This window comes from Electrophorus electricus, chromosome 7 (assembly GCF_013358815.1).
Source record: "Electrophorus electricus isolate fEleEle1 chromosome 7, fEleEle1.pri, whole genome shotgun sequence".
Lineage (NCBI taxonomy): Eukaryota > Metazoa > Chordata > Actinopteri > Gymnotiformes > Gymnotidae > Electrophorus > Electrophorus electricus.
In genome coordinates, this window is record NC_049541.1 from 15339108 (window position 1) to 15481360 (window position 142253).

Consider the following 142253-nt stretch of genomic DNA (forward strand, 5'->3'; position numbering starts at 1 on the left):
ATGCAGATTCACATGCAAACAATGCACACAAGGAGAAACTGAGTAAGCAATAATACACATAGTCATGGCCCTGCACACAAACCCTGAAACACAAGTGATTCATTCGCTATAATGAGAAGGAAAAGAGGACAGCCACAGACATGTGCATGTGCGCACGCACATGCGCACACACCCAGAAAACACGCTGCAGTGCTTTTCTGAAATGCAAAGGGCAGCTCTCTGAAGGTGTTGTCGAGTGGCGCTCAGAGGCGTGAGCAGGGCGGGGAGGGAGAGAGGGAGTGTGCCGCAGTATTGCGCTGCCAGAGCCTGCAGCTCCACCCTCAGTTGCTCCGTGCAGTGCGTAGCCTGCAGAATGGAGTGCTTACACTGCCCCCTAATGCCAGTGTGGGCAGATATGCAGCATTACTACACCGAAAAAACAAGTCCAGACAAGCCTCAACTAGTGTCTGTGCACGTGTGTGTGTGTGAGAGAGAGAGTTTCATGATATATGTGTATGTGTGTAACTAAGAAAGAAAAGCTATGCTAAGAAAAACCTATGAAAAAATGTGCAGGACTTCTGAGGTTTTGTCATTTTAATCATTTCCGCTATATATATCCACAATTTTTTTTGCGGCTTTAGCAAACAAAGTGTGAGTATAAGATTTGTCGTGTGCAGTCTGCTTCTCAATGTGTTTTACTCATTAAGATTATTCAGCACAAATACCTACAAATTACAGCATACAGAAGTGAGGAGCTAATGCCTAAATGATAAGGTGGAAAGTTGAAAAAAGTGAATTTGTTTTGCATCCCCTCACTGGGCTGCACAAAAAACGTCCTCTTTTGAAAGTGGAAAGACTTGAAAAAAGCCCTGAGCGAAATGTTTGCTCTAACTGGGCCTTAAATTTTCATCTCTTTGTGCTCTTTGTGTCCACAATGTTCTGATGCAGAAGGATATTGCTCTTGATCATGCATTGGCAGGGAGAGTAGCAATATCACTGCTGAACTTCAAAAAACATTTACGTGACAAACGAGAACAGGCAGTGCTTTTTTCTGTGAGGAATATCACAAGTTCCAGATTTAATCTCGCAATCTTTCTTTAATGTTTTGATGGAAGCCATATGTGTTTTTCAATTCATGTCCCTTAACCCTTTACACTCCAGACTCTGAATTAATGGGCTCAAACAGAGAGCTGAAGAAGAGCATTTTCTGACCATGCTGACAAATCGGATACACGGGCGTGTTTGAAAAGAGCATTTCCAGCTACATTATAATGTGAGCAGCTTCTCCCTATCACTGCCATAAAACATATCTTTGACTGACTTGGAGAAAACCATCCTGTTGAGGGCTGGAAGAGAGAGACACAGCCTGCACGTTCTTCTTTCCGAAGAACGAAAGCTGCTCCACCCATCCGTGGAGGAAGGGAGTCCTTCTCTTGACTACTGTTTCAGCAGGTCAGAGTGCTGCAGGTCTCCCTCTCCTCCTTCCAGCTCTCCCCTGCCATGTGCTGGGTAATTGCCCCAGCTGGGCAGGGCATAACAGAATAGAAACTGCCATAGGCACATGGAGGAAAGGTCAAAATGGGCAGGGCTGCAGCCAGGGGAGAGCCACAGACAGGGCCATCTCCTGCTTCAGTCAGCAGGCTTCTGACCCAAGGCAGATCTGGCACATCAGACTCTAGGTGGGAACAAGCAAGCATTTTTTCTCTCTCTCTGCTTCCCACTAAAGTCTGGATTTAAATAATGAAAGGAAGTAGTAGCAGCAGAGACAAAACTTCTCTCCTGGTGTCAGTGTTTATGAAGCTCTGTCGCAGGAATCACGTTTCAGTGTGCACACACACTTGCAAGTGTTCACATATCTCAGGGTTCTAAAAGGGCAAATCTTTTCTTTATTGCAGCACAATAACTGCAGAAGCAATCTTCTTTATTGATGCATTTTCAGAAAAATGACAATTCAGAGACTAGGAACAGTTTAGATGAACAGTCAAATTCAATTTCTAGCCTTTTCGGTTCTAATACTTGAAAACAACAGCTGTTGAATTTTGTTGTCCAAGTCATGCATTGAAATGTTTCTATTTACAGTTGAGACCAAATCTTTACATACACCTAATGTAAGACATCGAACCACAATATTTCACACTTCAATTTTGTTAACTTGGAGTAAATGCTTAGAATCCTTCTCAAAGACCCAGTTTTGACCAAGTTTGAACTTTCTGTCTGATATTTTGAAGTCTTCAGTATTTCTAGATAATCCCTCATAATTAAGTTCTTGAAATGCACCTTTTCCAGCCCCCAAAATATGATGCTGCCACACTCCATGGGATGGTGTTCTATATAAGAGTGTTTAATGTGATATTCAAACTACCATCTACTGCAATACTTTTGGGAAACCTGGCCCACACTGTTTAAAGAGACAGTCAGCTGGGTCTATGTACATTTTGACCCACTGGAGCTCTGACATGGTAAATTAAAGCTGAAATAAAGTCTCCACACAATGTAAAAAATGTACCTGTGATGTGAGTAGATGCCCTAACTGATTTGCCAAAAGAACCATATAGTAACATTAAAAGTGTGGAGTTGTGGAAAACTGATTTTAACGCCTTTAGCTTTGATGCATGTTTGTTTGCCCTCAAATAAATGTACACCACCTTTACCACCCACCTTAACAGTTTGTATTCCATCTGCACCTTGCAGTTTCTGACCCCGCACCTCCTCATCAATGTTTGAATTCTAACCAGAGACTGCTGTTGACTGGTAGACCACGCTAAACCTAACAGTGCTACTGACTCATGTAAAAACCACAGCAACATTGCTGTGCCTGATACACAACTACCACACACTGCCATTTCGGTATCACACTAGTGTTGAGAACGGTCTGCCACTCAAATCATATCTGCTCAGCAGTGGTACTCTGGTCATAATGTGATGAACGGGATAGAGGCTGGTTGAGAAAACGTGTGGCAACAGATGGGCTACAGTCTGTAACTGTATACCTATAAATTGCACCTATGGTGGTACCTAACTGATCTCTTATTAGAGTGCATCCAATTACTCCACATAATGACCTGCAATGATGTCTACATAACAATAAGAGTGACATTCAGCTAGTATGCAGATGTGAGGCAGATATTCTTTGCTAAAGCTTTCATGAGCATCGTGTGTAGCTTGATCTTCCATTGTCCAGCACAGCAGTTTGCAAGTGCTGCGTAGTGCCCGGTGTACAAAGGCTTACCACAGAGCTCAGGGCCAGATGTTTCTATGCTCATCCTCCCCGCTGCCCTCCCTCTCTTTCAGTTGTGGTTGGCTGAGCGTAACAATGTGAGGGGCCTCTTCTCTTTTCCTAAATTTGAGCATGAACTTTTGCATGTCTGAATCCTACAGATTGGAATGTCGAATTCACACCAGAGGCCTGTTCTGGTCTGCTTTATTACAATACACTAAAATGACTGGGAAACTGATTTAAGCACATTGATTACACAGCCATCTGTTTTCCAGGCCTGACTGGTCTATAACATTGTGGATATAAACTCATACGGATTCGACTTTACTGCCTGTGTCCACCAGTATTAAAGGTAAACTGTGGTGTTCATTTCTCTAGCCTGCTGTTGTTGAATGGCATGGAGATGGGATCAATTAGCAGCTCTAAAGCCTCTCTCCCTCTACACCTGCCTACCGCATGACCCAGAACATAGCACGGCATCTGCTCCGGCTCGTAGTCTTCCACTCTAGTCTCTGTTCGTGAAAAAATCTTTAGTGCTGGAATTTTCAGCCAACAGAGTACAACTCATAGAAAATTCTAGAACTCCCGCTGATCAAGGCCTGGATCTGTTCAGTCTTGCTGTAGAGAACAGGCTGAACAGACACTAGAGCTAAATCTCTAATGGACGGCAGAGAACATATGGGGACCTGGAGACGGGTAGTGTAGAAAGAAGCAGCCAGGGGCCATATGCTGGCAGGGACGCCTCCGCAGCCGCTCCCTCCTTCACGCCCATCCGATGGCTCTCTAAGGCCCAAAGTGCCGCTGGTGGTTTCCCTTCAGACCGAGGCTCCACACAGCTACCAGATGCCATGGACGGCCTTAGCATGCAAACCCGACTGGCTCGAGACCAGCAGCAGCTGCGCAAACAAAGAGTATACAAAAATGTAAGCTGTCCAATCACCCTGGCTAAGGGCCCCAACCCGGGACAATAATAATGATAATGATAATAGTGAATTCCTGCATATTTTGGTATGTGGTGCCGCTTCAAACGTGACCAGGGGCCATGGAAACAATGGTGATACCATGAGATTCACTCTGTCGCTCTGTGGTGCCAGCGTACTTCCATGTGAGGTCAGGGACTAAATACATAGACAAAAACACAATCTCACTGAAATACCCATGTCACACTCATAAAATATTACTTTCCCTCTCTGTGGCATATAGGCACACCAAAGTTTTCATGATTACTGCACCCCGCATGAGACCTGGCCTTCTCTGTCGATGAACATTGGGGCAGAGCGGAGCTGGCATTTAAAACTAAGCATTTTTAGCTCTGCTAAAAATCTGTCGTTCTGCTTGGTTTCATGTCTGCCCTGCTTTAACACACCTGATTCAGAAAACTGCAGTGCAAAAAGCAGACTCCTAGGTGTGCCCTTGCCACCGGAAATCCCTGCAAACAGACCAAGCCCTGCTGCAGACTGGACAATTAGCCTACACCTGCCAGCCCACACAAAGCCAAAGTCAGTGGCACTAACAAGCAGGAAGAAACATTCTTCAAATTATTGCTCGATCCAGAAAGAATATCGCTAAGAAAAAAACAACTCGCAAAAATGAGATAATCATTCTTGACCATCCTCGCAATACCACGCACATTCGCCGAAGAAAGCAGTTAGTCATCGGTGTTAACAAGCCGGCAGACTTTCCATGACACAGACATCCAAGCAGTGGCCTCTGTTTTTGTTTACAAGTTGGATCTGAACGTTTAAATCCTTGTCAAACAAAGTGTTCTTTTTTTAAAATGCTGTTTTTGCAGAAAATGAATAACAGTATCCACCTTGGCACAGTATCGCGAGGGTATTCTTTTCTGTGCCACTGTCCATAACAACTCTCAGACCACTCAAGAATGCTCAAGGCCTGGACGTTTTTTTTTTCACTTGGCACCGATTCATCAGCGGGGGGAAAAAAAGGACAAAAAGCAAGAGAGAGAAAAATTGGAACTTGTCCAAAGACAATATTTGTCAGAGAAGCCTCAATTCAGACCTCATACTGTTTATTAAATTGGGAGCTGGTGTAGTGTTTTTCTGAAGCGAAAGTACTTTGAATGAGCTTCAGAATGAATTTGAGATACTTTCCCCTTTTTCTCTCCTTTTTCACTTGTGGTAAACAACTGATCAAAGGAAGCCTTCAAATCACTTGCAACAGATGAACTAGTTTATGGGAAGAAACCGACCGTTGAAGGATTTGCACCTGGGTGGCTAATTTCTAATAAATAAAAGCTAGTGGATTTGTATAATTTTATAATAAAGTTGGCAGAAGAAAATCAGCATCTTGATTTTGTCAGTCATTCTAATGCTTGAACTGCCTTCTAAACAGTACACAGTATGTAACCTAACAAATCCTGAAGTTGGTGTTAACAGAGATTTGAAGCTAAAGTTACACCAAAGCAGCCTGTGGATAATTTAACATAAGGGACAAGAGAAGAGGTCCTTAGTCAGCTAAGAAGCATGCACTTGTAAAAATGTTTTTCAGTCACAGAAGTCTCAACAGGGAAGAGTAAGTTTTTGGAGAAGCAATGTGCACTGTGAGTGAGAGTTGTGATGGAGTACCTGAACTGCAAACAAAACTGTCAATCTGGTGAATCAGCACAAGTAGTAGTGGAACTGAAAATGTTATTTGACCGCAGAAGCTTCACCACAGAAAAGTGTGCTGTTTGTGATGCATAAGGGAGTGTAATTCTAAAACCATATCTCCCTCTGCGGAGACCTGCCTGTACACTTGGCAGGGTCTTTGTCAGTGTATAAGGCTGGAAAAGGGCCAAGATAGGCCCCGCTGACTTCCAACACCTGCGAAGCTCAGCTGCAGAGAGGCACTGACGAAGCTTCATGCTCACTACATCTAGGTCACCATAAAGCACCAACCACACTTCCCCAAACAAGTACAATAAGTCAGGAAACACCCCTCCTCTTATAAAAACCTTGCAGCCTCGCCTTCTCTGCACGACTCTGTTTGTCCATTTCCATCTGCAAGGAGTCATGGGTGTGTTGGCAGGTAGGTCTGTGTGCTTCTTTAGGTGCACATACATTTGGGAAGGGTGGTTGCTTGTTTATGCAAACAGAACAATTTAATTGTTAAGAAATTGTTAATTGTAAAAGAAATTGTTTATATATATGTACATATATTACATACATATATTCATACATATATTCCCAGGGAGTAATTGCAGTGGACTTTAAAAATAAGCTTACCGATGAAGGACCTCTGTCCAGAACGTTGTGTTTCATTGGTGTACAAGTGTAAAGACGCACAGGTTTATGAGGGAGAGCAGGGAAACTACGGTATTCTTGTATAAAAACACCGCGAATATAATTTAATTCTTGAACACACTGGCGTTGAACTTGAGCAGTTAATGGTTTCCCGCGTAGTAAACACAATCCAACACGTGCGGCGCAGGGATGAGGGAGGAACAGGAACTGCGATTTGACCCAGTTCACGGAGTTGGCTTCCTGTTATGGCCAGTCGCAGTGAGAGATGCGCATGTAGCGACACACCAAACCTCTGCTAACGATGCTGGCTGCAGGAGACAGATGTCAGAATGCCATGCATTGCACATCGGTTATAAGGCGTGCCAGAAACGGAGGGAAGTATTTTTGGCACAGGGAGGATTTGCGGAGGCCGAGTCAGGTTTGGCGCTAATTTGAAGCCGCGTCAGCTCGAAGCTTTTGAAGATCAAAGTGGCGTGAGTCGAGGCCCTTATACTTTCCTGTTTAAAGTCCACCAGTGTTCCGCAAAATGACCCGAGGTGCTCTGCTGCTGAGGAAATAGAATTCAGCCATTATTTTAAAACACTCATTCCAGTGTCTGCATTAGTGGAGTGAAATGTTGTGTGTAACGTTAATAGAAAATGAATGGAGGACTCCTCGGACCTCTTTCCAGCACATTAGTTTTCAGGAAACAGCTCATTTTAAAGTCAGGGGTATAAAACCCCACTTACACTAGAACTCCTTCCCCATTTATTTCACATATACATTCGCATTCCTGTGAGGCATAGCTAAAGAATGGCCCCAAAATATACTAATATAAACACCTGGTCTTGGGTAAAAAACGTTAGCTAGCCAGCACTTTGATGCAACACTGCCTACTTGGTCTAAATTTTCAATTTGAGTTTTTTGAAATGCAAATGTATATAAAAAAAATCAGCGCACTCTTAATTTCCTCTGCAATGTGTTTTCCCTCCATTGAGAACACTAACCATCTTTAATTCATTTCATGCTTACTTTGGCACATCTTTTTCCTTTTCTCATCTTGTTTAACAAACTACAAGAGGGCTGTGAAAAAGGGGCCCTGGTAACTCACCGCATTATCTCCTCTCATTAGTGTAAATGTCATAACAGGGGAGGGATGTTTTAGGGAGGCCTTTGAGATGTGGTTGCTTGCGCAGAGTGGCTCTGTGTTGGGGGAGTAGGGGAGAGGACAGGCCCTTTGTATGCCTGCTCCTCGGACTGAATGGGGATTCAGTACAGCGGGCCAGTTCAATGGGGAAACCAGACAGAATTAGTTCCAAGCAGACGGAGAACTGTGCAGTGTGAAGAAATGTGAACAATTAGATGGATTAAAAGGTTTGGAATCTGAGAAGGCGCTTCAGTGAGGACGTTTTAATGGGGGGAGATGTTCTTGCGTAATGAAGCTTTACGTCTGCGTTACTCCATCACCCTGTGAGTGTCCACTAATGATTGTGTACAAAATATTGCATCTGTTTTATGCAGTTATTTTACATGAGTCTAATTCTGTTGTGATTACAAATAAAGCAAAACACCCTGTGCATGTTTTTATATTTTTAATACCAATACTGGTTGCTTAAACTTTACCAAATTGATACTTTTTGCACTTTTTTTTTTCAATGTAATTTTTAATAGCATGTAGAACATAGCTCACCTACACTCACAGTTATGATTAGTACACCTACACAGGCATTAAACTGAACATTAAAAAAAAAACATAAATCACATCAGATGGTGAGGTCCTCTCAGCAGAACATTTCAAACATAGTAGTTGGGACGTCTCATTTTGTTTGTTGAGCTGTCTGTATTCTATGCATGTCACAAAAATACAAGGTCTGATGGAGTAACGTTTCTGCTCTAAGCCATAGATCTGTCAGCTTTGCTCTTGTTAAAGTATTTTTCCAAGGGTTCATTACAGTGAAAAAAATAAACACCATTTAAAACACATGTTTACATCGCTGAGATTTTAAGGCATCACAGTACTCTGCAGTTCCAAAGTTTGATGAGTGCCTTTTGGGAATCAAATTTCCATGACAAGCCCCCCCCCCCTCCCCCCCTGTGTTGTTTCAAAAGTATCAACAGGTGCAAGATGGTATGGTATAGCATAGGAACAGCCATACCACAGTTAACCATACCAAAAGCTATACCAAGCCATAAATACAAAGTAAATAAGAGTTGATGTGGAAACTTTATTAAGAAATTGATCAAATAAAGTTATAATAAGGAATCAATCAGCACTTTTTGAACCAGTCCCAGTTCGAGTCAGAAGGGTCCAAGTCCTTCCCTGGTGAGGCTGTGTCTTTGTGGTACATGAGTGCTGAATGACGAGTGCCTGCTGTAAAACACCTGTAGGCTAAAGGCTCTGTTTATTAGGTCAGTGTAATGGGAGCTGACAGACGCCCAGCGCCTCTGCCCATGTGCCACAGATCAGCAGCCAGCCTGAGCAGGCTGAAGGAGGCAGTGTCAATGTCAGGAGTGAAGGCTGGGGGGCAAAGCAAGCACACCAGTCAGCCCACCTACCCACAAACTAAAAGCCCTACATGCTTACCCACTTACCCATAAACCAAAAGCCCTACATGCTTACCCACTTACCCATAAACCAAAAGCCCTACATGCTTACCCACCTACCCACAAACCAAAAGCCCTACATGCTTACCCACTTACCCACAAACCAAAAGCCCTACATGCTTACCCACTTACCCACAAACCAAAAGCCCTACATGCTTACCCACCTACCCACAAACCAAAAGCCCTACATGCTTACCCACTTACCCACAAACCAAAAGCCCTACATGCTTACCCACTTACCCATAAACCAAAAGCCCTACATGCTTACCCACCTACCCACAAACTAAAAGCCCTACATGCTTACCCACTTACCCATAAACCAAAAGCCCTACATGCTTACCCACCTACCCACAAACCAAAAGCCCTACATGCTTACCCACTTACCCATAAACCAAAAGCCCTACATGCTTACCCACTTACCCATAAACCAAAAGCCCTACATGCTTACCCACCTACCCACAAACCAAAAGCCCTACATGCTTACCCACTTACCCATAAACCAAAAGCCCTACATGCTTACCCACCTCCAATTTGTTGTGAATACATGATACCGTGCAGCTTGGATGTAATTATGTCTGCCATGACAAACTTTATTTAAATGTTAAATGTCTTAAGCATCCAAGGACAATATTGAACCATATTTCATACATATTAGACTGTCCATCCCTCTATCTATCCATCAGTCCAGAAGCAATTTAAGCTTTAAATGGACCCATCAATTTATATTAAAATGTTGACATTTTTAAGAAAATTAAAAATCAAAGCTTATGAGAAACTAGACAATAAAAATCCTAAAGTACACATCAAGTAAAGAAAAGGTTCAAATGCAGACATGTTTTACCATGGCTGTGTATTTTGACAGCAGTCTGCAGGTCACAAGGGTAGGACTTGGCAGCATTCACAGATGTCTAGCGCGCACACGCACACCTTCCCGTAAGGAGGGGGAATCACTCCAGTTAGCAGCTCCCTACCTTGCAGCAGAAGAGGCGTCTCTTGGGCCTGCCTGTGACTGTACTGCACAGGCTGCAGAACACGTGCAGAGGGCCAAAACCGGCCAAGAGCTCAGAGCTCAATCACAGTGTTACAACCACGAGTGCAGTACTCTGTGATGAATCCCTCCCAACGGCAGAAGCCGCCCCAAAACCCTGATTTATCTACACAGCAGATGTTCACATACACACACACACACACACACACACACACACACACTTCACTTTCTTGCTCCCTCTCACATACATACACACTTGTATACACCTCAAAGCTTCTGGTCTTTTTTGTGCAAAACGTTTTTTGTCATAATGATCTGAAAAATGTCCATCGAAAGACTTTGAATATTCGTGTTTTTTTATTGTTGCAATTGCATCTAACAAAAACTTATAACAAAACAAAGTACACTTACATCCAAACATGCACACACTTTGCACATACCAAGTATGTTCTGCATAGTCTATAAAAGTTATGTTACACACATGGTCCCTCCCAATAACTTTATATCAAGTTAAACGGGAGATCCTGTTCATAGCTTTGGGTTTCAATTACTCTAGGCAATTAAAAAGAAGCTGAATGATTAAATTAAAGCACATAGTCAAAGGAACGTTTGAAAAAGCATGCTTTGAAAATGACATACTATTTATGAATCGAGGAATTATGTTACGACTGTTGTGCGTGCAACAAAAGCGCACCCTAGTGGCAGCTAGTGACAAAAGTAAAAGAAAATACTTGTATGGGCAGTGAAGCAACTCACACACTTACAGAAATGTCTGCAAAACATTCTCAAAAGCAATCAAAATTAAGGAACTTTTATTGGCTCTCTTACATAAGTTTAGGTTTAAATGAATATCATGATTTTAGAGGCCTTTTCTAGGAGCCTGTTATGCTCTATTGGGTTCAGTCTGTGAAGACAAATGGATAATGTGCTGGGGTGGAGAACGTACCCGTTATGTCTTATTAGCCTCTGACCTCACAGCTGGATCTAATGGCAGTTGCAGGTGCTGCTAAGGACAACCTAAAGACATACACTCTTAATTACTCTCTCTCATGCTCCCCCCCCCCCCCCCACGCACACACACAAATACAAACCATAGCTTATTTGAAAATGCACCAACACACACCTCCTATTTCCCATGTCTCCTGTTTCAACATAAACACAAATGCAGTAACTAGGTAATCATACCACTCTTGTTTAAGATGGTTCTTTAGACTGTAGACTAAATAAACAGACTACAAACCCCACGTACATAAATAACGGTGTCAAAAGAAGCTCCTAATGTAACTGGGCTTCTTCACTGGAATCTGCACCCAGCACGGATGGCCTGCCACAGCTGGAGGCTCTGACTGAGTGTGTGAGTGTGTGTTTGTACAAGTGGCTCGACCTGGCTGCCAGTCAGACATTTTTCTCAATGAAAGAGGTGACTTTAAAAATTGCTCCCACCCTACACTGCAACACGGCTTCCCGAAACCACAAAATGTTCCAACAGTTCAATGTCTCACCCGGCAGGAATCCTCTTGAAAAACACATGATGCAGGTGCACGTTCTCTTGCCACTGCAAATAACTTGAATTAGTCCTTCTTTTATCAATAGTAATCTTTTAATTCTTACCATATCAGTGTGAATAATATAGTATGTACACTGTATAATAATGACAATGATGCAAGATATTATGTCAATTTCAAAAAGGCATTTACCGCCTGTGACCTAATTATTTTTGTGACAGCACTGTACTTTATGTGCTCTCCCAGCAGAGGAATACCAGAGTAAGTTATATGGCTTATATTATTATTATTAGTTATATAAACAAAATCTGATGCTCTGCATTATATCACAAGCACTCTGGCTCAGCTGGGGCTGGGCGAGGGAGATGGAGCCGCTGGCCAGCTACTCCACAACTCAAGCAAAGAAGGGGCCCCCCAGGGCCTAGCCAGAGTGTGTTGAGCACTGTGGCTGTTTCTGAATTAGCTGGAGTAGTGACATGATCATTCCTCCTGGTTGAGCAGGGCCTGTCGCTCGCCTGTACGTATGTAGAGTACAGTATGCAGCTCCAGAAACAGCAAAAAGTTGAAGTTCACTGAACAAATGTTGCTTCATCGTGTTAAACACACACCCCTCAGAATTTGGATTTTAAGGAATGCTTTTTTGGAAATGGGTTCTACACAGACACAGCAAGATGCATGGGAAGAAGAACGTTATTACTGTTAAGTCTTGATTTATAAATGGAATAAAAGTAAACTGTCCTGCCTGAAAGCATTAATCACAGTCCTAAAATGTCTTAGAAATTGTACAGCAGTAGCAGAGCTTTAAAACACTAATGTATACTTTAAAAAATGTTCATAAGATGTGAAACACAGCAGATATCTGTCATTCATGATCTTCTTTGACAATGTTAGGTGAACCAGTTTATTTAGTTTTATCTAGAGATGCTCAAATCCAGTAACAGATAGAATTTCCTTTCCAGGTACTTTAATTACACCAAGGGAGTCATAAATCTTTCAGCAGATAGTTTGCAATTTATAGAAACCTGTCACTATTCCAAGTTCAACAGGTAAACTCAAGGGCACATCTCTACATGGAATGATGATACTTACTGCTAAATGATGGATATTGGGCTCTATAAGCAATTTTTTTTTCTTCTTTGAATTAATAGCCATAAAATAACCTACAGAAATGAGGTTCCACAGTGGTAGCCTATTGCTGTCAGCTTAGATTTTTTGCCTCTGGACCTCCTGACTTTATGAAAAAGGACTTTAAGATGTTCAGCAACAGCTGAAGAATGGTCCCCAGTCACCACAAGACAATATGGCCCACCCACCCAGCCAAAAGCAGAGCTGGCCCAGCTTTGTCCGGGGAGGTTAGTTTTCTAATTAAACACTGCATCTTGCACAGGGGAAAAACGTGATGGACACACGTGTTTATACGCATTCACTCTTGTGGTGTGATTTAAAGCAGGAGAGAGTTTGTCTCTCATGGTCATGTGGGACATGGTAGAAAGAGGCAGCGGTTTGTCTGTATAACATCACCTCCCACCCCAGACCGGTTCCACATAGCCGGTCCAGTCCGTGTTTGTCACTCAGCTCAACACTGCATACCAGTCCAGAGGAAACACCCAGCCATCACTGGTCTTGTTAAAGACGAGGCCTGTTTGCTGACCTCCCACCTCTCCTCTACCTCTACAGGCCTGACCGATCAAGTCCAGATTCTGCTGTCAGCATCAGTGAGGAAAGTCTGAGAGACAAAGAGCATCTGTGATCGTTGAAGCGATTAAAAATTCTTCATCTGCGATGCAAGTACAACAATATCACTATGATGTTCGTGCAACACAGCGCAAAATATGAGGGCTGCAGGTAGGCTGTCCAAATGTAATTTCATACAGAGAAATCCAGACACAGATAAATAACAGAATTCTTTTCAAGCAGTGATGCAAAGATATTAAATGGTGCATGAAATATTGCACCATTGTGTCAAAATTGATAATTTATCAACTGCAAAAAAATGGTTCGTAGACAGATTAGCTAGCATAGACTTGACAATAAGTCTATGGGATCATTTCTTGTTTAGTTAAAGAAAAACGTCTGCCGTGTGTGAAAGTAAGTTGAAATGTTGCATTAACCAGTACATCTGTAAGTTTGTAAATCACATGATGTCATTTTATGAACCGAAGCCTTCTAAAGACTCTAAGACATATGTTATGGAATTCATGCCTGATCAGAGCAATCATGTGGCACGCTGCAAAATGTATAGACCTAAGTGAGGAAATGAGTGAGCACAAACCCATAGCCAGGACCATTCTGATGAAATAAGGAAAGTATAGCACCATCCTTCCTGGAACTGATAGTGTAACCAAAATGTCTCCAACAGCAAGATGTAAACTCCTGCATGAAGCACCAGGTCCACGCCAGCCTGGCAGTGTTCTGCAAGGTGCATCATCCCACCTCAGGCTGTGGAGCATGCATCACACTGAAATGGGATTGAATGAATGCACATTTCAAGGTTGCCAAATTAGCATGTTAAATGACATTTTATGAAGAGGTGAGGTTTTGTTTTTTTTTTCCTTTACAGTCATATCTGGCAAAAAGCAATAACAACATACAAGATGAAAGTTATCATATCTATGATCTAACATCACGTGTTTTGATTATTACCAAGTCCTTGACAACTCAGCAACATTGAATAACGCAAGAATTCTGCTCATTATCAAAGCTTCATTGGAGAATGTAGAATTGCCTCTCTGTAAGATGATGACAAAGCACAACTTGGTGGTCTTGCTAGACAATAGCCCAAAACACAAGTCGACACCGGAATACCACAGGAATTACACAACCAATGACAAGGATATGCTGTTGTGGAACAGTTGCACCTGAGCTGTTTGGAAGAGACCAAGTTAATGATTACACTACTGGAGGTACTGGAACACTGCAGTCAATGCTAATGGCAGTGTAACCACCTGTTATCTGCTACAGATGATATTATGCAACACCCAGTGACCCTGCAGTTATTGCTGCAAAAGGTGGTGTAACCAGTTAGACCAACTGAGTGTTGCATAACTTTCATTAATAAACAGGGTTATGTGTTGTGCTTTCTGTTTTTTTCATTTATATTAAATCAAGTTTCAGTTAATCCGGCATTCAATGCCAAATGTAAACTTAAAAGTCGCTAACACTACAGTATGTATGGCTTCCCCCATTCACAAACACCAGCGGTAGGAAGGGGTTAAATCGATAGTGGCTTGAATCCAAATCCCATCCCCCTCCACTGCCTGCACTTGAATCTTTTTGCCACGCGCTCGTGGTTTGACCCTGCCAACTTTTTTGGTCTTCACCCTTTCTCCTCGCCACAAACCTGTCAGACCCCATAAGTAAAAACATATTGGACCTGCACCGTTTTCTTTCTTTAAATGCAGGTTGATGAATTTTCAATCCACGGAGCATTTGTCTACATGACACACACCCCTGGGGGAGTATAACCAGATGCATTTTTTTTTGTAGCGCAAAACTTTTTAAATGTTATTTTATGTTGGTTAAACCTCAAGGAGCACCAAATATCGTGGTTTTAATCAACGATCTAGTTATTTTGGGAGAAGGCCTTGCTGGATACAGTGCTGGAGAGAGTGGTGTGCAAACCTGAAACCACTGACCTTGAGAAGATTGGAGCAAAGTAAGGTTTTGCTTTTGCTCCCCAGAGATTCAACAACCATTCGCGTGAATCCTCTCGAGCGTCAAAACATGTAGGGTTAGTTCGACCCCTTGAAGCCATGTTAGAAAATGTGCACACACTACAGATTATTTCCAGATCATCTATTGCTTTCATTACTGGTATAATTTTTTCCCCATAACCAAACCTGTAATTTCCCTCACTCAAGTGATAAAAAAACCAACAAAAACGTTGTTGCTATGGCATGCTGATATAAATAAGCCTTTAAGTGTCGAGGGTACGCAATCATCTCCTTTGTTATAAACCAGTGCGAACACAACGGTAGTTTTTAGTGGAATGCCTACCATGTTCTTTTAACTAATCTGGAGGATCTTAAAGATTTTTATTTTATAGCCTCTCTCAATTCCAATGTTTCCACTGACACTGTTTGGAGAAATACAGTAACTACATATGTGACTCGACATAAAATGAATAGATGAGCAAATCGCCATTTATGCGTTGAGTTACCAGACACGTTTCCATACAAGCAATATTCAGACAGCACAAACTGCTCCAAACGCCAGCTGTCCTTAGCTTTGGAGGAAACGCTTTCTGTTACCGCGCCAGTTACCTCAGCGACGTCTGTCCGCATAAACACACGCCGCTGAGTAATTACTGTTATAGCACCGTTTCTAAAAACACTTCTTGTTGGCCCGTGAATAGGGAATGCCAGCAGACACAACAGCCGACTCAAAATAAGCAGATCTTACGCTGGCATGTGGCGCGCGATGGTATCAGTAGGATGAACGTCACGAGACATGGGGCGCGCCTTGACGCCTCGGGGAACTCGGTGGCTCGGGACCTGTCATCGCTCCCGTGACAATACGGGGGGGTCAACACCCTTGTTCAGCGGCCACGAGGAAAAACAAACACGCTCGCTAAACGATAAGGATTCTTAATCCGGAGGCTGACAAATAAATAGAGGTAATGACTGACTAATAGGCCTTTCTTAAGCATATTGCATCATACCGCAGTTAGATGCGTGCTGTTTCTTCTAAACTCACTTTCTTACACCTGTCTTAACTGGTGCTGTGCAAGAAAACTGCGCACGTGTAAATGCTTTAAATACTCCACATCTATAATCACCCCACATGCAGGCAACACCAGATACAGCTGAAGTGAAGCAATCTGCTGCCATATGCACACCCCAGTGCATTATTTGATATCTTAAGTCTAAAGTTAACAGAGCAGCCAAAAAGAACAGTATTCTGCTGAAACTAATCTGTTACTGGGATGTATCTTAGTTCAGTCTACCCCTCTGTGCCAGCATGTGAATCACTTAGTCAAAATGGTCCAGAAATAGCTTCTGAGAAAAAAAAAAAAAGCACACCAAAGCACCATCTCAGCTGCTGGGGTCCTGAATCATACTGATGGAGAAAACAAATCTATCATAATTTCCCTCATATATGAGCAACTATATGTCACTCGCTGCACACTTCATAACACTCAAGCCATTGTAAAGCAATCAGGGAGGTTGAGACTGCTTTCACAGGCTTTTCTTGCTCATGTCTGTTTGACTATATACACACAAAAGCTGTAGTGACTGATGCAGGATATGAGTGTTCAGAATTTCACCATGTAGCCTACATTAGTTAAGTCAGTCGTGCAAGGTGCATTTGAGAGTGGACACACTCAAACAACCACTTGCAGTATCCTCCCAAGGTTTGAGAAACCGCTCTGTTTTGATACCTTCAGACAACACCCATCTCCCCCCTGTGCCTGTGCTCTTTCAGTTGTTGGAGGGTGCGGGGGTATGAGTAGAGGCAAAGGGGAGGCTTTAGCCTTTCTAACAGCACAACTGAGTGTTTCAGTGGGATCGTTGCTAGTTATCAGAAAAAATGGCTCTGCACAGTGATCGGCCACGACTCACGACAGGCCTGATCCACCCGTTAGCCTCCACTCCACTTGTGTGGCCCTCTTCAAGTTGTCTGCTCTCTGTTCTTTTCTCCTTTTCGTCTCTTCGTTTCTCTGTGGTCCTGGGTACACATGGACAGTATGACAGCACTGACAGGCTGAGATGAGCCAGGACTGGAACAACAATCGTGCAAGTGTCAGGAAGTCAACAGTTTGAGAATGATTCTATGCTGTGGTCTCTTCCCTCATGCACACACACATGTGCACACACACACACACACACAAGCTCCTTTTCTCCAGAACATTCAAAATCCCATCTTAACGGCAGGGTGGTAAGGATCCAGATAAAACACAGCTCTCTTCTCTTTCTGTCATGTTGTCCATATGCTCTGTAAAGGGGGGTTGACTCACACTTCTGGCGTGCGAGACAGAGCTGCAGCTGCATGCTGCACCTGCAGAATGAGGGAAAAAAAACAACTGCCAGGCACTTGCATGAGAACACAGACCCACCCCCACACGCAGGCATAAACACACACACACACACACACACACACACACACACACACACACACACACACACACACACACACACACACACAAAAGAAGCTTCTCCACCCACCATCACAGGCCTAACTGATTTCTGTAAACACAAGTGAGGCTGAAACTCTAGATCTGCGTTTTACATGCCTCCAGTTGGGACATAGTGAGGAACAAAGCCCACTAGGAGCATGAGGAGTCCAGCTTGTTTTTTATTAGCCGGAGCCGCTCAGGGTCACAATGGGAAGGGCACCGGAGCCTCCACAACCTTTATGACCCACAGCAATAAAAACTTTGTCATCCTACTGATTAAAGCTTTAATTAACATAAGTGACACTTCACTGGAGAAAATGATGTTGAGCACCTTTCAGTTAAAGATCAGAGAAAGTGGATTTTATTGTTGGTTTTAGTGACAGTTGCAATGGCTGAATGTGTCTGCTTTTCTTTACAAGAGCGCTCGTTGGACTGGACCTGGTTAATTAACTGAACTGGAAACTAAAAGCAGTGTTGGATCAAAAGGCTACACTATGAGATGTGTTTCTGAACATTAGCCTTCGCACACAAGTTTTAATACTTTTCCTGGCATTCTGAGGCACTCCAGAGACAGAAGCCCATAGACAAATACTTATTCATTACCAATTCACACACACACACAACCTGATACTTTCCATAATGTAACTGTGTGTGTGTGTGTGTGTGTGTGTGTGTGTGTGTGTCCACACACACACACACACACACACACACACATACACATACTCTCTCTAGAAAGAAAGAAAGCTGTTAAATGTCTGGTTAACCATCCTTGACAAAGTCATTATTATTAAAAAGAAAATGATACATTCATATACGCACATTCACACACATGGATACTATACATGCACACATATGCACGCACACACACACACACACACACACACACACACACAAACTAATGGATGCATTCTCTCATACGCATGCAAACAGCTGGGAGGAGTATGTCTGAGGAATAAGCTCCCAGATGCTTTTTAGCAGTGTCGACCTTGCAGACCTTCTCCACCCTCTACTGCCTGATTGTAATGTGCACCTAGGGAGACCCATTAAAAAGAGCTCATCGTCAGGACAGGTCCCTACTGATGATGAAACTATTCCTCTCTTTATTTTTCAGTGACATAAAGATTTAGGTGGCAGTTGAACCATAAGTCAGACATTCAAATTCTTCATGTGAAAAGAGAGGCAAGAACGTGAAGTTGTGCTTGAAGACATGACAAATATGAAGTCTAAGACAAATCCAGCCATGGTTGGTGTTACAGCTCCATAGCCCTGATAGTTAATTTTCAGAAGGGTTATCATTTAAAGGGACCTTTGATACCCAATCAGTTTTTTTTCTGAATCTGGGCTACTGTGTTGACAGACATGAGACTGCACTGCTGGCAGGTAAGTTCTTGAGGACGTGAGGCCACCCACGCTCCAAGCGAGACGCCTGTTATGATTTGATGACAGAGAATTTGTTTTTCCTGAGGTGTCTTGCACAGTCAGCTGAAGAGCCAGCTTTACACCCACGCACATGTTCTCCTGACTGCTGATGGGAGCTGGTGGTTGTGAAGAGCTCTCAGCAAAGAGCGACCACTTCCCTGGCCTCTCTTGCTCACCGGGAGGAGATCAGCGGCACATCAAGGCCAATGCTCTGTCGTGGCTGTAGAGCCATTACTCATTGTCTGGACAGCTTTATGGTGCAGACAAGCAGGAGAGGGGGATGTCGCAAGTGTCCCCAAGGCAGCAGGCTGGCTCTGGAGAGAACTCGCTGTGTGAAGCTCAGCTGCATAAGCATGTCTAGGGCGTAGTGGCTATCAGCTAGTGGTACATATTTGGGGCCAAATATAGTTCTGATAATGCTGCTTTTAGTATGATTTGTTACGACCTAGTCTAGGTTGGGTCTGTAACAGTAAGGTGGAAGTGATGAACCAGGGTAATAACAGTGGTGTGATTACTGTGATGGGGTGAATAGCAGATATGCGAAAAAATAAAAAATAAAAATTATAATAATAATACATGAACAGATCCCGATATGATTAAATGAACTGTTGCTTTGAGAAATTGATATGTAATGTGCACAAACACAACAGACAGACTTCAGAATTGCCAACACTGAAAACTGAAACCACTAAAGAAAAAGAAAAACCAACACTGTCTGACGCAGGGGTGACTAAATGGCCTAGTGAAAACAGAAGGAAAACCAAAAGACATACTTTCCTAAACTCCCTGTCTAGCCACAAAACAGACAGCCCCCAACTACAAAGCAGTGACCACCCCACACCTGGTGTGACGTACAAAAATGACACAGTGCACTGAACACTCCAGTGGTGGCATACAGACAGCAATCCAAACTAGTAATCGAAACAATCTAGCAATATGGTGAAGGAGCAGAATAATGAACTATCAAAAATAAAACATCGGGTATAAATTAAATGAGCACAAGGCTGACAAAACAGTGATAGGCCCTTTTATACATACATGGACTCTTTAAGCGTCATGATGAATAGAGCTGCGTGACCTATTTCACTATGTTAATGCCTGTGATTTCTCAAGACTCTCACACATAACTCATCAAGAACATCAAAAATTGGCAGGTATTAGATATCAGTAAACTGAAGCAAAAAATGTGACTCAGCACGCAGTAGGAATTTCAGTGATATTCTAAAGTGCAAACATGACAAACTTATGGCTCAGAATGCTTGATACATACACGTTACATCTCTTGAAAGAACACACTTCAGAAATCAGTGGTGTCAAATCAAACAATCCACAATATATTCTGGGACCCAAGTAGCAACCTGTTCATAAGATGCACAATATAACAAGCATGTGTTGGTGTACTACTAGTGTAACAAGAACCAAGAGTGCATGAGTTCATGTCACACAGTGCCAAGTACCAGAGTTGTACCATGTCAGGTTTGGACCCAGGGGGAGAAGCAGCAGCATGATGTGACAGCTCATGGATGCCGTTGCCGCTGTTGCTCCAGGGTAGGTTTACGTTGGCAACCACACTGCAAGCCAAACATCCTCCAGTACTTATGCTCTCGCTTCCATCCAAAGCAAGCGAAACCCTGCAATGTGCACCTCAGACAACCTCCAACATGTTAAATAGCCTAGTTTTATGAAGGATAGCGGGAATGCGCTAGGTGTTCAGGGGGGAAAAAGTGGGCTAAGGTTGTGCACAACTGAAGTGAAAAACATCTCTGTTGTTTACATGTGAGTCCACCTTACAATATTCAGTACTTATAACCCTGTGGCATATATTTCATTTTTATTACTTTTTACCCTACCAAACATGCACCTTAAATTAGCAGCATGTTATATTCTAATCAGTAAATGCCAGTTTTAGGAAGCATAGGTCACATTAAAAGTAAACTTGAGTAGAAGTAAGTTAACACTGGGAAAAAAAATAGAAATATTTTAGCTAACTGAAATTTAAATAATAAGTTAACCGAATAAAAAATACAGGTTTTTATTCTGACAAATTGATTTGCGGTTCAATTAAATAAAATGTTAAGATGGCCAGCATGCATTTTTAATTTACAACAACAAATCTTTTCAGGAGAAAAATGGTTTGTGGCAAATTCTCCGTATTGGTTTATTTTTAGCTTCTATATTTTTATAGTTTTTGAGATGCGAGGATAGAAACCTGACAAACTAAAGAACATAATTACTGCTGAGTCCAAACTAAGCCTCAGTACGCTCTGGCGAAACAGCATTTACCCGACGCTCCTACATGCACGCTTATCCATCTGTCACCAGTAGAGGGCGATCGTGAGAACAACAACGTGGAGCGGTCTGATGACGTGGAGAGCACGAAAAGCGAAAATATGGCGGCGCCCGCTTTGGCGAATAAAAACACATTCAGTGATGCTGCTGCTAATCCTAAGTCGACAAATGTTAATGACAGTGATTCCAAATGTACAGCAGAGGACGTAAGTTATATGGACCATGTAGCTGAACTGGTGGAGAGAGAGATTGGTGGTGACTTAAAATCTCTGAGAAAAGTTAGTGGGCTTCTTGAAACACTGACAGCAGAGAACAAATTACTGGAAGAACAGGTAAACTAGGCAGACATATTTATGGCGAGTATGAGTGTGTTTTTCATAGTCGAATGTTAAATATACTGAGGTTGGTATTCAACAACAGATGTGTAGCGTGATTTCTGTTGGCACCATTCGGTTGATTACAGACCAGACGGGCTATTACCTATACAGTTGTGAGCGATGTATATTCCCAGCAGCTCTCTGTACGTACAGGTATTAACTGTATCCAGTTCGGTGCCTTTACGTGTATCCGCTGCACTGTCCGCGGCGGAAGGGTCTCGGGCGACGATGGAGACACTGTTGCACCGGGAGAGAGTCCTCTCCAACACGCTGCAGCAGCATCTCCAGGGCTCACAGAGTTGGGCCGACAGTCTAGGGCAAATCCTAGGACAGCTGGACACACTGGAGAGGCACATGAAGTACCTTCAGTGCTTGGCTCATATTGAGGACCTCAGGTAAGGAATCCAGTAACAGTCAAGATATATGCTATTCTATCCCACGCTTATATTTCTTCTGCAAACGTGTGTTATAACACTTGGAATCCAAGTACCTTTTTCTAAGTCTCTTCTATGAGGCAAGTGATCTTTTGCAATGTTCCTCTATGCTTTAAAAAATAAAACAGTGCCAGTATTCAGCAGTTCCTGATGACTAACAGCGTATGGGAAGCAATCGGAGCAGTGGGCAGTATGGCCAACCTGGACATGGGTCTGAAGGAGTCAGGCTGCAGCCACTTACAGGCATTCCTTCGGGAAACGCTGCTCTTTTGGCACAAGATCCTGAAAGACAAGTTGACGAGGTATCATCCGCATGACCATTGATATCGTATTGAAAAATGCGCGGCAGAACTGTGTTTCTAACTGTTGGCTGCTCCTGATCTCAGTGATTTCGAGGAGGTGCTGACCCAACTGCACTGGCCAGCAGTGTCTCCGCCGACACAGACCCTTTCTCCCCCGGCTAACGCTCAGGAGCTCAGCAGCCAGCTGAAGCTGCTGGTCTCTCAGCTCCTCTCCCTGCAGACCTCGTATCCTCTGTGTTGCACACATGCATGCAGACCTACACCAACCACCACCCCGTGGTCAACTATTCACACCCAGCTATTCACATAGTGACTTAAAGGGCAAGTAACTTATAACTGTAGACGTTGGAAGAGGCTTAATTAATTCTTCAGCCACTGTAAAACATTGTTCAAGCCCTTAAGTAAAGAGATGGGTTACGGATTATTAGAAAAAGTTCCTCATCCACACTGGTCTTGACTCCTCTCCCAGCGATGACCTTATATCGGAGATGACGGACGTGCGTCCTTTCCCTGGCCTGCTGCAGGCCCCTCCTCTCTCGATACCTATTCAGATTATGCTGCTGCCCCTCAGTAAGAGGTTTCGCTACCACTTCACTGGAAACCGCCAGACCAACTCGCTGAGCAAGGTCCAGACATGCACGTTTGCTGATTACTTTTGTGCGTGTGTGACACTGCAACCAATCCTGTTGTACAATAGTGTCTTTACTGTTTAGGAGTTGATCGTTTGCTCTTCATTATAAAAAAAAAACAAATTGTTTAAATGAATCAATGAACAGACCATCAGGGTGTGTTGATTTGTTCATTTGCAGCCAGAGTGGTATCTGACTCAGGTTCTCATGTGGATGGGACATAACTCCAGCTTCATGGAGGAGAAGATTCAACCCATTCTCAATCGTGCAGGGGCCAACGTTGATGCAAAGGTTAGAAGATTTAAATATGTGAATGTGTCGTTTGGCTCGCTTCTCTAGGTGAGCCAGAGACACAGGCAGTTCCCCCTGTACCCATTAGGTGGAGCTGTGCCGAGGACTCCTGAGTCTTGCCCAGGAGAAGCTGGCACACGATGCCCCAAGGCTGCTTTATGATGACGCCCTCTTCTGCCACCTGGTGGATGAGGTGCTGCAGTTTGAGAAGGAGCTGCGCACCACGCACGCCTACCCCAGCTCTTACCCTGGCGCCCTGCACATACTGCTGGAGGAGGCTGTCTTCCAGAAGTGGCTCAGCGTTGAGAGAAAGAGTGAGTCTTCAGCAACGCGGGTGAAGAGTGCGGGGTGTTCTGCTCGGACAACTGACCTGTGTATGTGTGTTGGTTTTTAGTGGCACTGGAAAAGGTAGATGCCATGCTGTCAACAGAAGGGGCCTGGAGCTGTCAGTACAGAGACATCACTGATGTGGATGAGCTGAAAGCACCAGACTGTGCAGAGACATTTATGACTCTGCTGCTGGTCATCACAGGTCTGACTTTCCTGGCTTCTCATATTTAATATTTTTTTGCCATTGACAAGTCCATGCTACTGGTTGATGAAATAACTGCCTGAGCAGAAAGGAACTGTCTCTTGTACACTGTAACTCTTTTAGAAAGGTACCGTTCCCTGCCATGTCCACAAGCCCAGCTCAGCTTCCTGGCTCTGCAGAGAGAGCTGGTGGATGACTTCCGCATCCGCCTCACCCAGGTGATGAAGGAGGAATCTCGGCAACCGCTGGGCGCTCGTTACTGTGCTGTCCTGAATGCCGCCAACTACATATCCACAGTTCTCAGCGACTGGAGCGACAATGTGGTTAGTGATAATAAAATGTCAGCTAGAGTATTCATTTAAATGGTCATTTGTTCATTTGTCATTCAGATGCTTTTATTCATAGTGAATAAAAGAAAGAAGCAAATATACAATACAAGCATACCACTGATACAAAAGTTGATTTTTGCTTGAAGATTCATTCAAGGATGTCTTTGAAATAAATTTTGGCATGAAACAGTAGATGGGAGTAACATTGTCTAAGAATGGTAAACTAGTAAATCTGTTCTTCTCCTCTGCCACTCCCTCTCAGTTCTTCCTGCAGCTGCAGCAGACAGCGGTGTCGGTAGGGGAGGAGGTGCTAGGGCCACTGGGGGCTACAGAGAGCGGGCGACTGGCGTCTCTGGAAGGCTCTCTGTTCGAGGAACTGCTGGCCCTGCTGGAGAGACTCAGAGGGGACATGCTGGGCCGCTTGTGGGAGGCGGTTATGAGAGATGTGAAGGAGAAGGCCCAGCTTTATTGCAGGGACAGGTACTGTACTAAAGACCCAGCCTAGGGACAGGCACTGAACAGGTACATACAATACTAACATGGAAGGTTTCATAATTATGAATAGTTCATTCTGTGGTTTACACAGCAGAATCTTTGTTGTTTGTAACTCTCAGTTGAGGGTAGATACGATTAATTACTCTGTGAAGTAGGCACGCTGTTAGTAGCAGAACTGATTCTAACTTCAAGAAGGAAAACACTTCCTGCGCAACATATTTAGCTGGTCTGGTATGTCTAGGGAGTCTAACAGGCACAACAACGGTGATGCTCTGTTGTTTAAATTGCTAGAGGTCACATTGAGGTGTGTGCTACAGGTGGATCTCCTTGCCATCCCAGTGTGACCAGGCCACCATGTCCCTGTCCAGCTCTGCGTGCCCCTTCCTCCTGTGTCTCCGGGACCACCTGCTCCAGCTGCAGCAGCTGCTATGTCTGCCTCTCTTCCAGATGTTCTGGCAGGGGCTGGCCGAGAGGCTTGATCTCTTCCTCTACCAGGACGTGAGTCTCCTACGGCAACGCACAGCTGTCTTGTATAGCAATAAAGAGCAACAGCAGTCACCATGCTTATGTTCAGCCCTGGGTTCTTCAGTCAGGCTCTGACTTTTTAGGTTAAATGTCAGGCATGCAACAGCGTGGGGCAGTTCTGACAGGGAGCAGCGAACTGCTCCTCTAAGTGAATGTGCTCTCTTCCACTCTCAGGTGATCCTGTATAACCACTTCAATGAGGGAGGAGCCGCACAGCTGCAGTTCGACATGACCAGAAACCTCTTCCCATTGTTTGGACACTACTGCAAGAGACCTGAGAACTTCTTCAAACAGTGAGTGTTTCAGAATGTGTTCTATTATTTAGATAATCTGGGTAAACAAGTCTTTTTTTGTTTTAACTTTGTACTGATTATGATGATAAACAGGAGATGGGGGGTAAACAAGTTTTGCTAAAGGCTCCTAACTTACTTTGCTCTTTCCCTCTCACAACGCCTCTCCCCACTTTTTCTGGCAGTGTAAAGGAGGCCTGCATCATCCTTAACCTGAAGGCGGGGCCAGCCTTGCTGCTGTGTGATGTGCTGAAGCAGCAGGAGGGGCCAGAAGAGGGTGATGCCTCCCTGAGGCCTCAGCCGCCCACTCCTGAGTCAGCTCTGAACGAGATGGCCGTTTACAGGCTGGCCCCCAGCGACGCACAGATCCTCCTGAACCTCCGCTCTGCCTGGCTCAGCCGCTGAGGGAGGGGAGCGCTCCTCTGGCCGAAACTGATTACACCCGAACACCACACAAAAGGATGACGTTCCTGGGACTTGCCTATTCTGAAAGATGCAGTGAAGTTGGACACATGTTCAGCACTTGAAAGAAGGGTACACAGAAAATGTACACAGAAAAGACACCGCTTACCCCAAATATAGTCAATCACCTCAAACACATTTGGTTGCCTTGGTTTTACTTTTGCTCTGGAAGTATGAGGCTAATGTAGTTAGCTAGCTAACAGGCAATGGAAGCTGTTCCAATTCTTTGTTGAACTGTTCCAGTGTTTGTTCTAGTATGCATGGTGTTGTAAAGGTCAACCATGTCTACCCTGTTTAAATACTGAAGAGTCAGGTTGGGTAGAGCCTTACTGTAGTTTTAAGTGGCCGATGTTGCCCACAAAACTAAAGAGCCTTTATCTTTTGAGAAGAGTGTAATAAATCCACACTGATAGCGTACACTTTCCTTTTTATTTTGTACAAGAAGCAGGTCACAAGTTTGTTTGTTTTTTTAACATATTCTTTAAATTAGTATTCCTCAACCCTGCCTTCTGGCCCACCTGACGGTCCACCTCCAGCTCAGCAGGAAGCAAGGCATTATGAAGCGTGAACAGCTGGTGAAGGCACACTGGAGCTGGGTTAGAGTCCACGTGTGCACGGGCTGCTGAGCCCAGTGGACTGGGGTGAGAGACGCTGCTGTAAATCGACTGTTTCGAATGGCCACCGCACACGAGGTGGTTCAGACAAGGAGGGAGAGGAGCCAGGCACTCAGGGCTTTGTCCTCCACGGTGGCTCCTGTAGTGGGGTTGAAGCAGCGCTCCAGGATGCCCAGAGTCTGCACGCTCATCTCCACAGGTACCTGCGGGGGCACAGACACACCATGGAGCAGATGGCCACGATGCCTTCCATCCCACTCGTGCTGAGATTAGGCCAGTGAAGCTCGAGGCTGTGGGCCAGTATGCTAGGTGTTCTGCTGCTGCTTACCTCTGTGGTAGGAGGAAATTTTAGATCAGGCTTCAGTAGACTCCTTATCTCGTTACAGATATGTCTGGTCTTCTCCAGCAGCATCTAACACCACAGATTTGGCTGTTATTTGTTGCAAACAAAACAGCAACTGCTGTGCCTTTTCGTTCTTTCTCTTTGCTATTTGCAGAGTGATCCAACATATAGCCTGATGCACATGTGGCTTAGTGCAATGTTTCCTAGTTCTCAACTGGCCCTGATCTGCACAGTATTCCTTGCTCTAGTGCCCGCTTTAGCTCAGGAATAAAGTATTAATCAATAACTGAATTAACTTGTTTGGACTATGGAAAGCACTAGGCAAACCTGTTGGGGGCTGCAGGGGGTGAGTTTGTCAGATGCCTTGCCACACCCACGGTCTAGGGAGGCGGTTCTGCTGGGAGCCAATGAAACAGGCACTGTTGAATCCACACTGGCCTCCACACATGCTGAGATCAGGTGGCCATGAAGAGCTTTCAGCCTGTAGTTGGGGGAGTAAGAGCAGGCTTAGAGGTTTGAAACTTTCAGGAATCTTACTTGGAAATCAGCATTTTTGCTTTTGGATGCATGCAGAAATATTGGAACTGCAGACACTTTTGTGGTGATTTACAAAGGAAGGCAACCTAATTGTGTTAATCTCAAAATAAACAACGTACAGAAAGTGGTGAGAGCTTTCTGTGCTTCTGGAAAGTACCAACGGGCTTTAACTTTCCTTACAAACCAAATGCAAGTCACCATTTTGTTTTTTTGTTTTTTTGTTCTGTTTACACAATGTGGCCACAGATGTACGTAAATTCAGAGCTATAGCCAGCATGATGTTTCACCAACTTCTTCATCCACCTTTCAGTAATCATTGCTTAGCATGAGTACCACAGTGCTGCCCATAGGTATACAGTAGAAAACTATCTGGTGTGTAATTAGCTGCCAAGTTAAGCAGGACAGTGTTAAATGCTAAATGAGACAATGCTAACCTGTCAAGAGAGATGAGTCGCCTTCCAGCTTCTAAATCTGCAAGAGCCACTGCGCTGGGATGCATAGCAGACAGTGGAGCTTTATTAAACCCAAAGACCAGCACAATCTGTGGACAAAGGGGGAGTCTACATCAGCAAAGCACTGGCTCATCATCTGACCTGCTGAGAGCTGCACTATGTGGATTAGAGAGAGGCTTGTCCTTGGATTTTTGTGGCGAGGCAGAGGGCTGCAGTACCGTGTCGGGTGGTGGGCTGCGGCGCTCCAGAGTGGGACGATGCCACTGGATGCGCAGCTGCGGTGTGTCCACCGTGGCCCAGGGGTACAGGTCCGACAGTGGCTGCTTGGGCTGACGCACACAGACCTTCGCAGTGTGGGACAACTGCGCATACAACAAAACAAGAGATTCATTAGCTACTGTAGCATACCATAATGCATCATCAGTTATAACACAGACTTAGATACACCTGAGTGTCTTTGCTGCTACATCAGCAAAAAATGGATATGTGTTCAAATCGGCGGAGGGGAACAGAAAGACAGCGTCACACTGGCCACTAAAGGGGCCTCTGTAAGTACCTGTAGAACATGGGGCTCCAGAATGAGGGCAGCTGGAGGATCAGGTGTAACACACTTCTCTCTGTAGCTGGCTAGGTGGTGGTGAAAGAAGGTGTGCAGCTGATTCAATCTTAGAGCTAGAAAGGGGTCACCACCTACAGACAGCAACCCCTCCACACACTGCTCTGCTGCTGGACAAATATAAAACATAAAAACACACGTGTACACACTGCAAACAAGTCCTCCAATGCAACAGGTTACACTCACATAGAACACAAGATAATACATAAATGAAAGAATGACATTGAATTCATTACTACAACTAAAAGATGATGCAGGTACCACTGCTTCTTCTACCCAATTATGGGAAAAGAGATGCAGCAAGGTGTGCTGTGGGGGTCAGAGATCAGCAGGCTGCCTGTGGTACCTGGCTGTGTGCAGATGTGCCTCAGGTTGAGCAGATGTGTGTAGTAGCGTGACAGGTGCACCCAGGTGAGCTGGCACTTTTTCCCGATGTCCGCTCCGTTACCTGTGTCTGCAGTCCAGCTGGGGCAAAGCTGCACAGGCTCCTCTGTCCCCCCTGGTGTTTAAAATCACACACACACACACACAGAGAATGCCTCAAGGTTGAAAATTCAAGTACCATCCAAGCACTATGTACAGTGCTGGGCACTGTACCCACCTTTTGATTTACTTGATTTCCAGTCAAAATGGTCTTTAGGTATAAGTTACTATTCTTTAAGCATCAGCAAAAAGAGCAGGAAACATTAAAAAGAAAATTACAAAAACACCAACTCAAGTATAATTTGTTCATTCTACTTTTTTTGCATCTTACTGCTATTTTTTCACTTCTTAAAATCACAGCTGTGTTTCAGATGTGACTTCAAAAAGTAGATATTCCTAAGATTATATAAAAAATTTAGATGGAAGGAAGAGGAACATCTAAGGTAAACTGAAAAAGAGGAGCTTTTGTTTTGCATTTGTTTAAGAAACCACAGAAAGGGTGGCGTAAGGGACTACCAATTCTAAGTGAACAAACCTTAAAGGAATTATGTAAAATATGTTCTAACTATACTTTAAAAGGCATGACTGAAGACAAGCAGTTACCACAAGGATGCAGCAGGTCATTGGAGGCAAAACCAGGAAGAGCTTTTAGTGACGTGAGAGGAATATGGACACCTGTGACACCAGTGAAGCCACATAACTGGCAACAATTTGTAAGAGCCTCCATGGTCTATAAAATACAACGAGAAGTCAATAACCTAACAGGAACAATGAATCACGACCAATTATCTTCACCACAAAGTCATTAGTGTGTATCTGTGTGGGTCGTACCATGGTAGCTGCTCTCATACAAACCCAGAAGAGCAGTAGCTGACTCTGACCCACCGTTAGGTTTTTATTTAGAGTAGACCTCACCCGTTTCCAGGCTTGAGACTAGGGACAGGAAACACACAGTTACAGAAATGCATGTATCTCTGAGATCCAGCTACCTTCAGGCTCCCTACCTCATCATTACCTTGTCTGAACTAGCGGGTGCTGGAACAGGCACAGGAGCGGCTGGAGGCCCAGCTACAGTAGCAGTGCTCTTCTGCCACTGCTCCAGGTATATCAGAGCCATTTCCACATAGCATCTGTGGATTAACCTGCAACACAGACCAACAAAAACACACACAAAAAAATACTTCACTATATACAAATCTTTGAGTCTGAGAGGAGCAGCCGTTACAATGATAAACAACAATAATGAATTCTCAATAATAATTAATAATAAGACACAAAAGCTTGTGTAAAGATACTCTGTATAGGTAGTTTCACTCACATACACACAATTACTCACTGCAGATTATGGGTGTGATAATGAGCGAGTGTGATGCTCTTCAGGAAGGACTCCACCACTCCCTGGTGCTGGAGTGTCGTCAGCGACATTAGGACTCTCCCCACCATTCCTGCAGGAAGACCACCGTGAGACATGCACAAAGCGTCCCCAGCGGAGCTAGCCCTGCCCACCAGGCCCCAGGCCCTGACTGCTCACCCTTGTAGTACAGGATGTCAGCCTCCAGCTGGTGGTGGCGGCTGGCCGAGGCCTGGGCGATGGCGAGCGCGCACTCTAGCACCTCCTGAGCTGCCAGCCAGGGCTTCCAGGGTCCCTCACCCTCCTCGAGGGAGTTCACCATAGCCTGCAGGGCTATGCAGAGACCTGGTACACAGGACACATCCAGAAACCTCACAGTGATGTATGTGGAACTAATATAATGAATATTTTTCCCAGTGTTTTTATTTGCACTACAATCAGTGGTATGGCTATGTAGAATGTAATGCCTATATTTATAATTACTGTTTATATTTCTCTAAGTGTTATGAGTGCTCACCCAGGTGCATAGTTGTCCTGGCCAGCAGAGGGAGCTGTGGGTTGTAGATATTCATCAAACCTGGATTGGAGGGCAGTTCCAGGCCTCCCCCTGTTTTCAAGATTACACACTCCCCCAGAGCGCACAGCTATGAAATGAGAGAAGGAGAGAGATTTTGAAAAATGCTCACAGTGAGAGGCAAGGAATGAGCCAAAGTGTCTCTCTTATCCTGTGCTACAATAACACAGCTGATATTACTGGCCAGTAAGGAAACACAGCTGTGAGCCAGCGCCCAGTGCCAGCTGTGTGAGAGGAGACAGAAGGTGCAGGGACCTGCTGCTGTAGTAGTCTCTGAGCAAGCAGGTCCAGTGACTGGCCACTCGAGCCTCTCCGCTCACTCAGCAGAATGGTGGCCTCAGCAAGAGCCAAACGAGAGCGCAGAGACAGAGCACTACGGCCAGACAGCAGGCTTACTGCCTCCTAAACACACACACACAGTTTCACATATCCGTTAATCAGAATGGTATGTAACTTCTACACCTGCACTATTGAGAGCATCCTCACGGGGAACATCACAGTCTGGTTTGGGAACAGCACCAAGCAGGACAGACAAGCCAGAGAGTGGTGCATTCAGCAGAGCGTATCACTCATACAGAACTTCCTGACCTGCAGACCATATATTACAAGCGGTGCCAGACCAAGGCCAGGAGGATTGTAAAGGACCCCACCCATCCCAACAATAGGCTCTTCTCTCTGTTGAGGTCAGGGAAGCGCTTTCGCTCCTTGAAGACCAATACAGAGAGACTGAAGAGGAGCTTCTTCCCACAGGCCATTCGGGCCCTGAATCAGGGCAACTGATGAACTGTGGGGACTACTCTGTGTACTCTGGGTATGATGTCCACAATAACATCATAAAAAGACTATAAAACTGTAAATTGTAAAAAAAATGGAAATTGTACATTGTATATATATATACACATATTATACATTCCCTCTGCATCCTTCATTACATAGTTATTTATTCATCAAACCACATCCATTTCCCTGTAGTTCCCTGAATCTCTCCTAAGCTCGGACTGAGCAGTTACTAAAGCATTTCACTGCGAGTTATACCATTTATGACTATGTACATGACAAATAAACTTTGAACTTTGAATTAATGTGAATGGGAGGTTTAGTCAATCGGGTATTCGGGGTGGTTGACAAGCCTGCAGCATGGCAATGCTCTCTTCTGGAGCTTTCCCACAGTGGAAGTGCAACATGACCCCCTGCAGGAGCAGCAGGGCCTGGGTGTCTGGGTCTCCCCAGGCCTCAGCCTCAGCAAGGCCATCTTTCAGTAGCCTATCCGCCTCCATGCTGCTGTCCAGACCTGCAAACACACATGCACACACGCGCATACACATGCGCCCACACACACACACACACACACACACACGACACACACATGCACACACTCCACTGCTCATTGCCACATTTCTCAAGCATCATGTTCAAACCATGGCATTATCAACAAATCAAAGACCTTGAAGGCAGGTATCATCAGCTGTCCCTCAGTGCTTTAATTAAAATAGCATGAATTACATCAGGGCAGAACCACGGCACAGAATGTCAGGTGCTGCTTTGGGGGAGTGGTCTGCTGTCCTGGGGGTGTGTCCTGTTGGTTTGAGATAGTGGCCTGCTGGTTTGGGGGAGTGGCCTTCTGACCTGGGATGATGGCGGTCCCAGGGATGTGCGCAGTGAGGCTGCGCACAGCCGCCAGCCTGCAGCGCAGCCAGAAGCAGCGGCCCATGCGCTCGGCAGCCTCCACCACAGCCGGGACATCCCGCAACCACCAACCCTTAGCGGACTCCGGCTGCTCCGGAAGCGTCTGCGCAGGAAAATCAATGTGGCCAAGAGAGTGGGTTAGACCGAGCGCCTCCACAAAACGTTTGAAATGACAACACTTACAACAGGACTGACAGATAAGTATAAGGCTTTGCACATACTTCCAAAATGATCATAAATTTACAAAAAATAAGCCAGTGAAGGCTCTGGCCACAAAGTAACCATAATCATTGCCACAAAGGCAAAGTTAATTGCAGAACTTTCATGCAACAGACTGCTAGACTGGTAAAAGCAGGACAGACGTTTAGGGGTGAGGTGTTGTTGCACAGCAGGTCTTTAACGGAGGCGTAGCACAGTACCTGCTCACGTTTGACCCTTTCATGGGACTGCTTGAGCACAGAGGCTAGAGGGTTCCGGGGAGCAGGTGGGGGGTTCTCGCGCTGGAACAGAGGAGAGTCCTGCAGCAGCCTGAGAGCAGACACCGCCAGGTCCGCACTGCACGAGGGTGAGTGGAGAAGGTTTAAACATGTGCACACACATGCACACGCACACACAATGAGATTTTGTTCACCTGGCAGCAGTTTGGCCCCACTGCAGGCTGAGACTGGACAGGAGCAGTCTGGACTCCACAGCTAGCTCCAGCTCCTCAGGGTCCGTGTGGATGTTCTGCAGGCCAAGCAGCTGGGGGCTCAGCTGGACGGATGCCTCTCTGAGCAGCAAAGCCTGCAGGGCAGCACACCTCCATCAGGGTACAGGGCAGGCTGAGTGGCAGAAAAAGCTTACATGTGATTTTCCAGAGAAACTGAAACCAAAGTAATAGTGGAGTACCTTGACATGGCCCAGGGTAAGTGTCTCCCCCAGGAGAGACACTAACTGCAGGCCTTCAGGCTTGCTGCTGTTCATGGTGGGGTTACTGCATGGAGACTGATCACTTTTGGCGTTAGGTGGATCAGGAGTGCTCGAGCCCCTCTGTGTCATACTGCACTTCACCTGACTCTCTGATGACTCTGTGTAAACGTAAACACACACACACACACACACACACACACACACTGGAGATACAGGCTGAAGACCTTATATGTCTGTTATTACAAAAAGCATGCCTGGTTTGATCGTCATTGTTTCATTTTATGTTCTGAGCATCCTGAATACCTGAGGTCCATGAGGTGCCAGAAGCAAGGGCCTCTGGCAGGTCGTGAATAGTGCTGCACATGGCCGAGATGAGTTGAATCTTGGCCAGGAGGAGACGGTGGGTCAGGATGGGGCCATACAGAGCTAGGACATCTACACTGGGCCTTTTGTTTACCACCTCCTCCAGAACCTGGGGGAACCAAACAGGTGCTGAAAACGTTGTTCTGCTGTTTAGGAAAAGCCTGTGCTATTCACCTAAAACAGCACATTATATCCTCACCTGGAGATTACAAACATCCATGAGAGGTTTATGATTCATGAACTTCTGCACCTGTGGATACTGTAAACAGATACAGTAAACAGATACCCTAATCTGTTACAGTTGGCCATTGTTTTACTTTTAAAACCTTTACATATTATATGCAAGACAATGTACAAAAAAGCATTATGAAGAAATAACATGGCGCTCCGTGAACGATGTTCTACCTGGTCCTTCTCTGCTCTGCTGCAATCACGGTAAGACTGAGGGACGTCTACTCCCAACATGAGACTGTGGATCTCTGTCATTGCCTCAGCAAACAGGCTCAGCTCCGTCAACACCTTCACCTTCACACCCACAGAACAGGGGTCATGAACCATACCCAGGGCAGACAGCTCCCACAGCTTCCACACAAGACAGCTGGTAAAATGTGGCAGACTGAGGATCCGTTCTTACACACCTTCAGTATTCTGCAGCTTACAGTGAGGTATGGGTCTCGACAAACATTACTGGCTATGTACTGGTAGAGAGCCAGCAAAGGAAGAGCCTGTAACCAGACACAATTAAACACACTGGATTCACAAAACCTGTACAATTTTACTGAGTGATTTATATAGTGTGATGGCCAAAGTTAAGTGTATGTTGCAAAATATTCAATCACTGGATTACTGTGACAGATGTACATCTGCAAGTATGGCATGTCTGCGGCTTAACGGCTTGCGTGGATGTGTGTGTGTGCGCGCGTGTGTGAGCATGTGTGTGCTTACTGTGAGGTGATGGCCTGAGGAGTAGAGCCAGTGGCACAGGAAGCCAATGCTGGACACAACGCTCCCAGTGATGCTCCAGTCCGACTCGGAGAAGAGCTCTACTCCAGGGATCAGCTCCGTCTTCAGTGTGTAAGAGCAGTAGTCCAGATCATTATCAGGGTGGGGCAGGGACACCCTCAGAAGACACTGGCACAGCATGCAAATAAACTCATTACACAAACAAGTAATTACAATGGATGACAAGCTAGCAGTTAAGGTTTAATGCATCAAACACGTCTTCTCCCTGCGCTAAAACAAATAACGACCTCTCAAACAGAACAAATCTAGCGAAAATACTTCCCTTTTTTCTTTTGCAGGCACTGTTCAGTGGCTCTAATTTAGTACTATTTTTTTTACCTTGAAGAGCTTGGCCGAAAGAAGACAACATTTTGTTCGCTGGCTGATGTTGTCCGTAAGAACATACCTGTAAATAGAAATAAATAAATAAATAGACAGATAGTGGGGTTGTATTAGTGAATAATCACGCTGTTTTAGTTTTATTATGTATTATGTGGTTTTATTATACAGACTGAGCAATTTTGGCAGACAGCACAGCTCCCTGGAGACAGCCCCGTATCCCAGCATGCCTCAAGGGGTGTTGAGAGGAGCTGCTGCCCCATGACTTGCCATCCCATGATTCCAGCACACCAGTGGTGAGCAGGGCGCAGTCCAAAGCCTTGCTCCAGTGTGAATGAGCATCCCTGGTCAGAATCCCCGTGCACGCACAAACGCACGCAATCCCATAATTATCAAAGGCACAGTTAATAAGGTTCAAAAGAAGATAGAGGAAGAACTTATTAATAGCACATACTTTTGATTCCTGCTATAGAAATGCAGGTTCCCAAGGTCATGTAGGGCTTGAACCCGGAGTGCATGGTACTTATTTGCCTGAAGGAATTCTATGTTAGCAGAGAAGGAGAGTTGATGTGTGAATTGGTGTCACAGCTATGCCCAAAGGACAGGGTCTTAGTGTTAAAAATGCATGGGCAGTGTGTGTGATTTTATTTCAGCGGGGCATGCTCACTGATAGAGTTGCCGTATGAGGCGAGGACAGCCTGGATTTGGAAGGGGGGCAGTGGGGAGCTCCACACCGAGCCCATCCAGCTACTCTCCCTGTTGGACAGGTCTAGAGGACCGATGGCCGGTGCCGTGATGACTACTGGGTCGAACTCCACTCTGCCCCGTCCACCACTGGAGAACTCCATGCAGAAAGGCACCTCCACTGCCAATGTAAGAACACACTCGAAACCTCACATTGCTATATTCATTATACAACGTTCCTATATATTCGCATCACATTTTAGCAGTGTAAGGGGTACAGGTAAAAACTGCACTGCTATGAACTGCAGACTTTGTGCCTTACAATGCTAAACGTGTGCGTGAGTGTGTGTGGGTGTGTATGTGAGCAGGATTCGGGAGCATGTGGGTCAGTGAGAGGGGCTCACGGTGCTGCGTGTCGGCCAGCAGAAGCAGCAGAAGCGTGCGGCTGTGCTGGAAAGCATGATGGGCGTAAGAGCCTTTGAGCTGCATCTCTCGCAAGCACTGCACCGTGTCTTGGACGTCCAGTGGCACACGCACCACACACATCGCCCTATTCACCTCTGGGCAGATGTAAATAAATGTTAATAAATAACACATCAAACACATTCATCCACACATGCACATGGACATTCATCCACATATGCACAGTCTCTCTCAACCCCGATGACACATGGCTGAGTAAAGCTCAGCACATGACTAACATCCCCCCCCCCCCCCCCCAACAAGACATTATTGCAATGGTCCCAGGCACGCTATACCTGCCAGTTCCAGAGGCTCGGGGGCCGTGTCTCTCTCACCCCCCCTAAGCCATCCCTCCATGCTGGAGTGATGATGCAAGAGAAGCTGCTTGCCTGCATAGTTCCTATATGTGACCTGTGGACCAAGGGCAGTCACACAGCATCAAGCCAGCATGTACCCAACGGGACAACATAATTGGGCAGGTTAAAGGGCTGGCGGCTTTCAGCTCACCTTCTCTCCAGTGACCGTCTCTGTGTGAGTGAAGTGCGGCTGGGGCGCTGGAGGCCCACCACAGTGGCTGATCCTTTCCAGCAGTCTCTTTTGAGCATACACCAGCACTGGGATTATCACATGAGCGTAGTGCTCCCTGGAACAGAGTCAAGAGGCTAGGATGCTGAACATGAAAATCTAACACTGAAAACTGGCCAGAATACAGCAGGAACTATGAAAAATGAATGTATTTTTCAGCAGTTGGACAAAAACATTTTACTATATAACTTCAACAAATATACAAACAAAAGCCCAGCTAGTGCCCCTCCCCTCTCTATCCCTGAGCGAGAACTCACCGTGTGTAGCAGTTGTAGAGCAAGGCGAGGTGGGCGAGAGTTTCCCACTTGGCCTGGTAGTGGAGGAGCTCCAGGGTGTGCAGCACCACGCTCCTCAGCCAGCACAGGTCCACCGATGCCCCACCTCCTTGCTGCCTGGCCTCCACCTCCTCACCTCCCTCATTATACACTTCCCACAGCTGCACAAACACACAGGAGGGCTAAACTCTAAACTCTTGGCACGCTGACAATGACTGGGTCTAATGTACACACGGCATGCTTCCAGTGTTGGGGTGCTTGCTGTTGAGAATGACCTGAAGCTTCTCGCCCATGTCCATGAGCAGGTCAGAAGCCAGTGCAAACAGGGGTGTGAACACGGTGTAGTACTGGTCCAGAGTAAATGGGTCAGGGGTGTTGGAGCCCTGGTTTTGCTCCACCAGCACTGCCATGGTGCAGAACTGGTCCCACAGGATCCCACAGGCCCACTGCAGAGATGTCCACTGGCCTCCGCGGTGGGCCAGCACCTGAACAATGTCCCGTAAAGCATGTAAATATCACCAAAATATTTATTCTGGACTATTCAAGCTACACAGAAAGAATGTGCATGCAATTTTGATTTATGCACTATATTGTACTGTGTGTGTGTGTGTGTACGCGCGCATGCACACCATAGCTCTCCTGAGGTGTACTGTGGCCTTGGAAAGTATGTCCAGTGGCTGGGAGACCAAGTGGCTTGTTGCAGGTATGACTGGCGCTGACGGCTCACTGCTGTCTGACTGGTTGGTCAGCTGTGTGCGTGCCGAGTCCAGCTGGTTCTCGCCTTCAATCTCGCCAGACTCCTCTCCAGCATTCTCAGTTCCTGACATGGCATGCAGAGGCAAAGACAAATGAGCTCTATGGAAAGCTGGTGAAAGCCAGTCCAGACAGCTGGGCTCAACACCAGACTCTCCTGGTCAAGGATTCCAGTATAGTAGTTGAACCTGAGCTCAGCTTTCCATAATATTGACTGCTGAAAACAGACTAAAAGTGCCCCAACCCTGTTCTTGGGGATTTACCAGACAAGCTAAAGGCCAGTACATGTGGCACTAATATAGACATGTTCACAATGAGCTTGATTAGCCAGATTAGATGTGTTGGAACTCAAGTTTATAAGACAGAACCAGAGACAAAGATCTGTCCAGAAATCTCCCCAAAACTGTGTTCTGACAAGAATCTTCTATAATAAAAGGTGGATGGTGGTGTCTTTACCCACCCTGGCTGGTGTCGTTGGCTTTGTGAAGTGTGGGTTCACCTTTGGGCTGAAAGGTGGGTTTTGGGATTGGGGGGTTTAGCTGAGGAGCTCTGATGTGTTGGGGAGTGTTCTTCCATTTCACCAGCGTTCCAGTACGTGCCAGGGAAAATGACAGCAGTTGCATCTTGCTATAACTGTAGTTTTTTAAAGGAAGAAAGCAGAAAAACCTATTGACTCACTGTATTCAAAGGCTGATGAGGGGAAAAAAATTGTCTCTATGGTATTTTTTGAAACAAGTGAACAGAAAAATAAATCATTTATTATAAGAGAGTATTTCTGTTTCAGGGAGAACAAAAGTAATTTGAGACAATACAGAACTGAAACAGGCCTGAAACAGAATAGGTTGACATTAATAGAATAATAAAAGGCTACTTGTATATAGCTTGCATATAGTTTATATAGCTTTGTATAGCTGTGACATACATAGGTTTCACAGATGTATAACCTCTGCAATGATTAACTATCACCCACTAGATTTTCACCAATAAATTCTGTTGGAACGCTCCATTAGCCAGTCCAGATGGTTGAAACAAGTCCTGGGGTGAACTTTTGCTTTCTGGGCCTGAACTATCCACCTTTAGACAGCAGAGTATCATAGTGTTACTTCTGCATGGCAGTACCACTGCTGAGGAGGAGCTCCGGTCCGGGCTTGCAGGCTGTTGCTCAGCAGACCCAGGTGGGCACGGGCCAGGGCCAGGTTTAGTTGGCAGCGCCACGGCCACTCCTCTGAGGAGATCTGCCTGAGCCTTCGTCGTCGCCGGTGCCTCCTGACCAGCGGAGTGAGCTGCCTCACCATGAGCTCCATCACCCCTCTGGAATGCCGTACACCATATCATTGACCCGTACACACAGGTCTTACAGGTCCTCAAAAATGACCCAACAGGTACTGGGAAGCGTTTAAAAGCATACCTTTCAGAGATTTGGACTCCTGGTCCAGAAAAATGCCCCTTTTGCAACTCTCTCGTCTTCTTATCGCACCAAACACTGCCCACCTTCTGCTTCTAGTAGAGGGCATACACAGAAGGAACATTAGGTTTCCAGGTGTAGGATATATCTAAGAAGGTATTTATGTGTGTGTCCTGTTAGTTTACTTTAGTACTGTACTCAATAACAGATGATGTAAAGTTGTTTGAATCTTTCTCTGACTGCCCCTGGGGCTTCTTTGGGACTGTCAAATCTTCATCGCGCCTGGTGATAAAGGACACATTTAAGAGTCAACCGGAGATTAAAGGGTGAAAACACATGCATACATTAAATACATTCAAGTGTGAACATACATACAACCCCCCCCTCCACACACGCACACCCACTCAAACCTCTTCAGCCAGTTGAGGATCTCCTGCCCCCACTGGGGAAGCAGCTGGAGCTGATCCTCCAGCAGGGCCTTCTCCAGCAGCAGTGCAGCAAACTCTATGAAGCGAGACTTCCGTTTGAACTTCATGACTGTTGGAGTAAAACACGCACACATACATATGAACAACACAATGACCCTGTCAGTGAGTACGGTGCTTTCTTTGGTATACTGTGCTCCCCAGCGTACCATCCCTGAAGGCGCTCTTGAGAGAGCTACAGCCAATCACCATGTGGAGAACTGCGGGGTCTTCTTGTCCACTGAGGTCGTCACCCAGAGAACCTACTGCTTGAAGACATACCACTTATATTAGACACCTGATTCATGACTGAATTTAGCATTCTTTTTCCCTGATCGTGTCAAACATTTTTAAGGGCAAATCTGGATGTGTAATATCCTAGGGTAATTCGTCTCAGAGTCCCCTCGATAAGAGATGATTAGTAATACTCCTTGAAGATTTTTCGCCAAAGTTTTTTATCCACCATAAACTATTAACATGATAAAGGTTAACTTTGACAAAATAATACTGAACTTCATAATAAACATTTAAAAAAGCAACAAAATTCTTGTTAAACCATGCCAAGACATGCAACCCGTCACTGATATTCTGTGCTGTTAATGCCATCATACCAAATAGTTTCCTCCATTCCCTTTTTAGCCAAGCCAACACATAATCTCAGATAAATTAGAGCAATTCGCTTGATAGCAACAATGTGTAGCACTAATGGTAGCTATGTAGTTCAAAAACAACAACAATGAATTTACAACAAGAATTTTAGTGAGGGTTTGCCAGCAAGCAACTAGCCTCAGTCATTTGGAGGGAGGACAGCATGGATTTCCTGAAACCCTATTAGAGGTAATGTTGTGCAATGAAAGAGAAACCTACTTCAACATGTGGAATTGTACTTTTTTTTTTTACTTTGAACAATGGCCCAATGACCCCTCCGTCTCACAGTTCTCTCTACCTGCTCTGTTCCAGGTTGTGCCATTGTCATTTAACAACACCGCCATTTTCTTGTCCTTCCACACACTAGCCTCCAAAGCGTTCAGCTGCACACAGAGCTCCACCTTGTGAGCATTTGCTGCCTTCTTCTGGAGTATTTCCTCCTGAGACACACACACACAGGCACACACGCACGCACGCATGCGTCACATTCACTGTAACATACTACACAGCACATAACCCTAGTTTACCTGACTGCCTGTTTAATTTATCTGTTTAACTTACCAGTTCTTGCAGAACAAGTTTTAGTTTTCAAGCCAACACTATAAGTTATTGACAAAATGACCCAGACTGTCTGGTTGACGTGAGACACTGGAGGCGTTGTGTGAAGCACTCACCCCATCCTGCTGCACCCAGGCAGGCTTGGATGGCTGCAGGAGGCTCTCTGCCATCTGCTGGAGGAGCTCTTTTCCCTGATCCATCACTGACAATGCCATGCGGTACTCATTCATGCACCTCAAGCCCTACATGCACAACACAGTGTCATTAACACAGACTCTCATAAACGCAGCCTCTGTGGCCTGAGGGGCAGGACCTTCGGTGCCTGAGGTCTGCGATCACACTGCTTTGGCATAAGCTGGCGACTTGAACTAGTGTTTGCACGTGTCATGTAAAGGAAGGAAGCCAACTTATGCCTCGTGCATTTCCAGGCATTACGGTCACCTGAAAACCCAGGCTACATTGTGTCAGGCGCTGACCTGATATGTTGAATATGCAGAGAACAAGCACACTTGTTACCTTGGCTACGTAGTGTGTGATGCAAGCCACCATATGCTGCAGGGACTCCATAGCAGCAGCAGGTCGTTTCTGCCTGAGCACTCCTGCAATCTCGTGCAGCACCACCAGACACTTCAACAAGACCTGAAACAATGCGGTTTCACCAACTGTAAAAATATAAATCTGATTGTGTGGCAGCCACAACGATCAGAACGTCTGCTGTGCTTTGGAGCTACTGCAGAATCAGACAGAGGAGAGGTAGGAGTGTGTTACACTGTAGTGAGCTGAGGGTTAAATGGGGAAGCTGCCGTCCAAGTTGGGAGCTTTACCGTGACAACTCCAGCAGTATGGAGGGAGTAAAAATGGCCATGCAAAGGATGTGCATGTCTGAAAAGCATGAGGAACTCTGCTCTTAGACCAACAGGGAGAAGTAGTCTGTATCAACCTGGTGAGTCACCTGAATCACAGCATCGGATGGGATCTGATAGTAGATAAGCGGGGCCAGGAGGCTGTAGCAGGTCACCGTGGCCTGCAGGGCGTCGCTACTCTCATTTAGATACAGAGCCAGGTCTATGGCCACCAGCATTCTTTCACACTCTGCAAGTCTGGCCTCCTGTGGAGAAGGTGATGAATGTAATATCAGGAGTATTAGGGAGCAGTGTTAAAGTTGCCCAGTGGAGATTCTGTGCATATTCTGCTTGAGGGAAAATAACTCCACTGTACAGTTTTAGATACTGCATGGAATTCGGCCTGCCCATTCACAAAGAGAAATGCAGTATACCTGTGCCACAAGCTCCTCGTGTCATCACTGACCTGTCCCCAGATGAAGGAGCTTCCATCAGCGAGGGAGTCGCAGTGTAGCGCCTTCTCCTGGATGTGGATGTCAGTCTGCACGAAGATGGAAGAGAGAAAAAGCTGCTGCAATAGAGGGGAGGAGAGCTGCAGGGTTTCCCAGCGCAGCCTTCAGGGATGAAGAGACAAAATAAAATGTACAAATGGTATCAATGAGGAATAACTTAAGACATTTCCATTTTTATATATATATATATATATATATATATATATATATATATATATATATATAAAGATTTATTTATTTATTGTTTATCTAACCTTGTCTGAGCAAGCCCCTCAAGATGTTTCTCTAATGGCTCTTGTGGGGCACCAGGATCCGGGCTTGAGGGCAAGGTAAAGTGGCTCCACAGCTCACTGCAGGCTTTTTTGGCTACTGCATACTGGCCTGTTTGGTAAGCCACCTTGGACAGAGGAAGAGAAGTTCTAAGCCAGGGACCTCCAGCTCTCCTCCTGGTGTGCTACCTACCTGTACATTTTAGCTCTGATCCACGCCCAACACATCTTATTAGACATAAAAACGATAATGTGTAATTCTGGGTTGGAGCTTTTTGGACATCCATAATCCAACCATACTTGTCACAGTACATGAAAGGTTTATCCTTGGCCCTATATGCACCTACCTGAGCCAGATGGGCCCAGGTTGTCAACAGAGGTAAAGGCAGGGAGGCTAGCAGGGGCCTGGTTGTGTCTCCGATGGTGTTGCCGAGTAGGTTTCCCTGAGCGTCGTAGGCTGCCACAGCAAATAGGTACTTCTGGTTGGGCTCCAGGCCGCTGACACAAAGCAAGCATACACCCCTAGAAGGAATCTGATGGAACACACAGCAAAATAAAGTACATTCAAAAATATTGTATGTACTGTAAGTGTCTCAAATAGGTGCAGTGCAATCCAAAAGTACTGTACTTTTGTAGTAAAGAATGATGTAGTCAGGACAGTTTTGATTATACACAGTTTGAACAGTTTGATTATATACACTTCTTATGTCTCTGGATATGGCTCATTTTATCGAATTTTAGTATTTACTATTGGTTGCTGCAAAAGAATTAGATTGCTCTGACACAATGACACTGTTCTTTCTCCTTGTTTTTGGTGAGGTGCATCATGGACCAGTGAAATATCAGGCCATGGCTACAGTTACATCATCAAGCCTACAATTCTCTCAGACTTGACTTTACTGTCCCAATTCAATTTTAGGGCACTGAATAAAAATAAAAATAAGAAAGACCTACCATCTCACCAGTGCCAGGTAGGTGGCAGTCTCCAATCCGCACTTTCAAACTGACACCCTCCACTTCTCTACCATAAATACGGTACCAGCAAACCTGCATCAAAGCATAATTACAAAGCAAAACATGCTCTTCAGCTGTAAACTGTCATAGCAAAGATGTTTTGCCCAAAACATTTGTGCATAAATGGAAACTAGTGGAAACAACAGGAAGCCAATCAGAGAGCAGGTTTGGTTCCAGCATGCTGCGTGGTGTGATTCTGACAAACACCTGCCCCTCCAGGGAGTACGGTGCTGGGGTGAAGGTCATCGAGCAGTTAGTGCGTGAGAGTAAGACAGGAGGGGGAGGGGGTCTACACCCCTTTGCTACATCGGACCCCATTTCCGCAGGAGCAGAAGCACTATTCAACCTCCTCTCCTCAACTTCTGCTTTCTCCATTAAACCCACAGCCTCCTGAGGAGGGAAAAGACTGCATGTGTGAAATATCACTAGCTTGCTGGCTTACTCTCAAATGAGGTTTTACATGGCTAATGACCTCAAGGAACTTTTTGGTGCCTGTGTTAGTGGTGTCCTTCTTATAGGAAAGTAAAGCCTTCTGAGCCAGGAACAGAGCTTTGGAGATTTTGTTCTTCTTGATCTTCTCTACCAGCAGGCACTCTGTGTATAAATAGACCAGCAAGTGCCAGCACAGATTAGCATGCAGTCACAGCCATTTTTGAGTGATATGTAGAGCCAGCGGGTCCAGCTCACCTGTTATGGTTCTCTCTGACTGTGTCTCAGAGGGCTGGCCTTGTGCAGGCACTGACCTCTTCCTCACCTCAACAGACTCTACATCTGCAGAGAAACACAGTTGTCAAGTGACATTAGGATTAAAAAAAATAATAAAAATGTTATTAAGTTATTAAGTTAGATAGTTAGTCCTACCTGAGTAGGTATCTAGGAGCTTGAGGGAGACTCTGTGCTGGAAGGCCAACAGTTCGACGTGCAGGTCCATGAAGAAGGCGCTGACACATGAAGTGCTGGTGCCCTCTGGCTGTCCACTTTCAAAAAGCTCCACATGTGTGCCACCAAACTTCTGAGAAAAGCACAAGATTTTAACAGCTGTTAAAAAAAGTCATTTTCACAATTCGCCCCCTGTTGCAAATGCATCAACCAGAAAAGATATAGCTGATCTATGTTCAGAATAAGTGAAGAACTGTGTAATTTTTCAACAAACTAGTCTTTTGACATAAACCAGAAGCAGGGTTTGCTGGATGAAACATGACAGTTTTTCGTTGTGTTACCCGCCTGGGATGGGGACTAATCTGAGGTTCTTAGTTTCCGTGATACAGTACTACCTGCATAAAGACATTGTCACAGATGGCAGAAGCATTGCATGGGAGAGATACTGTCCTGCCTCTGGACACACACTCCAAGCCTCTCTCCAATACACCACATGCCATCTCCAGATGCTCCGCCCGGGACCTCTGGGGCTAACCACAGACAACCTCAAGTTAGGTTCATACCCATTAAACTAAGACACAAATGTGGATTAGTGACAGATAGCGCTATTTTACATGAACATACCATAAGACATGTAGCTGTATATTTCTCTGCAGAGATGGACTGCAGACTGTGGTCTTCAGCTGAGGCAGAAGAGACAAAAACAACAAATTGTAATTTCACACAGTGCACAAACATGGATATGATGCTATAGTAGTAGTGAGCCAAGGTCCATAAGGTATGCTATGTAAAAAAGCAAACCATGGTGCAACTGTATACCTGTCTTTGTGCTAGACTGTGGATGGGACTCTATGCTGGCCTCCAGTGCCATGACCAGTCTGAAAGTCATCTCAGCCACCGCTACTAGGTCTATATCAGCCAAATGGCAGGCACTGGCCACCCCACACAGTAGGGACAGAGCCTGAAGCCACTGTATGACATGGTCAGCATGAACTTCATTACAAAAACATCCACAGATCATGTTCACACAGCCAGAGGTTCCATACAAAATGCCATATATAAACTCAATACAATATTGAGCATTTAAAGTAGGAAACCAAAGGGAAAGAGCATGTTGAAAGATGTTAGGTATAATTAAACAACAAGAGCAAAGCAATCTACTGTTCAGTAATGCTCACCTTGTCTTTGTACTCCATCTTGCCCATGTAGCGAACTGAGTCATTGGGTCTTGCCTGAGCTCTTTGGAACATGAGCTTACATTTTTCCCAGACAAACAGCACAATGTCCAACACCAGGTCCCCATCTGGCTGCATATCCTGTACACAGACACATACACACAAACACACAGTCAAGTATCTTTTAGTGTGGAGCTTAAAAATTAAAAAAGTATTTGACAGGAAACTCACCTGGGCTGTGTCACAGACACACGCATGCAGGGTCTGGACCAAATCCAGGAGCTCATCTGTCATAGGTACTAGCCCCACAAACTTGTCTTTATCTAACGGTGATACATCAGAGTCAGGGTGTCGACAATGTTGCATGCAGTAAAATATATAAACAATTAATTACAAAAAAAGAAAAAGCAGACTTTGCACTACCATTTGCGAAGACAGTTATTTAAGAGAGGTATTCTCTTAGTAACACATGAAAATGCTGTTTATTGGGAAGATTGGGTTCATACCAGGTTGACCCTCAGCCATGATGTCTCTGGTACCCAGGTGGACCCTGTGAGTGGACAAGACACGCTCGGCGGCCCTGAGCAGGGTAAGCTCCAGCTCATCCCTCTGGAAGGGACAGCCCTCCATGTTCTGTCAGGAAGGGGCAGGAGATGGGTCTGACCTGAAATCTATACATCCCTATCGGACTAATTTTGAAGCCATTCTATCATTTCACTCATCAACTTACAGACAGTACTGTCACAAGGCTGTCTGAAAGGGTACAAAACATATCCCACTGTTCGTATCTGAACAACAGCTTCACAAATGTCACTGCAGCATCCACAGAGATCCGATTTTCTCCTGGGCAATAGAAAAAACAGGAACCACGATGAAAGCCTCAGACCGTGACCCCGCGCAGCGGAACACCCAAAAAGGAAGTAGACTACACCTCACCTGCTGTGGCCAGCTCCAAAATTGTGGCAGTGGCAGTAGTAGTGATGGCGCTTAAAGAGGAGGGCAAACTGTCATTACAGACGAGATCTGAAGAGCCTCCACTTCCTAAACCACAAAAATAACAAACAAACAAAAAAAAAACATCCAGAAACTCACTACAGGAGGCCAAAGGAAACAATGTTTACATTACAAACACATGCAAGGATGGGGAGGAGGGGTACCAGATAGTATGCTGATGCCGGCCATTATGAGCTCGAGCTCCACATCCTGTATCTCGGCCTCTTTGGACATGCCAGTTGGCAGGGGCCTGCGGGACGTGTCCCGCAGAGCTTCCAGCACTGCCAGGAACTGAGCGGCGTTGCCCACAAAAAGCTCCATCAGGATTCGCTCCGTCAGCGAGCGTGGCCACACACCCTGGAGGGAGGAGAGAGGCAGACAGAGTGAGTGAGAGTGAGAGAGACAGAGGGTGAGATGATGGAAAAAGTGGGAGAGATAGAGGGTAACAAAAGATAACTGTCAGGAGGACCTTTTTCCACAGTGTGAAGTAGCAGTTGGCATTACTCAAAGTATAAAGTGCTAGTTATACATATATTGTTGACACTGTAAAAAGTGTCCCTGATGTAGGTATACCTAAAAAAAGGCTAGTGAGTGTAGCTGCAAGGTTAGCGTTTCTAATAAACAGATTGCAAAGAGTAAATATAGGGAACTATATCAGAAAAAGTACACTCACGTTATGACCTTCCCTGACATTGCCTTTTTGTTTATACTTGAAGATTCCTTTAGATTTCCTCCGAGGTTCATACACAGAGCGTTTAAATACCATCACTGCAAGCTGCATGCAAACACAGGAACATTGCTTTTGAAAAGCATTGACAAACACTCACTGTAACAAAACAATAAAAAACTGGTTGTGAAGAATCAGGTTTTGCATTTTATAATACTGAGGAGGCTTTTGTCCATACTTTGATAGTGGCTTCTTTAAAGGCTTGCTGTGTTTCAGCTGACGGTAGTGAATCACTCATCTCCACCAGCTTCTCCAATTCCCTTATTTTACCCAGAGCTCGTCTTGCAAAAACCTGCCCAGAAATTCAAGGTATTTGAAGTAAGTCAAAATCCTAAATCATCCCTATTCCTAATGATTATAGTTTCATACATGAACACATGCATCATTTCACACAAAAATGGGTGGTCTACAGTAAATAGTCTTTGTTTTTTCTAGATATTGTAGATGTACAGTGCTTTTTTAAAAATTCCTTTTAATTATTTTTTATAATACTATTTTTATAGCCTAACACTGGTCCAAACAATGAAAGTGTAACTACACCAAGACATCTTACAGAGTACCCACGATCATTCTCTGGTGGTGTGCCACTGACCTCGGCCTGAACTGCAGCCTGCTCATCATAATAACATGCACATACAGCACAGTACAGCGTTGCCCTCCAGGGCAGTAAGCCTGGTGTCAGCAAAGGGATAGAGGTCTCCAGGCACACACAGGCCCACAGCAAGAAGTCTAGAGCCTGACAGGAACCAAACAGAGTTAAGAGAATGACTGGAAGGCCCCACAGGAACCCTAGCCCTGCCTGGTATAAGATGTGACTGGATAAACATGCATGTTTGAGTACCTGTGCAGAATGGCTCACAGACATCAGGAACCTGCTTATCTCGTATATACACAAAGTGCCTAAGGACATTCAGAAAATACTCACAGCCTCTTTATGCAAACATTTAATATAATTTTACTTCAGTCAGAAGCAATGTTGCATTTAATTACCGTTGTATAGTAACCAGCATAAACTCTCATGGGGCAGAATGGCTTGCATCATGATGCGCAGAAACGCCAGTATACTAAGCAGCTTCTGCATGCCACTATAATCTGGCTGTCTGCACCTCTCTCGCTCCAAGTAGAAGACACACAGGCATTCTCTTTGCAGAGCGCAGAACTAACAGACACATAGTTTACCAGTTAGCAGTCATGCCTGACTTGCTTATACAGTTATGCACAAAACAATTTGATCTAATATAACTTACTGATAAGGCTTTTATAAATGTGGGTATATTTTAGATATTATGCATGTGTCATTCAGGCATATTAATGAGAAAGGCATCTACAACCGTAAGCTTTGCTCCTTCAGTATGAAAGCCTTCCGGAAAGAAGGACTGTTTGAAGTGTTCCACATTCTTGATGCTCTCCAAGCTAGCAGTACAGATCTGATGAAGATAGCGCCTATATCCCTGCCACAGCGCTAGGCTGTAAAACTTACGCAAAATACACAAGAAAGAGTGCATGAGCTAGTTAGTATATTTTTGCTTATGTCAAAATATAAATAGACCACACGTTTAAATATCATAAATGGCAACGGCATAGACCTTGTTCTTGAATATAGTTGAATAGCTAGCTAACTAGTAAACGATGAAAGAACAGGCTGAAGGAGCCGGCTTACTTTCCTTTGAAAAAGGAAATCTGCCAGTTGCATCAGTTGTTCCTCGTAATAGGGGGACGGAAGACGAGGTTTGTATTTTTTCCATATATCAAAGAGTTTCACCGACCTGGCAAACACACCGTTAATCACAGTCATAAATAGTAAAACTAGGATATATTTGCATGTCAGAACTCCAGAATGTAATCCTAGCTAGCTATCTTAGCTAGGTTAAGTTAGCTAGCATCATCTTATCTTACCCTCTAGAATAAGAGAAGTGGTCGAAGTTTGCCGAGTCTAGAAGTCTCTTCATATATGATTTAAACTGTTTTAAATCCCTTTCAAAAGCGGAAATCACTGGATTGGATTTATCTAACTGTCCGTAATATGAAGCCGGTAAAGGGTCCATGTTATAGACATATCTAGCCAGGTTAGAGTGCTACAACAGCAATATGAAAAGGTGACAAAGTTTGGAAACGTTTCCATAGAGACAAGCAGGTCCTGCTGTCACATTCTGAAGGATGTTACCACACAGTGACAAACTCCAAAACAAAACGAAGACAAATGGATACAAAGGCGAAACGTATGAAATAAACCACCACATAAACAAAGTAATTAAAGTGACGTTTTCTCTGTCCCTGGTGGGGGGGGGGGGGGGGGGGGGGGCACAAGCAAAAAAAAAAAAAAAAACATTTAAATTTTAAGATACATGAAAAAGGCAGAATTGAGCCTTTCTCGTCCTCTAGTGGACACATTTCACTTTACAATGAACTTTCTTCCTGGATGAAACCGCCAAAAGGCGTGCCTTCCTCACTGTACTGAAACACACACCTGTAACAGAAAACGATTAAAGGGCGCTGCTGTAAGTGACACTGCAAATATATAGAAATATTTAGATAGATATATTCATGGGATGGGACAAAAATGAAATAAAGTCAAATTACTTTTTAAGGTAACCTATGATGAAAATATGTTTTGCAGGGCGGCGTCCATTTTAATCTACAAGCCAGGTAAGTTTTTTCCGCCTCTATGAGGAACCTGCCCTTGGTCAGAACAGTCAGTCCAGGAAATGGCTGCTGTGAGACTAAAAATTGCTTATGTATTGTACTTGCTTATATTAGTATTGTAATATGAGTCATATACATATTCAGACTATACACTGAACATCGGTTTGATTTCAAAAATAATATTTTACGTGTGATAATTGATGTAGATGATAGGCAATTTTTAAAAAAGCTTTTAGAGGTTGAAATATACAAACATAATTTCTCCCTTGATTTCTTTGTGGTTAGCAAGCATAATATAAGTACTGTCGACGTGTGTATTTAATTTGCTCAACTCTAAGCAGTTTGGCTGATTTGAATGTACATTTGCATTAAAACCTTTCACATGGGGACAAACATGAACAAAGGGTGAGAACAAACAGCATTCGTCACTGTAATGACATCCCCTATAGAGCAAGACTTCGACCAACATCTTATTTTATATGCTGCCTTTGTTCCACTTAAATAACAATGATAAAATGAACCAACTATAAATAATGCGTAATAACTTTTTACAGACGAGGAAATAGAAATAAAAATTCTAAGTCTAAAACTGGACTGTAGAATGGATGACCTCATCTTTTCACACTCCGTTAGCAAGACATAGGAACACACCCAGCATGCTTCCAGGTCACATGACTTTGTGTTTACATGGTATTACTGGCCGGTTGAAAGCTAACAATGTCAACCATGAAGGATAGAAAACAAAAAAAACCGCAGCTAGGCTCCTAGTGAGGGGGATATATATATATATATATATATATATATATATATATATATATATATATATATGTGTGTGTGTGTGTGTGTGTGTGTGTGTGTGTGTGTGTGTGTGTATATATATATATATATCGTGTATAAATATATAATATTGTCTTTCTATTCAGAATACAATATGGTGGAAGAAGCCCAAGAAGTGAGCAGTGGTCCTTTTCCCCAGGCTGGACCTCATCAGGGGGGAAATCATACGCTCCCTGACGCTAACATGAGGTAAAAACTGTGAGAAAATGATCCTTCCAAATACATATAAATCGTTCTTATTAGTTAGTTATATCAACACTGTAATGTCACCCATGTTTAATTTAATAGCTGTTTTATAACATACATTGTGCACAGTGTAGGCTGATCATAATATGCTTTTGTATCTGTAAAATGTAGTAGGAGATCTGCCCAGCTCATTGGCCGTCAATTGGCACAGATTGGAGATGAACTGGACAGCAGGTGGAGTGAGAAACTCCCCAACCAGTGGCCACGGCAGGCATTTCCTAACATGTTGACCTGCACAGTTATGAATGGGTAAGTCACCTCTTTTTAAAACACGTGCATCATATAAACCCACATTCCTATCACCCATCAGGGAATGAAAGACAAAAATCAGCATTTAGATTTATCTAAAGTGGAGGACATGATCTGTGTTTAAATATGTAGTAAACCTAATGGTTACAGGAGGATCATGGCTAGACTCTGGTGGTCTAAAGTCATGCCAGTGGTGCAGGCATCCTGGTTGGTTCCACTGCTGCACACTCAGGCCTGCCAGGGAGCTATGCAATGGATAGGCAGGGTAAGGAGAAGTTTTGCATTTACTGCAAAGAAGTAGACATGCCAACATGAAACACTGATCAGATCAACATTCCGTCAACATTTGCTCACTCTTCACAGGTCTACAACTCACACTTTCCTGACTGGTCCGGCAGGACCAAATGCTGTCTGGCCTCTGCTGTGCTGTTGTTCACTGCAGCTGCCTTTACTGCATCCCAGGAAACGTCTGAGAGTTAGGCAGGCACCCGGAAAGAGCCAAGAGCAGGTCTTCCATCTTAAAGAATAATGATTTTGTATGATCCTTTTCTAACTACAACTAATTACATCTCGTGCTGGTTCACACAAGTTTTTGTAAGTTGTTTGATGCTGTTGTTGGTTTACAGTAGGGTCTGTTGCTGGTTAATTGGGCCATGTTAATTCTCTTACCTCTTCTTCCGAAAGCATCTCAGCATTATTGAAGGAAGCTGGACTTTCAATTCCATTTTTTCCAAATATATTGCAAATGAAGAAATATATCTTTGCTGTATTTTTTGGTTTTCTGTAAAGCTATTTTGTGACGTGTTGTAAAAAGCACTATACAAATAAAAACAAATTCAATTCTGATTTATCTATGAGTTTCCCAAGGATTAAAAGTAGTAATGGATTTTTCTTCAACAATGTTTTCAATTTATTCTCACCTTTTCCCTAGTTCAAATGCATCACACAGTAATATCCTGGAGGGTCATCTTATGCCTACACTTAACGTTATCAGAATATAAAAGGCACATTCCAAATCTTGAAAATGAATTGTCCCAATTTCAGAGACTTTGGTCAAGCAAAAGGTTTATTCATGTCACAAATCCGGCTTTGTAGTTCACCACTCTTAACAGCAGAGCATTACAACTACTTGATAAGAGGTGATTAACCAACCATAAACATAAAAAACTGGCTTGTGTATGAGTGAGCAGCAGAGGGGCAAGTGGGATGCTTCCCTCTTGGTATAAGCACATCCACATCAAAGTGCTCTACATCAAAGCCCGTTCCTCACATGATCCTGAGTCATTCATCATTTCATTCATCTTCTGGCACGTCGACGCCCACATGAGTGTAGTTCTGAAATGCCTTCATGTTGCACTTCTGCAGCGTGAAGCCCAGCTGCCTCCCAGGCCCCACCTCATACGTCTGGGGGAACCCATGGCCCTGGGCCCTTTGATAGATCTCATGGAGAGTCTGCTCCCATTTCACCGGTGACACCAGCTGCCGGGCCAGCTGCCGGCGCACGTGCCCATCATGGGCGTAGCGCTTGCCGTCCACGTTGGAGTGCACGGCGATCTTGGGCTGGCTCACCTGCAGCTGCCGCAGCACATCCCGCAAAGGCTCCACGGCCGGCTCCATCAGAGCCGTGTGAAAAGCCCCGCTCACAGGCAGCAGCCGTGTCCGTGCAAAGTGCAGCTTCCTGGAGTTCTTCTGAAGGAAGTTCAGCGCCTGGGGCAGAGATGGATGGTCAGAGCCGAGAGAGAGTGCGAGTGACAGCATTGCCTCACCTAAAATGCCTTTGAGACTAAAAAGCATTCGATACAGCTGGTAAAGAATGGCTCTTACCTCCAGATGTCCAGCAATGACTCTCCCGTCTGGAAAGAGGTAATTTGCAATGGAACAGACAGGGTTCTCTATACCCAGAGATAGGCAGTGTTCTCTAGCTTGCAGACAAGCGTGTTTGTAATTGGCCTGAGTTCTTCCAATGACAGATAACATTCCACTTGGTGTTTGATCTGAGGCCTTTTGCATGGCCTCAGCTCTGACTTTCACTGCAAAAAGGGCTATATACCCAGATTATAGCCTCTGTTAGTGTTACACATACCAACTCAAATTTAAGTATGATATCGAGGAACAATGGCTGAGCCTACAAACACGTAAAACCAGGAGAGTCAGACTTACCCTCAGCAAAGTCCATTGCACCAGAGAATACCAAAGCAGCAAATTCACCCACACTGAAACCAGCCGCACCAACACAATTCTCTATTGCCTGCGGAATTTACCCATACATGACCGACAATGTCAGATGCAAAATATGAACCGTTACTTAACAGGTCTTAATGGCTTAATAGGCCTGCTCGTTACTTACGGCAGGATTTCCATGGTTCAGTCTTTCCACAGCAGCCAAAGACGTAACAAACACAGCAGGCTGGCAGTGGACAGTTTTCATTAGATCATCTTCGGGTCCATTTAAGCATAGAGACAATAGATCGTAGCCAAGCACTTTCTGGGCTACCGCGAACATTTCCTTTACGTTGTCGTACTTTAACATTCCTCTGCCCATGCCAACGAACTGACTACCTTGTCCAGGGAAAAGAAGAACGGAGACTTTGTTTGGGGGTCTTCTTGGTTTCCGCCGTTCGTCTTCTGCCGTTTCATTTCTGTTGTCAGGGGATAACGGAGTTTGGGCTGATGTCTGAGCACAATCAGACACTTTTCTGGAATGGAAGACTGTGGTCTTTCTGTAAAAGGAGCGGGCTACGACCCTAAAACTGACGAGACCGCTTAAACCCATATCAACAAACTCAAGTTCTGAGTTTAATAGAAGCTGGTATGATCATGTCGTTCATCATGGTAGTTAAGTTCCTTCTCGCACGTGCACGCAAAAATAATGCTAGCTAACTAACGCTTCTGACGCGTATTCTTATTCTATCAGCAAATCATCACTACAACAGGAACGTTAACAAGCATTAGGTTGAACGTAACAAAAAAGGTTAGAATTACTCAGATAATCGCACATAACTATAAAACAACCCCATTCTAGCTGCATTAGCTCGGTTAATCAATGTCGTGCAGCAAATTCTTCTTCATTTGTTGGCATCATGTAACAAATAACATACACACTGCCATCTATCGTTCTGGGTCATATTCCCGTTATTTCTTCAATCGATATGTCCAGTATGCTCAGTATCCATCAGCCTCAGTACTTTTCTCATTCACCTCTCAGGCCGGCCTTCCTGAACGGATGTTTCTTCTATAATTAATATCGGTGCGAAGCTAACAGTTTCATCCAGCTTTGTCTGCTGTCTATGGTGGATGTCCACCTTACAAAAACATATATTTTAAGACAACGTAATTCAACATATTTATCACTAGAATATGTCCACATCCAGAACTCAAGTAGACCAACATATATATCAGATATGTAAGTCAGGCCATTTTGGGATGATGGGCAAAAAAGGTGTTCCTACATAGAACAATTCTGTACTATCTATGCAGAGGTCATCTTTGAAATAAGCATTATTAAAATACATCATCTAATCAAGAGTTTTCACTATAGGTTAACCATAATCTTAACACAAGTTTGGCTTTAGAGCAAATGTTAACCGTTTTTGTTTTATTGACAGAAAAACTGAAACAATACACAAACATCCAAGTGGCAAAATTGGCTTCTTGCAAGCCCTTTTATGGCAATCCAATTTTTTTATTGAACTACAGATGCTTGGTTATACAAAATTGCACCACTTTAATTAAGGCTTTTAAGTTTACATTTGGCCACCCATCCCTCCCTCCCCTCCCACCCTACTATTACGCAGATGTTGCATTTCAAATCCTGTGACTCACTCTCAGGTCATGGTTTTAATATCAAGGAAATGTCTTATGTTTTTGTTTATAAACAAAACTGCAACAAAGCATTTGCTTACAGGAGTAGACACAATGTTCATGTTAGCCTGTATCTATCACTGATTCAGCATTGCCTTGAATATGGCCCGATTAACCAAGTGTTGTCACATTTTATACTGAGCGAGACCCCATAACACATGCATAAAGCATTCATTATGCACATACAGTATATTGTATATTATATTCAGTCTCAAAATGCAAAACATGAATTTTGATGCCAGGACAGACATCGCAGGTGAGCGCTTTGTCATTGTGCTGCACAGTTCATCCTATGAATGCTTTATGAATGCCTCATATGACTGCACTTGGTACAATATGGTCATTTTTCTATTGTTCCCTTTTTTTCCCATGCTCAGAAACACAAGGTCCCCACCCCAACATTCACTACAGTTAACCCCACAGGAACGCAGACAGAAAACAGGTCAAACCAAGTATTACAAAGGTGAAACAGTCACTAACAGGCAATTCTTTTTTTCTCACTCTCTCCCTCTCCCTCTCCCTCTCTTTCTACTGACAGGGTCCAATATCTTGTTTTTAAATCCTCAGGGTACCAGATGCATTAGCAGGCAAGGAGACGGGCACGGGAACAGAATTTACATACAGTAAGTGTACTGGAGTGCAAAGACTGACATCACTACTCATGACGCTTGTCCCATTTTCTGTGTTAAAACCTTCAAGTTTTTCCACTGTATACTTCCTGTAGTAGGGTAATCCTCTAACAGGCAAATGGATCATTTATTTAGCTTTAGTTCAGCCAATGAGAAGTGGTTTCTGAAAGAGGCAGGCTACATTATGATGTAGCACACTTCCATGTCTCTCACTGGTGAATCCTAAAATGCTAAGTCCCTTTCAACAGCACCACCTTTTGAAACACCGCCCTACAACTGCACAAACATCTTTGCAAACAAACCAAGAAACCTGGCATGAGAAATGGATTGTGGTGTTTTTTCTTAGTTGGATTCATCTCAAAGAAACAAGCGCTAACATATTTGAAGGCAACATTTGAGGCTAAGGACAACATGATAGTGACAGAAAAATCATATATATTTTTTTTTACTTTTTACACGTACATCACTGTATCCACAGGTTTTCCTAAAGATAATCATATCAATGGTTCTTGTGATACACCATCTTGGCAGAGCAAAAATCTAGTAAAAAGAGAAAATGCAGGAGAGAAGGAAAATAAAGAAGAAAATAAAGAAAATAAAAAGCAACAAATAGTTACCAAAGACAAAAATGACAAACAGAAATGCACAGAAACCAAGGAGCAAAGTTAGCTGTATGAAATGGACTATATAGGCGCTCTTTGGACTTCCTCTCATCTCTGGCTAAAATAGTGGTGCTTATAAATATCGCATCATTGTAATTGCCATGGCAACGTGCACAGTCAGGTTCGACACCCTCTTCTTACATTTCCAACGGTAGCTGTCTCCGTTAGCAATAACACTGTGTGTAGGCGCTGTGTTTTTAAAATTCTTTAGCTCTTTATTCACTTATCCATGTAATTATTTTTCTATTTCAGTTGCATACAGTTAGAATATATATTTATTTATAAGTAAAAATCTCTCTCTTGCGACTCTTGAAAGTGATCATGGTTATTTATGTGCAAAAAAAACTAGGGTGATACTGTAGTTTTGTAGTTTGGTTGGTTTGTTTGCTTGGTCGATTTTGTTAAAGGGGCATCACCACACAGGAAAGTCCATTCAATGTTAGGTTTTAGTAACGTCGGAATGCTGGCACTGCTGAAAGATACAGCAGCAAATCAGACCTAGAGAAATGAGAGAGAGAGAGAGAGAGAGAGAGAGAGAGAGAGAGAGAGAGAGAGAGAGAGAGAGAGAATAAGAGAAAACATGCTGTCATGCCAGTTGTGTTTTCAAGTCATCTCTCCATTATCATGCCAAGGACCCAGACACATCTGGCATTCGAATGGTTAATGGTTTGATTCTAATGGATAACTTAGGAATCCAGAACCGACGCCATCTCAGCAACTGAATCATATGGGCCACTGAGTGTGAGCTCTCCTTTAGTTCCCACCTGGCTCAGAGCGACACAACAGCTGTGTATTAGAGCAGCTGGCAGTTGGACTTTTTGCGTGGCTTTCCAGGTACTGGGGTTTTCCTGTTGATTTGCCGGACCAGGTCATAGAAGATCTACAAAAGGCAGAGATCACAGGGCATTACACCTTTAAAGCAAAACTATGCTTCAAATATAAGCCTTTAATTTTGCATGAATTTGAGATTTAATATGTTGTTTAACATTTTCAGTTCTAAATATGACCTTTTCACAAGTCTTTGGCCAACACCTCAAATCCAAATGTAATAACCACATATGAAACAGCAAAATACATTTCAGACCACTAGCAAAAGGCAACATCTAACTCCTTTTAACATCCAGAGTATTCTGGTACACCTGGATGAGGCCATAAGACTGCTGTCATGGTGAGCCAACACGTGCTTAGAGAGAGCGAATGGACTCATTCCCATATATGATGACCAGATGAGCCTCTAGGTCCAAGACATGCACACGCACACCGGCCAAACCACCCAGTCAGTGATGGGCCCACTTTATATCAGATTAGATGTAAGCCATGTGGAGCTATCTGAGATACATGACCATTTCAGTGAAGTATTATAATAATTGATCAATCACAACTATTCATTCATAAAAAGTTGCTACCGCTGGTCATCCGCAAATGGTTCTCAATAATCTCAACTATTAATGATTTATCATTAAGCATTTTAACTGGGATAGTAAACAAACCTAAATTTCATAAAGCAGATTTTAGAACACACATATTTTTGTCTGTGACACTCTGACAACCATGCTTCATTAACCACAGGTGGTGATCCAAGTGAAAGGTTAGACAATATTATTAATTTGGTAAGACTTTCACCATGTCCATATTAGTGCATCTGCCCATCGCACTTGTGCAGCATGGGTTGCAGAATGGATTCCAACAATCACAGGGCATTAAACAATGTGAGGCAATATTTTTCAAGCAACATCATTCACATATCACATGAAGATATACTTGCATTAGACTTCATTAACTTTTTTTCCTCCCCTTCTTCATTGCTTGCTAAAGTAACCTAGGCGACCACTAAGGTATAGTCGCCACGAGGGGGAAGCACTGAGCACCGTTTTGGGTTGACTTCAGATGCAAGCATTATAAATACACATTTTGTCAGTTTACTGTAAATTTCTAATCTGGTCAATGCTAAGAAGTTAAAAAAATGTAAAACCTGCCTGTCAAAGCCTTAAAGCAGCAAGTTGTGACTAAAGGCTGGTGGAGCAGTATGCTACTCACTGTAGCTTTACTGGATGGCTGTCAGTATTTTTAATCAGGGAGAAGTGCTGAGGCTTTAATGATGACGTTTGCTGCTTTGGCAGGAATAAACAAGCACTGCCGCAGAGACGGAAGGTCTCAGTCAAAAAGCTGACGATGCATGTTCATTTCCCTGCACCCGGGAGAGAGACACTGCAGAGCTCGTAACAGTCTTGGAGCAACCGTTGGGCCTCGATACTATCTAGCACTGGAATGAAGGCTGCCAACGCAGTCCGGCAGCTCAGACTGAACGAGGGCTTCTTGCTGACTGAACACAGGCCGGCACTGTGCTGAGGCATCAGCAGCGGGTTAGACGGGGCCCTGGCAGACAGAGCCCCCTCTGTGCCTGCACGCAGCAGCTGACCACCTGACGCCGTATCGAGCCGTGGCACTGGCTGACAAAGGCTGCGTTCTGTCCAAGGCCCGCATTGAGGCGGACCGCAGCTCTGTGCGGACACCACCTCGTCTAAAGAGGCCCAACGTGAGCTATGACATGCCTCAAACTCTCCAAACTGCTCACAGATCTGATCAAGTTGAATCAGGGGCTAGCGAGAAAGAACTGATCTTCCATTTGCCCTGTGGAACATCTTGGTAGCAGGGCACAGTGGGTATGGTGGACAGAGACAGAGTAATATGTGCAGACTTGTGGGGGGGATGGTCATTTGAGCAGAAACTCACCTCATTGACGTTAATCTTGGACTTTGCAGAGGACTCCAGGAAGGCGCAGCTGTTCCATTGACGAGCCAGGTTCTGCCCCTGCTCTTTGCCCACCACCCGCTCGTCCTCCAGATCACACTTGTTCCCCACCAGGATCATCGGCACCTACGAGACAGTAGCGGGTGGCAGGGTTAAGGGTGCTGGCGAGGTTAAAAGGAGAGGGCACTGCTCACATATCTCTTACTTCTCCTGTAAATCAACACTGTTTCAGTATCTCGTTCTGTACACATCGTCAGTCTGCAGCCCAGTGGGTTTGGCATTTTTTGTGTTTTAATGCTGTGCGTAGTAACAGCACATGACTTTGGTACTAAAGCCGCATTGACAGGTGCCAATTCTCTGAGTGCAGTGATGATGGAGGGAGTGATCCTGATGAGTGAGTCAGAGGACGTTCATGTGTGGAAGCGCCTGCCAGGCTGAAGAGAAGGACATTTATCTAGAATCTAGGGTGATTCTAATGTACCTCACTAGAATTTTCACTAGAAGAGCAAAGGAGTCTATTTTTTATTTTTTTTGTGGTTCAATTACAAGAGGACAGAATTTTAATCTGTAAGAATAATATTTTAAATCCCAATAGATGGCAACTGACTATATTACAAAAACCTTACTATTAGTAAGGGGAACTTCTGTCTTAATACATATTACTAAAAATATAATTGTACACATACTATTAGGATTCTTTTGACAGGGTAGAGTTTTAAAGGAGTTTTGATGACATTGTCACGTTCCCAGTTTCAATTACAGCTTATTTGCAGTAGCTGCTGGGAAGCCTGAGAGGTCATAGTGGGCAAAAAAGCCCCTTCTGTGCAATTCTCAGATGCAGTGGGACAGGAAGCTTAATATGTTCAGAGGAAATGCACATGCTTAGACTGCGCACCACACCACAGCAGAGCTCAGCTGAAACCCTGCCAGTAAATGTTCAGTAGCAGCGAAAAGCATAAGCAGAAGAACTTCCCTAATTCACCTGCAATGAAGGAGGAGTCTAATATAGTGAACTTCAGAAAGCGCCACCATCTTCCTTCTTGGAAACAGTCTAAACAATGCCACACACACGCGCACGCACACACACACACACACGCACACACACACACACGCACACACACACACACGCACACACACACACACGCACACACACACACACGCACACACACACACACACACACACCCACCCTCTATGCTCTCTGTATACCACACACAATAAAGTTGGACTTTAACCTGATGTGGCTTCAGCTCAATAGGGCTGTTACACAATCACCACCTACATGGATTGTGTGGATAAAAGAAATGGAAAAAGAAACATGGACAAATATGGAGACATTCATACGCACACGCAAATGCGCAAACACGCGAGCACAAAACAAGGTTAAAGAGATGACCCCTTAAGATGCCCGCTATGGGTGAGTGGAGCTGAACTGGGGAAGGCAGCCTCAATAACCTTTATATAGCCAAGAGAGAGGAATACTGAATCTATCAAATAATGCTGCAAAAGCTCTACCTACAAAGCACAACATAGAGGATGGGCAGAGCGCGAGTACTGATGGGAAGCCAGCTTTTAGGAGCCTGCTGGCCCTGCAGAGAGTGGGCAGCACTCACGTCGTCAGTGTCTTTAACTCGCAAGATCTGTTCCCTCAAGTCCTGCAGGTCGTTGAATGTGGACTGTGCAGTTATGGAGTATACTAGTGCGAAGCCCTGGCCGTTCTTCATGTACAGATCCCTCATGGCTGTGAATTGTTCCTGTTAAGGGGGTAAAATGACAAACATAAATACAAATTATTTGCCAACATAAGCACTGTGAATGAGAAAAAGTGTTACATGGTGGTGGAGCGCTGTTGTTGTTAACACCTGTGTAACTCGACAACATTGTGCTTTTGGGAACATACTTTTGATGCCATTCTTTCCAAAAATTATAAAATGACAAATTTCTGATTGAGATGTCTGTGAACTGGTGTGTCAGATTTCTAATCTGAAAATTTTTTCAATCTATTTGTTGGTGAAATTAGGGTTTTTTAATAGACCGATTTGTGCATAAACCCTGGTTGTCTTTGCATTTGAAAGAGCATACAAAATTATCTAGTGCAGAGAGATGCAGTGGAGTGTCTTCATTCAGAAGGAAAAGAATACCATAAGAGAAATGTCTATCAGTCTCTACGAGTGGGGCACTTCTCGGGGTAGGAATGATCTGAACTAACTACTCCAGTATTACGTACAGGAAAGGGAGGATGTATACGACTACAGTTTCATTTGAAAATGTTTCAAAGGGCTACTTAACATGAGCACACGTGATTTGTTTGATGCCACTTATTAAGATGGAGTTAATGAGCAATAAGTTAACGAGTGGAAGGCCTCATGAGCAATCAGTTGTACTTATCCCTACAGACTGGGCCACTGATCTAGTGGCCTATTCCTGTCATGCTGAGTGGGAGGTGGTTACCAAGGGTAACGTGTTTGTAAGGCTATGATGAGATATAATTACTTGTCTGCCCACAGAACAGGACTTCACCTGCAGAGGGCCGGGTGGCATGTTAAGCAAAACCATACAACATAAAAACCAGACGTATGGATGAGTGCACGCACATGCTGAAAGACAGACATTAAAAGGGCTGGTTGGCTAACAGGCACACAACCTTATAGCTCACAGGAAGAGGAGAACTGTGCTCACAGGGACAGGAGTTGTATCAGCTTTTGCACCACGGTTTCAGGGCTAGAAAGAACAGTGCGAAAACCATAACCTGCCTACTCTCCTTTCGCATCATGTTTTTCCAGTCTTAGGAAGATCACAGCATAGGCCCACTGTGAACTGGTCCACATGCATAAAGGACCAGAAGGCTCTCGACCGGTTTGATGCTCACGCTTGCGCTTATTTGCACGTACGTGAGGGGAAAGCCTCAATGTGCTTTCAGCTGGGCATGCAGATGAAAGGGACCAAATCGGGAGTAAGCTTGCTGTCAGGCTTTGTCAGCCATCTTGGCTCTCCTGTGTCTGGCTGTGGTGCCATTCTGGAGGGGAGAAACCAAGGACAGCATTCACCATCTGTTACCAGGGCTCTGGGGCTGTAACACAGGGTGGTGGGAAGCAGCAAACGTGCCTTACACTTCTCAGGGGAGAGGCCCACTCTAGATGCCTTTCTGCACCAGAATGAAAGCCACTCCACTGTTGTGTTAACAGGAGCTTGGACTCCATGGGGAAGGCACCTCAGCTCTACAAAACTCTAGGCATGTTCGTGATAGGAGTGTCTCATATAGAGTAATGGATGAATAATGCCTTCATCATCCCTTTTTATTTTCATGTAGATTTGAAGTGCATAAAAATGATTTCCTGCAGCATGTGTAAAGCATGGTTAACTAATAAGAATAATAAGGTTATTACTGGTTAAGCCAATAAGAATGCTTAAAGCCTTAATATGCAACATTCAGAGTGAACAGGAATTCAGTCCCAAGACTCTTACCGTCCCTGCAGTGTCCAGGATCTCCAGCATACACTGCTGGCCATCCACCTCCACTTGCTGCAAAAATGCAAGAGACATGAAAACAAACCGAACAAATAAATGAGCTTCTGAAATGTACACCATCACTGGTGTACTATATAGTATAATGTATATAGCACACTATCCTGCATGCTACAGGTGTTTCTACGATGAAGCAGGCCGGTGGCATGGCCCGTCCCAAGCACTGATAGTTACCTTCCCGCTGGCTCATAACACACCCACTGCTCATTTAATTTAAAAAAATATAAAAAAAATGTAAAGGGGGGTGGGGGTGCGCGCATACATGTATGTGTGAGTGTGTAACTGCAGAGGCAGGTATCAGGTGATTACAATTGACCCACACTGGGTGATTTGAACCTTGAACAGATCCATTTGGACTTATGAGCACGAGGCATTTGGAAAAAGGCTGTGATGATAAAGCCTTGAGCGGTGAGGATATAAATCAGCCCTGGCTGGAAGGAAACCTCAGGCTCTGGCTAGGGGCTTCCCACGTCCTCTTCCCTTAGATGAATGACAGAACTACACTACACATGTCCAGCACTGTGAGCCACTCTCCTGCAGCATCAGGAAACCTCGCCCACAGGAAGCGCCCCTGGGGCGCCAGAGTGAAGCGCACAGAGGAAGAGGGGTGGTGACCCACATGGGACTTCCTGTTACAGTTTGACAGAAGCATCATTTTTAGTCGCAGTTGTCATCTTATGGCAGACGTGCTGTGGCCATTAATAAACATAATCAGCGGTGAACACGGCAGGCGGCGGATTTATGCATGCCCACGGTCCTTCCTTTCATCACTGGCCTGTCTCATTACCCACCCACTTAGGTAAATCACTGAATCAGCTTGGATTGCAGACTGTCAAACTACAACTCAGTGTGCACACATGTGCGCACGCGCGCGCATACGCAGCGTCTCTCTGATGCATTACAGGCACATTGTCTGGAACATTCGGAGGACGACAGACATGTGATAAGCAAAGCCATTCAAAGGCGCTTAAAAGGAACATCAAAAGCAGTGAATGGTTGGAGGAGGTTAAACTGTGATATCCCCAGCTGTGTCTATTCTCCACAAACTCTCTTCAGTTTTGGAATCATATTAGATCATGTGGCAGCTGCACATCATTAAAACATTAAACTCAACACAAGACTCCTAGAGGAGAACACTTGCCTTTCTGTACGAGTCTTCTATTGTGGGATCATACTTCTCCACGAAAATCCCTTGAACAAACTGGACAGTCTGGAAACAGAAGAAAGGGAGGGAGGGAGAGATGCGCACATATATAAGAAATGTTCAAAACTGAAATTACAGAGTGACGAGTAAGCAAAAGCAGTTTCATTTAGATGACTTGGGTATAACACCAATCAGCACAGAACTCAAAGATCCAAAGGTAAAATGCGTTGCCTTACAATTATAGAATTGTTAAATGGATCAAAGTGAATTCCAAACAAAACCATCATCAGGTTCTTATAACTGCCACCCCTAATAACTGTACTTACACCATTACTACTGGTCATGTAGAATTATTAGGTGTCTGAACTGACATTGGTCAGAGGGAGATAAAAAGGCCCTGCTTTCAGCCAACAAGAACTTCACAAAAGAGGAAACCATGACCAGCATTTGACGAAGTGCAATTAAGTGACGTTAACGCAGGACATTCTCCAGAGCGCATTGAATATTAAGATCAAAAGTTACAGAAATACCACTCCAACAAGTTGATGTGCACTTATAAAGGCTTAATGTTGAGCATTTCACCTGTATGACTCAAGAGGTACAACTACAACCACACAGCCAAACAAAATACTCCACGTCCTTGCTTGGGGAATGGAGGCAGCCAAAAATTAATTGTAAAATAAAAACTTAATCGTTAATCAGCAGCAGCCTGTGGGAAAATCTGCAGCTTGTGGGCTCTGGCTCCAAGGTTGCCATAGAAACCTCAGGACTGAAGGGAGTCGAGTTTGGGTAGGAGACCTTTGATCATGTTCTCCAATTCTCATGATGGCCCCAAAACCCCTGTGCAGAGCTGGATTAATGGCTGTGCTGTGCTGACAAGGACCTTCCCCCACACACTCATGCGGAGCTAGAAACAAGAAAAAGTCATTAAGATGCTGAGTTTTAGTAGGCAGCAGGTGTTACCCCGATATACGAGTTAGAGAGAAAGTTGAGTAAGAATAAATTACGTGTAAATAAATCCGTGGGAGTGGGTAAAAAAAATGTCCAATTACCAGTTTAGTCATGCTAATGTTGGTTGAAAAACTTAATGAATAAATGCATGAATATATGGATGAATTAGTGAATGAAAAATCTTAAAAGCTCTGTAAAAATCAAACATTTAATCATTCAGAAAAGTCAATACTTCTGAACAGAGTTGGTCCTACCCATTTCAAGTGAAAATAACAAAACCCACAACAGACTAAACTGTACCATTAACAAAATGTAGATGTAGTGTCAAAGTTTTATTACCATACATGAGGAAGCATCAAATTTCTAAACTGCAAACTATGAAAGACTGTTAGAATTAGAACCAGGCTTAATCAATCAAACATAACACAGAGATACACACTTTAGAACCTTTAAGAGATACACCAGACAAATCAATTAATCAAATATCAGATACCCACCCACCCACTTCTACCCTTCAAGAATGGCTGGGGAAATAAACTCAGCCCTGCATCTACTAGAGTGCACTTTGGCATCTCTATGTCCCTATAAACATGTAATTCTCTTCCCTGTGCATTCCTGCCACTGTGTCATTACCCTCTTATGGCTTAGACAAGCAGCAGAATTAGGCAGCTCTTCTTCTTAGGTCCACAGGTCTGCAAGTCTGCAAAATGGGCAGTCCAGACTTTTTCCCAGTCCAGACTTTTCCACAAGGTAATAGGCAGGAGGATTGAAGATTTGAGCATTTTCATTATATTGTGATAATTTCAAAGGTACCAATTGATAATATGTGATCGATGTATAGCGGTATAGTTGAAAGCAGAGGACTTTTTTTAAAAAATACATAGTATCTTATTTCAATTCTTACAATCAACCTAATTGAGAATTAATACTTTTTAGTTCAGGTTTAATCTCCCAGATGGAAGTCATGACTAGAAGCACACATCCAGTCCCAGAAATCCTTTCCTTCCAGTACAACTGGTAGGGTTAGGTTTTCATGTTAGTGGGTCATCGCTCTCTACATGTTTAGTGACACTAAATCTGAGTGGGTTTTCTTGCATTATCCTGGTAGGCAAATGTAATCTCTAAAACCCAGAGGGGCAACCTGCTCAAAGCTGCGCTTAGTCTGACCCAGTCTGGACAAAGCAATGCTCGCTCACAACCCCCCAACCCCACCTACTGCGTGCTTCTCACCTATCAGGGAGTGCTGAATCGGTGTCTCTCTCTCTCCCTCACACACACACACACACACACACACACACACACACACACACACACGTCAGACATGACAGGGAGGTATGGCGAGTTGTCCCTAGCTGGGTATAGCTGCATGCTCGGTTAGCCAGAGAGCTACTCCATCTCTGTCCGACACTTAACTAGCACTGTAGCTCAAAGCTGGGCCACAGTAGACCTAATAGTAATAGGGTGTGTGTGTGTGTGTGTGTGTGTATATATATAGACGAGAGAAAGAGAGAGAGAGCGAAAAAAGAGACAGACAGTGTATGATGCAGGTCGATGGTAGTGAGTCACTGCATGGAAGCAATGTGTGCTGATGCAGCAGGGTCTAACTGATGGATGCCTTAAGGCTCTGACATCGATGAGCCATGCTTTTTCTGTCTGCAAGAGTGTGTGTGTGTGTGTGTGTGTGTGTGTGTGTGTGTTTATATATGTGTGTGTAAATAAAAAGGTCTGGAACGATTTGCCCATGCTCTGAGCCACACACCCACTCTTTGTGCCTCCTGCTCAGTGGTCAAGCATGTCCTATAGTGTGTTTGGAGACAGCTGAATGTGCCAGCAGGCAGTGACTAATTCTGGCTCTGTAACTTACTGTATGTAACCCAGTGCAACCTGCTGGGCTGTAGGGTGTGAGAGTATGAGTGCGAGTGTGTGTTTTCACAACCTGTGGAGAATTCTCTTCTTCAAAATTGATTTGATCATGGGAGAGCAGAGCCACACACACAAAAACCTTATTCAGGTATGGATGACTCTGTAGCTAGAGCTGGGATAGTTTCAGTTCAGAAGTAGGAAGGGGACTGTGTGGTGTAGAAATGCACTGTACAAACTATAATAAAACATCACCTTGATCTGGTAGGCTATGGAGTAGGTTTTAGAGTAGGTTTCAGTGGCAGAATTCAGCTCGGATGAAAAAAGAAGAAAAAAACAAAACAAAACAAAACAAAAAAAAATCAGGAAGCACTTTAGCAGTTCTGGAAAGAACTCTTTCCAGTTCACAGCAGAACAGTAGCATTTTCTTATCACCGCAGTAGAGTCATTTGAAAGTGGATAACTACCATCAATTTTACACACAGATCTGAAATGCCTATTTATGCAAGCTTCATGCATCATGATGAAAGAGGATAATATTTCAGTGAGCCCCAATGTAGTGTGATGTTTTCCAACCTCCCTAAAGTGCTGTGAGAGATCTCTCTGTCTTATACCCACAACCGGATACACACCCAAACTCACAAAAATAGGCAAAAACTCCAAAAGTCTAATCAATAGAATACAATACCTGAAACTGCAAAAGCTGAATTTAGAAATTAATACCAATGATTTTAATCTGCTGTTTTGTGCCCTTTTAATTTAATTTATGACTCTGGTCACAAAAACTGAGACAAAACACAAACATTTATTGAAATGGCTAATTATTCTTTACCAAAGACATCTCAGAGCCCAGATTCTCTTCCACTGTGCCGATCAGTGTGAGAGTGTGTGTGAGTATCTCTCATCAGTGAGGAGCAGGACTTTGACATGACTGACATCATTCTCAGCACACTATTCAGGCCTCTGCAGGAGATCCTTCAGTTAACACTTCAGCCATGAAGCAAGCTGCTTTGGAGGGGCTCCACAAAGGCAGAGAGATCAGCTCATCAGAGCCACACACAATCAGCCCAGCCCTTTGCCAGAGTGCATGCACGCACACACGGTAACTATACAGAAGAGTCCATTTAAGGAGGAAAATCTTTTGAAGTTTAATTGATGAATAACAGCTTCACTTAATGTGCTGTATCAGGTACACACTATGCTTTCTACACCAATCCAGAGGAACAGGAGTGAACGTGCTTTAGGAAGGCACATCTCAGAGGAAGAGACTCTGACTAAACCACCTGCTGTTCTTCTCTCTCACACCCACCCCCACCCGCAGCCCTCGATGTCTGCAGTCCCCGCCATCTCCCAGCAGGCTTGTGTTTCAGTACTGAGGGGAGCAGGCAGAGACTGCCAGCCCGGACAGCCAGCCTGGGTCCCGTCCCTGCTGCCTTGCCCACTAACCCTGGCTCATCACTCACTGAGACCACAGCCCTCTCCCACTGGCCAATACACGCACCTTCCCTAGCCAGCGGGCCTAAGCGGCAAGCTAGATATCCTTGACAATCACATGCATCTGACCACACAGCCTCTGTCCAACAGAGTTATAACAGAGGACGTCTGCATGATGGGGTATATTAACAATCCTGGCCTACACTGAAGACAGAGAGCCCCCTCTTGCATGCACGGTCGCAGTGTTATGGGACACCACGGCGAACTGAAAGTGTAATGATTTTACAGACCCTCCGTCACAGACCAGGTGGTGGGCGGAATGCGAGTGCATTTACCTGTCCAGGGCTTTCCACGCAGACCTGGTCATGGTACTCCAAATCAGAGCTAATGGACAATAAAAGCACTGTGTGTTGTTGACAGAGAGACCTGCCATGGCTGGAGAGAGCGAAGACAGAAGGAAGAGACACTGTGGCGTGCACAAACACACACACACACACACACAGCCAGTGGATTCTCTGTCTGGTCCTGAGGCAGGCCATTATGGCGCTTTTCCAGTGGATCGGCTACTGGAGGTCAGCGTGATGGAAATAAGTAAGGTACACTATGCTAATGATGCTAAAAGGGGCAACGAGGTTAGAGAGGGCATAGGTTAAATTCACCGCTCATCATCAGGACACTTTCTGGCTACAACTGCCTGACTTGGATCGCTTCTTTCACAAAACGTACAAACTTTCGCTCTAAGTATACAAGTAGTACCACATTCTCTTCAGGTGTTAAATGCCTATAGCAGTAAGAAAGGCATGGGTAAAGAAAGGACTTTTACGTGCGCTCTTCAGGAAGACATGGGTTTTGGCACTCGGCACAGGTCAAGATACGCTCACGCCCCCACTCCCACAACGGAAATTAGAGGAAGGCACTCGCCGAGTCATTCGGCTGCCTCACGCACTCATGAGACGAGACCAGATTGAGACACACAAAGCATAGGGCAGCCATGTTCTCACAGCCTGCCTTGACTCGATGGACAACGTGCCGTGCCGGGGAGATGGGCAGGGCAGGGCAGGGAAGGACAAGGAAAACAAGCCGCTGCGGTCAAGGAACAAGGACGAGCAGACATGGAAATGGCATGTGTCCATGCGTACACACACATCTAAATGGATGGCACCTTTGCAGAAGACAAATCATCATTTATGCACTAATGCAGTTCAACTTTAGCTTGAATGAGGCGAGAGGGGACGTGATCACTTACCAGAGCGGACTTGCCAACACCTCCAGAGCCGAGGACCACCAACTTGTACTCACGCATCATGCAGTGTGTCTGTTATTCACCTACAAATAAATAAATAAAAATCAGCGTGAGACTGTCAGCTTCAGACTCATGAAAACAGTCAGTCAGTCATTCTAGCCTCATGAAATAAAGAGTTTGAGATTTCCCAAGTTTCACATACAAACAAATAACCACAGGTTAATATATCTTTCACACAATTTTTGGTCCAATTTGGCCAGTGTCTAGTGGGTGCAGCCTAGTCCCACCTGCTAACTAGATCATTCAAACACGTGTAGCCCGATTATACCAAATTATCTTTTCGTGCTGACGCTCATGCAATGTCACAGGGCAGCCGAATCCATATGAAAGTGAACACCAACAGTCCAATTCTGAATAATTGACCTGACAGATGCACACAATTGGCTGGCATCGCTCCGATTGACATCATGGAATGAGAGTTCGAACTCGTGTTCCAGCAACAGGCCAGGCTGTTCCCACACTCAGAAGCACAGCCTTAAAAAATGTGTAAATCAATGGACTAAGTAAACAGATTAACTGGTTCACCATGTAATCACCTGACTCCCAACTTAAAGCTCTAGGACAAAAACCTAATCATAAAAATACAGAAGCAAACACCCATAACGTGCCAAGAAACCCTTCAGGGTGCCACAGCACAGGCTGCCTGCTACCAGATAGGTGTGAGGTTCATTCCCTTTCGAGGTGTTAACCTATCTTCTCATTGCTTGAGTAAATGTGTGACATTTCTGGCACGGTCTATGAAGCTCTTGACTTCCTCTACGACAACAGCCCATTAGCAAAAGCTTTAACATGTGGCAACTCCACAACACCTTCGAAAGGTCAAGACCTCACACAAGGGCAAGTGAGAGTTTCTGGGGTAATCCACCAGATGGTTCCGCAACTCTCTATTTCAGAAACACAAACACTGCTATGATGGGTGGGGTAGTGTATAACACAGAGCATAACATATACTAGACCACACACACCCACACACCCCAACCCAACTCCCCACCACACTCTCATGCTCTCCCCCTCACGCGCGCGCGCGCGCACACACACACACACACACACACACACACACACACACACACTATTTTATTCCCTTTTCTTATTCACTCTCACTCTTCACAACTTGTTAGATGGGAAGTTGCTTGGGCAGAAAACATCAGGAGCTCTGCTGCTGATCCGGTACTGGGAGTCGTAAATAAAAATCAATCCAACAGCAAAAAAAAAAAACCACCTGTCCCCATCACACATCTGATCCAGTCCAGACCCCGCAGACCTGAGCCCATTCTGCATGAGAAGAGTGCAGGTTGAGGAAAATGAGAGGGTCCTATCAGATAGAACTAGCTTTTACCAGGCATCATTACATTGTGTGGAGCCACACTGGCTCACAAAGTATGCGCGGAGCTGGCTGATTAAAGGGGTGCACCATACAAATCTAATGAAATACAAGCCATTTGGGACTTCAGACTCCACTACTTTTAAGAGGAGCTTAAATAACTCCCCACCAAAGAACAAATCTTGGGCTGTTGTCTAATTCTGTGGTTTCCATTTACATTGGCAACAGGCAGAGAGAAAGGCAGGGGAGTGGGAGGAAAATAGGTTTGTTCGAAGAACAAAGTTAGTTAAAATGACAGTGCAGATAAGACCTCTATTGTGACATGCTCCATCAGTATAGGAACATGCCATAAAATGGGAGAAAACAGCATTCCTTTAAGAAGACAGTCTATACTATAGGTCTCACACACACACACACACACACACACACACACACACGCGGCCAATGAGCATGCATGCACACGCACGTACATGCCCTTTAATGTGGGCTGCATCACTATATGCAAACAGGAAGAACACGGTTAAAAACAGCAAAGAACATGGATCACTTTAGAATGAAGGATTTCAGGGCAGGGAAGACTACAGGAGTCACAGAGAAGATGTGGAGGAGCACGAGGAAGTTTCCAAAGAGATGCATGAAGCACCTCAGTACATCACCTGCAGTTGTCAGAACTCTGAGACCGTGTTCATTGAGGAAGGACATTGAGAGCTATTTGAGAAAAGGGTGACATTAAAGGGAAGCTAACATTTTAAAAAAGGATTACAAGTAAACCTCCTCACCCCTATGAAACCTGCAACAGGTCTGAGGGCAGGCAGCATGGGGGACAGATATTGAAAGGTCAGGCAGTACAAGTAAGTGGGTGGTAACAAGTAGCTACAACTGCAAAATGCCATCAAGCTTAATTCAGAAGTGTGCCAAGTGCTTCAAAGGATAATGTAAGCCTGTGTAATGAAGAAAATGATTTTTCTCCCTCATCATGCATGCTGGGTATCAGAAGACACCAGGCTGCCTGTTGACAGGCACTTCAATGCACTTTTAAACGAGAAACAGCAAATGAGTTATAGTATGAGTGATGGTGTACTAGAACAGGAAGTGGTGCATGACCCCTCCCACCAACACGTCTTCAGGACTATAACGGTCAGATGCATCAAGCTCTGCCAAAAATCTCACACACACACACACACACACACACACACACACACCCACACCCTGATACAGGAACAGAGCGAGTGAACCAACAAGTATTACATGTATGCTTGGGCAAAAAACTGATGTTAGATCCATGCCCATGACAGACCTGTCCTCCTCTTGACTCAAGCTGCATAGTCATACACAATGCTAATGAGTTTAAACTGACAACATTAATCTGCTTTAATCTTCCACTTCTCCAGCATCTAGGAACTGGGGTTGAGTATCTGTTGAGTATTGAGTTGGGCCTGTGATACTTGCATTGCCATTTGTACACTGCGCTGTTATCTAAGCCAGTGTGTAATGCGAGACCATGGGGGCTTCAAGTGGTTCTAGTCCATGAGAAAATCACCAACACTCCTGAATCAGTCTACTCCTGAGTGAAACATTCATGAGCACAGTCCAGTGTGCATGTGAACAAAGCAACAAAGAGGCATCTCACAATGCCTTCTCTCAAGCTGTTAGCCCTGAACAATCTAGCACCTCCATCTGAAAGGTGCTACATGAGGCTAAACCGATAAGGTTGGGGACAGTACCTGCGCCATGGCTGTACTCATCCAAACTATTTGAAGGGTCTTTCATTTTATAGTCTATATAAATGCATTCATATGAATGCTGTCTCAAGAAAAAAATAAAGGACACACAAAAATAAGGCACACAGAAAAGGTGACAGAGGTATATGCATGAAAGAATGTGCATGTGTGTGCCTGTGAGTGTGAAAAGTAATATGACACGCACTCATCCAAACACACGCACAAACAGGGAAGTGCTGCTGATCTATGTAGCTCTAAATAAACAAAACTAGAACAGAAAACTAAAAGGTGCAGAATATATTGCGGACTAACATTTTATTGCCAATAACGGCAATTTATCATTATCGGTACGATATTGGAATTTTGGACAGTAATTACAACAGAGTTTTCCATTTATCTAAGAGATTAAGCCTCCTTTGTATATTATCAGTTATTTTAAAAATGCTAATAATCAGAGATGGTTGGTTTTCTTTTTAAAGTGCACCATGTGTTTGGAATAATTTCCACATCAGATTTAATGTTGCTTTTTTATTTAGCTGTTTACTCATTAAGCAAAGTATCTGGTGCTGGTGACTGTGTAGCTATGTTTTTTAGAGACTTTCGAGCCATAGGATCTCTTATCAACTCTCATTAGAGTTGATGTGTGCCTACTGAAATAACAGCTCAAGAATTCAGAGAGGGACAATATGCTAGGGGAGACTAAAGACAGTTTTATTTGAAACTGCTAAATAGGGGGAAAACCCCACCAGAAACCTCTTTCAGACGAAACTGGATATTATCTATTTCCATCAAAAAAAACAGAAACTTCTCAATTTTATCGTATTTTTTCCATGCACACATTTTTGGCTTTCGCCCCCTCAAAGTTTTACATATCCTTGGTACAGATATAGCTCAACAGGAACTCTCTCTCAGTAACCTCAGCATGGGTTCCTCAGGCAGCTGGAGAGTAACCAGTCCTGCCTGTCATCATTGGGCTCATGAGTAACACATCCCATGAAAGAGGAAGCGAGCTGCCCTGACGGATTATGCATCTGCACCACTGTGATGATTCCCGATTCTTCATCTGTTTCGAATGAAAACAAGATCACGGGGGAGGGGGATTGACACGCTGCCTGCCATTTGCATCCATGTTAACACAAGAGCAGTTGGGCCTCGCGCTTCATGAACAGTGCCAGTGTATTTTGTAAAGGTCAGGAAGAAGAGACAGCCATATAGGGATCCCTGTGAGCAGTGGGGAAGGTTCAGACTCAGTTCAGGCACTGGCCCATCATTCCTATTCAGAAACACATGGGGGACCCTGGTCCAAGGTTAAAACGGGACATCAAATGAGAGCTGACCTAACCGTGCTATAGTAAATCATTCTCCAAGCACGTGCACATGCGCGCACACACACGTGCATGTGTTAAAGATTCCAGCACAAAATGGCTAAGAAGCCATGAAGCTACACCACTTAGATGTCCTGAGGCATGTCTTAAGTAAAAATATGTAGGCCAGTGGACTCAAGGGAAGCAAAGTGTCTCAGATGTTCACAATGTGCAAAGATGTAATACTGTGTAGATTAAGGATTATGATGTTCGTGACCCCTGAGAGTGGTTACATCGAAACAGAGAAACTTAAAGGGAAGGTCATGAATATTGCAGCACAAATTTTTCATATGACACTTGCAAAGTCCAAGGCACTCATTAGGCAAATCAGCAATGCACTGAACAAGAGTGTACCATCAGGAGATACAAGGCCAGATAAGGTGCAGGCTCTCTCGACTTTAAAAATACACTAATTCAAATAATGTCCAAGGCCCCAAAAATTGCATAGTCAAAACAGCTGTGCTACATTTATATGAGTCCATCACTCGAAGCTGCTAAATATAAGACACCGTCGCACGGTAAGCACGGCTGATGCTCCAATCGGACTGCATGGTGTAAGCTTTGCATTTGCAGGGGATATTTTGTAGGGAAAATTTTGTTTGTCATTCTTTTTCCCCTGGCTGTGCCTGAAATATATATATATAGAGAGGAAGAGATTCAAAGTTGAAGTGAAGTGCACAGGGTTTCCAAATAGGATGTGATTCTGAATTTCTAGGAGGAGGAACCAATTACATTAGAAAAGGTATATGTTTATATAAATAAAAAACACTGAAATTAAGCAAGCTCAGTGTTGTTGGAATGGTTACACTATTATGCAGCTCAGTACGTATTTAAACCAAGTGGCTTATAAGAAGGGTTTTGACTGAGCAACTAAGTCACACAACCAACCCCCCCCCCCCCCCCCCCCCCAAAAAAAAACAACACAAAAACAAAACCCATTTTCCAATAAATAGCCATTTTAATACCAGGAGTCTACCTTTAAGTTGAAGATTTCTTCACCAGTGCCAGTTTAGTTAATGCAGCGGGTTTGGACTGTAACCCATCAAAGGGCTCCGTGTGCCGAAAGGGTATAATGTGTTCTGTTCTCACTGAGGCAAAATGCCACTGTTAATCTCAATTGTTTAAAGGACACTTTGCGCCACCGTAAAACTCTGTAGAGTCAGTAAACTTTCAAATCTGATACGGGTGAACCAACAGAACAGGCAGAGCTCCTGGAAGCCCTACCATGATCCAGGATCTAATAGTAAGCACGTGAGTCTGGCCAGCAATTTGACTTGGCCAGCAGAGTGAGATGGAAAGTGGCAACCCGAGTGAAGAGATCACCCGTGTGGCCCCACACAAGTATCCTATCTGGCTGCCTGCAGTCAGCTGAGCTCCAGGGAGAGGCAGATCCAAAAGAACCTTACATCAGTTAAAGCAGCATGCAGGCTGGACTCTGGCACCCTCACAGCAGAACAGCACCGGCACCAATGGGCACCAATGATTGAGAGAGAGAGACACAGAGAGAGAGAGAGAGAGAGAGAGAGAGAGAGAGAGGTTAGAGAGTAACAAAGAAAATGCAAATAAAAGAGGTAGATAAGTTTCAGTCTCCCGGATTGTAATCTCAGATGAATAATGTGCAACGTCACAGACTGACTGCACGCCAACCTACTGCCAACATCTTTGCCACCGCCTAAATGGCACTTGGTTACTGGGCAGGGAAAATCATCCGAGTGACCCGTTGTCCTGCTCACATGACGGTCTGTCACAAAGGGGAATTATAACTATGCTGGGATCACGAGATATAGTCTGTGTTACGCAACTTAAGGCAAGAGGCACAGAGAGCCCTGGCCACACCATTAGTGTGCTACTGCGCTACATCAGGAAGGATGTGGGCTCACAGCCATGGTGCCAGGCTTAGTCTGCAATGCGGGTCGACGCAGGATAGACTTCGGGAAGAAGAGAGGTCATTCTGCAGCTTTGTTAAAGCGGAGGAGCCAGCAGCAGTAATGGATGATGGAACCGAGTTGTGGTGAGGAGCAGAGTGGGCGCGCCGGGCAGGAGACGGAGATCTCACTTTTCACATCTCTCAGTATTCCCCCTCTTGGACCGGTTCATTTCAGCATATAAGCTGGAAAATCATGGCACGAGCCAGTTTTTCCGGTTCCATACAAATGGGCTCAAACTGGCACACAGACAAGCAAGAAGAGAGTGTGCCGCTCAAACACTTCGACTCTGCAGGGATTCAGCCATTCATGCTTCTGATGTTTCTGGAAATGGGCATTTCCTGCTAATTTATGGCAATACAAGTGCTCATCATAACCATTAAATAATATGCCACAGTCCGGTGTACATGAAATGAAATGATATAGGCTACTACATTCCAGTGAGAAGCCAAAACCACACAGAGAGATGGAGCATGTTAATAATAATAAAATATAGTAGAGGGGAAAATCATGACAGACTGCAAATGGCCAGCAGAGATGTGAGAGCTAAATAGTATGAAGCAGGCTGCAATATTTTTTTTACCATGTCACTGAAGCGATTTATCAATTGCTGTAGGCCACAGTGTGTAATTGGTTACTAAACTGTTAGGGGTGGTGGACACTGAGTAGCACAGCAATGCAGTTGCATGGCATAACATGCGCACACAGCCACGCGTGCGCACGGTTCTGGGCAAAATGAAATGAGCAGGCCAAACAGCATTTACTGACTCGTCTATGTGCTTTTGCAAAGCCTGACAAAACCCTGGGCCCCGCCTTCAGCCTTGGTCCCTGATCAATAATGCCCTGGCACTCTCAGCCTGGCCTACAGCTGAGCCCATTACACTTTTATCATCCCTGATGCAGCATGCCCCTCACCCGCAAGGCACCCACCGCTGTAGCTGCCCTCACTGGGGCCCAGGCAGCAATTAGACAAGCGGATGCCCACCAGGAGAGGAGCTTTAGGAAAAGGGAGATGAGAGCAGACCCTGCTGCTAGGAAACTGACAGAGGCCAAGTCACACATGGTCTTAAAGGGACCCCTCCCCAACATGGGTCTCTTCCGGAGCCATTAACCCTCTCGCGGCAGTTGTGGAGAGTTATAGAACATCCCTTTAATGAGGGCAGGGGAAGGCTAACTGCTAAATCAAGACCGTCTCAGGCCAGGTGGGGCGGCAATGAGGGGAGAATATGCAACATGGTCACCAGGCAACAAGAACAGCAGCGTTAAGAAAAAATGAAGGAAAAAAATGGAAAAGAGAAAAAAAGATTGAGAAGCCATTTTGGCATGACCGACGATTAAGGAGGACAGTGTGGGAAGTGACATCACAGGTAAAAGAGATGCGTTCCTGCTATAACTCCTGGAGTCCACAGGAGTCACAACCAGCACATGGTTAATAAACCCTTACTTTTTTGTACAAGAAGCATGACAACAATTGCTAGAAAGGGTGAGTCAAGCGCTTAAGCTGCAGTACTGGCCATGTTAAAATATATGGGTTTTGGGACAGAGATGTGTTACTATACTCATTCAGAGAAAGACAGTGGAGCAGATTTCATGGTGAGTTCTACCCACTGGCTCACTGTGAAGTCCCAATACACAAAACTCCATATCCATTTGTCATGTCCATAAAGATCATCAGGCCATAGTGATGTGCTCCATGTCTCCACAGAGAGGAACTGTAATGAAGACAAATGTAAAGGCTGGCTAAATCAAGCAAAACATGAGTCAGCCCGACACAGACCAGTGACACAGAAACACTGCATCATGGAACACAAACGCCAGATCACGCAAACTGCCACCAGGATTTGCTCCAAGCATTACCGCATAAATATTTGAAGGAGACATTATTACTAGATGCTCAGCTATATCCGTGACCACTTTTAAGCAATGCACATTGTGCCTAGTGTCTTGAATTTTTGCAGGGTAACCAGGAGAAGAGGTGGTGGTCTTGGAAAATCTCTCCAATAACTGGGTCATTCTCAAGCTATCATAATGGGCCCCAGTGTTCTGGCCCCAGTGTTCTGGCCCCAGTGTTCTGGCCCCAGTGTTCTGGCCCCAGTGTTCTGGCCCCAGTGTTTCGGCCCCAGTGTTTCGGCCCCAGTGTTTCATTGTTCACCAACACAAGACAGTCTTGGGACAAATTCTTGAGCAGCACTAATGGTATGCAGGTGATGAGCTACACGGTCATATTAGTATATTTAGTATATTTATCATCAACATGTTTAATGGTGCAAGGCTTTAAATGTTAGAAAATGGGGGTATTTCACCAACAAGAAAGTAATGCTGAATGTTGTGGACAAGTAATGCTTTCAGTTCATCTTGTTCATTGCATGGACATAAACATGCACATTTTAGGGGGATGTTTATAATGACTACAGACAATAAAATAGACATGACATTTCAAATTCCAAATCAGTCAAGCGAAGCTGCTAAAAGCCAGGTTATGGATCCAGGTTCAGCCAATGAGCTCAATTAGCGATCAAAGCTGAACATCCATTACAATAAAATGACCACCATCAATATCAGCAGCATATTCTGACTGGGCAGTCTTGTTGGCTTGATATAGTCATTACATTGCAGTCACTCATGCTGCGATTACAATGTCAAAAAGCACACCTCTTATGTGGAGAATAATTCAACACAGCAGAGAAAAAAAAAGTGGGAAAAACTAAATCGCAAATGCATTCATCTGAAGGCACTTGAACTACAACTGCATGCCGTTCGTTCAAGCCTGACTGGCTGCTGTAACACACACCAGTGAGACTCGGCAGCATATAATGCAACCCTGAAACAACTCACTGGATACTATGTGCAGTTCCAAACAGTCTACTGTGTGCTTTTGGAACACTGACTGTGACAAATGGGGGTTAGTTCTTACACTGCTAAGATTCTCTGGGGATTATTGTGAGCATGCTCCCCCCAAGGCAACCCACACGCCCTCTCGCAGCTCGCGGTCGCAGCAAATCTGTGACACTCCCAGGAGAGCAGGCAGCTAAATTTTACTTTCCACAGTCACTCAGGGGCCTGACCTCATCCATAGCGCAAAAGCAGAGGGACTACTCTCGACTCACAGTCCCAGTCTGATCAACTAGCTTGCACTTTATATGATGATGCATGGCATGATGCAGCCAAAGGGCTGAGGTTTACTGCAGGATGCAGGCCTGCAAGTATCATTCAGTAATATCAGTAAGGAATTTTTGCATGTAGCTTTTCTGTAAAATGACAGGATTAGCTTTACCATGAGGAAAGCATGTTCACTTTAACATGGTTTCACCAGCGTTAATCCCTGTAGCATCCAGAGTAGCATCTCATTTGTGCAGTGCCCACACTTGAATGTGAAACATGTGAATCTAAAATAGCCCAGCTGCTACAGAGCTATTCTTCTACAGAGCTTTCAAACAATGCAGACGATCAAGCCCATGAGGCAAGCGACACAAGTCCAACATTCAACAAAGAATCTAGCCATTTGCCAATTTTCTTTGATAAACTGAAAAGCTCGCCTACGCATAGAATGAACACTCATTGCTGGGTCCAACCTGCAGCCCCCTGCCCTTGCTGGAGTCTGGTGTGATGGGAAAAGCCCTCTTATGCGCCAGAGTTCTGAACATCACACAGCCAAAAGAAAGCAGTCACGGAGTTCAACACCACCCAGGAGACTAGTGCCTCTTCTGCCTGGCTCCATGCTTTTTATGGAGTTCACTTATTTACACTGTCTGCTAGGCCTGCCTTGCTGTCTTTCATCAAACCCTGAGCCTAAGGTGGAGAGCCAGATGGGACGAAATTCTCCTCGATGGAATTCCATGGTGAAATGTAGAGGAGTGGAGCTACTCTTGTTCTGCTCTGCCATTTTAGACTCCATGAACAGCAGAAAGAGGTAATACAGGAGAGCTCTGAGGGTCTCCCTCGATGAAAACATGGGCGTCGGCCGTTTTGGCTAGAGAAAGTTTAAATGACGACATACTCAAAATATTTTTCCAAGTCTTCAGCAGTGGGGGAACAGTATCAGCCCAAGAGTCTTTGAAAGTAAATGTACTATACTGTTTATTGTCTGTTAGAGAGACACAGCAAAAGTAAGCCAGTGAGTATGACATAGATGGCACCACTGAGGACATAATCCACTCACCCCAATCTAATGGGGTCATTTCTTTGTCTGACAGGACTCTGCCCACATGTGCAGCATCCTCAAACAGCTTGCACTAAGCTGCCAACAGAGAGGCCACCAGTACTAGCCATTCAGCCACTTCCATAAGCCACCAAAGCAAAAAAAAAAAAAAAACTATATATAAATCATTAGTGAGCTAGACTGCTGAATTATGGCTCATTTAGCCATGCTGTGCAATACATTACAGGCTTGCGCAGGGCTTGTTCCACACGATAGCCAGTATATGCACCATGCACTATGAGAATATTTACACGCCACAGTTTAAAGATGATACATCTCCTGGCAAATTCAATATTTGGAGATTAATAATCACTGTGACAGTAAAATGCTACAATGGTTAACTACTAATAACTTTTCCTACTGAACAAGTGGTCTTCTGTTGAGCATGCATGCAGTAAATGTACTCGTGGAAACCCTGATATGTGAAGTACATCTGTCAGGTGTCAGCATCGACAAATAGCTATGCAAATACTGCAGTCTCTGTATGAAAGTGTTCAGGTTCTATATAAAAATACAGTCTGTTCAGACAAACACATGGCAAATGCAGGAGTCCACAGATGGAGGCAGACAGAATGCTGCATCGCAAGACAGGTACACCAAGTAGGTGATTTCTGCTCCCCAACCTGCCCAGAGAAGTGCACTGCTCCTATAAGGAGCTTAATCAGAAGCTGAGGGTGCCATACTGCTGAGTGCTACTCCAGTGACATGGTAGCAGAGCTAGTCACAACGTGCACTCTCGCAATACCACTCACAGTAATACTAAGCCTCATCCCAATAGTGTTTGCACCGAATATCTTCATTTTTAGAAAAAAACAGGAGTCAAAAGCAAAGTCTTGTACCTGAAAAGATATGCTGTCCTCAAGCACTAATCTGAGATCCTGTGTTCTTGGGAATGAATTCTCCTGTAATACCACTGGCACATATTTGCTCGAGCTTCATACTGTGGCCAGTTTGGAGTTGAGCGAGTTTTAGCACCCACGTTTAAGCAGCCTCTGTTCTGAGTGAGTGGATCTGTTAGTGGGTGGGCACAGAATGCTTTTCCATTGCGAACGACAGAAAACACACAGTGTCATTTTCATAGCAGAGAAACTGAACCTGCTTAATTTTAAATCATTATCCATACCACTGCTTTAAATCAAAAGATATTACTTCAGTAGATAATGAAATGAAGTCATCACTCTATGCAGAAAATCACACCCAATGAGTAAAAAAAAAAAAAAAAAAAGACACTATAATGTTTAGAGAACAAATATCTTTGTGCTGTTTAACACCTCCAAAAAAAAACTGAGCAGTGAAGTGTGTGGAGGTGCGGGAGGACATTCGAGGCCATGACGGATGGACATTTTGGGGAATTAGAAGGAAAGCACACACAGCGTCCTAACCGCACCCAATCTAAACGTGGAAAGAATTAAGAGGACCGTTCGCGGGAAGGGAATGCGTGAAAGAAGACAGGCCACAGATGGAGTGGCTGCTAATGTACACAGCGAGATGGAAGATGTTAACTATTAATCTATGGTACCATGTCAACAGTGTGTGTCCCTCAGCCTCCCCGTGCTTCCTGCTTTTGTGCCTGCCGATTAGCCCCAGGTTGATGGCTAGCATGACAGTGGTTGGTGTTTGATGTGGCGATGCCAAAGCAAGAGAGCGGCAAAGCATAGAACGCAAGAACCTAAATGGCTGCGTTCCACGCCGATTGCTGAGCGTCCAGCTTTCAGGAACACTTGGGTGGAGTGTGCTTGTCTCCACATGCACTATAGATGTGTGCAAATCACAGCCTACAGAGAGAAATTTAGGATCCTTAGCCACACCCATCTCAAGACACCTAGACTCGTTACAACACAGACCCTCTCTAACAAGTTTGGGCAACAGAGCAGTTGAGACCACAGACAAGAACTTTTGGGAACACAACCTAGCACTGCTGTATTCTACTCAGTGGTACCACAGAAACAGCAACCCTAGCAATGATTTCAGAATATTTCAAGTCGAACCCTGAGATCCTTAATTTTAAGATGTTCTAAGCTTCCAGTAAATGAGAGAAGAAAGGAGAACAAAAGAAGACAGGAAAAGTAATGTATGAATGTAATGTAAGTAATGTATGAAATACTAAATGAGTTTCAGAATGACACTTGTGGCTTTACAATGGGAAAAACGACAACAAAGCTAAAGACTTTACAAAGCACAGATTTCCCCATTAGGAACTTGCAGATAACTCCTGCCCCCTTATTTAAGCCCCCAACTTAAAGCATAGGGTAGCCAGATGTGAACACCAGTCACTTACTCACTCACTCTCTCGCGCACACAAAGTCTTCCCCCTCCTGTACAGTACATAATCAAACACTGCCCCCAATCAACCACATGCAGGAAGATGCAATGACAGACTATGGTCAAGAAAAGGAAACTGGCACGCGCACACACGCACATATATGCACACAGCGAGTAAGTTCGGAAGAGCTGGCAAGGATGAGGGTAAGAGGGTGGCGAGCCTGGGCTGGACTGTGCCCTGCTCAGCATCTGGCAGGAGGAGCTGCAGTGTGCATGTCTCTGACAGACATGGGGCAGCAGGAAGCTTCTGCAGCGTGAGATTAGGGCGTGGGGCCCTCCGCGTGGCTCATGCTCCCCTCGGGGAGAGGAAACCAGATAGCCCTGTCTAACAAACCTCAAGCAGCGCCGTCTCAGAGACGTCTGTGATGGCACCCTACGAGCGTTTCTCTGTAACGGACCTCTGTGCCAGGGGGGAGTTTGCAGGCCAGTCCTAAAACTCTATGCTCACTGGCAACCACAGACATCATAAAACAGCAGCAGTCGAAGGGCAGCCACCTTGACCCACATCTATGCTGCATTCCATGTGTGATTCCATGCAGAGTGTTAGAATGAGATGATGTGCAAGCCTCCACAACCACAGTGCATAAGTGGAGGGATGGCAGGAGAGTGGAGCTGTGTGGTTTATTTGTCCCATTCCAGACTGCAGGGGAAATCACTGGGTCCTTACTTCACCAACAGCCTCTGGCTGGCAGCCAAGCCACCTAACACACTGACCTGAAGAGTATGTGAATGAAAGCAGCTGGGGGAGGGTGAATAGGAGAGAGAACGTGGGGTGGGTTGGGGGGGACTGAATGAGAAAGAGAAAGACAATGAAGAGCAGCATTACAGCAGTTAATGTTCATGGGCCACTATTGCTTTGTCCACTCTTCTATTTTGCTATTCTGCTCACATCTGTGTACGTGTGGGTGTGCGCACGCACGTGTGGTGTTTGGGGGGGGGGGGGGGGCGTTAAATCAGGCCAAACATAGCAATGCTTGTGCATGCAAAGGACCTGTGGGTGATGTCACCAGAGAGAACGTGACTGTACATGAGTTAGGCAGGCTGCCTCACTCCCATACTGATCCTGATCAAGAGCCAACTCTGACACACACATACACACAAACCTGAGACTCTGAAACTCCATTCAGTTAGGAGATGAGCTCTGTAATCGATAGCCCACCAGTATGCGGGTAGATTCCAAAAACCAAGCCACCAAGATGAGAAGACCACAGGAATGCAGAAGAGAAAGAATTTTAAAAAATCAAAATGCAGAAGTGGTACAATGTAGAAAGAAAGGGAACCAAGAGAGAAAGCTGAACAACTCTGCACCTATTTCACTTAAAAAAAGGGAGGTACCATAGGGTAATGAAGGGTTTCATGTATATTATGCAATTATTTCTGCTCACTAGTCACATTTAAAACAGGGTTTGAGCAGCTATATACAAACTATATGTAAATCGTATTAAACTAGAGCCCATCAGGACATTCCTCAGACAAACATGGGCACAGAGAAGACTTTAAAACAGATCACACCTAGCTGAATTCACATACATGGACATGACAGACACTTGGGTCAAGCAAAAACCCCCATGTACAAACAAAATGTATATACCACCATGAAACTTGATACTACAGTGAAACAACAACACATAATAGCTTGGGGGAAAAGCGCCAGGTCTGAGATCAGGTCTGATTACATGGATGGTGGTGGCAGTGGCTGAAAGGGGGGGGGGGGGGGGCATTGAAGACCTTTTGTTGGCAGTGACCTTCTAGAGTGGTATTTACTTGCACCCTGATTAAGGCAGCCTCCTACTGTACAAGATGAGAAAAAGATTCTGTTTGAAGCAGATGAGGTGGGTTGGGATTTCGTTTAATAAGGAATGCAGCAACTGTAGCAAGTTTATCTGGCAGCTGCAGAAAAGAGGAGATTATTGTACAAGTTAATGACTACTCTTCCAGAACATGGACCAATTAATACATCAGATGCAGTAAACATTACTCAAATCCCAACATCCAAAAGGTTCTCCATTCTCAGTGTGCTACTGACATTATGTATACCTAATGTCTTTGCTAAAGACAATATTAAGACTGCTGAACTACAAAATGGGACATGCGCTTTGCCTACCTAAGATTCCCTCTAAATTCTCTATTTGGAAGATTATGTCAAAAGTCTATTTATACAGCAGAGTGCACTTCATAGTAGTTAGAGCATACATGTAAATTTTGGGGTTCCTGTTCAATTATTTAAATGTAATTGAAGGGACCAAACATAATGGCAAAAGCTGCAACACATTAATGGGACTTCCTGCTTGGAAAGGGCAGGGTTGAAAGTTCACTGGGCAAACAGGTGCGGAACTTCAGTGCAGTTCTCTCATTATCCTGGTCTGCTTTATCCATAAGGGCTGAAAAGCCTTTGAAGGGGGAAAGGCCCTTTTTCCATACTTAGGGACCAAAAGTAACTGTATTGTTTCAGTCCTATTCACCACAACCCACTAAAAAGGATGAGTTTAGTAGAGCCCAGGTGGAAGATGTAAACTATGAACAGGCAAGTCATCGATTCACCTACTGGTTTCTGATAGTGGCTTCAATTTTCTAAGTTTATCCTGGATGTTGTCAGAACTTCTACAGCACTGTCAAACGTGTATAAACAACAGAAAAGAAGAGATACATACCAATTTTACAGAGAGCCTGTACGCAACACCCATTGATGTAAACCTGTCAAATTAAACCCAGCCAAAAGTGCCCGGGTGTGTATTATCCCATTATCTTATTTACATATTTTTATATCAGCTAACAGATTTCCAATTATACAGAGCATGTAAACAATGGCCAGTGAAGTCATTCTGTCAAATGAAAACTGTATAGCAACAAGTAGCTGACTGGATGTCAGCCATGTTTTAATTTAAAAAATAAATAAAATAAATAAATCAGTTTTCAAGAATGCTCCATTTGCAAACAATGGGGAGAAAAAAATAAATCACTGGAATCTGTGTAATGCCCATTTGGTTGGTGCAAAACAGTAGACATACATTTAAAACGGCTGTGCTTCAGGACATCACTTTCAAATCTCTTATTTTCTGCTTTCTCTCTCACCCCCATTTCCAGTATAAAAACAAAGTACTCACTGGTGCCTAACAAAAGTCCATTAGAATATCACACATTATGTCTGGGGGGGGGGGGGGTGCAATTAACACTAGACAAACCATAGTGAACCAAATGATTACGAATAAACTGCAGATATCAGAACCTTCACATGAGGAAAAACTAAAAGCATGAACACTGGAAAACACCAGTAGTAGACTTATATAAAATAAGCCCACAGGCAAAACCTATAATAAGGAACAGTGCATTGAAGCTAAAAAAAAACCCAAACAACAACAAACAGCCATTATTAGGCCAATAATGGGTGGGAGGGGTGAAGAATCAATTCCAGTTATAGTTCCAGGAAGGGGGCAATTAAGCAGCCATTGCTGTCGAACAGATCAACCCAGCACACAGTGGTTATAGTACACATGAGCTAAATAGAGTTGCTGAGTTGGTGTCAGCCAGAATGAGGAGGCATGCAGAAGTAAGCTGTGACCGTGCCTAGCGTGTGGAGTGCATGCTTTGTTCGGAGCTGCAGGGATAGTTAGCTTGCCGCTTGGAGGAAGTAGTCGAGAAGCACCGCTCTCCCATGGGAGGCAAGCCATGGGAGTCTTCACGTGTCAGTCCATGGGAAACACAACTAAATATTTCGACAAGTGAGGCAGAGCTTGAGCTAAAGCGTAGGTGCTCAGTGTAATAGGAATAGACATGTCTTTGCTGTGCACACACACACACACACACACACACTCACACACACACTCACACACACACACTCACACACACACTCACACACACACTCACACACACACTCACACACACACTCACACACACACTCACACACACACACACACCCACCCACCCACATTCATGCACATGCCTTAGAAGCTTGTAAAACACCTACACACCTCAAAGTGACTGCCTTTATGGAGATCCAAGAGGATGCAGCGTGCACACAGTCACGCATGGAGCCGTGCACGAGACCATGCACGTACCTGTCACTCCCTCATACAACAGAGCCACACAGACCACTACCACGTCTCAAGCTCCAGGCTAGCAGACAGACTGATATGCAGACACAGCAAACAGCCACTGAGAAGGGTGTCCATAGTTCCTGGGAATCAATGGGATCCATAATCAAGCACACATTTCTCAGAGGTCACAGGTGTTCACTGAATACCACTCACTCTGTGAAGTTGTAGCACTACAGTGGCCTTGAATAAAAGACCACCAATCAAAACAACCATTATGGATTCCACAATAGCACAGCATCAATAAATGACATGAATATGAGAAAAATGTCCCACTGACCTTCAATTCAGGTGACATAATTCTCTCAAGTAACTGCAAAAGGCAACAAAGACCTTGCCTTGCCTACTAAGTACCATTAACTCTCTGTAGCTTGGCTGCTGCTCTTTTCGTTTACATGTGTGTGTATTACAAATCACGCTAGTCTACTTCTGCCCACTGTTAGTTTTCATTTTTATGTTCCTGTGGGTGCATCTGACCGGTGGACATGTATGCCCATAAACATGGCAAGGCCTGTATCCTGCCACCTGACCCCAGTTTAACTCCTCTTTCACTCAAATGCTTTTCACCTAAACATCAGCATCCTCTTATTCCCTTCAGCAGAGAGGCCTTGGAATACTGAAACAGTAGAAATTCATTAAGACCACTGAAGTAAAGTTTTCCAGGTTCTCAAAACAGAAGGCAAGACAAAAGGCGCCAGATCAGACATATGTTCTGTTTATCCTTCTTTGGATGACATTTTTGTCCACAGGTCACAAAGCATTTAAAACACAGAGGTGGAAGTACACCGGGTGCTGCATGGTCTCCACGTTCCAGGTTAGATGTGGGCAATACAGTCAAATTACCTGAAGAATTCATTTTTGCAGAGTCTGTAATTGGACCATGTGCAGTAGATGCATTGTTTCATTAAGCACTAGAAACCATGTATTTTGATGAGAAACTGCCGCTCACTGGAGAGGAGATGCACGGCTCGTTCTAACCCATCCAACACATGTAATTTATGTCATTGATTCTACACACTAATTACTGTGAGTTTGGTGAAGGAGGTTCAGTAGTTTTTGAAACCCAGCCATTAAAAATGAAAGTATTTCAAGTAGATGGCAGGATGAAGTAGGGCACATCAGAAGCATATCATATTAGAAGGAAGGCTTTATCAGATAAGTGACGTAAAAACGAAAGAAAGGGAAAAAAGAAGGAAAAAAAAAAAACTCATTCAACATTTCCTCTAGTCCACTGTTGATGGTGTTTCTATGAAATGCTATAAAGAACAGGAGATGGACAGGAGGTGTCAGGATTATGAGGAAGTGACCTGCCAGCATTAATGACTCCACTGCACTTTAACACAAATTAAACTAAAATTCAGAGAAGGGACTGGGATGGAGTTTCACTACATTATCTACAATCTCTCTGGGAAATCCCAGTGAAATGCAAGGGCTTGCATTTCAAAGGTATTTCAAAAAATTCAAGAACAAAGTTTGATGAAAAAAAAAAATAAAAATCTGAGTACATTTTCTACAAAGCATACTGACGAAGAATGAGTATAAAAGCACTTGGACTTGCAAAACCTGATAAGAAAACTGGAGCACTGGAACGAAGAGGAAGATATTAACTGCAGAAATAATAAAATACTAGTTTTCAACCAGACAATCTCCAGCTCACAGGTGAAAGTCTACAGAAACAGTCTGGAGTTAATGAGTGCACAAAATATGCTTCTTGCCTGTCATTAACACCAGCCACAGCAGGGCAGACAACACTCAGGTTGTTTTTCTGTAAGACAAGTCCTTTCGGAACTTCATTTCAAACTCAGGTCTAGAAGAAACTATGTAAATCACCACCATGTAATAAGTGCCAACGCCATTACATCAGAAGCAGACTGCTTATAAAAAGTACGATGATATGTCTGTCGCCTACCTGATCTTGTTACTCCTGTAGTAAGCGTTAAGTGTATATATCCTAACTGCCAGAGAGCATTTAGGAAGCGAGTTTCCTTGTGAGTTTGCTGCTTTAGCAAATTTCTACATTTTGTTGGATTAAATCTAAACTTTCAAGACAGATTAGTCAAAAGTGCCATTAAAAATAATATCACTGAAACAGCATTGCACCATTTGCGGGAGGGAGATTAATGTAAAGCTAGTCCTTATTAAAAATGGGAATTCCCTGTTAAAAATCCCTCACATGCAGAACTGGCCCGACAGATTTAATCTGTCTGGAAGCTTTGTAAATAAAACCTCCACAGGTAGGCCTCAGACTCCTCTCATCAATGACACGTAGCTGCAGTCTTTTGGTTAAGACATGGACACAACATTCAGCTGATGACACGTATCCAGATAAAATTAGCTCCGAATCTGAACCTCAAAGATCCTAAAGGAGGTGAGAACAGTGGTGAGAGCAGCATGGAGCTCACAGGATCATTTGCTTCAGCTTCATACTCTGCTGATGTGCCTGGCGTAACTGTGGCGTTAGCGAGTGCTCAGAGGGTCCAGCTGGAGCACATCTCCCCGTCAGCCACACCAGCTCTAAGATACAGCACAGAGACGCAGACCTTTAGAGAACTGAACGCTCACAGGCTCTGACCTGAGCCACAGAAGCATTCAACGAAAACCTATCTAGGCACCAGCCTTTCATTTACATTTACAGCATTTAGCTGATGCTTTTATCCAAAGCGACTTACAATTATGACTGAGTACAACTTCAGCAAATGAGGGTTAAGGGCCTTGCTCAGGGGCCCAACAGTAGCAACCAGCAACCTTCCGATTACAAGTACCTTAACCACTGAGCTATCGCTGCCCCTGTTTCATGGTCTGTTAATTACACATATCAGCCAGAGCTGAATCAGTTTTTGAGAACTATCAAAAAAAGCACATTAACACACAGGCTACAAAATGTAATGTGCAACTGAGATTTGGGATATTTGAGCTCATGTCACACAGTAACAAAGATATTTTATAATGGCCCATTGTCCAATCCTGGAAGTTATGCAAAATGCACACTTTATATCTCAAAATGGTATAGGATTTAACTCACAGTAAACCTAGACCACACACACTACCTAACATGCAATTTGCAAGTCAATCAGTTCACCTAGGTTACAGGTTGTCAGGGAGAGGGGGAAAAACAATTAGAAAGCAATGATCAACATGCAACATAGCTTTAAAATTTCCACCCTAAGAGTGTTTTGCCTTTAAATAATGCAAATGAATGAAGCAAAAATCAATGCCTGTTCAGCTGGGGAAGCTCACACCATGCCTGTATGAGAATCTATGCATGAATTACAAAACCAATTAGAAAAGAAAGAAACATGCCAATTAGTAACCCCTTGTTGGGATAAAATCCATTTATGCCCAATCTTTAGAAGAAACAAGTCATTAGTTCATGCACTGAGAAAAACTTACACTTCTAGAATAAATGAAGACAATGCAAAATTTGATTCAGAATTTTCATGGAGCACCTCTACAGTGACCAGCCCCTGCAAATGCCCCACACACTCAAAAAGCACAGCTAGTAGCGCATTCCCAGCTGAAACAAGTGTTTCTACGGCTGAGGAAATGGCACAGTCCCCAGTGCCGTAAGAAGCTTAGCTGGTGACAAACAGCTGGCTGGGATGCAGATTACGAGAGAAAGGAAAAAGGCAGCAGGAGACTGGATCAATGCAAACTAGCCAAGCTCAGTGTCAAATGTCAGAGTATCGCATGGCATCAGGTCTCAGACTGATTACTGTACACGGACCCCAGGGATGTGTTTCCACACTTATTCACCGTCCACTTTATTAGAAACACCTACCTTGTACCCACACTCTAAGCCACGCACACTCATGTTAGGTGCAAGTGTACAATTACAACTGCTGCCCCTATGAAACTACAATTTGTCCACCAACATCTATTCATCACCGGTCAGTTCTGACCAGTCACACTGTGAACTGAATTTTATTTGGATGGGGTACCATTCTCAACACAACATTAACAAAGAGGGGACTGAGGTTCCTAAACTGATACAAGTTTATCTGGTTCAGCAGTGTCAGTTTTACACACCAGTGTCACTCCCTGTTGACAGTGGTCAGCTACTCAAGAACATCCAGATACAAGTAGCCACGTAGTCAATTGAACACTGACGAGGAGCTAAAGTACAGAAACAGAATACGTGCATAGCAACAAAGGAGCTATAGCCTCTCACTGCATATCCTCAAGGTGTTTCTCCTAAAGTGCCATTTCATAGTGGCTGTAGAGAGTACGTATCCTCCACAAAGAGAACATGCAATCAATGAATCATCATTTCCAAATGCTCTTAAAGTTTCATTCAGTTTTTGCAATATATGGTCTAAAGTGCTTCGGAAAAATAAAACCCTGGTCACATGACAATTTGAAACACGCAAAATGGCCAATAAATATCTTTCTAAAACTTGCAGTCTACTTCTATTCACAGTGAAGAAAGTCCTTAAGGGCACTAATTCTCATCTTATGAGAATGTCTAAAACTCCTTAATTGGCACGAGCCAAAATAGCTGGCATCAGGTTTAGTTTACATGCCTGAATAGAGACAATGCTGTCAAAGAATTGCATAGGGATTAAAATGGTACAGTTTGTGACCATAAGAACCAACTGCAGCCACCATATTAACCCAGCAAGCCTTAGTACAATAGTGACAGCCACTTCAGACACGGTCACAAATCTGCACAATAGCTAGTGAACTGGAACAGGATAAAGGATGAAACAACAGCTGATAGTATGTGTCAACTATCTATACACACCCCCAAATCCATCTCTGGTCCCTCAGCATGACAATCTGACTGAAAAAGGAAGAAAAGTGTGACAGGGCCACCAGGTTTCACAAGGCCCTTTGGCCTGAAGAGGAAGTAGGATAACTCACTATGGGACCCTAACCGCCTTCATCCACCCTGCCCTCCCCACACACACACACACTCCTTCCCGTTTTCCTCCCCACACACACTCCTTCCCGTTTTCCTCCTGAGAGTGTATCCTTTCCTCTTTTCTCTTTCCCTGAAGGTCTCGTGGATTTACATACAGCCTTTGTGTTTTATAGAATCAGCTGCTTGCTAAAAACAACAGTCACAGGTTGCTACTATTTTCACAGACAGGGTGAAGGTACTTAAATGCCATTTTACCTTTGTAGCCATACGACTTGCATACGGCTCAGTATGACAGAGTGCCCTTTGGAAGTATGCCAGGTATTTGCACAGGACCTACCATTTAGCTCCTGTGGTCATGTGAAGATCTGCTTTGATGGTTCCCATGTTCCTTAGAAAGAGACTCTATTCCCAAATGTAGATTCAGCACATAATCTGCATTAGCCTGGCCTCTAAAGGCAACCTGACCAGGATTAAAATAATAGTAGATGTCAAAGCCACATAAAAAATATCCATTTCATCCTATTATACCTGCTGACCAAACCACTGACTGGTACTCATGAACGTAACTATAGAGACGAATGTTTACAACCTTGACACTGGATCTAACTCAAGGCAATAATGGCGTCAAACTGTGGGCGTCCCTGTCCAAAAGGAAGCCAACGGTGCTTCATTTTGTTGTTCCAAAGGAGCCTCTAAACCGGCATTCCTGTGTGCTCAAGAGGACACACTATCATGGGGATTTCCTTCCTTTCATTGCAAAAAGGACAGGACTGGGGTCAGACCACGGCAGCGGGAGGCCATCCTGGCACACACTCTCCGAGATCAGTTCTAGTTGCTGCTATATAATGAACATGCACTGGCCTTTAAGAGACACATGTAAAAACTGATAAAACAAATTTAAAGGGAGACCCCCCGTAAAGAAATTACTTAACTAAATGCTAAGATACACTGTGCAATTTCCAATTGCTTTCAATGCCTTATAAGGCTTTATCTAACATAACATTTATCTGACATAAATATCTTATGTCAAGCAATGTGTCTGTATTCTGTATGAAATTATCTGCCTTGAACACTGACACATTATCTCACTTCCATGGTTCAGAATTAATCCACATTTCCTAATGCATTCCTCAATGACAAGTCTATGGTTAAGAACTCCTCAAAACAGGAAATGATACTAAATTTTGTTGATGAGTAAACATCTCATTACTCACACATTAAACACACACAACACTTTTGGAAATTCTACATACCCACACAGTTAATTTAAAACCAAAAGCATGTGCCTGAACCTTGTAGCTCAGTGTCATAAAAGATTATGCCATTAAAAATAAATGAAGACGCAACAGGATACTCCCTGCCACTATAAACACATATACGGCCGGTTTAATATGCTCTTGTCGCCTAGTTTTCTACACAAAACAAATCAGACTTTAAACTTACAGGCAAACAAAAAATAACAATTAAAGGACACCCGAACAAACTGAAGAAAAGCTATGTGGTTTGTCTTTAGAGTGGACTGCAACATAATGCTACTGACTAGCTATATTCTCTTCCCCATTTTCACAACTATGACATGCAAGAAGACAATTCCTGACAAGGAACAGAATTAACGTGTCCACGGATATTACACGGACCAGGAATTCAAATTTGGGTCTAGATCTGTATCACTCCGTTATATTTTAATTCTTTTTTATATACTGAATAAACTAGTCTTCGACTGAGCACTGAACTAGGCGGGGCCGCTATCAGGCACATCAAGAGCGAGAAGACTGCGTTAAAGGTTAAATAAACCTTTTTGTGCGTTAGCTAATGCTACAATGCATGGAAGACAGCTAACTTTACAATGCAAGCATGGGCCACGGCGTTTTACCGAAGACATTTCGTTTACTGACATTTAAAACATGACCAAGCCTATACGCCCAGTTCCCCCAGCTATATTACTCATTCGTACAACTTTTCCATTTCCGCTATAACTTCCAGAGCCGTAGATAACACACAATAAAACGCCATTCTTCACACAGTACACCTATGCGGTATAATCCTACCATTTAATTATGACGAGCACTCGATACAGATAAGAGTAACACGAGAGTCCACATTCATAAGACGACGTCTAGGAAATATTAGGAGTTGAATTGTTTCACTCAAGCTCCGCCATATTCTAGACATTTGACCCGCTCTTCCGCAAACCGTGTGTTGTGCACATCTAACCGGTCTCGGTGTTCGCTCGCAGAACTGGAAACACTGTCGTAAAGCCCGTTCACGATATCCGTGTTACGCGTTACCAAATAACCCTTCGGTTCTCTTTACAAGCCCCAAAATGTGTCGCGACGGTAAGGTTACAGCGTACCCGAAGCCCGTACTCACAGATGTACTCCGAAGCTCCGGTCTGTCTGCGCCTCTGCCTCCGTGCTCGCTCTCGCCTCGTAGGGTGAGGTTTTGAGTTTGGCATGACGTTGCAGCCTCGGTTTCGGCACCACTCCTCTGCGCTCTGCCCACAGTTGGAAGTGTCGCGGTGAATGGGGAGCGCATGGCAAAGGCCGGACGCCTGCGGAAACACATCTAATACCATTTAGCTGCAACACTGGGAAAACGTTTACACAGATGGCATTTTTATATAAACAATGATCGGCTCGGACAGACACGGAAAATCACAAATAGGCCTTTGACATTTTGACTGAGCACAGCTGCTGAAAAATCGATTGTCAGGAAGAATGTAAATGTATTCCTTGTAAAATTATGTACCACCTATGTTCTGTGTGTCAACGGGGATCCATGAATCCGTTATCACAACAATCTATCCTGTCAAATGCGGCGTAATCTTGCCTCATACCACATGCTAATTTCCTGCAGCCCACTTTTTTTTTCTTTTCTTTTTTCTCCATGAACCACTGTGAATAATTTTGAATGCTGTCATTCTGTTCCTTGTGTAGCGTGAATAGTCTCCTGTTCTCCATGGGCAACATTACTCATGTCTTACAATCTTGCTCCACCACCCAGGAAAAAGATTCAGAGGAAATCAAATGGCTCATTGAGAGTGGTTGCAAGAGCTAGGAATGCCAAGTATGTTCCAAGCCCTCCCTGCTACCAGCAATCATGTGGTCCTCAGCTGTGCAATGTATAGGAATATTGGTGCAGGTTCCTCAGACATGCAAGACCGGGCACAACAAGATTCACAAACTCTTTTGAGGTAGTGTGCTATGTCTAGATAACGATAGGCTATGGCCATGACAGCACTCTTTAAATCTCTGTAGGTTTTCATTAAAATGTTTGCAGAAACTACTAGTCCAAATGGCAGAAGCATGAACATGTGGCAACACAACGAATGAGACTCATCAAAATGAAGTTGTCTAATAGTATTAACAGGCTGATTTTAATCAGCCTCTAAACTAACTATAACTATAACTAATGTGCACAGCATTAGACTAACTCATAGAGTTTACCAACAGCCACTTTATTAAAACTCCTGCCCTGCACCAAGAAACACTGGCCACCTTAACAGATATTCCTATAGGTACATTTTGTAAGTGTACAATTATGCTTAAATCAGATGGACAGGAGCACATCTATAACCATGCATAATTCATCAGCTACCCTCAATGCCATTCATTAAGGATCAGTTTCTGACCACTGGAACATTGCTGAGTGGATATTTTTTGGGTGGACCATTGTCCACACCCTGGCATGGTAGTGACATGGCTGTGGGTGTTGAGCTGGTACAAATTATAAAGCACAGCAGTCTTGCTCAGGTTTTTACACAAACGTGTCACTCCTGAGAGTGGCCTGTTACACAAGGATCTGTAGCAGTAGCCTGTAGCCTGTAGCCTGTAGCTGTCCTATGGTCAGAAGCTCAGCACTGACGAATGGCTAGATGGTGTCAAATGCAAACTATGCATAGCATGGCAGGTGGGTTGTAGAGATGGACAGATGAGATGTGGTGACATTGACGCATAGTGTATAGACTAGCTGTACACCTAAAATTTCTAATGAAGAGGTCTTTCTAATAAAGTGGCTGGTGATTGCCAGTCATAGGCAGTTGAAGGACATGGACCACTTTGTTTCATATGGGGCTGGTAAAAGCAGCTCTTAAAGTGTCTTCCATATATGTAGCATCAATACAGACATGTTTAAAAGCTTCCTGTTGGATATAAACATCTGTATATTATGCAAGACCTTCACCAAAGATTGTATATTATGCAAGACCTTCACCAAAGATTTACTTTTTTTTTGCTTTACTTTCATATGACATGAGAATGTGAGCAAGCAACTTAACTGGAATCGCTTCTCTGAAACGTTTGTTGAGGCAGGTGACCCATGACTATGATCCAGTGCTGACTTAAAGAGGCTAAAGCATCCTCTCCAGATCTGATAGAGCCTACAGGAACTCCTGCCCGTGAGGGCAACTGGAAACTCAAGGGTTTATTCTTAGCTATGCCTTCCTTTCTGGGTGGGGTTTCACAGTTTCTTCATGACGATTGCACACTGTAAACTGTTTGCCCTGACATCGAGACACTGTATGGGGTAAACAGAGACAAAAAAGGAAGAAAAAAATCCTTCTGAGGATTAAAATAACAATGGGTGTAAGTCCTATTCCTGATGCAATGGCTGTGGAAGGCAGGATTGCTCCAATTAAAGGTACAGCTCATTATTAGCACATTCTGGCCTCACCTCAGGTATGTTTACCTAGAGCACAACAGAAATAGATTATTACCATGATTTTCATAACAGCAATGACAGTGTCATTTAAGCATAGAGATAAATTAGGTTAATGGAAGGATCCTGAACTTCTCTGTGGCATTCTTCTTTGGAAGTGCTCTCTCTCTCTCTCTCTCTCTCTCTCTCTCTCTCTCTCTCTCTCTCTCTCTCTCTCTCTCTCTCTCCTCTCACATCTCACATACACACAGACATACACCAGTTACTGAGCAACTCATAGAGCAATGATTACTAATTTGCTACTGTATCTAAGTCAGTTGCAGAATGCATGAGTGAAGTATGACACATTCAAGACAAACATGTATGCCAAGATGAGGGTATTTAACTGTTCCACAAGACATGACTACACTGGATATATTCTTTAATTTCATAATTAGAGCTTACTCTGGTTTGGTTTTGTTTGTGAACTGGGTGGGATTGTAAAAGAGACTGTTGTTTATTAAAAAAATTAATAAAATGTAAATAAATCAAGTAGTACATATTGACAAAGGCTTTTAAACATGTTTAAGAGGGAAAGGCAAGCTTTATAACTCAGTGGTCACAGATAGTAGAATCTATTACATATCAATTACTAAGACGTGTCACACGCCACTCTTTGCTAAGCAACAGGAAAAATACAAGGTGACGGTTTAAACAGCATCAATGAGGTACAACCGCACACACACAAACACACACGCACGCACGCATACACACACACACACACACACACACACACACACACACACACACACACACACTTTATTTATTTATTATTATTACTATTTTAATTTTTATAAAAGACAGATTAGAGAGAGCTAAACGGTAATTACATTTGTGGAATGAGAGAGAGAGGGAGTGATGTTTGCTTCTGTCTTCCGGAATGCCACTGATAAGTGTTGTAGTGTAACCCCTGGAGACTAGTGTATATCTCTGCTTCAGGATTAGTCTTCACAGCCTGTACTGAAATCAGTTCTACTTGTTCAAGGGGTTTAAAATGTAAAAATAAAATGCATTTCTCAAAACATTGCTTTTAGACACTTATGCTACAAAACATAAAACTAAGATGTGTGGAGCAAACCAAGAAAATCAGAATGTTTTACACCCTAAAACGTACAAGAGGAATAGCTGGGAAAGCTGGATAGCTTTTTCTTCTTCTTCTTCTCCTTCTTTTTCTTCGTCTTTCAGATATTCCCATTTGGGGTCACCACAGCTGATCGTCCAACTTTCTTCCTGTTCTCTGCATGTCAGGCCCACCGCTTGCATGTGCTCCCTCGCCACATCCATCAACATCTTCTTTGGCTTTTCTCTTTTCCTCTCACCCAGCAGTTCTGTCTTCATCCTCCTTCTCCCTATATACCCAGCAAGCTGAACTGATACTCATTCCTAATCCTATCCGTCCTCGTCACTCCTAATTCAAACCTTAGCATGTTCATCACTGCCACCTCCAGCTCCGCCTCCTGTCTTTGTTAATTAATGCTAGCGCCTCCAAAACACAACATAGCTGGTCTAACTACAACCTTGTAAACTCTTCCTTTCACTCTTACCAGTACCCTTCTGTCACACATCACCCCTGACACTTCACCTACTCCACCCTGCCTGCACTCTCTTCTTCTTTGAAAGAATACATTTAGATTGAGAAGTATTATTAGAAAGGCCGATTGAGGGGAAAATTCCTTTAATAATTTAATATAATTGCAGTTTAATTATTTGTCTATTAATAATGTTTAATATAAAAATAAGTTAATATTAATTTCTATTTGAATGGGTGAACAGAATAAACCACATGAGAAGAGAGAGATTTTACTTTAAGCACTACAGCTAAAACCACTGACATGATGCATATACAATGAACTGAGGCTCATAAACAGAAGCTAGACAGCATGTAAAGATATAGAATGTGATAATACCAAATTGTATAATGCATTTATAGTGCAATCATGGCCACAGTGATAAAACACCATGCTCAGACTCGAGGTACCCCTTACCATTAACACATAAAAAAGTATGGAATTGCTTAATAATATTATTATTTGGACATACAGTTAAGGAATGGCACAAATGGAATTTCACAAATGAGGTAATCTAATAATGCCATAATGTAGGTGTGATATCTGTTTAGGGTCAGTTTTAAAGGGTAAAGTTTTCAGTTCCATCTAAAAACCTTTACAGATTCTGCAGCCTTCGGCTCCTCCAGAAGGCCATAGAAACAGCATAATGGAATAATACACTGGAGGCAAAATCTGATGAAGAGCACTGAGAGCAAATATTCAAGCCATAGGGCAAGACCATATGTTTTCAGAAGAACAATCCCTTCATCTTCTTAGACTTCGCATTCAGATTTCAGGCTTCTAGGAGTTAATGGAAACACTTTCCCATCCAGTGTGACACTGATGGCAAATGGAATGAAGCCAGGATGGTATGTTGCTCCCGGGGAGCCACTTGCAGGTGCCCGAGAGGCCCGGAGCTTCCCCTGCCCTGCTCTTGGTTAGGAGGAGAGCTCCGTACCAGCAGGTCTTAGGAATCCTTGGCACCTCTGGAGCCCAGAAGTGTACAGCCTTATATGGCCTGCAACGAACGTAGTGCCTCTCCAGTATATAAGGGAAGGTCAACAGGTGTATGTTCACTTTGTTAACACAGCCCTGCCAAATCCCTCACTGTACAAATATAAGTGAACGCCAACAGTGCATGTGCCCCCAAGCATGCTCGCATGCGCACACACACACACACACACACACACACAGACAGTGGTGTGGTTTTTAAATTGCCTAGTGCTACTGAGGCTATTCGCTTTTCTGTGGTTATGAATACAAACCTGAGCCATTGTTCTTTTCACATTATCATTTCTGCCTAAATTACCATATCAAGGCCCTTGTCAGTGACGAGGGTGAGTGTAATATATGAAGGGAGATGATGGGGTTTTGTTCAGTGGATGAAAGGTTACTGTTTGTATTTCTCTAGGTTTGAGAGGGAGAGCAGAATGGATGGTTCACCTAAGGAAGGATGTATAATTTTAGGCTGACCAAATCACAAACCAGGGAAAATGTGGGTAGATAAGCTGTTATAAGAAAGGCTAGACATTTTGTTTCATACTTGGCTAGCTAAACAATAATGATATTGCATACATTTTTCAAAGTATTGTGTGTTGATTACCAAACAGAAGATAAGCTTTACCAAATAATACCATAGAAGGCTATTGACTCAAACTATACTTGTAGTGTAGTTGTTGTAAGGCTTCCTTAATAACAGCCCTTAGACTTCCATTATAAGCACAGAGAAACATATAACAATTATTTTCTATCATACTACCAGCACATAATGCCATAGAATTATTGAACAACAGCAATATGGACAATATGGAAGATGGCAATAGTTCCTGCGGGAGGACTAAGTGGTAACATTATAATGGCTTGGCTTTACAAACGATCAATTTATGTTAACCATTTTCTAACTCTTCATCAATGATTAAGCTTCTGACCACAGGACTGTTATTGACTGGACATTTCTGGGCGGAAGACCACTCTCTAGCAGTGACACTGACATGCTGATAAACGTTGCTCTGTAAATGTAAGTCGCTCTGGATAAGAGTGTCTGTGAAATGCTGTCTATGGAAAAGTGTAAAAGCCTAATGCTTCTGGGCCATGATATAGTTATTCCAGCACAGCATCCAGTGTCAATGTCACTGCTGTAAAAAAAAAAAAAAAAAAAGATCTGCCACCCAAAAAATGTCATGTCCATTGTGGTCAGAAACTGACCAGTAATTAACAGGGAAAAGTGTGGCTGACAAATTGTGCAAAGCTACTGGTGGGCTACAGTATGTAACTGAAAACCTATAAAAAGCACCAATAAGCATGGCATACCTAATAAAGTGTCCAGTGAGTGTAGCTAAAAGGTAGGCAGTTCTAAGGAAGGGGGTGTCCCACTCCTCTTCAACTTTTCTCTCTGTCTCTCTGTTTCTTTCTCTCTCACTTGAACCTTTACTCAAAAGTAAATGACATCAAAAGAAAAGAAAGGATTTAGGTTAGGATTGTTAACATAGTCACAGTTGGTAACTGACCCAAAGTTCCTGAATGGTTTGTTTTTGGATACAAATGGCCAATAGAAGCCTACAAACTATTCATCTAAGAACTCATTTGAGAGAAGAAGGAAAATGTTTTTTGATTATTGTTATTATGGATTTGATACTGGAATTATGTAATAAGATGTTTTAAGTTGTGATATATAATTAATTAATAATTAACTAAAATAATTAAAGGGATGGACATTATAACAGGCAACATTACAACATGCTACTGATGTCTGCATTCAGTTTTTTATTTTTAGTAATTTTTAAAAATTTGTCTGGTTACCAAATATCCAAATATCTAAAATATGCAGGGAAATGTCTGGGCGCTCAGCCTACATGTCTATTTGAGCAGCGGGTGTGTTTTGTCTTACTTTACTTCATCAGCAGAGGGACACTTCCCTCATATGTGCCTCGCGTTTTTGGTTATTAGTGAAATTCGGAGCTGATTTGAAGGTTCTCCTGTTTTGTTTTGTTTTTGTTCTCAAGTGCTATAGGGAATCGTAACACAATGCATCCCTGACCTCCCTGTCCACCACACAACACTCAGGTCTCTCAGATCATCCGAGCACATGCTCCTTTCCATGCCATTGTCATGGTAAAATTCGGTGACTGGACCCAGACTGTGGAATGCCTTTCCCCATTCTCTTGTCACCTTTGGTAATATTCTTACATCCCAGTTAAAACCGTATTTCTCTCTGGCCTTTGAAGCCGCTGAGCTTTTGTGTTGTTTTATGCCTAAATGAAGTACACCTTTCTGTATTGCATGCCCACTTTTATGTTCATGTTTGATTTGTATTTTAATACAAATTTGCTGTCTTGTTTGCTTGTTTTCTTCCTTGTAATGTGAGGTACTTTGGTCAACTGTGGTTGTTTTTAAATATGCTAAATATGCTATATAAGTAGATTTGATTTGTTAAATATGTCTGTAGTTGCTTTACACATTTCATTTAGTATTTAATTTAGTATTTAATTACTGGGTAAACAAGTATGAAAAGAAACCTAAAGTAGTAGATAAAATCAACTGTATGCAATATAATATAATAAAAAATAATGCAAAAAAATTCTGGGTTAAAAAGAACCAAACTTGCAATACAGCACTGGGTTGCTACTGTACCTGCTCAACACTGGTCTAAAATAACCCTACCCTAGAGAATCAGCCCAGTGAACTGGAACTGGGGCAGAGTACCCAAAATATTTGGATATTTGAAATTTTATTGTTACATTACTTAGCACTAAAGTAAAATTTTTGTTTTTTTACACCCAGAAGCATATCCTTACACACACACACACACACACACACACACATCTGAATATATTTAGGAAATACAATTTTGGTGCAGAGTTTAAAAGTACAGCAATATTCTACATGTGTACAAATAAAAGAAAGATAAATTAATTTGATGTTCTGCAGATTAAGGTAACCTGTGAGTGGGAATCATATCCTTATAACGTGATTATAACATGTAACTTGAAATCACACACATATGTTTTCCTCATACTCTGGCCTTCTGCTTTTACACTCAATTACAATGTCAGCTAGTTTAAAAGAAAAAAAGTCTGCCAGCAATGATGCCACACTGAACTCACATGCACATCTTCTCTCAGCAGACATGGAACTCCCCATTACACTTTCATCAGTGCTTTTATACTGTACACCCCACCTTGCTAGGGCTTGGAATGTTCCATTATGGGCTAAAGGGTTTTAGGGGCTAAAAGATCTTTTAGGCATGCCATTAACAAATACAAACATTTAATATACGATATCCCCTGGGACTTTTATTTAACAATTACCGTTAAGTATACATCCTGACATAATTATGCAATGCCCATATAATGCTTTTCTTTTACACATACCCCTGTGTTCCCTTCTCACAACAACAGCTGTGGATCAAACCAGCCTTCTGGAGAAGGTGCACTCACAGGTGTCTTTCATTCCATTAGGCAACTTTGTATACAAATTACAATATGCATTATGTCATTTACAGTCTCTGGGTGTATTATATTGTCCTAGAGATGAGACTAGGCCTTGTTTTCGTCACAGTTCACCACTACTTGTTTATCTGTCTGGATCTGGAGGTCACACAGGATCTTAGTCTTGTTGTTCTACACCACTTCATAGAGGTTCCTCCTATTTGGATTTGGGGGTATTCAGATTATATGCCTTGTATATGCTCTTGAATTTGATCCCTGACACTTGGTCATGTCTGTCAGTGGAACTTTGCATGGAGGGGCTTATACTGTTAGGTACCTCCTCTGCTTCCATGACAACCATGTCTCCCATCTGACTGAGGCACTTGCTCATCAGCTCAACCTTGGGGGCCATTGCTTGGATGTCTCCATGGCTGTTTCATGTCTTTATAGGTCCCTTTCTCCTCCTTCTGGCTGGTGTACAGCCTTTGGATTTTGGATCCTGGGTGGAGTGCCCCATACATTGTGAGGAGTTTTCTGGTGTTGCCACCTTCCAATTCTTCTCTTGGATAGCTTATTGTGCCTGCTGGATGTCTAATGACTGGCATGGCCTTTGCCCTGCTGTTCTCTTACCGTAATTCTTGCCATTTCTTAATCTCTAATTTTATGTTCCTTTACCAACAGCATAGTCATTTTATTATTCTTGTGTTTTACCCTGCTATTCTCTTCTTATAACTCTAATCATGTTTTCATTTGCTCTCATACTGTAAAGTGTCCTTGAGTATCCCAAAAGGCACTTATAAATAAAATGTATTATTATTACTATTATAGCATACATATGGCTTTGATTTTATTGTTCCCATTCAATTTACCCTTAAGTACCTGCATTACCCCATGGAGTTAGTTAGATGTTGCTGTCTTTCTCGTTTCTGCCTCATGGTTCCCGTGTGAGGATCCCCAGATATTTGTAGTTGTCTTCCAGGTCTGTTATAAGGCCTTATGGAGATTACTATCAGCCAACCACACATTCATATCCTGGTCAGGTGAATCAGTGAGGAAATGTCCCTTTCTGTCTATATATATGACCTAATGTATATGCAAAACATATGTACACGTAACACATTTAGATGTACTTGTAACATATTTAGATGGTTTATGGTCAGTAGCAATGGTCTGCTATGAAAGGTGTATGGCAATAAGTGATAAATTAAAAGTGTGTGTTGCTTGAAGACAGCCAGTTCACATTAGTAGTGGTTTCACTTTAATTATCCTGCGTTAATTTGCAGAGTAAACAATTCCGATTTAACTAGGTTAAGTTAGTGAGGACATACCTCATCACTAGGGCTATATTTGAGGGGAAAGCAGACAACCACTGAGTCTTCTAGCTTGAAAGGGTGCAGTAGAATTCAGTCAAATGCAATTTGAATTCTGATTTAAAGGTATTCAAACTCATTCATCTTAGCTTGGCAAAATCACACAGCTAATATGAAAGAAATGAGGGTACAGTGAAATATGTTAACTTCAAGCACATGCTGTCAATCTCAGCGAGTAGGATGTAAGTAAGCATGATATTGTTCTTTAGAAATGTCGTAAATTTTAAAGGTTGCACAAAATGCCCAAATCACCCCATCTCATCTTATGATGAATAAAGCTGAGAAATTACATATAATATTTTGTCCAAAATCAAACATAATCTCAAGATATAGACAGACTGAAGCCTAATACAAGAGGGCCTAAGTGCAGAGCATGGCATTGTGAGTCAGCAATGGGATGATCAATTGAAGGCATTGATCGCTTGTGAAATCATGCCAACATCTACTGGACAGTCTAATGTGATTGGATCACCCATCCTAATACACAGAGAAGGCTTGGCAACAACAAGTCAATTCATTTTTCAGCTGTTGAGACTATATAGACATTGTATTAAATAATTTAGTTTGGATTTAAGAAGAAAGCTACAGAAACACAGAACTAACATCTTTATTTTTAACTTCTTTTAGATCATTGTCAGTGTGTGTCAAAATTTAAAATCCACAGACCTGTAACAAACAAGAAATCAAAAATATATTTTATGCTAAGATCTCGAACAAAGTTCCTTCATCAGCTGTGCAAGCAAAGTAATGGCTTGCAAGTGAATGATATCTTTTGTGGTAATAGCCATACAGTAAATTTCAACTACACACCTCTATAATCAAATCTTACTCCATTAAGAAGGCAACTTCATTAAAAAGATTATTGTATTGTAAACATCTGCTAAAAACATAACACTTAGATCCACAACACTTAGATCAACAGATGGGAACTAACCCGTGGCCTACCAACGTTTTCTCGACTTATTGTGTCCTACAGTGATACAGTGGTATCTCACTCTAAATGAAATACCATTGTTCAGAAGCTTCACAACCAAAGAGGCTTACAAATCCCTGCGCATGCGCTTCGATAGAGGCTACAACCGTCACCAGGGAAACAGCGTCTACTATAATCCAGTCTTTCTTTACACCCACCTACTCTGTAACCAAACCAGATTTGTTTACACGTATCTTTCTTGAGATTGAGAAGCCATCTTAACGACTTAAAATGACAGTCCATTTTAAGGTATGTTATTTCCTTTGAATAGCGTGTAGTATAGGACATGAACCTTATGGTACAGGCTGCGAAGTGTTAAGAACGGAAACAGCGTCATCGCCTTTAAAGCAAACTCAAGCTTGGAGGCTACACGAAAGCTTTCAGTTTTGCTTGTTCAGATAAGCAGGAAATGAAGGGTAATGTAATGCATATTGCTTTGTCCATTGATAAATAGCGACCTTCATCGCCTTTATACAAGTACAGTTAATATGGAATTGTGAAACTCCACTCATTCTTTAAAAATAGCATGTTTAGTTGAGCAGCCCATAGCCAGCTCTTAGTAAGGTCTACCTGAGCTATCAGTTATCGGTGTGTGCTCATTCCTGTTACCAGTTAGCTTCGAGTACTCAGTGTTTTGTATTTAGAACAAGTAACTTCATAGCAGATAATGACCCTGTAAATCATATGAAATTATAAGACTTTGCTTACACGCACTTGACCTGAGGATACGGAAGGATTGGTACAATCCTATTATCGATCACTGTAGCAAGGTTAGCTAACCATGGATTAAAAACTTGATCCCGAAGAAACCCCATACGAGCGATCACGATCCGCGTTTACCCCCGTGTTTACTATACAGGGAGTGAGCGAATATCAGAATCAATACAAGGCTCGACATCTACGATCGAGAAGCGCACCACCCCATCGTAGAATGCGACTGGCCGGACTCCGCTCTGACCAGCTGGGTAAGATGCATGAGTCATATCTAATAACAGTGACACGATACGCTCCAATTACAAATTTGAACAAAGTATGTACTGATGCAAATAATTGCAATATTTTAATGATTATTACCTTATGTATTCTCATGAACATGGTTGTCTGCAGTAAATATACTTATTTTTAATAATGAACAGTGCACCTTTTTTTGTAATTTGTAATTGTTTATTCATGTGTTGTTTCTATTTGCCTAAAGGAATTAATAGAGAACCCCAGTTTCAAAGCAAAAGGAGGGTTCAAGTCTATCCACCACAAGTATCTGGTTCTCTTCAATGGAAAGGTTCATCTGTTTCACCAAGGCAGCAAGATAAAATCAAGCCTGGAATCCCTCCTGTGGTCCCTGTGGTACAAACTGATAGTGAAGAAAAGGTGGAAACCCCTCTGGCCCCAAGAGCATCCAAACCACCAAGGGCCTCAAGAGCAACCCAGCACCAAGAGGAGGTTTCATCTGCTCAGAGAGAAGATCCCTCTGCTGACCAGCTGAAACAGGGAACTTCATCAAAACACGTGTGTACTATTTAACACTGTAGTCTGTAAAATACAGGGGACTTGTCAAGGCTATAGGGTCCTGTTTGCAAAAATGTTTTACTAGAACTAACTTCATAGATTATCAGTTGTTAAGCAGTAGATGTTAGTACTATGCATTTGAAAAAAAAAAAAGTCAAAGATTATTAGAAAGGCAGTATCCCATGTTTTCACCTTAGTTTTGATCTCTAATAAATTTTTATATATTTATGACTCACTTCAGTTGTAGACTAGAGTAATATGTACTTCAGTTCTGAGGCATTATATATGTTGTCCCCCAGGTAAACCATGTGCTGAGGAGGAAGGCAGGCTTGAAGTCAGAGTGCCGGAGGAATGGTGGTCGGGACTCTGAGTACCACAGGCAGTTTCACTGGAAAACTCCAGTGGCTGATTCACCTCTTCTCACAGCACAGCAGGCACGCAATCAGACTTGATTACACGTGATCAGACACTACCACCCGCAATACATGTGCACTTATGACCAGGCATTTGGACTAGTCTGGAGCGTCTTGTTGTAGTTGCATTTTACTGCATACAGACCATTGGCATATGTGTGCCAAATCTTCCTTCTTTGAAAATGATTTGCAAAACATGAAACATAGGCACTCTTGCTTGGATTTTGGGGACTAAGATTTAGTTGTCTGATGTTTTCTCCAGTAGATGGTAGCAGAGAGCTATTTGTGCTACATGAGGGCTATTTGTGACTGTATGAGGGCACTAATATTATTAACTTCTTTATTGATGAGCAAGTTGATATGTTCCTTAAGAGAATGTTAGAAGTTATTAATAATGAGACTAAACAAATTCACTTGTTGTACTGTAACATATTTAATTTCATTGCTATGCTTGTTCCAGATGTTGTACACCAGCAATAGTAGGATCCCACCTTTCAAGTCTGACCCAGCAGTCATGGAGAGTGAGTACATGAGGAGCTTTAAAGGGTCCCCTCCTCCCAAGCCCCCATACTTACGGCGAGATGTGGAGATAAATGCGTTTCCACTGCCCCAAATGGAGAACCCCTCTCCTGACAAGGTAGCACAACGATTCAATTTTCAGCATGGGAAGTATCTACTAAATATAAATGTCATACACACCTAACCAGATTTTGAGAACTCAGATTCATCTACAGGTACTTTAAAGAAAGGGTAGGTAAACAATGGAAAATAAGACAGGCTTGTCTGATTAAATGGTACTCCACAAATAAAACCACCAATGAATTACTAAAGTTCGTATTTAGAGAAGGTTGGTGTGAAGGTTTTTCTCCCTTCATATTCTGCTGTGCTGTTCTCTGCATGGCTCCAATGGCAGAGTAAGAAGAAGAAGAAGAGGCAGAAGCAGAAGGAGCAGCACTTCAGCAGAAGGTTAAGTCCCAAAGAGGAGGCTCCCCCTCCAGAGCCACAGCCCCTGCAACAGAAAGTGAGGTCACCACGTGCCCAAAACGACATTTCACCCAAAGTCACGAGGTGCGCGTCTGTCTTCACCTTTGTTGAGACAATTTTAAAAAATGTCAGATAATGTGCCCTCTAGACTCTTTGTTAATTGTTTTGACATCATTATTGTCTCCTTAGGTACAGCACTCATTACATTAAAGCGTGTCTGTCTTGTATGTTTAAGTTAGTTCAAGTTCAAATTCGGTTTATTCGTCACATACATAGTCATACACAGTATAACGCGCAGTGAAATGGTGGATGCTTATATACTTATATGCTGTGAGAAGAGTTATGCTTATACATTTACATTTCTTATTAATATTAAACTCATACATGTATAATATTTTATTTGTGGCACTGTAGTCCACACACAGACTACATGGATCAAATTTTCTATCTTTTTTTTGTGTGTACCACAGGAAAGCAAAGACTGAATATAGCTCCAACTTTCGTTCTCCACTTCAGTACCACTACAGAGATGGAGCATGGGTCAAGCTTAGGACACTGGGAGAAGAGGTAAGCCAGGCAGAATTTCAAAAAACCACTCATCTCAACACTAGGGGAAAGTTCAGCTGGAACAGTTCGCCAGACATCTTAAATAAAGGTGTATGAAGTTCATTCATAGTAGGGTGTTATTCTTCTATGCTGCAACCCCCTAATATTCTACTTTGGACATCATTATTTTCCCCTATAGAATGTTTTATGATTTGTTCATTTTTTAAAGCCTACTATTATTTACCAAACAAAGCTACAAGAATGATGCATTTAAAACATGCATGTCTTGAGATATTTGCTCTGCACATTTTAAATAAAATGAAATTAAATAAAACAGTATGCATTTCCAAGAACGTGCTTCAGATGTACATGCTGGAGGAAAAAACTGTAAAGGTTTGTATTAATGTAATTTTTGCAAAGTACTGTATGTTGTCTGATTTTGTAAAATTCAAACATGTCTACCTAATATTTAAGATTTAAGATCCATATTAGGATCGTTTGGAAAGCAGTATTTCATATTGTCTGTGTTTCTCATGACTTATTTACTAGAATTATTCCTTTATTCAGAATGACCATACTTCATATTATTCATTACCTCTTATTTAAATAGAGTAGATTGAAATGAGAAATTTCTTAATATACTAGTTCTTACTAATAAATATACACAAAAAAATGTAAATGTAGCAGGAGGGTAACTAGGCATTCTTTTGGCCATCCGCTGCCATTGGTTCCATTATAATGAACATCTACAGGATGCGATACCTCTGACACGAGTAGGATATGAAAACTATTGCATTGTTCTGAGACTGAGTTTACTATTATCTACCAAAGCCGTAAAGAAGGCTGATGTAAGAAGCACATCATTTGAAACCTTCAGAAATTGGAAGTGAGTAGCAGATATGGCACCACAGCCTCACTAATCACTGGTCTGTGGTCTTGCAGGTTCACGAGTGGTATCATGAGGTACATGATCCATCTGTCTCCTTTACCATAACTCATTTTCTTTTGTTGCTCTGTCCTCAGATACTTTCCTACATATGCAAACTAATTATGACTGTGTTGGTTGTGTGTGCCTGGGCTACTCTTATTCCCCCACCTATTTGATTTGACTGACATTTAGCATAATACATTTCTAGATTGGGACAGATGTGTGCAAATGAGGAAGAGCTGAGTCAGTTGAGTCAGCAAGATGCTTCTGCATGTGGCATCTTTTTCACAGGTTATGTGTGGTTTTGCTGGTTACTTTCTTGCTTCCTAGAATGCTTAGCCCATGAATTACAGTATTGCATTGCATGCAATACCAAACAATCTAATAAAACTATTTTATTAGACTGTAATGGCTACCGATTTTCAGTTAAATGTAATTAAGCATACATATGTCATGTAATAAACATGCACAAAAGGTGTTACTAAGTCATCTTCTAGTATTGGCAAAGTTATGCTCCTGAGAACCTCCCTAACTCCCTAACAGAAACACGCTGCCTATATCTATATATGAACTAGATGGTGTATTTCAGTTTTTTATGTTCGTGTAACTCTTCACACTGTACAAAATTTTATTTAATTTTTAAATGGCCCCATCCAGAAGTCCATAACCACAGCAGAATTTCTTTCATGAACCCTTGAGTCAATCGGTTGCTAAACGTCAGCTAAATAGTTGCCCTAGCTAAGCTTTCTGGGCTTCCGGTAACTTTTACATTCTTTTTCTATAGAGTAATTGTGTGACTTAGTATCGCAGTTCCAAACTAAGACTGAGTATATAAACCTTTTCAGTGAAATACATACTAACTCTGTAGAATGTGAACTGTGGTTAATTTATTTGCTATGTACTTATGGTGTTAACACGCCCTGTTGCATCACTTGCAAAGATTCACATCTGTATGTATGACAGGGCTCTGCTTTTGACTCAAGTACATTGTACTTGATTCAGTGAACAAGTAGAGTGCACTTCATTCTTCACTAAATGGCTCCCAGTCAGTTTGGTCTTTATAGTGTATTTCAAAAAAAGACTTTTATTTGGACAGAATTTTTGTATATAAGAACACAATGAGAAAATTTGTCTTTCTGATAATTTATGTTTAAATATACCAAAATGTTCAATGCCATAGCATTTTGTGCAGGTTATATTTTATATTGGACAGGGTTTCAAATAAAGTCTGCATGTCTGACTGCTAAAGTCCTAGTTTGATTGCTCCCTTAGGTGCGGGAGTTGCGGGAGAAAGCAGAAGCCTACAGGAAGAGGGCTTGGGGCACTCACTTCTCCCGGCAGCACCTCAGCCAGATCTTGTCTGCCCAGAACTACCTGTGGGAGGCCTCTAGTAGCACCTCTTTCTCCCCTCCCAGTGAAGAAGACATCCACTCCACTAACAGTCCCATCGTCGAGGCCCTGGATTTGGCCAGGTGAACTGAGAGAACAATATTGATTTGGATAATTGAGACCTCTTCTAGATACTTTTCTGCGCTTATATACCAATATGTATAACTTAGTCATTAGAACATTTATATGTAACTAAAAATAAATGTATATGTAACTCCAAATGTAAATTGTAAATTTTACTTTAGAGTATGCTAGAATTCCATGTGTTAAACTATGAAACTATGAATTGTGTTAAACTATGAAAAGTTTAATTGTTCCAGTCTCTAACAGCTCTGTTAGTAGCAGTATTTTTTTTATTGATCAATGCAAGACCCTTCTTTCTGAGTATGACCTTCCTGTGCTTTACCAGGGTGGATAGTGTCAAGGGGAGCTCTAGCCGTGGGACATCTATCACTTTGACAACTAGTAGACGGAATTCTTTTGAAGGAGCAGGGGCATTGAATGGTCCCACCCTTCCAGTACAGAGAAAACTGGCGTGGGAAGAGGAAGCAGGTCCTTGTGAGAGCGGTGTGGCTCAAATAGAGCAACTGAGAAAGGAGCCACCTTTTCAGCAACCAGTGGAGACAGAAGAAAGAGGGGGCATACATGACAATTCAGAGGACAAAAAAGATGAGTAAGTGGATAAACATTTATAATTAATCTTTTCCACTTCCTAAGTTGTAACATACTGTTCAATTACATAATATGAGCTATTCAGACTTTATATCAAGATTGTTTTATCTTTTATGTGTCTCTGACTCATAGATAACAGTAGATAACAGTTTACAGTACATTCCACAATCAAGAATATTGCTATTATAAATCTTCCTGGTCTCCTGTCATTCAGGGTCACAGCAACAGAGAGTGACCCCTCTTCACCTGAAGTTGTGTCTGCACACTTGCGTGAGGAGGGCAGGGTACCTACTCCCAAACTGAAAACCATGCTCAATACACAGAGGACCCATCACGACCGCACAACTCCAACAACAGGTGATCAGTATCAATCACATACACTGCACAGACATGTACCACTAACCCAGAATTTAAAGACAAATAGAAAGTTAGAAAACATCCTTGCATCAACAGGCAACTTGAAGATGCATCAGGGTTAAATTCTTGGTCATTTTAGCATGGAGAACAAAAGTCACTGACTATGGGTATAAATTCCTGTTTAATGTTGTAATTTGTTTCACTATGACTAAAAAGTTTGTCTTAATAAGAGTCAGATAAACCCACTCCAAATGTTTTTACTGTGCTCCATTTTAAAAGACAACAACAAATATTTTACAAAACAAGCATGTTTTGCTTCTGTCATACCGTGACTTCAAGCAGACCTGTTTGAGGTAAAATGAAGTCTTCAATGTTTAAACCTTAGGTTGACAAATTTTGTCCTAAATGTTACAACAGAATTGCAAGAACTGACATTAGGGTCATGTTCCTATTATTTGGTCCACACCATATATATGCACAGAAATTAATGCATGAATTTAGATTTAGTATTCTTCTTCCAAATAGGAGGGGCTGTACTGGTTTCCCCTCCCAGGACAAATTGTACAAGGAGAACTAGGAAGAGTAAACCACCACTGGGTAAAGCTCACTCACCATACAGACAACTTAATCATGGCTCACCTCCACAAGCACATAGCAAGGTACTAACAGCATTCTGAACATGTACCAACAGTGATCATATAGCTACTCCATAAATGTCATTAAAGCTGCTGTAAACATTTTTAAGGACAATTCAGCTAAATAACCATTAACCTCTGATGGGTATCAGAAAAGTTACTCTAAAATAGTTGAACAGTGTCTTTGACTGTCCTGGGTTCTGTAATCAGCAACTACATAGTTAAACACCATCTGACTGTATTGTGTGGATGTACACAGCACATAGAAAGCTAATCACTAGGCATGCATGTTCTTGCATGGAAGGGGCTTTGGGGATGTGGGTGTATAACAGCTGATATAACTTTAAAACTTTGAACATAGCCTTCACGTGTAGCTTTATTACTTGTAACTCTTCCAGTGATAATGTGACACTGATATCACATGTTCTGCTGATAAACATTAGAGCTCCTTGGTTGCTCCATTCCACAGGCTGAGAGTGGGGGCCTGCCACGTTCTGCCCTGGCTGCAGGGATGGCCACGGTAGACCCACTGCCACTGAACGAAGACTTGTGGGCTGCAGACAGTCCTACAGGCTCGCCTGAGCAAACACCAGTCAGAACACCTCTCAAACAAGTAGCCACCGAGTTGCTTTTGGCTGCTAGCTCACCACATGCCAACAGAATCCAGGGCATGCTGAGGAACCCTGAGTTTCAGCATAACGGTACGATTCATGTGGTTTCGAACTCCGGATTTTTGACTGCAGTAAGTGAATATGCTGGTCACAAGGTGTTCACCTGACTGAAGCACTATTACATCAGTGTGACCGCCCCACCACATGGGTGGTGTACAGAAGCCAGACAAGCAGAATGGTCATAGAAACGCGATAATGAGTCATTTACCGTCAAGGCGAAAAGAGAGAGGTTAAGTTACCGCCAGTAGAGGCAGGAGAGTAAACGAGGTCAGTCTCCCATCCTTTCACAGTTTTTTTCCATTAACATGTCTACATGTGATGTCTGTCTTTTTCCATTAATGGTCTACCTCTCTGTACATTGTGGGTCTTTAGGCTACCTGGTTGAGTTAAGTGTCTGATTCATCCCTGTGGGGATTAGCTTTGCGTCATTCTCTGAACAGAAACTTCCATGAAAGGTCCTGTAGTGGAATCCCTACTTCAGTTTTTCCTATCACATGGGATCCTTTGAAAGCATAGTAACTTGTTTTAAATAATAGCTTACTAAGTACAACGTAACATCCAAAACATAAAACATAAAATTTGGCATAGATACTGAGTGTGTTCTAATGATTATATATACTAAGATAGCATTAACAGATGTTATATAAAACTTTTACTTCCACCTACTGACATATATACAGATATACAGTATGATTTTAATGACATTAATTAATGACCACTTAGGGGAAAAAAATGATCTTGTCTGTTATTCACCTTTATTAAAGGTAACCTGGGATTGCATCGGTCCGAGACATTTTTGTTCCCTTCAAGTGATTCTGGTGTATCTGACAATGGTAAAACTCTCACTGACAGTATTAGTCTCTTCTAGTATGAAAGAGCACATATAAAAGTCATCTCTATATAGTGATGAATTTACTAAAGACAATGTCAGCATTTTATGGCAGAGGTTTAACATGAAACAAGATTCCGGTTGTCTGCCAGACTGCAGCACAACCTAGTTCAGGCAGGTTTTCTCCTTTGATGTGGTTCACATACTAAAAACAGTTAAATACTTTTCAAATACGAGATGCTATTGAAAGAACACCAATTTTATGTTTCTTTATAACAAAATATTTAAGTCAAAGCTTAAATGCATAACAGTTGTTGAAGTATTTCAAACTGTTTTGAACTTTAATTTGAATGTCTGACTCTCTCCTCAATTCAGATGACAGGATGTCTGAGATCTCATGCAGGTCAGCAGCCTCCTGTTTCATGGCTTCCCAGGTCCTGAACCATGCTCAGAGGAGGAAAGAGGACTTCTGGGGAAAGAGCTAATATATCAATACTCATAATTCTGCAGTGCACACACTGTAAATCACATCTCTGTATTGCATATAATGTATGTATTTCACACTACATAATAACAAGAAATATGAACAAAATGATGTAAAATAAATAAAGGACAAAGATTTGTAATTTAATTTGATTTATCTTTTGTACTTTGATATTACCAGCATATTATGGCCATAGGAAAAACTATCATGGTATAGTCAAAGTTTCAAAGAATGTACACAGATAACTGCTTTTGGTTCTCTATTTAATTGTTTATATAAAATCTAAATTGAATGTAAACAATTATTTTGTACATTGTTAAGTGAATTGTATAGATTATTTTTGCTTTAATTTACATTAAATTAATTTTGACAAAGGATGATTTTTAATGAAAACTTTTTTTAAAGTAATTTCTGAAAAATACCAAACTGGCACTAGGACTGATGATCTGACAAAGATGGAAACAAAAAGGTGTATGGATCTGAGTGACTTTGACAAGGGCCAAATTGTTATGACTAGATGACTGGGTAAGAGCATCTAAACAATAGCAGGTCTTGTGTGGTGTTCCAAACATGCAGTGGTTGATACCTACCAAAAGTGGTTCAAGAAAGGACAACTAGTGAACTAGTGAACAAAGTCATGGGCAACCGTGGCTCACTTATATGCATGGGGAGCAAATGCTAATTCATTTGGTCTGATCCCACAGAAGAGCTACTGTAACAAATTGCTGAATGCTGGCTGTGATAGAAAATTACCAGGACACTGCATCACAGCTTGCTGTGGGGCTGCATGGCTGTTTATAGGGTTACCAGACCCATCAGAGTGCCCACAGAAGAAGGTGGCCTGGTCTGTTGAATCACGTTTTCTTTTATATAATGCATATGGCTGGAAACCTTGGGTCCTGCCATTCGTGTGGATGATATTTTGACAGACCAGGCACACCCATTCATGGCAGTGGCCTCTTTCAGCAGGATAATGTGTCCTGCCACAATGTTCAGAAATGGCTTAAGGAACATCAAAAAGTTGCACAAACTGCCCATATCTCAATCCAATATAGCATCTGTGGGATGTGCTGGAAAAACAATTGCAATCTATGCAGGCCCCACCTTGTAACTTAAAGAATCTGCTGCTAAGGTCTTTGTGCCGGATACCACAAGACACCTTCAGAGGTCTTGTGGACCCAGTCAGAGCTTACAGCCTACAGAATATTAGGCAGGTTTGTATACTGATCTGAAAACAACCTTTAGCACGCTGTTGGTCTTGCAAACAGGTGCGTCTAATGACGCTATAGTGACGCCACGCCACACACGTGGCAATAAGCCTGAACAAATTAATTTTTATTGAACGCTTGAAGTTGGGAAATAGTTAATATGGCTCTTTTTCCACGACAATATGTGCATCATACATCTCTTAGCAACACCGCACTGTGAACAAGGAAAAAATCCTTCCTCTGCTTGGAACTGTAAACATCATAAAGAGCCTGTATTATAACCATGTAAGCATGAAGAAAAGCGTTTCTATTTTCAGCGTCATCATGGGAAATTCACAGGAAGTATCCTGCCTATTGAATGCTTCAATGTCCGAACGTCTCTAAAAATATCAGCAATAATAGGAAGTTTAGCAACTTTTTGTAACAATGGGTTTCAGGAACTATGGTGTAACTAATTCAATTCGCAAATTTCCCGTCCAATAATCTGTGTCAGCGACTATGATCCACGCGTGGTAATTCTTCAATTAATTTGACCTGATAAACTCGTGATGGTGTCGGTGCATTACGTCGAAATTTGGCTTCAAAGGGATGATACTTTACCGCAGTGACGCGGATATAAAATCTGGGCCAAAGCGGGTAGATATAAGAAGCTACCTTGTTAAGCAGGAGTGCAAGAAGTCCCAAGTGAGACAGGCGATTGTTCAGGTGATCTGTAAGAAGCCCGAGAAGCCAAACTGTTGGAAAGATGAAGTGCATTGCCATTCTAGCTTTAATATGTGCTTACCTTTTGAGTGGAACTGCTACGCCAGTTTTGCGCACTGTGCGTCACCGTCCGCGTCCTTTGGACAACTCCGAAACTTGGAACAACGTGATTGTGATGGCAAAACACGTAAGTTTGGATACGGACTGAGCTAATAACTCTCCTTTTCTATGCTTTGCAATTTCGCTTTAATAATGAGCTGTTCTGATGCATATAGGCGCAAGCAAGAGACAGAGATCACGAGACACGCTTGATCCCAGAAATTTCAAGCGATAAACTTAAAGTGAGTGCGAATAACAGTGTAACACATCTAAATAATTAATAGTATATCAATAGAATGTGAGCGTATAACTGTTTTGTATCCAGGCTGGGAATGTTTGCTGCATCAATGCCAGAATCCTGGATTACTACCTCAGTGACATTTTGCATGCGGACCAAATAGAGTATCCACGTCTCCATTTAGTGAAGCCTGATCTGAAGAGGGTTGCTAGAGACTTGAAACCACATTGCGTAAGTTTTAATCATTCGTAACTTGTAAGGCACAAACAATTTATACATTCCTGACATATCCATTGTCTTAATTTAATTGTATAATTGTGTTTCGCGCAATTTCAAAAGAATTCCAACCGGGATGATAAAGAGTACCTGCAACAGTTCAGGCAGAACCTTGAAAGGGCCGCAGAGATGTATAAGGTAGCCTATTTTAATCACTAATACCGTGAATACTATAACACAGTTTCAAATTTGTGAATATATAGTCATACTTATTGTACATTTGTTTCAGAATAAACGTACGGCCACGAACAAGGCAATCGGGGAAACTGATATTCTCTTCCACTACCTCTACGAGTCCTGCACCTCGGTAGACGCTGAACAGACGACCATTTCTGCTGACCAGTAAAAATATTTCGAAATGTCGAATTTCGAAAGCGTTTTATATAGTTTTCTGATTTAGTATTCAAATTGTTATTTATTAAGGCTCTATTTATTTAATCTATTTATTATTACATGAGCAACCTATTACATTTTGTACCGACAGTAAACTCACACAATGTGTGAACTGTGTTGTTACAAGAAATGTGCACGTGTCTGTGGATGACTTGATTTGAGCATCCATGAACACTGGAATGTAAATGCATTTTAAAAGCATTTTTGCTCCTTTTAAAATTAGAATGTTACTCTATAATAAAGGTTTATTTATTTTTTCTACGATTTTCTGTATACATTTCAATATTTATTTGTTTGCATATTGACAATAAAAACTTTAAAAATAATAAAAATGTAGTGATGTGCTTTACTTAAAATGATGTACATTGAAAAATATGTCTAAACTTAAAATAAGTACCAACCCCAGCAAAGCTTGCTCCTGTTTGGTGCATCCAAGTTACTCTCAAGCCTGTCATGTGTTGCATTACAAATTAAATTTGATTTAGCCTCACTTGGCATGTTTTATTGTACCTTGTTTTATAGTATAGGTATAATGACACAATAATCACTAATTATCATTCCTAGTTATTTTGCCCAATGTTTCCGAAGAATATTGTAAAACAAATGTCACCAGCTAACTTCTACAGATTACCTGGCGTGTGTGGAAAAACAAGATTCAGAATTTTTCTTTGTACAACTACCAAACACGATGTAATCTTGTACAAGAAGAACATATGCAGAAATAACCAATTTGCAGTGACTGGCAGGCACAAGCAGTTATCATGTCAAATGATCAAAAATGACAACAAGAGGAAAAATACAGAGCTCTAATCAAAATGCTAATCATAGAGATGAACAACAGCTGAAAAACCAAAGACATGCAAAGACATGCAAAATGTTTCTTAGATTGGCATAAGGAAATTAGGATGACTTCAAAAAGCACAACAGGTAAGTGTTGAGTAAATATGTATCCCTAAAGGGTTCATTCTGAAAAGCAGAGGTTAAGTCTCAGTTTGAGGTGTCCAGGTAGCTGGAGGAACAGTAAGGAAAACTAGAGTCTCAGTAAAACAAAATTCTTATAAAAAACTGTAAACAACTTTATGAGTGATAAGCCCTGCGAAGATTTTACGAGAAATAATGCCTTTAAATGCCAAGCTATTATGCATGGACAGCATTCTTATGTAGGTGATCTTCTTTTCCAGGTGTGTTGGAGTAGAATACATTGATACGGCAATCTACTGGAGAGGTACAATATTCAGAGAAGGTCCATCATGACAGAGAAGGAGAAACAGGAAGCAGGAGATAGCTGGTTTCCTGAGAACAAGATACAGCATATAGCTGAGATAGGAAAAAGATATTAGCAAATGTGCTAACTGGTCAGCACATTGTTCTGAGGACACAACTGTGAATGCCACAGGTCTGGTTGCCTTACCTGAGCTTTAACATCTTGAAGAATTTTCACATAAGCATGGAAAGGACTAGTGTGCAACTAGTGTGTAACTAGTGGTATTGTTTGCTTCAAAATGCTTCATATGCTTCTGTAATGTAATTGCATGTGTTTAAAGGGTGACACTGGCCAATAAGGGAACAGGGTGTCTGAAGGAGAAGGCTGAGCTGCACCCACACCCATTTGCTCTGACCACCAAACCAAAGAGCTAGCTCTTCGACACAGCAGCCAGAATGTACATTTACCTTCCTGAGCCACTGCCCTCTCTTTTGGAGAGCATACTCCTGCACTTCATCCTCCCGCTTCAATAAGCTTTTGTCTCAATCTCGCCCTCTTCTTGGTATCAAGACCCTCTTGATACCTTCCTTGTTTCCTATGGGGAATAGAATGCGAATGGAATAAAATCAAATTTAACTTTTGCTGAAGTTTCCTGATCTTTTTGGTAATGTGCATGCGACATACTTCATATTGTCAAGTAGCCAAATTGTGTAATTCCCTGTTTATACACAAGTTAATAATAGAGAGCAACATTATGGAATCCACGTCTGTAGCCATTCAACCAGAAAGGAGTAACATGACGCCTCCATGACACCTGAGCTATGTAAACTTCCTGGTGCGTGACTGTGTAAGAGTTAGACACTGGAACACCCCAGATGATGAAATGTACAGAGAAATGTGCCTTGAGCTTCAATCTGACAGGTTATCTTACATGAACACGAACTGGAACTTTCCAAACTCTCCGTTGTAGAACCAGTAGTCGATCTACAGTACATGTTTGAGGTACATCAAGCTAAGTTTTGCTTGACCTTGCAAAAAATTCCATGCAGAGGTTATGCAACTAATTATTGCCCGCCCCACACTTTCGAAAAAGTCCAGTAAAATTCCTGCGGTGAGATGCTGAGGGTTTTTTAAACACAGGTAATGACGTTTAAATGACATGATTTTACTTATAGATGGTACTGGGTAGGGGTGGAGCTAACAGTAGTTCCAGGAAGTTCTCCATACCAGCTTCTAATCATATAACTAAATAACTAAATACACAAATAACCAAAGATTGATGAGAGTGATGTTGAAAGAAAACTGGAATGATGCATATTACCAGCACTATTTTATTCTATGCAGCTGATCTACTCTTTGTTTTGAATGACATGTTAATTCAAAGCCAAGCTAATATTATGCCAAAAAATATTTTTGGTAGTGTATGGTGGAATACTTATAATGTAATTTGTATACTTAAAAAAAAATAAAATCTGTGTTTTTTGCACAAGTTAAACTACTGCCAAGGCCTTGCAAATCCTTGAAATATTCAACTATCAAAACCCAGCAGTTTCATCTGCCTTACTCACACTATAAAAGTATAACCTCATTTCATACCCTACTGACATATTTTTATGAATCCTTTGGAAGTAGGCTCTGGTTGGGACCATTTCATACTGAGGCAGAAAGCAGTAAGCTAGCTATCTGGGTCAGAGTCAGATGAAACTCTATGTAGAATCTAGTAGGTGGTGACCTGGTTCAAGAAGACACCAGAAGCTACAGAAGAGAATTACACAATCACTTGGTTAATCAAGTTTGGTAGTTCAAATGGCAGGAAAACCTTCTAAGAGGGACAGATTGAAATTGATCTGTCCTTATAATAAACAAAAATGCTTGGTTTATGATATGTGGTAATTTCTTTTGACACTGAAGAAAAGTAATATGTAATAGCTATATAATAAGTAAAAAATAAGAGTTATATTTTTAAATATCATGTATTCAGCACAAATTGCTGACTACATGATGAAAAAAAAAGGTTTTGTCCCATATAATCATATTCTTAACTCTTAAGTGCCTGACAATAACTATGGTTAAAAAAAAATAAAAAATTTAAAAAAAAGGATATTAACTTTTATTGTTATTCCAATTGTAAACCCTAAAACAGACAGCATTCCCTTGTATGTTAAAATATAAAATAAATTTAAAAAAGAAAAAGTTATTGTTAAACATTACAATATCCTCAGTTTTGTACCAGGTAGCAATGCATATGAAATTAATATTTAAGAAGGCAAAAAATGATAACATTAAGAATGAAACTGGTTGTTATCAGCTCAATGGGAAACAGTTGTATAATAATAATTGATTATTTGCTTTTTTTTTTTTTTTTTTTTTTTTTTTAGATTTGTAAGACATTTTCCCATGATCTCACGTTTTGTAAATTATTTGTTCCGTTGCAGTTCGAAAATGTAGGCTAGGTCGCACAAAGTGCACTGTACAGGCCTACTGTAACCTAGATTTGTTCCGTTCGGTAAAGTATTTAACCGCACGACTGTAACCTCACATTAAAACACATCAAAGATGCATCGCTATCCTCACGCGGTAAGTTGTGTTCACTTCTCCGGGAATTTCTAAAAAGGCTGGGCTATAAAAGGTAGCAATGTCGCCAGTCGTTCAAGACTCGTTCACAACGCTTGACTGTCTCTTTTCAGTGTCATATTCGAGTTTACCTAACACGGCACAGCTCTATCAGAATGCGTTTGAGGATTTTAACAGTTCTTGTCTTCACTGCGCTGATGCGCAGTTGCCCAGGTGACAAGAAAGCGAAATGTGCGCAGGTAGATTGCCTTATGAGATATGTCTCTTTACCAATGATAAAGGACATGAGTAGGACTTTAAAAAGCATCAACAAATCTTTACAAGTAAGTAGAGAAATGCACTTCATAATAATCTAAATAGCCTAAATAATGTCACTCAATAACTCAGAACTAATGTTAATTTAATTTTATAGAGTGAAAACAGACGTCACATAAGATATTTACCAAAACTGTACATAAAGGTAAGGGCAACAAACCACTTAAAATATATGAACTAAAAACATTTTCAGGGTTACAGATATTTAAAAAATTTTGGAACAAATGGGATATAAATGCTACATTTAGCAAGCAATTACATTTTATACTGTTTTTTATTATTTAAATAAATGTTCACCTAGTTAAAAAATGTACATTACTTGCATAAATTCACATAAAATAAATGAATTTTATTTGTGGATATTTGATGCAAATGTAACTATTCAGAAGCTGAATATTGCTGACATCAACAAGATCCTGGAAATCTATGAAGACCACATATTCAAGAAGCTGTGGACCAGTGACACAGAGGGCCCCAAGAGATTTATACATTCTTTCTGCACACTTAAAGATAATGTTGGAAGCTGTGTGAGTAGCCATTCTCAGCTGAAACATACCACAATGACAGAATCAGTGAATGGAGTTATGCCACAGTTAAGCTTAGGCTGGAGGACCACATCAAAAAGCTTTTCCTCGTTACTAATACTCTCATAACTACTATTTGCGTCTTTGCTAATATTCTCGAGACTGTTGTTCTTTGTGATGAGTTTTGGCATCCGACCACCTCCCCGTGAATACTACAATGCAGAAGCTATTCAGCACCCATTTGAACAATTCTGCTTCTAGAGTTCTTTCTACTTTTTTCAGTTTTACATTCACATCTCAGACCACAGTCCAGAATAGTGGTATAGCATACCTAATGCTTTATCATTGGATTATGTCAGTATAAATATCTGTCAAAGTACAACATAAAACTCCCATACATACACAGAGGGTGTGGTGTTTATGATGGCTTATTTGCTATCCCATTAGAAAGATAATGGTCCAGCAACACTCAGTAACCATGCAAGAAAGAAGATCAAGGAAATGGAACAAGCCTACCAAAAGGTAGATCTCAGCTCTCTCGCTAACACACAATTTCAAATGTTGTCAAAATAATAATAATGAAAGCCTTATTTTGTGGTTTCAGGATTTAAAATGATTATGTTTTATAATGAATATTATCAATACGGGGCACATTATAGACTTTTTGTGTTTGTCCACTGAAATAAGAAGTGAAGTGGAAAGAAAATTATTAGCGATAACTGATTTACATACATTCATTCACTTTTTATTCATTGTTTAGGGTATAGAAATGTCAGGTAAGCTGTTGCATCAATAACCTTGCATTTCTGTTTGTGGTAGATGGAACCAGAAGAGGTCCTGAATGCATTACGAGACTTTGAGACGGTACTGCACTGGATTAGTGTCTACATCGACAAAAAGCTGTCACACAAAAAATGCCAGTAGTCTTTTTCAGATTAACTGGAAACACAATCCTCATTCACAGTCACACATCACCACACAAATGTTCACATGCATACACATAATTGTAATATGTAAACTGTACCCTAGTGCAGAATTTGTTGTACAAGTTCATTTGAACTATAATAATGCATTAGCTCTAACTATGACTTAAAACAGCATCTTCAGAAATAGAACAATTGCAACTCTATATTTATACGTGAACTGAACTATACATAATTACAACAAAATGTCAGGTAATTCATAAAACAATCATCCTCAGTTGTCTAGATAACTGTAAATTACTCAGTTAAGATCATCAATGGACAGTCAAGGCCTAAAGTTTTCTAACAAACAGAGGCTACTTCTGTGATGGATAAATCCTAGTCACATCAATCACTTCACTGAAGGGCATGAAAAGGAAAACCTCACCTGCCGTGGAACATTGACTATGTTGGAATCTGATATGACTTGTGGGTTTTCACTTAGTCTAGCAACCTTTAATGCAATATCTTTGTGTTGAGTATATGCATGGACCAATACAATGCAGCTGTTATTATCAGCTTCTTGCTGATTATTATCAGATTCATGCATTTTCTGATTTTTTTTAGAAAGATTTTGTTACTTTATGCATATTTATTGCCTCTAACTTAACAATAATGTATTTTTTAACTTATGTAATTTATTATGCTATGATTATTTCTTAGACTTTATTTGTAATATGTCTAATGTGGAGACTGAATTAGTTAGACATGTCATTTTAAAAATCTGTACTGTATAACTGATATTATTGAATACTTTTGAATACCTCTAGGTACTACATGAATATATTTAACTGAGATATTACATTGCATAGTTTTAATAAAATAAAATAAAAGATAAATGTAAATTTAAGTCATAATCACAACAGGTAGTTATTAAACAAATAACACAGACAACATTGCACATGTGGTTTAATCAAAGTGACTGATGGAAAAACAAATATTTATATTCCTGTAATGTTTATTTTCCTGTAGCTGCTCATTAGTCCTGTGCAGCAGTTAGGAGGTAATTTGACTCATTCCTCTAAAAAACAGTTTCTAGTCAAGTGTACATTTGAACAGTCTGCTTCTGAGCAGGCCACAACAGAAGCAAATATGGCTGGGATTTGGCTGTTCTAAAATACGTCCTTTACATTTGAGTTTCTTTGTTTTTCATTTACTCCTGTATTTTAGAACATTGTCAACCTTTTAAATTCGCTGTCATTCTGCTGTCAAAATTTCTTAATAGAACTTAGGCATGTTTTTCAGCAGTAAGACATGCAAGATCAGTCAGAAATTTCTTTAAATGTGTTGTAGCAACAGATACAGCATCCGTGGCCTTCCTTCGGTTGTCAAACACTTGAGCTGATTAAATTCCAGAAATCACTATTAACAAAATCTTCTTGAAATTAAGTTCCACAGGCAAGGTCAGTGTCGCTCTGTGCTAGTAAGCTCCATCCTGACATCCAATTTCTTCAAAACAAAAACACTCAACTGAACTAATGGTCAATATATATCATTACAGGCAGATCAGGCCATAACAACTCTATCAAAATAGGGGTCTCATACAGACTGACAACATAAAATGATGTTACTATGCCATCAAAGAAATCATGGAGAAACATGGAGAAAGGGTGAGCATAGGTGTGAACACGATTTATAAGAACAAACCAAAGAAACAAAGACAGGAAGTCTCAGGGCAAAAACAAAAGGAAAACTCATCTGGAGGCAGGAGACAATTGGTAGACATGGCATAGCATTAGTCTGTAAGCAGGCTAATGTGCAGCGCTGGGGATGGGTACCTTTGGGATTAAATAGGGAAAGACAAACAGGTGACAAGTGATGAAGATGATACTAATAAGTAGGTGCTTGAGATCTAGGAAGTGATCAGGGCGTGTAAATGGTGGATGTGTGGGAGCTGGACTGACATGGTGCCGACCAGGACGTGACAGAACCCCCTCCCCACTAAAGGCCCATCTGAGACTTGGGTGCTGGGGTGACTGGGGTGGTGTGGAGAAGGCCTAGTTGGCCGAGCACGGTGGGGGGGAGGTGACAAGTTCTGGATCTAAAATCTAATTTGCCAGCACTCAGCTTCTTTCTTCACTTTCATTCCCTTTCCAGTCCACAGAGTATTAAAGCCAGCCTCCACTTCCTGGAATCCTGGATCATTGTCTTCTTAAGCTAGGCTGCCTTCAACCTCCAGTGGGAGTGGAGGATCTGATTAGCTGGGATCTTCAAGAGGATCTGGAGCTACTGGTTTCAGATCAACCATGTGAAGTGATGGCGATACACGGCTACCCACAGGTAAGTTGACCAGCATACCTGAGGTGGCACTTACTGCCCTGACTGATCCTACCATATGCCATGGCTACCCACAGTTGATATATAGGGGTCTCTCCCTGATGTTGACTGCATTTCTCTTGTATGTGGTGATGGCCTATTGTAATCAGCAGTGGTTGCCTAGGGTACTCTAGCTCTTCATAAACCATGCCTGGACTGGGGTGATGGCCTATTGTAATCAGCAGTGGGTGCCTAGGGTACTCTAGCTCTTCATAAACCATGCCTGGACTGGGGTGATGGCCTACTGTAATCAGCAGTGGGTGCCTAGGATACTCTAGCTCTTCATAAACCATGCCTGGACTGGGGTGATGGCCTACTGTAATCAGCAGTGGGTGCCTAGGGTACTCTAGCTCTTCATAAACCATGCCTGGACTGGGGTGATGACCTATTGTAATCAGCAGTGGGTGCCTAGGGTACTCTAGCTCTTCATAAACCATGCCTGGACTGGGGTGATGGCCTACTGTAATCAGCAGTGGGTGCCTAGGATACTCTAGCTCTTCATAAACCATGCCTGGACTGGGGTGATGGCCTACTGTAATCAGCAGTGGGTGCCTAGGGTACTCTAGCTCTTCATAAACCATGCCTGGACTGGGGTGATGGCCTATTGTAATCAGCAGTGGGTGCCTAGGGTACTCTAGCTCTTCATAAACCATGCCTGGACTGGGGTGATGGCCTACTGTAATCAGCAGTGGGTGCCTAGGGTACTCTAGCTCTTCATAAACCATGCCTGGACTGGGTTGCAGTCTGTGATTCAACACCTAGAAAATGCAGCTATAAAATAGGGATACCAATAAAGTAACCACAAGATGTAAGTCCAATACTGGTGTTTTCAATGATGTGGATGGTAAGTGATCCAAGCTAAACTTACCAGGCCATGATCTTACCTTCATCATCTCCATTTGACATGACCTATGAAAGGTAACCCAGTGCAGGGGCTTACAGTGATAGACCTTCCATTGATAACAGTCCACAGATTCTGAAGAATCTGCAGATAGTTATCTTAATTTGCCACGCAGAATAAATCAGTTCTTTGTCAGGGAAGAGCAGCCCTCTCTTGATGCTTATCATGTATACAAGCTTCTGCATACAAGCATAGCTACCATGTGGTTCACGTTCCCTAGCATCTTGTTAATAGTGAAATATTGTTAATAAACACCCTGCCTCATCACTTGAAAGTGAAGTCATGAGGACTCTGGTAAAGCTAGAAATTTGTAATTGAACTCCACTGGCCATTACAGATCTTAAAGGTGTACTTTGTTGCTTTTTATAGCCTATCTGCTTCAAACAGTACTGATTGCAGAAGGCGGAAGGGTGAAGCCAGACAGCACGGGCTAAACAAAATGAGCCCTGGTGGATATCTGATCAAAGGGAATTCCGCTATCTGTAATATGTCAAAGCACACTGGCCATCTGAAGCTTGGGGCTAGATCCAATCAGCACATCTTAGCCAATTTATATTGTTCTTATGACATTTAGGTTGTGATACTGTTCTTAGTTCCACAGAAGTTAAAAACAATCTGCTTCAAGGCATCTCTTCATAGCAAATAAAATAACATGAACAATGTGAATAACAAAAATATGATTATTCTGATGTCTTTATTTGCTGAAAGACAGGGAGGGCTTAGCCCCACTAGGCTGATTATACAGGCCACCCCTGGTCATCTTCTTAAATATGTGTGCTGTATAATTAAACTGGCATACTTACTAATTTTCTCAGTTTGCAATATGCTTTATCTACAGTGCTACCAGTTGCATTTTTGAGTGCATCTACAGCTGTTTTTGTTCTTGCAAACTTATGCTTTTCAACAGCAAACCTGAATGTCAGTCCTTTCATATTGTATGCTCTGTCAAGTTTTTTGTTTCCTTGTTTCTCTTTTGTTTCTGTTTAGTAGGGCCCGAGAAACCTTGTTTCCTATTCCCTTGGCTACACTATAGGCTGCGGGTAATGGGAGCCAGAGATGACATGTTGCACCCTTCAAGCATCCGGTGGCTAAATGAACCATTCAAGGGCACAACAGGCGTTATCTACGTAAGACGGCTTGAATCTGGAGCCATCCTCAACTATCCTCAGAGCTATGCAAGTGTGTATGTTTCACTGTCAACAGCACTACGAAATGAAACTACAGTGTGTAGGCCCCCTTACTGTGGAGTGGGAGAGGGTGCTGTCTGCACAAGTGGAGTAAAAACTCCCCTTTTAAAAATAAGGAAAAAAACACAGAAACAAGCACCTACAGACTACTAGTGACCAACCATTTTGCACTAAACATATTTATTGACATTACATCATATATATGAAGTACCTTTAAATGAAGTTTATGCATATTTTGGGATTCTCACATAAACTAGCCTCTGTGGTGAGCTACGGTAGTTAACAAAAAAAAAGCTACTTACAGTTAACAAAATAAAAGTTACTGTCACACGTTGTTTTTTTTATCAACAGCAGGAAAAAAGACTGGGTTCCATGTGTACTTCAGAACTGAATGGGGTATTTAAACTCTTGTAGATGATCGTTACTATTTGTAAGACTATGAGTAAGCAGCAAACTACAACATACACGTCTATTTATGATAAATTCTGTAACATCCAGTGTAACCTCTGTTTAAAAATCAAAAGCAGTTAATTAAAACTGGAAGTAACAATGTCAAGGTGATTTTATTAATATAACCCTCCTGTTTTTTCAATAAGCAACGAAATCTAGGATCGAAGGTTGTCACATATTTGTGCTGCATGTTTCTTTGGGGGACTGTCCCCCTCTAGTGGAAAGAAATCTGCATTGCTTTCAGTTGAAAAAAAAACCGAACTTAACCACACAGTAAACTGAGGTTTATTGTGATTAGCATTCAGAATAAAGAGCAAAACACAATGCATAGCCAAGTGTCTCTCTCAACTGCAACTTTTTTTCAACAAGCCAACTGATATGGAAAGTTTACAACAGTTAAAGTTAAGGTTAGGACAGGTTCATGAAATATAAAAAAAATATTCTTGTGAATTAGAATTACTGTGACTTCTTCGTGGTAATGCAGAAGTTCCTAAAAGTCACCGAACACTGAAGCACAAACCACAAATGTCTGTTTGGCCACCCACAGAGCCCATAATCATCTCAGTTCTGGTGCAGTAAAAGGGTGCAAGCAAGTGCATGTGCACACTCTCACACACACACACACACACACACACACACACACACACACACACACACACACACACATATATATATATATATATATATATATATATATATATATATATATATATATATATATATATATATATATATATATATATATATATATATATATATATATACATATTTATTACATTGCTTTCAAAATAAGTATGCATGCAAATAAATGATCATTAAAAAAAAATAAAAATTGGTAGATGCTCTAATCCAGAGCAACTCACAGAACAGTTTAGTTTTGTTTTCTTGTCAGAAATAATTAATTATCCTTCAGGATGGTACATAGGCTTAAATTTAAAGATAGATATAAACGAAGTCATTGCCAGTGTCAGGGGTTAGTAAAGGAAGAGAACACATGTAGACTGTAGCAGAAATTTTCTCCTTTGGCTTTTTAAAAGGTGTTAAAGTTCATGAAAAATCTGTGTGTGTGTGTGTGTGTGTGTGTGTGTATGTATATATATATATGTATGTATGTATGTATGTATATATTTTATATATATACATATCTTGTTTGAATATTCAGAGAATGTTAGTCTAAAACAACTGAACGTCACATATAAAACAAGAAAAAAATCAGTATCATAGTAATAAAGATGTCTATTATATGAAAGTCCTCGTAACCCCTAAAATCAACAGTAGTGAGATGGTAAGATGGAAACACAGGTCTAGTCCCAGTACCAGTGTAGTAGGATTGTCCACCAACATAAGCTGGTGACCTAATGGTGTTCCACTAAAACATAGATCAGAAAATCTGACAGAGGTGTCCTCTAAATCCCCCCTTCTCCTCGTAGGAGTATACTACCCGTGAATGAGACGTCCCACCTGACGTATCCTGCGTTTGCAAAGCTGCAGTGTGCACTCGCCGGCCCGACCACAGCGAGTTTGCTGGAAACTCCTAGCTGCACTGCTCTGCGGTGAGAGCAACCAGACAAGAAACCCTTATGTCACTCACTAGTGAGTCAGCCCTAGGACTACAGCAGAGTCACCCTTCTTTCCACTACAGAGGATAGATGCCTAGAGAAAGCACAAATGCTTAGGAACTGGGTGAATACCCATTATTCAGGGTTGTTTTTAGTACTGGCTAATTTTGCCAAAAAGTTTGCTAAAATAAAATTATTTTGATAGAAAATAGTCAGCAGAAAGAAATGCTGCAAGTATTGCTAACACCTTTAAAAAAACAAACAAACAAAAAAAACGGTTCTGTGTAGCCATTAATGTATTCTTTGCTCTGAAATTCATTACCTTAAGTCTATCCTCTGAGCAGACACTAACTAACTAGGCCTTACTATCACACAGCCAATCTTTAGCTACATTTGCAGTGAACTCAGCTGGCCCAAGAACACATAACACATACTGAGCTCAGCAAAAAGCATTACAACTGACTTAATTAAAATAATCTATTCAGTGTAGTATTTTGCATGTGTGCATTTCCTTTAGCTGTTTTTGCTCAGAACTGTTGGTAATGCAATCCTGTAATATATTGCTGTGTTTACCAACTATCACTGACATTATATATATATATATATATATATATATATATATATATATATATATATATATATATATATATATATATATATATAAGGGTAAAGGAATATATATTCTAAAGAATTACTAAATTACTAATGCAACAACTTTGGAGGGGAATTCATAGTGCAAACATTTGCACATAGTGTGGTTACTTTTTGCTTTTAGCTTTTCTCAACAAATGTGGTTACTCTTCTCAACAAGTGGCACATTTGAATGCTGGGTAGATGCTATATGAACAGCTGAAGTATAAAAAGTGTGTTTTTAATAGCTAAAATTGCATTCTAGGAGAAAGTATAAGTCAGCAAAATCTTTTCCTTGAGAGTTCTGTAACACTTTCCAGTATGTGTTCCATGATGGAACTGAACACTAATCCAAAAAAACCATGGTTATCAATACTTAGAAAAACATTAAAATAGTTCAAATAGTACCAGATCAAAGCATTGTCTATACACATACCAAACTAACATTGATAATGGGTATGTTTACATCATTGCTTGCTGGTTGTCTTAATCTAGGAATTTCAACTTATGGGCCCAGTACACAAGCCAGGAGACCCACCAATACCAACACATCTCACGTCAAATACTCCCCCAATGCACTGTGTTTATGTCATGTCCCATTTGGTACTCAGCCAGACCAGCTCACATTGGCATCCACCAATCACACGTCGATCACTTACCAGGTCACCTGTTTATTAGTTAATTCCCTTCCTCTCTTGTTTGCATGTCCCGATTTAAATTCACAGGTCCCACTTCCTGATGTGCCTACCAACCAGTCTATTGCTGTTCTCTAGATTCAGAAGTTTATGCTTCCAAAGACTTATACTGTTGCACTCTTAGTCTTTGGCCATTTGTTTTTTGTTTTTGTGAATGGTTCATTAAATGGTCGCTCCCTACCTCGCTTGTCTCCAGGATGTCACAGTTTAATTGTGATCCATGCACTGTGAAGACTTTCCTCAGAGAATAAGAATCTATTGATTCACCCATCCTAAAGATACAGGCAAGGTTTGGATACAGGAAATAGTAAATTATGGGAAACATCCATTTGGAAAATAGTGACCTTATCCTTTTACCCAGTTTTCCTATACATCTAAATTTGGCATTGTCAGTATACAGTGCAAAAATGTGTTCTTACCTCTAGAGCAGAGGATGCTGCCACAAGAGAACTGCCTTTTGCTATCAAACCTCTAAGACTTGCAATACCAAAGTCTGCGCTAGCCACATTAAAATCCTTCAGTAGTTCCCTTTGTCTACTCTTTAAATTTTACCCCATACCTTTTAGAACCTAGAAATGATGTATATCATAAATATGCAGTGTTTTGAAGACTGCAAGACCAACTGCAAAGCAACGTACAAGGCAGAGTTCCCAACCAAATGTGTAGAAATCAACTGTTATTTTACCACCACACCACCCCTTCACCAGCACCACAATCTCTCACGATTCTGAGTCGAGCTTCAGTCATGACTTGTCCCACAGTTATCTGATCTTTAGATAGAAATGTATGAGAAGAGAGATGACAGCTGTTTCAGTTCAATTTGCTTGGTAATGCAGAGAGACTCATTTTTAAAATGGAACAATTTCTAGGTAAATTGGGATCATGTTTTATATAACAGAATGCATTATATGCAATATCAATATGCATTATTGTACTTAGGTTTTGCCACACATGCTCTTCCAGCTTATTATACAATGCGTTTTATATGTATAAAACATGGGCAGGAAATTGATGCCTATAACGATAACGCCAAGTTTGTGTTGTTTTTTTTTTAAAGAAAAAAACGTTGACCTAACTGTTGCTCCACAACTTTTTGTCATCAGCTTTTCTCAGAAAGCTCAGAAATGTTTCCACAGTTCTGAGACCACACAGTGGCAGGTCAATTGCATTCAGTACTACACTCAAATATGAACTGCATTCAGTACTACACTCAAATATGAACTGCATTCAGTACTACACTCAAATATGAACTGCATTCAGTACTACACTCAAATATGCCATATGCCTGTTTATCTTTCTTTCTATGAATCCTTTTGAGGAAATAAGCCATGCTTGGGGTTGTTTGGAGCAACACACCTCTGATTTAAAAGAAACCTTCATAGACGAGCAGGCCACAGAAACCCCAAAACCCCAAGTGCATCCCTTACCGCCTTCTTAAGCTGCACTCTATCTATATAAACCCCCTAACCCCTTCTTGTGAAAATCATTCAATTGCACACAGTCTCCTTGTTCTTAGGTAACAGAACATTGTGTGTCTACTGTGAAGAAGGGAGAGCATTGACAATGGATTCTTTGTTCAATCTCGTGATAATGTGCGGACTTATCATTGCATCACTGACGGGGACCATGGGACGCTCGCTTCATATTGAAAATGAAGTTAAAACTCTGCTAAAGCATTATGTAAGTGTATTCTTTTGAAAAGGATTTCTGCTGAACTGCTGTCATGCTCCCTCTGTTCTGCATTATGAGGGAGACAACCTCCTTCACTTCTGCTTTATGGACCAATTCAAAAATAAGTAGCTTTGTTAGATCACAAGCTTGCACTTGCAGCCATCACCTGTGAAGACAGTGAAAGGAACCCAGAATCCAATATTCAGCATGCACTAATTCCTTAGGTTTTGATGTCGTATGCATTCAAGTTGCATAGTGTTATTTATCGATCCAAAACAGAGTCTAAATTCCAAAAAATATATATATGTTTAGGTGAATTCTGAAACTGTTCAAACAGGTAAAACTTTGTTATTTTCAACAGGGAAGAACAAGACCAGCAATAATTATGTGATTTCATTTTAGTATAAGATGCTTTATCTTGTACTCAAATGTAGAACAGGAGGTAAATATGTGAAAAATGTATGCAACTGTTCTCATCTTTCCCTTCTTTCCACAGAAATTAACAGGCCCAGAGTGGGTGGGAAAGGCAGTTTTCAGTCCTTATTTGGGCAAAGCTGATGTAAGTTTGACAACCATGCTTACAGAACAAGCATGAGAAGGCTCACAGAGCAACAACCCTGAAGTAATCATGTATCACTTTAATTGCGTTTCTTTGTCTCATCAGAACACTTGTACTTGTGAGAAGCTGGTGCTCCTAAGCATGTTGAATGTTTACATGGACATCTTTTCGGACATGATGAACAAGTCCAAAGAAAAAAAGGCTGTCTTGGAGGAGCTCAAGAAAAGTGTGGCACTCCTGAAGGCAAACAAATACACCAAAGAACAGGCAGTGTGGCAGCAACTTAAAGAGATTGAGTCCTTAGAGGTAAGAAAAAAATCTACCTGGTTTTTACTACCTACATTGGTCCAGTTTTACTTTACAGGAATTGCTATAATACCAAACTTTATGCTATATCTTTAGCAATTGTAATAATTAAATTTTTTGTTCTTATTAAGGTGAACAACAGCACGATTCAGGGGGGAGCGCTGAATAACTTTCGCTCCGTGTATGAGGTAGCTTCTACAGCTGGACAAGTCAAAAAGGTTTAGACACATTCCAAGGGTTTGAGTACAGACGGCATCAGTGAAACAGAAGTCTAAATCAGTTTCAAGTCATTTAAGTAGTCTAGTGCCTTATTGTTATCTTATTTATCAAACTTAACTTAATTGCTGTAATTTAACATATTTATTTTAATTAAAAATGTACTGTAATATATCATGGTGCAAAGATAATCTGAAATATAACTTATTATGTAGTGCAATTCACTTTACAGTGTGATGTATTTCGTTTATGTGTGTCTAAAATAAAAGTGAAAGAAATCTGGACATGTGCAACAAACCACTAATTTTGTAATCTGATTTTGTTCAAGAAACAATCTCTTTGTGCATTCTGTATAAAACCAGCATCACTTCAACATAATAAAATAAGATCAAGGATATCCAGTAAAATGAAGTCATTTAATATTCCTGGATACAGACAGGTGTATATGACCACTACACTTTCATTAAATTTCACCATTTAAGATTTGGTCATGGGTACAGATTTTCATTGATGGCCTTTAACTGGCACTTCTATACAAACCAACTTACAATTATGACTGAACATAACTTGAGCAATTGAGGGCCTTGGTCAGGGGCCTGATAGTAGCAACTTGAACTGGCAACTTCACAACTACAAGTCAAGCACCTTAACCACTGAGCTACCACTGCCAGATGAACACTTGTCTGCTATATGTTGTCCTACTGTGATAGAAAATGAGAGTAGCTCATCATCTTTGAAGCACGTTCAAGAGGTGCATCGTCTTAGTAGTACTTGCAAGAACTTTTAACTCAACATGGAGTGACAGAGAAATAATGAATAAGAGTTTAGTTCCATCACACCTGACTCTAATATTCAGATCCTACTATAGGTTTGAATATCCTGTTCAAGTGTTTAGGACTACAGCAAGATTGGATTAACACTACTCCCCAGGGAGATCTCGAGGGCCAGAGAAGGGCACCTCTAATTTAGAAAAAATGCTATTCTTGGGTGTGCTTCAATGTTCTTGTTTAATATGAAAACATTCAATTTAACAAAAGAGTGCTAGTACCTACAAAGATCAAACATAATATTAATGTCTAGTGAGTAATATGAGTAAATATGAAATACAGGAAGATAGGTAACTATTGAAGAAGGAGATTTATCATGACTTTTTAAAACTAAAATGACTGAACCATTGTAGTGAAGTGTGCAGTGAAAACTGCAAAGAAGTGAAACATTTGTGTCATCTCAATCTGTCAAATTTAAGGATTTATGGGAGATTATTTTAAGCAATAATTTTTCCTACTTCAGAGAAAAGGCATAAAAGCAACTGTGTTCTACTTCATAGGATGTCACTGAAACAGACAAAGGGTAATCCATCTAAGTGATATAATTCCCTTGCTTCATGTGTTATAATTAGGCAGTGTGTAGAAGAATTTGAGTTTGAGTCAAGTCTCTAGTCTTGATCTTGAGTCTGAGACAAATCTGGAGTGAACATTGTCTCCAAGTCTCTTCCCTGTTTATTCCATGGCTACTGCAATGCTAGGTTGGGAAATGCTAGGAAAATTATCACCTTTTCTTAATGACTCAAGACTCAAAGTAAAATGAAATCTGAAGCTTTTTTTTTTTGAGACTCAGAGTCTCAATTGGTATAACCACAAAAATGGCCTCTTGTCTGAGCAACATATCACATTTTTGAAGCCAATGTCTAAAAGTCTAAGAACTGAGAAAACAGTTCCTTTCAGTTTCTATGTAGCCTGTGTACAGCGTCATGGGGCTTGGGGTGACATAGCGCTTACCAACCCCATCACAACTCTAACCTTTGCATTTCAGTATCTGCCACGCCTGCGGAAAACCAGCCACACCGAAGAAGCTCCAAAGTTGAAGGTGACGCGGAAAAGCTCTGACTTCTCAATTCCTATGGTAGTTTCAGAATCAGGTCAGGGGCAGATACAATTTCCAGCCAAGCTCATGAACTGAACATGTTTCTCCGTTATCCTGGAGAGATATGACGAAGTGGGAATGACACCCTGAGTCAAGGGTTTTTTTCGATTTTGTATGTGCCAAATCACAATCGCTCAACTTGATTCAGCTGTAATTTTAAAGTGCACCACATTATTCCGAAACTATAGCACCAGTTTAGGATTATCTATGGTATTATAGAACCTTCAGATGTTGTACCCTTCATAATGGTAATGTCTGACTACCGTGATTCTCTCTCTTTCAGTTACTCTGCAGAAGCATCACTAATGTGGTGCTAAAACCTCAGAACATCCTTTACTGAGTAACACTAAAATGCATTCCAATTTTAAGCAATATTTTATAAAGCCAATGCCTCTCTAACTTGCTCTCTTTAAGGAGTTGCAGAAGGGATTACGAGGTTGTAGGTGTAGGTATTCGAATATAAAACCTTATTATGTCTTTGGTTATTTCTTGGGATTCTCTTGTTTTGATTGTTGAGACAATGCAGTAACATAACTTAATTTCAATTGTTGCAAATACATTTGACAAAGTCAAAGCATCTTTATTCCCAGACAAAAAGATTACAAAGCAAAGGCACAGTCTAGCACACACAACATGAGCAGATCTGACCAGGAAAGCTAGGGACCATCAATACTGCTGCACTCAGGATCCTGCGGGGATTAAATGGAGGGGTGATAAACGAGGGAAAAGTGAAGTAGATTATTTAATTAAACTGATGATTGGGATTGGGAAGTGAATTGGCACTGTGATTGGTGTGTGTGATCTGTGAAGGTTGGACGGGTACCGGTTGGGGTATGACATATCAAAGTGAATTGGCTTTTGATGTTCACAGCTCTTAGTTGACATCTTTGGGTGAATATTGAATTTGGAAAAAAAAATCTACTGATCAACATAAATGTGCCTGATTAATATTATACTTCATATTAATATTATACTTCATACTTAATATTAGACATCACCACCATATTTTTAATGCAAAGAACAATTTTAATAACTCACTGATGCAGAGACTCTTGTGCACATTCTCTGAGTTGGGAGACATAATGGATCAAGTGTGATTCACATCACACAAATACTGCTGATGTAAAGACAGGTTGACACAAAAAGTCATTTAAAGCACATTAACCAATGTGCATGATAAAAAATAAGACTTTTTGAGAGAGTTATCTTTTTTAGAATTTTCCAACATCAGAAAATTATGAACTCCATGGATCCAAAAGATCCATATGGGCAACTTGATTTGTGTGGCTGTAGTCAGTGACAGGGGTGGGTGGGAGTTATGTCATGGAAAACATAAATACATTTTATCAGAACCATTAATTTCAACTAAGCTTATTTCTAGTAAAGTGTCCATTGTTAGAAGAAAGCTTGAGACCTATTGGAGGGGCTCACAAGTACCAATGCTTTTGCATCATCAAAAGATCCCCACACCACAAAACCACCAACAGCTCCTCCCCATGTCATCCTAGACATTCCAAAAAAGTGGTGTGATAAACTATGCGATGCCGGGCCACAGCATTATGATTTATAGGAAACTCAAGAGTGTCACCAAGCCACAATTTTCACACTTTAGCCCATCTCTGCGCTCACTCTCTCACTACAGAGAAAACTATAAATACCATTCTCATTCACACGGATACAAGCATTCAGCCTTTTGCAGAGGCAGAGAGAGACAGCAGTGGGCTAAGAGTCAAAAAGGATCGATAGGTGAAGAGAAAACACAACTTTGTGCTCGACACCTCGGATTATCTGTCAGAATTTGCTAATTGGCTGAAACTTGTTTAAGATGAAAATGAGGATTCTGTTCTTGGGAATATGTTTCCTAACTTTTGAATGGATGGCAAACTCTGAGGCCTTCCTACCTGAGAACACCAAGAAATGTATTGACAAGCTGAATGACCATTATGTAAGTAATATAAGTCTCATTAACAACATATGCTAATAGAAGTAAGAAATGCAATTCATCAGCTATGGTTTGCCAGTCTACTGATTATAAAGTTTACTAAAAGTTTGCTAAGTACTCTGGAGATCATAGAGGTATATAAAAATGCAGACCTTAAAATAATGCAGGAAGAAGAATCACCTATCACCTATAATGTCAGTGAAACCTCCATGCTGGCTATGTGGGTAGTGCTTCATTTTAAGCACATTAGTTTCCAACCAAGCCACCAACACTGGTGCTTGTTTACAGTGTAGCAGTGATGAGCTTATGCCACAAAACATTCAATAGCATAATCCATGATGCAAGATCTCAAAAGAATCTTGCAACTTGATGACTAAACTAATACAAGCTTGGAGGCAAAAATCTGGATTTGTAAATACTCATGGCCTTGGAACTCTCTGAGATATTCAGAATAAACCTGAACTGTTGGGACTTTGCTGATCTGTACATGTTTCTATCCTTTTTAGAAGACCAAAGAGGATGACTCTTTGTATGACGGACATCCCATCTTTTTGAAAAAGCTGGAACACTTGACAAAAAACACTGAGGTAATCATTGTAATTAAATATATCTTATATGATATAGGACAGGGTCTATAGTATTCATTTTATCATGCATGTCTAGGATACGCGTTATTTTGACCTGCCCCTGCCATTGGCACAAAACTATACACATAGCATGTGATAGACTCTGTCATAGACTCTGCCTTTGCTAAACCTGAATTGTCTTGCTCTTGTCTGCAGAAGAGTGAACAGAAACTCCTGATGAGAATCATCCTGGATGCATATAACAGAATTTTCACCCAGATGAAAAATGAGGCGCAGGATGTATCTGTCCAAAACCAACTGAATAATGTAAAAGATAATCTGAACAAGATGAAAGAACACTACTTCCCTGACAAAAATGACCTCAATAAATACGCCATTGAGGTGCTAGCTCTTAAGGTAATTTGAGTGAAGAAAGACCTTAGTGATTTTTCAATTAATACTGCTAAACTGATACATTTCATACATATGTGAAAAGATTATAAGAATTCTTAGAATTCTATGGATAAGTAATACTTCCACTACTTAAAGGCATGGGTTTTGGAAAGAAACCTCGAATCTTCCGGCACTGAAAAGAAAAGGAAAATGACATTAGCCAGAAGACTGTGTCATATCAACTGACTGCCTGGATAATTAGTGTTAACTTTGATATAATCCTTCTATCTCTATGACATACGCTTAGCAAAACCAAACCTTTAAGCCATTAAAATGATGTCAGTCTTTAATCTCATAGTGTTACAATGCCACTATATTGATAATAACCATGTTCTAACCTACTGTATCTTTGCAGGAAAGTGACCCACTGGTGCAGCGTAAAGCCTTGTTTGAGGTGGAGAGAGTCTACAATGAAGCAGCAAACCTGGCACAGAACCACAGGAGACGACGCCAAGCCAAAGGCTCCAGAAGGCTACGACCATAGAAGAGCAGTGTTCTCAAGACTAATGCAGCTATATTTATTCTAACATAGTGCTTTTTATATATTGTATTTCAAAACCACATAATTTATTACATTTTTTAAATTATTCATTTGTGTTAAGGTAGAAATTTGCTATTTCTTCTGAGAAAGAAATTGTCCCTGTTGTATTATTTGGATTACTGAGTTATTTACTTGCTAAGGCAAGTTTTGTAAGGTCTATGACTGAATAAACTGAGAACAGTTTCACCTCTGAAGTCTGTTATATAATTATGCATTATAATCTATTCTTGAGATTATACATTCATCTGTTCGAAGGTACAGAAGGTAAAGAGTCCTGAACAAGCACCAACAGTTTTGTTATCTTTTTACAATATCCAAAGAAATATAAAGAAAAACATAGTTTTAAGTAACAGTTTGAAAAGAGCAGAATTGTTTAATTTAGAGATAAGGACTTGATCGACTGTTTCCTGCAAACTAAAATAATAAGGTTACAAAATAAACCCAAAACCTTGCTGCCTGATGTCATGTCAAAGCTCAATTTACAGGTGATGTCATCACATTCGCATGCAGTACCAAAGAGGCCAGGCTACATTGGGAAGGAAGCTTCAAAAATACATTCATTTTGAATAACAAGAAACCTGTATAAAGAAATTCAACAGTAACGATACTGTAATTTCAAAAGACTCACACATCAAATGTATTTGTCCCAAGTGACAGATGGTGACACAGATTGACCGAGGTAGTATAGAGTACTGCAGAGACATCTTACATTTTTCTTCATTTTGTTATACATTAGACCACAAAATCTAAGTCAAACTTTAATTAGGTTTTATAATGAAATTGCACTAAATGAGTTCAGCGCTCTAGACAGCTAACAGTTGAAGGTGATCATCTTTTCAGAATGATCAGAAGAGCAAATGATAGGGTTTTAAATATGTTTTGTGCTAGAGCAGGAACTGGACTCAGCGGGGATGGACTTGGACATCCATACCCTACAGGAACTAGTTCATGAATCACATAAGGTGAAATGCCACTCACTTCAGCTCCATGGACATTGGCAAGACATTGCAGAATAGCCCAAATAGCCTGAAAAATAACGTTAAATGAAACTGAAGATACAGTGTTGTTGTGCAAACCTGCATTTAAAGGAAACAAGTTAAAAGGTAAATCTCTGGAAACCCCCTCCTCTAATGTTACAAGTGAACAGGTACATGATAGAGAAACTGTTGAGCTGATACAACAAAATGGAAACCCCTAAACATTAAGGGATTGTACAGGCAGGTTAATACCTCACCATGCACCTTGCAGTGCACCTTGCACTGAAAAAGCAACAGTAAGCTTTACATCGAAAATAAGATATGTTGAACAAACAGAGCCAGTGATCCTTGCAAGCAGACATTCAGCATTTAGTAGTTCACTAAGGTGGCAATTCTTAGCTGGAACAGAAGCATTACATCTCTGGGCCTTGTTAAGTCAAGTACTAAACAATTATTATTTATGTAATTTACTCTCCTACATGTCTATTGTTTGGAAAGGGCTGACTAGAGAGGAGGGCGTAGATACTCTGCCTTTAGTAATATTTTACATAATTCTTTTGTGTGCCCATATAAATGAACTCGTCCAGCAAGTAAGCCAATGCACAAAACAGGAGATTTTGTCTACTAGTAGAAATTAGACAAATCAGTCAGACTTGTAGTAAACCTTAAAGATGTAGGCAAATATTTTGCTTAGGCTTTCATTTTCTTTGATTGTACAGTATCCTTTATCTCATCTCCAATACTCGCATTTGATTCTGTACCAAGTGGGTCTGCTGACTTCACAGTCCATTCCAGACCTTTAGGAGCATCAGAGTATAATTAAAATCAAATGGATTTAAAGGGAATTCATAGTTAAACCTAACAAAGATAGGCCCATTGCATGTTGCCTGACTTAGTTGAAAACTCATCTCCAGTTAGGCTGAATTTTGACTAGCAGCTCAATTCTACATGCCTTCCCATGCTTCACCTATCTTTGCAAACAAAATCTACCTGGATGGCAACATGATGCTTGCCATGTATTTGGTCCATTGGGGATTTTGTGCATCCTAAAGGCATAATAGCAGCAGAGATGTCAATACATATGTTTCAATACAGAATTTGCAACAAGATAAAAGTAAACGATTCATCGATATTGTGATGGGCACATTGCAGACCTGCAATGTGAATCCCACTTATGGGATTTTTGGTAGGACGTCCTAGTTTCTAATTATAGAACAACGTCAAAAGTAGGTCACGGTACTGTCAACAAACATTCACCGGAAGAAACTTAAAATGCATTTTACGTCATAAAATACAAAAAATGCAATATAAAAGTATGCGTTTTATTAACATTTGGCATATGTCACATTATATACGCATGTGATCATTGGAGGCAGGGCTGTCCAGTGGATTAAGCACTTTGATGGCACATATATACACTATTTAATGCTTAGACTGTTCTGGTCTATGGGTAGAGAATAGACCAGAACGGAACAGAATAGACCAAAACATTTTGTAGATTTAGATTTACATTTAGGTAGATTTTGTTGGAATGCTACTGTTAGAATGGAGACCTCGACAGGTAGCAAATGAACAGAAAAGGTCAAGTAAAAGAATAATTGGAGCTGATGTCATCAGGAGGCGCCCCATCAGCATGAACTGAAAGATAAGAGAAAAGGGGGATGGAGAGGAAACAAAGGAGTGAGGACAATAGTGTAGCCTTTCCTCTACTACACCCGCACAGAGGAACAGGCCTTCTCTTAACCACTGAGCAAGTCAGGCAGTCAGACCCAGGTTGAGGGTGTGACCAACGCAGTACAGCATACAGTTTTTTTGTCCTTGTTTTTAGCTGTGGCAATAAATGACAGTGCAAAAATAGTGCAAAGAACCAAGCGTGTTTCACAACCGCCAGATTTTGACCTACTTTTTACAGAGACTCACCCTGCGCATCAGGCAGGATATGGTAAATAGTCTCTTCTCCTTGTAGTACAGCATTCTGCCATAACTTTGGAATTTGGAACACCCTCTCACCTTGATAACCTTCTTCCAAGCTTTGTAAGACGTACATGCACTTGAATGGGCCTCTGGGATTCTATTTAACTTGTGAAAAGCATTTAGCACCTCTGTTAATCCTGGCATCATTAAATGTGAGTTGCAGTAAGGAGGGAAAACACCTCTTACAGAGAAAGGAAAGTCTTAGGAGGCTCTGAGGCCTGTGAAGCATTGCTTCTGCCAAATTTGCACTTGGTGTATGAAAGTATGACATGGGGTCTCTCCTACAGATAGAGGCAAGTCTTAGCCAAAGTGAAAGTCTTAGCCAAAATGAAACTGTGCAAAAAAAAAAAAAAAAGAAAAGAAAAATTCTGAACCATTAAAGAAAGCCCACCTTCGGTGCAATTATACATTTCCATAGGCAGAGCATCTGTCTTATAGCACAAAGTTTAAATGTGTTTCAAAAGTAAAACATTACAGTTTAGGGATGCTTAAACATAAGCACGGAATTTGCAAATGCTGGTAAAGAAATACGAAAAACCCAAGCAAGCATAGTGCATGTGAAATATTGTGTTTAGTGACTCATACATGTATGTGTATGTTCCTGTTTGACTCTCTGTTTAATTGCAGTGACATCCCAGCCATTTCTTCAGCTTTTTATTAAAACTCTTTTGAAAAGGTTAATGTGAGTCTATTTGCTGCATTATAAAGCCTGGGTATCCCCATGAAAGTACAAATAATATACCTAGAGCCCTTATAACTCATTCTACAAGTTGCTTTGAGTAATGGAACCATATGAGTCATGACATAAAACCGTGAGGAACAGTCATGCTTAAATAACTTGAGTGCACATTAGAGTCACTGGCTTTGTTCTGAGGACTGGCCACGAGGGGGAACAGTAAAGGTTTATGATCCATCCCATTATCATTTGTTGAGAGAAGCTCTGCACTGTTCTATGGGTGAGCCAAAAGCCTGTTTCCTTAAAGTGGCAACAATCTGTTCTCATGACACATGACACATGACAGACTGACACAAGAGCGTCCATCCCTGTTGACTTACTTGACATTATGAACAGTTCCATATATTGACGGAGGGACCCTGCCATCTACAGAGTGG

The 142253-nt window shown here is 42.1% G+C and overlaps 9 protein-coding genes and 1 long non-coding RNA gene across 25 annotated transcripts; 7 read left to right on the forward strand and 3 right to left on the reverse strand.

Annotated features, from left to right (window-relative positions):
* The first annotated feature begins 6157 nt into the window (after window positions 1–6157).
* On the forward strand, window positions 6158–14610 carry LOC113572564. 2 transcript variants are annotated; one of them, XR_003410124.2, is made up of 3 exons: window positions 6158–6223; window positions 13192–13359; window positions 13874–14610. It is a non-coding gene; the product is annotated as an uncharacterized LOC113572564 (long non-coding RNA). The 2 variants fall into 2 exon arrangements; XR_003410125.2 differs by lacking the exon at window positions 6158–6223 and adding an exon at window positions 6852–6911.
* Window positions 14611–21420: 6810 nt separating this feature from the next.
* rint1 (RAD50 interactor 1) lies at window positions 21421–26141 on the forward strand. Its single transcript, XM_027002193.2, has 13 exons — window positions 21421–21669; window positions 21868–22109; window positions 22277–22450; window positions 22535–22675; window positions 22920–23076; window positions 23260–23370; window positions 23459–23684; window positions 23765–23902; window positions 24026–24225; window positions 24494–24711; window positions 25044–25224; window positions 25426–25544; window positions 25727–26141. Exons 1-13 carry the CDS (start codon window positions 21439–21441, stop codon window positions 25944–25946), a joined length of 2358 nt encoding a protein of 785 aa, XP_026857994.1. The 5' UTR covers window positions 21421–21438; the 3' UTR covers window positions 25947–26141.
* A 375-nt stretch (window positions 26142–26516) lies between these two features.
* cfap54 (cilia and flagella associated protein 54) lies at window positions 26517–49626 on the reverse strand. 9 transcript variants are annotated; one of them, XM_035528271.1, is made up of 69 exons: window positions 49354–49626; window positions 49118–49223; window positions 48789–48932; window positions 48448–48616; window positions 48299–48357; window positions 48050–48193; window positions 47636–47749; window positions 47404–47505; window positions 46895–47087; window positions 46674–46778; window positions 46468–46580; window positions 46244–46370; window positions 45969–46060; window positions 45741–45878; window positions 45382–45532; window positions 45187–45245; window positions 44958–45092; window positions 44545–44695; window positions 44371–44454; window positions 44156–44277; window positions 43891–44073; window positions 43624–43716; window positions 43017–43202; window positions 42655–42797; window positions 42355–42502; window positions 41999–42154; window positions 41563–41685; window positions 41163–41288; window positions 40787–40928; window positions 40011–40109; window positions 39787–39913; window positions 39562–39658; window positions 39380–39471; window positions 39091–39282; window positions 38471–38604; window positions 37848–38038; window positions 37494–37703; window positions 37201–37379; window positions 36866–37001; window positions 36655–36769; window positions 36301–36456; window positions 35880–36077; window positions 35667–35754; window positions 35386–35556; window positions 35213–35279; window positions 34817–35002; window positions 34510–34596; window positions 34277–34396; window positions 34071–34130; window positions 33812–33980; window positions 33488–33666; window positions 33231–33382; window positions 33019–33154; window positions 32540–32702; window positions 32044–32204; window positions 31169–31315; window positions 30857–30983; window positions 30520–30684; window positions 30325–30433; window positions 30004–30130; window positions 29820–29921; window positions 29592–29718; window positions 28912–29064; window positions 28506–28675; window positions 28168–28311; window positions 27932–28038; window positions 27288–27441; window positions 26946–27029; window positions 26517–26820 (listed from the first exon to the last, which is right to left on the reverse strand). In XM_035528271.1, the coding sequence occupies exons 1-69, from the start codon at window positions 49500–49502 to the stop codon at window positions 26701–26703; spliced, it is 9258 nt and encodes a 3085-aa protein (XP_035384164.1). In that variant the 5' UTR covers window positions 49503–49626; the 3' UTR covers window positions 26517–26700. The 9 variants fall into 9 exon arrangements, with proteins under 9 accessions (XP_035384164.1, XP_026857993.2, XP_035384157.1 ...); XM_027002192.2 differs by having other exon boundaries at window positions 38432–38604; XM_035528264.1 differs by having other exon boundaries at window positions 26709–27029; window positions 38432–38604; window positions 40011–40106.
* Window positions 49627–49919: 293 nt separating this feature from the next.
* Window positions 49920–52290, forward strand: bik (BCL2 interacting killer). Of its 2 annotated transcripts, none has more exons than XM_035527742.1 (6): window positions 49920–49955; window positions 50075–50103; window positions 51024–51126; window positions 51295–51432; window positions 51565–51697; window positions 51796–52290. In XM_035527742.1, the coding sequence occupies exons 3-6, from the start codon at window positions 51032–51034 to the stop codon at window positions 51910–51912; spliced, it is 483 nt and encodes a 160-aa protein (XP_035383635.1). In that variant the 5' UTR covers window positions 49920–49955; window positions 50075–50103; window positions 51024–51031; the 3' UTR covers window positions 51913–52290. The 2 variants fall into 2 exon arrangements, with proteins under 2 accessions (XP_035383635.1, XP_035383636.1); XM_035527743.1 differs by having other exon boundaries at window positions 51583–51697; window positions 51796–52285.
* A 190-nt stretch (window positions 52291–52480) lies between these two features.
* On the reverse strand, window positions 52481–54532 carry mcat (malonyl CoA:ACP acyltransferase (mitochondrial)). 2 transcript variants are annotated; one of them, XM_027002158.2, is made up of 4 exons: window positions 53780–54525; window positions 53593–53680; window positions 53257–53474; window positions 52481–53139 (listed from the first exon to the last, which is right to left on the reverse strand). In XM_027002158.2, the coding sequence occupies exons 1-4, from the start codon at window positions 54203–54205 to the stop codon at window positions 52726–52728; spliced, it is 1146 nt and encodes a 381-aa protein (XP_026857959.2). In that variant the 5' UTR covers window positions 54206–54525; the 3' UTR covers window positions 52481–52725. The 2 variants fall into 2 exon arrangements, with proteins under 2 accessions (XP_026857959.2, XP_026857958.2); XM_027002157.2 differs by having other exon boundaries at window positions 52481–53474; window positions 53780–54532.
* A 475-nt stretch (window positions 54533–55007) lies between these two features.
* On the reverse strand, window positions 55008–93816 carry rap1b (RAP1B, member of RAS oncogene family). 3 transcript variants are annotated; one of them, XM_027002189.2, is made up of 8 exons: window positions 93724–93816; window positions 69494–69573; window positions 64000–64068; window positions 62799–62855; window positions 60947–61087; window positions 59318–59461; window positions 57349–57464; window positions 55008–57082 (listed from the first exon to the last, which is right to left on the reverse strand). In XM_027002189.2, the coding sequence occupies exons 2-7, from the start codon at window positions 69551–69553 to the stop codon at window positions 57378–57380; spliced, it is 558 nt and encodes a 185-aa protein (XP_026857990.1). In that variant the 5' UTR covers window positions 69554–69573; window positions 93724–93816; the 3' UTR covers window positions 55008–57082; window positions 57349–57377. The 3 variants fall into 3 exon arrangements, with proteins under 3 accessions (XP_026857990.1, XP_026857991.1, XP_026857992.1); XM_027002190.2 differs by having other exon boundaries at window positions 93707–93784; XM_027002191.2 differs by lacking the exon at window positions 93724–93816 and adding an exon at window positions 91691–91780.
* Window positions 93817–104521: 10705 nt separating this feature from the next.
* On the forward strand, window positions 104522–114098 carry mdm1 (Mdm1 nuclear protein). Of its 3 annotated transcripts, none has more exons than XR_003410120.2 (14): window positions 104522–104614; window positions 105225–105330; window positions 105561–105871; window positions 106171–106305; window positions 106745–106921; window positions 107198–107352; window positions 107739–107835; window positions 110015–110214; window positions 110541–110804; window positions 111018–111160; window positions 111686–111819; window positions 112265–112733; window positions 113231–113299; window positions 113671–113692. XR_003410120.2 is itself a non-coding variant. In XM_027002160.2 (14 exons), exons 1-14 carry the CDS (start codon window positions 104597–104599, stop codon window positions 113778–113780), a joined length of 2151 nt encoding a protein of 716 aa, XP_026857961.2. In that variant the 5' UTR covers window positions 104523–104596; the 3' UTR covers window positions 113781–114098. The 3 variants fall into 3 exon arrangements, 2 of the variants coding, with proteins under 2 accessions (XP_026857961.2, XP_026857962.2); XM_027002160.2 differs by having other exon boundaries at window positions 104523–104614; window positions 112265–112496; window positions 113671–114098; XM_027002161.2 differs by lacking the exon at window positions 104522–104614 and adding an exon at window positions 104701–104781 and having other exon boundaries at window positions 112265–112496; window positions 113671–114098.
* Window positions 114099–115581: 1483 nt separating this feature from the next.
* il22 (interleukin 22) lies at window positions 115582–116909 on the forward strand. Its single transcript, XM_035528625.1, has 5 exons — window positions 115582–115876; window positions 115965–116030; window positions 116114–116257; window positions 116366–116440; window positions 116532–116909. The coding sequence occupies exons 1-5, from the start codon at window positions 115733–115735 to the stop codon at window positions 116646–116648; spliced, it is 546 nt and encodes a 181-aa protein (XP_035384518.1). The 5' UTR covers window positions 115582–115732; the 3' UTR covers window positions 116649–116909.
* Window positions 116910–131575: 14666 nt separating this feature from the next.
* ifng1r (interferon gamma related) lies at window positions 131576–132846 on the forward strand. The gene is made up of 4 exons (XM_027002211.2): window positions 131576–131692; window positions 132180–132242; window positions 132348–132548; window positions 132680–132846. Exons 1-4 carry the CDS (start codon window positions 131576–131578, stop codon window positions 132770–132772), a joined length of 474 nt encoding a protein of 157 aa, XP_026858012.2. The 3' UTR covers window positions 132773–132846.
* Window positions 132847–136383: 3537 nt separating this feature from the next.
* On the forward strand, window positions 136384–138372 carry ifng1 (interferon gamma 1). The gene is made up of 4 exons (XM_027002210.2): window positions 136384–136632; window positions 137136–137216; window positions 137412–137612; window positions 138004–138372. The coding sequence occupies exons 1-4, from the start codon at window positions 136513–136515 to the stop codon at window positions 138130–138132; spliced, it is 531 nt and encodes a 176-aa protein (XP_026858011.1). The 5' UTR covers window positions 136384–136512; the 3' UTR covers window positions 138133–138372.
* Window positions 138373–142253: the final 3881 nt, after the last annotated feature.

Bases quoted from the DNA above. Each gene is read 5' to 3' on its own strand.
- cfap54 (XM_035528263.1), bottom strand. From the start codon at position 49,502: ATGGACCCTTTACCGGCTTCATATTACGGACAGTTAGATAAATCCAAT. The intron at 39,659-39,786 runs GTTTGAGTGGGT...CTTTATCACCAG, and splicing joins ATCCTCAACTGGCTGAAGAG to GCGCGATGAAGATTTGACAG. The intron at 34,597-34,816 runs GTAAGCACACAC...GTCTGGTTACAG, and splicing joins CCTCAGGCCATCACCTCACA to GCTCTTCCTTTGCTGGCTCT.
- ifng1 (XM_027002210.2), top strand. From the start codon at position 136,513: ATGAAAATGAGGATTCTGTTCTTGGGAATATGTTTCCTAACTTTTGAA. The intron at 137,217-137,411 runs GTAATCATTGTA...TCTTGTCTGCAG, and splicing joins ACTTGACAAAAAACACTGAG to AAGAGTGAACAGAAACTCCT. The intron at 137,613-138,003 runs GTAATTTGAGTG...GTATCTTTGCAG, and splicing joins TTGAGGTGCTAGCTCTTAAG to GAAAGTGACCCACTGGTGCA.
- bik (XM_035527742.1), top strand. From the start codon at position 51,032: ATGGTGGAAGAAGCCCAAGAAGTGAGCAGTGGTCCTTTTCCCCAGGCT. The intron at 51,127-51,294 runs GTAAAAACTGTG...TGTAAAATGTAG, and splicing joins CTCCCTGACGCTAACATGAG to TAGGAGATCTGCCCAGCTCA. The intron at 51,698-51,795 runs GTAAGGAGAAGT...CACTCTTCACAG, and splicing joins CTATGCAATGGATAGGCAGG to GTCTACAACTCACACTTTCC.
- ifng1r (XM_027002211.2), top strand. From the start codon at position 131,576: ATGGATTCTTTGTTCAATCTCGTGATAATGTGCGGACTTATCATTGCA. The intron at 131,693-132,179 runs GTAAGTGTATTC...TTCTTTCCACAG, and splicing joins AAACTCTGCTAAAGCATTAT to AAATTAACAGGCCCAGAGTG. The intron at 132,549-132,679 runs GTAAGAAAAAAA...GTTCTTATTAAG, and splicing joins AAGAGATTGAGTCCTTAGAG to GTGAACAACAGCACGATTCA.
- il22 (XM_035528625.1), top strand. From the start codon at position 115,733: ATGAAGTGCATTGCCATTCTAGCTTTAATATGTGCTTACCTTTTGAGT. The intron at 116,031-116,113 runs GTGAGTGCGAAT...TTTTGTATCCAG, and splicing joins TTTCAAGCGATAAACTTAAA to GCTGGGAATGTTTGCTGCAT. The intron at 116,441-116,531 runs GTAGCCTATTTT...CATTTGTTTCAG, and splicing joins GGGCCGCAGAGATGTATAAG to AATAAACGTACGGCCACGAA.
- mdm1 (XM_027002160.2), top strand. The intron at 105,331-105,560 runs GTAAGATGCATG...ATTTGCCTAAAG, and splicing joins ACTCCGCTCTGACCAGCTGG to GAATTAATAGAGAACCCCAG. The intron at 110,215-110,540 runs GTGAACTGAGAG...GTGCTTTACCAG, and splicing joins GAGGCCCTGGATTTGGCCAG to GGTGGATAGTGTCAAGGGGA.
- mcat (XM_027002157.2), bottom strand. From the start codon at position 54,205: ATGGGTTTAAGCGGTCTCGTCAGTTTTAGGGTCGTAGCCCGCTCCTTT. The intron at 53,681-53,779 runs GTAAGTAACGAG...TAAATTCCGCAG, and splicing joins TGAACCATGGAAATCCTGCC to GCAATAGAGAATTGTGTTGG. The intron at 53,475-53,592 runs GTAAGTCTGACT...CTGGGTATATAG, and splicing joins TGCAATGGACTTTGCTGAGG to CCCTTTTTGCAGTGAAAGTC.
- rap1b (XM_027002189.2), bottom strand. From the start codon at position 69,553: ATGATGCGTGAGTACAAGTTGGTGGTCCTCGGCTCTGGAGGTGTTGGC. The intron at 64,069-69,493 runs GTAAGTGATCAC...TTCTGTTTCCAG, and splicing joins GTGTTGGCAAGTCCGCTCTG to ACTGTCCAGTTTGTTCAAGG. The intron at 57,465-59,317 runs GTGAGTTTCTGC...TGCCTTTTGTAG, and splicing joins CCAAGATTAACGTCAATGAG to ATCTTCTATGACCTGGTCCG.
- rint1 (XM_027002193.2), top strand. From the start codon at position 21,439: ATGGCGGCGCCCGCTTTGGCGAATAAAAACACATTCAGTGATGCTGCT. The intron at 23,371-23,458 runs GTTAGAAGATTT...TGTACCCATTAG, and splicing joins GGGCCAACGTTGATGCAAAG to GTGGAGCTGTGCCGAGGACT. The intron at 25,225-25,425 runs GTGAGTCTCCTA...TTCCACTCTCAG, and splicing joins ATCTCTTCCTCTACCAGGAC to GTGATCCTGTATAACCACTT.